General features: G+C 42.8%; 4 protein-coding genes and 2 long non-coding RNA genes across 12 annotated transcripts; 4 read left to right on the top strand and 2 right to left on the bottom strand.

Moving 5' to 3' along the window:
- Positions 1-6,156: 6,156 nt before the first annotated feature.
- mplkip (M-phase specific PLK1 interacting protein) lies at positions 6,157-7,263 on the bottom strand. The gene is made up of 2 exons (XM_085389778.1): positions 6,849-7,263; positions 6,157-6,444 (listed from the first exon to the last, which is right to left on the bottom strand). Exons 1-2 carry the CDS (start codon positions 7,161-7,163, stop codon positions 6,331-6,333), a joined length of 429 nt encoding a protein of 142 aa, XP_085245904.1. The 5' UTR covers positions 7,164-7,263; the 3' UTR covers positions 6,157-6,330.
- Positions 7,264-9,986: 2,723 nt separating this feature from the next.
- On the top strand, positions 9,987-10,832 carry LOC146647294 (uncharacterized). Its single transcript, XR_014908544.1, has 3 exons — positions 9,987-10,366; positions 10,453-10,570; positions 10,702-10,832. It is a non-coding gene; the product is annotated as an uncharacterized LOC146647294 (long non-coding RNA).
- A 4,552-nt stretch (positions 10,833-15,384) lies between these two features.
- On the top strand, positions 15,385-16,548 carry LOC146647293 (uncharacterized). The gene is made up of 2 exons (XR_014908650.1): positions 15,385-15,709; positions 16,300-16,548. It is a non-coding gene; the product is annotated as an uncharacterized LOC146647293 (long non-coding RNA).
- Positions 16,549-19,142: 2,594 nt separating this feature from the next.
- Positions 19,143-22,639, top strand: LOC146647292 (uncharacterized). Its single transcript, XM_085390167.1, has 5 exons — positions 19,143-19,207; positions 19,320-19,368; positions 20,926-21,081; positions 21,285-21,377; positions 22,325-22,639. The coding sequence occupies exons 3-5, from the start codon at positions 21,010-21,012 to the stop codon at positions 22,637-22,639; spliced, it is 480 nt and encodes a 159-aa protein (XP_085246293.1). The 5' UTR covers positions 19,143-19,207; positions 19,320-19,368; positions 20,926-21,009.
- A 27,514-nt stretch (positions 22,640-50,153) lies between these two features.
- Positions 50,154-54,058, bottom strand: inhbab (inhibin subunit beta Ab). Its single transcript, XM_085389905.1, has 2 exons — positions 53,312-54,058; positions 50,154-51,545 (listed from the first exon to the last, which is right to left on the bottom strand). The coding sequence occupies exons 1-2, from the start codon at positions 53,709-53,711 to the stop codon at positions 50,770-50,772; spliced, it is 1,176 nt and encodes a 391-aa protein (XP_085246031.1). The 5' UTR covers positions 53,712-54,058; the 3' UTR covers positions 50,154-50,769.
- An 11,581-nt stretch (positions 54,059-65,639) lies between these two features.
- amph (amphiphysin) lies at positions 65,640-113,507 on the top strand. Of its 7 annotated transcripts, none has more exons than XM_085388056.1 (22): positions 65,640-65,761; positions 66,197-66,277; positions 67,301-67,355; positions 70,415-70,509; positions 70,600-70,695; positions 70,773-70,880; positions 71,006-71,091; positions 84,592-84,667; positions 84,760-84,842; positions 90,178-90,316; positions 96,966-97,085; positions 97,167-97,250; positions 97,668-97,694; positions 97,816-97,839; positions 102,402-102,644; positions 105,490-105,522; positions 108,349-108,639; positions 109,196-109,240; positions 109,762-109,812; positions 111,791-111,979; positions 112,099-112,200; positions 112,308-113,507. In XM_085388056.1, the coding sequence occupies exons 1-22, from the start codon at positions 65,693-65,695 to the stop codon at positions 112,410-112,412; spliced, it is 2,202 nt and encodes a 733-aa protein (XP_085244182.1). In that variant the 5' UTR covers positions 65,640-65,692; the 3' UTR covers positions 112,413-113,507. The 7 variants fall into 7 exon arrangements, with proteins under 7 accessions (XP_085244182.1, XP_085244187.1, XP_085244183.1 ...); XM_085388061.1 differs by having other exon boundaries at positions 102,402-104,354; XM_085388057.1 differs by lacking the exon at positions 105,490-105,522.
- Positions 113,508-140,748: the final 27,241 nt, after the last annotated feature.

Raw genomic sequence — 140,748 nt, 5'->3', positions numbered from 1 at the left:
AGTCAAGCGTGCAGCTGCCAAGATGCCACTTGCCACCAGTTTGGCCATATTTCAGAGCTGCAACATCACTGGAGTGCCCAAAAGCACAAGGTGTGCAATACTCAGAGACATGGCCAAGGTAAGAAAGGCTGAAAGACGACCACCACTGAACAAGACACACAAGCTGAAACGTCAAGACTGGGCCAAGAAATATCTCAAGACTGGTTTTTCTAAGGTTTTATGGACTGATGACATGAGAGTGAGTCTTGATGGGCCAGATGGATGGGCCCGTGGCTGGATTGGTAAAGGGCAGAGAGCTCCAGTCCCACTCAGACGCCAGCAAGGTGGAGGTGGAGTACTGGTTTGGGCTGGTATCATCAAAGATGAGCTTGTGGGGCCTTTTCGGGTTGAGGATGGAGTCAAGCTCAACTCCCAGTCCTACTGCCAGTTTCTGGAAGACACCTTCTTCAAGCAGTGGTGCAGGAAGAAGTCTGCATCCTTCAAGAAAAACATGATTTTCATGCAGGACAATGCTCCATCACACGCGTCCAAGTACTCCACAGCGTGGCTGGCAAGAAAGGGTATAAAAGAAGAAAAACTAATGACATGGCCTCCTTGTTCACCTGATCTGAACCCCATTGAGAACCTGTGGTCCATCATCAAATGTGAGATTTACAAGGAGGGAAAACAGTACACCTCTCTGAACAGTGTCTGGGAGGCTGTGGTTGCTGCTGCACGCAATGTTGATGGTGAACAGATCAAAACACTGACAGAATCCATGGATGGCAGGCTTTTGAGTGTCCTTGCAAAGAAAGGTGGCTATATTGGTCGCTGATTTGTTTTTGTTTTGTTTTTGAATGTCAGAAATGTATATTTGTGAATGTGGAGATGTTATATTGGTGTCACTGGTAAAAATAAATAATTGAAATGGGTATATATTTGTTTTTTGTTAAGTTGCCTAATAATTATGCACAGTAATAGTCACCTGCACACACAGATATCCCCCTAAAATAGCTAAAACTAAAAACAAACTAAGAACTACTTCCAAAAATATTCAGCTTTGATATTAATGAGTTTTTTGGGTTCATTGAGAACATGGTTGTTGTTCAATAATAACATTATTCCTCAAAAATACAACTTGCCTAATAATTCTGCACTCCCTGTATACTGTGTTCCCAGATGAATCTTGAACAGCACATATAGTTGTTTTTTTCTTTATTTATTTTTAGCTGGTTTGCTAGAAATTGACTGGATTTATTACCATGTTCATTATTTTGTAAGTGTAGTCTTTGTACAAAGATTTTTTATTTTTTATTTTTTTATCAATTATCTCATTTAAATCTAGTTTTGTTTTGCATATTTTGTTCAATGTTTCCTGATCTTGGTGGGACGCGTAGGCTTCTTCTAGTGATTTGATGTTTTTTTCTAATTCCTGAATATTTTTGTTTTCTTTTTTCTTTTTATGTGATGAGAAAGAAATTATTTTACCTCTCATCACAGCTTTCCCTGCTTCCCATAGAACAGAAGCTGATGTTTCGGGAGTGTCATTATAGTCCAAATATGAAGTCCACTCTTTTTTAAAATATTTAATAAAGTCTTCATCTTTAAGTAGTGATGTATTAAATCTCCAGTTTTTTCTTGGCGTAGTATTATTCTTGTGCATTAGTGTTAAAGATACAGGAGCATGATCGCTGACAGCTATAGGGTGAATCTCAGTGTCTGAAATGTCGTTCAGCAGTGAGCTGCTGACCAAAAAATAATCCAGACGAGAGTAGGAGTGATGGACATGTGAGAAAAAAGTATATTCCTTACTGGTGGGGTGAAGGGAGCGCCATGCATCGCAAAGACCAAAGTCACTCATATACTGTTTGATTATATTTGTGGACTGCCAATTACGCTGAGTTCCCGCTGTATTGAGCCTATCCATGTCTTCATTTAGTCCAAGGTTGAGGTCGCCTCCAAGAACAAGTGTGCCATCTAAGTGTTCAGAGAGTGCACTGAAAAAACCGTGAAAGAATGAGGGATCATCAACATTTGGACCATATACACTTGCAATACATAGCTTTTTATCAAGTATAGATAGTTTAATGATTAAGAATCTGCCCTCTGGATCTATAACTGTATCGAGTACTGTGAAATTAATATTTTTATGTATTAAAATTGCTACTCCCCTTTGTCTAGAATTATAACAAGCTGAGAACACATTAGGAAACTGAGGTGTTTTAAGTTCATTCGAACCTCTAAGAGGTCTGTGGGTCTCTTGTAAAAGGACAACATCTGCCTGTAGTTTTTTGAGTTGGTTAAATATTTTTAACCTCTTTTCTCTGGAGCCAGCTCCATTTATATTCCATGTAATGAACCTCAGTGCCCCCATAGATGACTGTGTATAACTAGGGATGTACGCTGTGTGCGTTGCTTAGACAGGTGGAGAGAATACGTCACTTATTCGTAAATAAAGAGAAGGAGAGAGAGAGAAAATGTGTGGCGAGATGCTCCCTGAGTTTGACTATGTGTATGCATATTTACTAATATGAGTACGCTTGGCTTAAGTGTGTGTATCCTAAACGACTGTGTGCGCTGTCTGACTGATGCAAATGTGCTGCTGTTGAGCGCATGACTATGCATGATCGTGCTGTGCGTATGTGTCGAAATAAAGGATGTTGTTTGTGGATGAGTCTGGAAGCAGGTGATCGAAGTAGTGAAAGAAAATAAAAAGAAAGAAACCAAGGACAATGGTGAGCAGCATAAAAAAGAGGGGGGGCGGGGAAGAAGAAAACCCCCCGGAAACATTCCAATTAAACCATTGACGGAGAGTGACGGTGTTCATTCTGCTATGAAATCACACTTAAGATGTGATTGATGTGAAGGATGATCAATGTTCAGCTCGAGCCGTCCCTCAGCGGGTAGATCGATGATGTGACCAGCATGAATGTTAGGATGAACCTTTACTTTGAAGCAGATGACTTCCTGTTTGGCTTGGTGTTCGGCACACTGAATCAGCTCATTTAAAATGCTGATGGGCACTGGTTACGTGGCTGCTAGGGACATTGATGAGTATACAGACTCAGTCTGCGGATTTATCAGGAAATGCGTGGAAGATGTCGTCCCATCCAGAACAGTTAAATCCTTCCCAAATCAAAAACCCTGGATTAACGGAGATGTTCGGGCGGCACAGAGCACCGCCTTTGCCTCCGTGAACACATCGGACTACAAACACGCACATTACCAACTCCGGAAGACGATCAAAGCAGCCAAACGTGAGTACAGGGACAGGGTGGAGCAACAGTTTGACAACCCTCGGAGTATGTGGCAGGGACTAAACACGATCACAGACTTTAGAGGGAAAACCAGCACACCGCAGACCACGGCCTCTCTGTGTGAGGATCTAAACGTATTCTACGCTAGATTCGACGCAGCGAACACCATGAGACCGGACAGTGTGCGCACCGCGGATGACGTCAGTGCGCACACTGTGTCTGAGGAGGATGTGCGGAGGTGCTTCAGGAAGGTGAACGCACGCAAAGCTACAGGTCCGGACGGGATTCCCGGCCGCGTCCTCAAGTCATGCGCGGCTCAGCTGGCTGGAGTGTTCACGCACATCTTCAACCTTTCCCTCTCTCTGTCTGTAGTCCCAGCCTGCTTCAAAATGGCCACCGTCGTCCCTGTACCCAAATCCTCCACCATCTCCTCATTGAACGACTGGCGACCTGTAGTCCTGACCCCCATCGTAAGCAAATGCTTCGAGAAGCTGGTCAGGGACTTCATCTGCTCTGCACTACCCGACTCACTGGACCCTCTACAGTTCGCATACCGCCACAACAGGTCCACTGATGATGCCATAGCCCTGACACTGTCACACTGCCCTGTCACACCTGGAGAAGAGAGACACGTATGTGAGAATGCTGTTTGTAGATTACAGCTCAGCATTCAATACCATCGTTCCCTCGAAGCTGGACAGGAAACTGCAGGATCTAGGACTGAGCAGCTCCCTCTGCAGCTGGATCCTTAGCTTCCTGTCTGACAGACGCCAGGTGGTCAGACTGGGCAGCATCACCTCATCCCCCATCACACTGAACACTGGTGCTCCACAGGGGTGTGTACTGAGCCCTCTCCTGTACTCACTCTACACCTACGACTGCACAGCCACTAACAGCTCCAACATCATTGTGAAGTTTGCGGACGACACTACAGTGGTGGGTCTTATCACCAACGGTGATGAGACGGCTTACAGGAAGGAGGTCAGCGCCCTGACCCACTGGTGTCAAGACAACCATCTCACCCTCAACGTCGCAAAGACAAAGGAGTTGATAGTGGACTTCCGGAGGTGCAGAGAAGTACACACCCCCATCACCATCAACGGTGCTGCTGTGGAGAGAGTGAGCAGCTTCCGCTTCCTTGGTGTACATCTGGCTGAGGATCTTACGTGGTCAGTACACACAAACAAAACAGTGAAGAAGGCGCAGCAGCGCCTCTTCTTTCTCAGGAGACTGAAAAGATTCGGCATGAGCCCCCGCATCCTCAGGACCTTCTATCACTGTGCCATTGAGAGCATCCTCACTGGATGCATCACCACCTGGTATGGCAACAGCACCGCCTACAACTGCAAAGCTCTCCAGCGAGTAGTGCGGTGCTCTGAACGGATAATTGGAGGTGAGCTTCCCTCCCTCCAAGACATCTACAGGAAGCGGTGCCTGAGGAAAGCGGGGAGGATCATCAAGGACTCCAGTCACCCCAGCCATAAACTGTTCAGACTGCTTCCATCAGGAAGGAGGTTCTGCAGCATCCGGTCCCGTACCAGCAGACTGAGAGACAGCTTCTTCCATCAGGCCATCAGACTGCTGAACACGTCATAGACACCTCAGCTTCACTACTGGAACTTTAACATTATGCACTCCACACTGTACAGTAATGCCACTGTTTTGCACATATTCAACTCTGTATATTTTATTTTATATATTCTATTCATTGTTGACTCTATTTAATTTGTAAAATATGTGTACACACACACACACACACACACACACACACGTAGAAAAATATTTAGTATACACATCCAGAAATGCATACACTATTATATATTGTACATATATTTATTAGTTTCAGATGTAGCCATTCTTGTATTTTGCTTGTTTACATTATTGTATTTTGCACAACTCTGTTGCTTGTGAAGCTCGCACACAAGAATTTCACTCACATGTGCTGTACCAATGTACCTGCACATGTGATGTGACAATAAAAGTGATTTGATTTGAATAAAAGTGATTTGATTTGGTTACCGTGGTGACCTAACAGGTAAACAGCCCTGCTCTGCAGGAACACGTATGACGGTGCCAACACGTTAACTTCCTGCGTCTGTTTATCTATTTTGTCTCACATCAATTATATCGTCAGTCATATTGTTATCACAAATTTTCAAATATATCTAGTGATAAATATTTTTGGCCATATTGCCCTGCCCTATTCCTGAGAGCCGACCACATGGACAAGCTTGTATTTCTGCACACTAATGTGGAAACTGAAAGGTAAGCACTGAGAAAACACTCCAACATGTAACATTTAATAAGTAAATTCCCTTTTTCAGGTTGCACAAAGTGTTCCACTGCAGGGCTGCATGTGTAGTTTTTAGCACTTTATGTTGTTGCTGTGTTTACGTGGATGAATCCTTCAAGCTGTTTCATTTGGATTTATTTCTAAGTTGCAGAGAGCATTTTTATTATTATTATTTTAAAATCAAAGTACTCAATAAGTAAGAGCTCAATGTTAAATTGTTTACATATTTTTCATGTTAAACAGAAGAGTTGATTTTTCATGAATGTAGTTTTTGATTGACTTCTGATAAGGCAGATGTGAACTTGTCCACGTACCCCTCAGTTTCATTTTAAGCATAGTTTGGACTGTTAACTGTGAGTTTTCCTACAATTAAATTCAGTCTTAACGTAATATTGCCTGGCTTTTAGTATTGTCTCCCCTGTACTGTCATACATACTGCATATTCTTGCCACTACACACCCAGTGTTGCTGCTGTCGCTATCGTGTGTGCTCGTTGTTCTTTAAATAACCCGAGCCCAGTTCCTTGTATGTGCATACATACTTTTGTCATTTTAAATTATGCAGAGCACAGAGTCGATGCGGATCACCTTTTCCTTTTCTTTTCAGAGCTTAAAGAACAAACGAAGATTTGAAGAAAAATTTTAACTTTTTATATTTTAAAAACTTAAAACTTCTTTTCACAAACAGTTTAAAAACAGTTTTTAAAAAGGTTAAAACATCTGACTAAAAACTTCAGTTCGTCTCATCAGTTATTGATCCTTGCTGGTGATGTCATGTGGTCACCACTTGTAGTATTTCCAGTCATGTGATCTGCCTGGCAGCAGCGGCATCCACGGTGGTTACGGGCTGCAGATTTTTCCACGGATCCTGCATCATAGACGGGCTGAAGTATTTCTGCACGGGCGCGTCTGAAGACTGAAACACACAGCAATGACACGTTTAAAACACGTCACAGACACACGTCTCTCACATGTCCCAGTTTGTTTGAAGAACTTCGGTCACGTGACAAATCTCGCTAACGGAGTCAGCTTTGCAGGAAGTTTTGGTTTAACATCTATTTATTAAACACTCACTACATCTGCTTCTCTCTGCTCTGAGATTACAGTGAGAGTGACGCCCCCCCCTCCCCGCAACCTCCGCCTGTCCTCGGGTGGACGACCTCTTGCTGATCATGACCCCCACCCAAGACAAAGAAGAGTCACCTGAAATCGATCTTATTAATGATCAGGCGGACTTATGAATGACTCACGGATCATCTGTACCGATCAGGCTGTCTGATTGGGAGTGCTGCCAGTTCTGATCCAGCCTCGGATCCTTACCTTGAAGTTCGGAGCTGAAGTTGGACTGAGGGACTGTGGCCGCCGGAAACCGTCCCCTCTGCGCCGCATCGGACCCCCGAAACCGCGCGAGCCGCTGCCGAACGTATCTCCGAACCCCCCGGAACCGTTTCCGAACCCGGCTGGAGATCCGTCTCTGTATCCTCGATTAGAACCCGGAGAGTAGCCTGGAGATCCCGGAGAGTAGGGGGAGTAGCTCCGCGAGGAGCCTCCGTATGGGGAGCGGGGGAAGCCCCAGCCGGACGCCGGTCGTGGAGCTCCGGGACTCCGCTGATGTCTGTCTGGAGCGCGGAACATGTGAACGGGTAAAGAGCGGAAGAGGAGAATTAAACTGCTGCCACAGAACGACGAACAACACAACAAAACACTAGGAGGCCGGAACCGGAAACACAGCTTTCAGCTCCGCCCACAGACTGCAGCGCCGCTCAGCGGACCGCAGGGTGAACAGTTCTGTTCATATCCGTGTAAAGCAGGGCTCAGCAACCTTTAACACCCAAAGAGCCACTTGGACCCGGTTTCCACGCAAAAGAAAACTGGGAGCCGCAAATACTTTTTGAAATCTAAAGTCAAGTCAAGTCAAGTTTATTTATAGAGCACATTTAAAAACAACCAAGGCTGACCAAAGTGCTGTACAGTAAATACAGATAAAAATACAATAGAACACAATTTCGTAAAACACCTCGCTGATCAAATAAAAAATAAATAAACAAATAAATTAAACCTTTCTAAAAGCCAATGAAAAGAGGTGAGTTTTAAGAGCAGTTTTAAAAGTTTCTAGGCTTTTGGAGAATCTGACGTGAGGAGGTAAACTGTTCCACAGTCTGGGTGCAGCCACAGCAAACGCCCTCTCTCCCTTTGTCTTTAATTTATACCTGGGAACATCTAAAAGCATCAGATCGGCTGACCTCAAAGATCTCCTGGGGCGATAAGTACTAAGGAGTTCTGACAGGTAAGAAGGTGCAGTGGCATTTAAAACCTTAAAAGCCAGCAGTAAGATTTTAAAATCAATCCTAAAGGCAACTGGGAGCCAGTGGAGAGAGTAGAGAACCGGAGTGATGTGGTCTCTTTTTTTTGAACCGGTCAACAGGCGAGCGGCAGCGTTCTGCACCAGTTGAAGGCGATGTAGACAGGAACGATCTAGGCCAGCATAGAGGGAATTACAGTAGTCCAGCCGTGAAGTAATAAAAGCATGGACCACTCTTTCTAGATCGTTCCTGCAAAGGTAAGACTTGACTTTGGCTAAAATCCGTAAATGATAAAAAGATCCCTTAACTACAGAGCTGATTAAGTGAAAATAACACTGTATATGTTGTTATTTTTACCTTTATGCTTTGTGTGAACAACTAAAGTAAGTAAGTAAAGTTTATTCATTAAGCGCTTTTCACAGACAGGCAGTCACAAAGCGCTGCACACAAATATTAAAATAAACAATACAATCAATAGACATTATACACAATGTAAAAGATCAAATGTAAATAATGTAAAGAATATAAAATACGTACAACAAAAGGCTTGTTTGAAAAGAAAAGTTTTTAACTGCTTTTTAAAAGAATCCACGGAGCAACTAAGGTGTGTTGCTTATGAAATCCACGAAGTGCTACAGCGAAAATTACCTTTTATTTATGTAATTAACACATTTTGAACTCTTAAAGAAATATAACCAAAGGAAAGACGCTGAACTAAAATGATCCAGCAGACAAAAGCTGCTGTGAGCCACCCTCATATCGCCTTTGTGCTTTTGGAGCCTTGACCTGACTTTTAAAAAATAACTGGAAAAAAGTACTATGCTGCTAAAAATGAAAAATAGATCTTTGCAAAATTCTGCCTAAATATGTATTTTACCTGGTTAATGTGTGTGGCGGGGCGTGGTCTGCAGTGCCGCTGCATGGAAGTCGGACGCACCTGAGCGGCACCCGCAATCACGCCTCGCCGCCTTAAAGTCTGTGCTCTCTCTGCTGTTGTGTTGGTGTGTGTCGGGCTGTGAGCTGCAAAGCTACAGCCGGCTGTATGTGTACAGCAACCGTGTGTGAAAAGCGGTCAATAAAGAGATGCTGAAAAGCTTGTTCATGCAAGCATCGTCGGGTCTGCTGTGATATGTTTACAATGAGACTTGTGGTCCTGAACCTCATCTTCACGCAGGACTGTAAGCTGTCATCTGTGAGGCGTGAGCGGTGTTTGTTTTTAACGTAGTTCACGGTGGAGAACAGCTGCTGACATAATGTGGATCCGAAGGTCCATAACTGGCCCACCTGGGGTTGAAAGTCTCGATAAATGCACAGCGTTTCGGCCGGTACACCGGCTTCCGCGAGTGTGACGCTTATTTTGAGCGATGAAAAAAATAATACGATATAATTTTATTTTTATATTTCAAAATCACAGTAATCTTCCAATTTAGAACTACAAGTTAAAAAGAACTAAACACAAATAAAATACACTTCAGCTAAATACTTCTAATTTATTTTCCCAAACCACCCGGAGCCGCAAAATAAGGACTAAAGAGCCGCGGGTTTCCGACCCCTGGTGTAAAGCAAAGCAAGTTTATTTATATAGCACAACACAGCAAGGTGATTCAAAGTACTTTACAGAGACATTAAAAAACAAAAACAAATAAAAAGCATTTAAAATGGGATAAAAGAAGAAGAAAGGAGCAGTAGATAGAATCAGTAGTTAAAATGTAAGTTTTGAAATTTAAGCTTAAAAGTAGAACAGTGCGGATTTGGTGCTTTATTCAAATGTAGCTGAGAACAGGTGAGTCTTCAACCTGGATTTAAATAAACTGAGTGTTTCAGCTGATCTGAGGCTTTCTGGGAGTTTGTTAGGGGGAGCTATTGACAAGCTCATTGACTGAACCTTTGGGCAGGCCAGATGCTAATGGGAAGACCTGGTTAAAGATCTCACTACTGTATTCAGTTATACACCGTTTTGTGATCACTGCTGCTGACATATTTGTGTGGGCTGAAATTTTACTTTCAACAAAAACACAGTAGCCTAATGGTGAGACAGGCCCACATCAGACACAGTAACCTTTGAAATGCTCAGGCCCTTGGAGATCAGTAGGTCAACAGTGTGTCCTCTATTATTATATTATTATACTATTAGTATTTCACTATTAATTAGTGATGGGACGTTCTGTATCGAGGCTTCGGAGCGTGTGTCGAGTAATGGAGGGGGCGTTTCCGCGAAGCGCGTATCGAGGCTTGCTTCATTTATGGGAGGAGCTGAAAATGATGACGTCCGAAGCCTCGCTGCCCGGCTGTACCACGTGACTGGTTCATGAAGTGGTTCGAACTTTGCCGCGAGATATGACAGCGATATAAACCCCTCAGACTTCATTCAAAAATGTGGGTGTTTGATGGAGAGTTGCGGTTAGTGAGAGTTTGGAGACCGTTTGGAGGTTTATGAGAGTGAGGAGAGAAAGTCAGGAGAGAATGGAGCCAGCTAAGAAGAGGAGGATGTCCTCCCCTGTGTGGGAACATTTTGATCTTATTCCTCCCAACAAGGTATGTAAATTTCTACAGAAGATGTATTTTCATAATACTGATGGTGCAATACAATTTATGTTGAGCTGTCTTGACTTTTGTACAAGGTGAAGTGTTTGCTATGTGCCAGGGAGCTGGGATATAACAACAACACCTCATCCATGCTTAGGCACTACAGAGCTTTGCATGAGAATAAGGGGAACACCGATTGTGGAGCAAGACCAGGTGAGCCATCAAATGCCATGATAATATAGCATGCAGTAATGTTACTAAATGATATAACAATATTATACAACTGTTATAAGTTACGTATGTGATATTTATATTTGTGCTTTATCTTTATTGTCTTTCCTCAGGAGAACAATCTCAAATAGATGAAGACCTGGTTAGCATGGTGATTGAGGACTCCCAGCCATTTAGCATTGTGGAGGACAAAGGATTCAAAAGATTTGTTAAATCATTAAATCCTAGCTATGTTCTCCCCACTAAAAAGGTCATAAAAGCAGTGAAAATTTAGTTTTTACAGAATAAAATGTGAACAGGCAGGACTGAGGCTCAAAGCCTCAGTGTGTAGCTGTCCATACCTCAACGTTACAAAAGCACAACCACTGTCCACACCCCAACCACACCTCACCTCACAGTAAATGATCATTTCCATTTCAAGCATTTCCAAATAATCATTTCCCATACTGCCACTATAAATATACACAGTATACTGGATCACTACAATATACATGTTTTACACACTCCTTTTGTTGTTGACATTTACAGGCTGTGTGCAAAAGGCCACACTCTTCAAATTCATGCCAGCTATTATTTTTACGTCCAGTAGGTGTCCTGCTAGAGCAAATGAAGCTTCATGAAGCTTCGCGTTGGGGTGAACCAATTGGATGAAAAGCTTCAGTGCTTCATGGGGCTTCATCTGCCCATCACTACTATTAATCACAGTGTTACTAAATAAAAGGATCTGGCTTGCATCAGTCACATGACTAACATTAACCAATGATCACCCTTGACGTCAGCGCACACTGGTTAACTGGGAACGCGCTCACAAAGAGCATGCGCATTTCCATACTGCCTGATTGGTGTAGAGCTGTGAACTGGGAGACTGGTCCGATTAGCCCTTATTTTTTTTTACTTTGCACCCAAATTCTTGCCTCTCATATTTCGAATAGCCCTGTGAAAGGTATAAACATAGCAGACAGAGAGATTGTCATCAGTCAATTGGCAGATGATACCACAATTTTTCTTAAAAATGCCAGCCAAGTGCCAATTGCTTTACGTGTAATAGAGGATTTCTCAAAAGGGTCTGGATTGGTCCTAAACTTAAATAAATGTCAGTTATTACCTGTCAAAGAGTGTAATGTTCAGAGTATTTGTAATATAACAGTTAAAAATGAAGCAACATATTTAGGTCTGATTATCTGCAAAGATCCAAAAGACAGAATTTTACTAAATTTTCCCCCAATTATTAAAAAATCTCAAACCAAATTAAATCAATGGTTGCAGAGACATTTAAGTTTAAGAGGAAGGGTATTGCTCTCAAAAGCAGAAGGTCTGTCTCGACTGACTTATGCAGCAATTTCTCTGCATGTGGACGGCAAAACTTGTAAGGATATCGACCGAATGCTCTTCAACTTCCTTTGGAAAAACCGGACACATTACATCAGAAAAAGTGTATTGATGAATGACTATGAACACGGTGGTCTCAATGTTTTGGATTTTACTACTCTAAACAATACATTTAAGATTAATTGGGCTAAACATTTTCTTAAAAATCCGGTATCCATTTGGAATTTTATTCCTCACTACATTTTCTCTAAGTTTGGGGGTCTAAGTTTTGTCTTAGGTTGTGATTGTAATATAGATAAGCTTCCAGAAAAGCTCTCGATGTTTCACAAACAAGTTCTATTAGCTTGGTCCCTTATATATAAACACAACTTTACACCCCATACGTATTTAATTTGGAATAATAGGAACATAGTGCATAAAAATAAATCATTATTTTTTTCTAGGTGGGTTGAGAAACGGATTGTTTTAGTGAATCAGCTGTTTAATCCTAATGAGCAGCTTATGTCTTATTCAGAATTTTTAAACACCTATAAATTTCCAGCCACACCCAAAGAATATGCCATATTATTTGATGCAATACCTACGGGTATTATAATGCTTTTTAAAGGTATTCAACCTTGCATATCATTGTTTCTCTCCCCAACCCTTTAGATTCACACATAGGAAGAATCTGTCTAACAAACCACAGTAAAAGTAATAAGAATATTCGTGCTTTGTTCCAGACAGAATCTCTAACTATCCCACATGTGGTCTCTTACTGGGATTCCTTTGTCAGTGACATTAACTGGAAAAGAGTATGGACAATTCCTAACAAGTATCTGGTAACGAATAAAGTGAAGGAAGTCTCATTTAAAATACTGCATAAATTTTATCCTGCTAATCATTACATGACGAAGTTCAAAAGGGACATAAATGTGAGCTGTGGATTTTGTGGAAGCCATCCTGAGACTGTGCAGCACCTCTTCTGGATCTGTTCATGCGCTGGAACATTTTGGAAAGACTTCAGTAGATTCATTGCTGGACATCTCTACAAAGACTTTACTGTGAAACGGGAAAATGTTGTATTTTGTTTCTTTCAAAGGCAAAAAAAAAGAAGAAGTTTACTTTATAATAAACTTGTTAGTTATCTTAGCTAAATTTTATTTTCACAAATGCAAATACAGTAACAAAAAACCTAATTTTAAACATTACTATAATGATGTTTTATGTTACATAAAATTGATTCGTGGATCAATTAACGAAAAGGCTGTGAAAACTATTACTGTTTGTAGTAATTACAAATTATTGAATGTATGTAATTCTTTGTATTACACCCCCTGGCATATGTTAATTTTGTTCTGATTGTATACATGTTCTGTATACTGTTTCTTAATAAAGTTTAATATTTAAAAACCCCCCCAAAAAAACCAAAAAAAAAACAAAAAACTGGGAGACTGGTGCGACACAAACCAGTCAACACTGTAGCCTATAGCACACAGCAGTATCAGCTTATTATGGCCACGTTGTGTTGTGTAGACTGATGAATTGACTCAAATGAGCGTGCTGTGTGTGCAACAGCGCGACAAACATTACCTGTTACCTTTTATTAGCTGCACAGGTGTCTGGGTCATTAGCTGCTAGCTAACTGGGTAAGCCTGTCATGTCTCAGGAACATATTTAGTTTTAAAGTAAGTTACAGGGCTTTCCCTGACTTTCTGGGGGGGGGGGGGGGGGGGGGGGCTTATATTACACTAAAAACTATCTAATATCCTCATCAATATAATTATGAACTATTAAAAAAACACTATTTTTAAAGAAAATACATTACGATTTATATTAGATTTATATTTCAAATATGACAAAATGCTGATTTTACAGCAGCCACATGATCGCTACAGTTTAAACATTTAATCAGCTTTCTGCCTATGTTCAACTATTTTATATTTAACACTTTAGTTGTTTTATTCTTATGACTTTATTATTACAGCAGTAGGAATAAAGGGAAGGATTCTGGATCAGCACCATGATGCAAACTTGTGGCTACAGTATATACAGTATACTGGATTGTGTGTGTGTGTGTGTATACCATGACCATCCCTACTAATATTCCAGTTTCAGTTTATTTCCCACAGTTTTCTAATCTTTATGTTTCCGAGCGCTGTCACCAACCTTTGCATGTTATTGTCTGACAGCTCGCGTCTCTCCTGTGGACTCGGCCTCAGATCAACACAACCTGCCCTCCAACAGTGTACCAACCAGGTAAAACACACCTGATGACAGTCATACAGTGTGATCTGATTCATGTTAGAGTCTTGATGAATGTGTGTTGTTGTTCTTCAGCCTGGGTCGAGCACCCACCCCTCAAACATCTCTGCACGGCCCTGCTGAAAACTGATTTAATGAGGCCACACTCGGCAGGTTAATTATAAACAACAATCAATTCCTGACTGATGACTCGAGTTTTAAAATGTGTCACCTCTATAAAGGTGAAAAATAAATTTAACTGCAGTCACACCACGAGGAAGCTGCTGCAAACACACTGCATGAAACTGTTTCTTCATGTTTAGAGAATTCGAAAATGACTCCAGCCTGACCATGGCAAACTCAACAAATGGCCTCCAGGCTTACAGACCAATGACTGTAGAAAACATGGACGACGCGACAGCGCCCCAAAAATGAAGCCAAAACGTCTCTATCGCCCCCTGGTGTCTGGCTGCAGTATAGGTCATAAACCCCGCCTTCTCCATGTTAGCGGATGGGACTGGGGTCAGACTAAAATTAATTTATTCTCCTCAGATAATTTTTTTCAAAAGTTTCTTTCTTTTGTTTTCAATAGTTCTCATCACGCTGATTTATGTCCAAGAGGTCTCCTTTCCCATAAGTTTGATTCTAATTCCTACCGCCGTGATGTTAAATTGGGGTCAGCGTTTACTTTACGAAAACACGACCGAGTGTTTTTACCTGACAGCCTGAGGTGTTCTTCAGTAAACTGGACTACCCGACAGAAGGACCCGAGACCTCGCTGCACTTTTTCGGTAAGTTAAACATGTTTGTAAGCTAATCCGTAACTACAGTCCTTAGCTCGGTCCTCAGACCTAGCTAGCTAAGATGAGCACTCGGCTGTCAGGGTTCGTTTCAAGAGCATCTGGCTGCAGCCACTGGGGAGCGCCATATTGCGACCTCCACACTAACCGGAAACACGTAATTCAGTTAAATCGACTTTGACAGCTAAAATGAAATTGTGTATTTTTTACTATTCATGCTGCTGATAAATAAATTTGTTTCTAAGTGTTTTTTTAACACTCTGGGTTTATTAAAAAAAAATCACCATCCCTTCAGCTTGTTTGTGGCAAAAGTGTCCATGTGTTATGTTTTTGTTTGTTTGCTACTTTTTCTGCATAAAGGTTTTTTCATAAATATAAACTAGTCATTACTTTTTACATTTTTAATCCTTCAAACACTTTTTTCTACACAGCAAATTCAAAAGTGTTAAATGTTTTGGTGTTAATAGTCTCCTTGCAAAAGTAGAGTTAATTTTACTCTAAGCAGAGTCACATTCTTTTAATGTAACTCTGAGGTGTAAAATGATAGTAGTTAAAATCGAGTGTTAAAAATGAGTGTTTCTCTGTCAAATCTGGAGGTGTTACAATGGAAACATTAACTCTTGACCTCTTAACTCTGAACTCCTACAGGGGCTATGACACCAACAGAGTAAATTCACAGACTCCGCCCCCAGCACGGCTCCAATCGAAGCTGAAGTGAAGCCGTTTCAGAACATTTTGCTCTACATGTTTGAGTTGTTTGCCATGCTTGGTAAGTCATTTTTTCAAAGATTGTTTCAATTATTATTATGAGCTTTTACTTCTGTGGCTCTTTGGAGTTGAGACAAAGCTGTGTGAAAGGCATTAGCCATGTTGCTCGCTGATAGCATAATATTCTGTTTTAGCTAGCTGAAAGGTATTGTTTGCGGGCAAATACCACAGCCTTGAAAAAAAGCTTGCATGTGAATTTTCAGTCAAACTTTTGGTCAAATACACCTAAAACAATGTGTAGAATGTGAAATGTTGGTATAATGGTGCTGCTTGAAGCCTGAAAACGATCGCCCATAAAAAAAAAACCGAGCAAACAGCAGTAGCTGACGTCCTGACTGGGTTCTACGTTAGCATAGATCCCTCCAGAGTTTTGTGCACACGGTTTAGGTAAAAATGAAAAAGGTTGAGGTTTTACATTTAGCTCAGTATTACCTGTTGCCTGTGTCCTTGTCTTTTGGGAAAATACTTTACACAAGTAATGGCTCAAAGAGGATTCCTTTTTTTTTTTTTTTTTTACTGTGCTGCAATTGTTTACTGGATTATTTGTGCCATTAATTAGTGTCAACTAATTTTTATTCAATCTCCGCACAGGATATGCTTGTGAAGATGGAATATGGGGGAGAGCAGAAGTGCGTTGAAGTTCCACAGAGGGATGAATGAAGGACATGCATATTGTATTGAAGAAATAAGTGATGAGAATGCTGTTATTTGCATTTACCATGTCAGACCTTTTGATAAACAAAATTCTAATGAAAGTGAGAACATGTATACTGTTACATCTTTCAGAAAATGTTTTGAAATTGTGGTGCACAGTTCAGAATAAATGTTTTTCAAAAACCATTGCATCTTTTTAGTAAATGTTTATTTCCAAAAGAAATTTCTAGAAGTTCAGAACAGTAAAATTCCCGCTTTTTAGAATGAATTAGAAGATAACTCTTACGTAGTTAAACTAAAATACTCTTTGAGAGTTAATATATAAACTCTTAACACCAAGTGTTAAATTATCAACTCCAGACAGATTTGGTGTTTAACACTAAATCAGAGTTAACGTACCAACTCTCCAAAAAGAGTTAAATTAACACTCTCTGGTGTGGACCCATATAGACACTTTAATAGTGTTGAAATCAAATCCGACAGTGTTAATTTGGACATGCTGGATTTGCTGTGTAGTACAATGCACGTGTTTGAAGACAACCTCAAAACTCACCATTTCATATATCAGCAGTGCTACTAGAAATTATTGTACAGTGGTCCCTCACTATAACCCGGTTCACCTTTTGCGGACTGTTTCGCTGATTTATTTTATTTTATTTTATTTTATTTTTTTACAGTACATTGTGTTGTACGTTCTGATTGCTGTAGACCAACCTAGTACAGTGTCTCCTGTACACCGTTGAGTCGGTTTCCCTGGGTCTTTTCCCGTGTTGTGGTCGAGTGTCTAATTTTGAAAGAACTATTTACGCGTTACCATAGCGACCAGAGAGCATCAAGAAGCAGAGAGGAGGACGTTACTCACAATGTTTTTAGCGCATTTCAGGAGGACGCTGCTCATAAAGTTTCACAATGACACAGTCCTCTTTTCAAGGAAAGAGGGTCACCAAGAGAGGGAGCGTGGGGATTAGAGAAATATTTTGCTGCTATTGTTTATAATCATCATCATTACCATTGCATTAATAATTAATATTGATATTGCATTCAGATGTTTAAACATATTGGTACCCAATTAGCCTTTATTACAGGTGCAGTTATAACCACTTTAAACTGTTGAGTTAAATCTATAATCTTAAATGTTTATATGCAGATTATATTGCATTATAAAAGAAAGGCCTAACTCTGAGTACACTCTGTGCCACAGTAGACAGGAAGCGCAGGCTTTTGCAGAGCGTGCTTGTGAAAGTGAAACTAACGCAGAGTCTAAGTGTAAGTTACTTTGAGGAGCTGTTGGGAGGATGCTATTTGAATAACCAGGTTATTCATTATTGTCTTTTATTCATTTATATCTTTTGATTAAGCTTTTAGTAGAGATTCTTGATTAAAACATTTATTCAGTATATTACACATATAGTTTCAGTTAGGTTGTTACACATAAGGATGAGCCTCTGGTCTGGTGGAAAGGTTACAAGGTTTAACTGGTGAGGTGAGAGGTGAAACTGAGTGCATTTCAGGTTGACACATACACACACTGTACACTCAAAAAAGTCAACTAAGGCAGTTGTTTGATTAATTCAATAGACATTTGTCTATTTAACATGAACATATTGAGTTTAGGTTTTTAAATCATTATCAGTTGTTGGTTTAACATAAAATAACAAAAAGTTTAATGAACTAGATTTGCATTCTTCAGTTCAATTAAATGTAATTATTTTAAATCAACAACTCTAAAACCGATGCCTAGTGCGCATGCTCAAACTTCCCAGAAGTGAAAAGGCACCGATGCCTAGTGCGCATGCTCAAACTTCCCAGAAGTGAAAAGGCGGGAACGCGGAGAAAGTTATGTGTTCAGTGAACTGCCATTTCCCCCTGCGGAATCTTCCACAATACAGGTAAGTAATAAATAACTCAAAATATCTTAGTCAAACGAAGTTGTTCTGTCCGTTAATTGTTTAACAATGTTTTTAATTCCAAATGTGTAAGTTGTCATTAGACAGCGGGAGTGGAGCAAATGCAGTGAAAATCTGGTATTAGACGGTGCCAATCGGTACCGTCTAATACCTGATTTCTAATCAGCTCTGGGTATATTTATACTATTATTAGCATTTCCACTTCATTGTTTTTCTTTTTTTTTTTTTTTTTACCTGTTTTTGCAGTTAGTCTTATAGTGTTTTTAGCGGTTATTGATATGTTTAATTCAATATTTAACACGTTTGTAATTCACTTTCAAAGTAAATGAAGTTAGCTAAAGCTAGTATGGTTGTCTCATTGAACTTTTACCTAGCTCTGTTAGCATTCACTTTGGTTTTAAATGACGGTTATTGCAAGACATGGTCTTTGTTCACTTTTTTTATTATTATTTGCATTTTTTCTTTCTTTCTTTCTCCTTTTATTTTAAGCATTCGGCCTCTCACAGTAATGCAAGTTAAACTAGCATGCGCGAGTTGCTAAATATTAGCTGTGTCCAAATTCAGGGGCTGCATCCTTCGAATTGACTTGATTGCTAGTGCATGGGAAAAAGAGCATAAACACGAGGTCAGAGGAAAAGGCAATGGCGGATAGTTATGAAAATTGCCTGTCGGACCTTTACCGAAACTACCAGCATCTTTATTGCATAGTGTGAAACACTGCTATTACATTTGGCAACAGATTGGATATTTATCTGTGAATTTTATATTGCAAGAGGTATTTATATGTATTTGTATTTTTTTTTTATACATTTGCAACAAAGTAAAAAAAAATCCACTGGAATTTTTATAAAATAATTGTCTGTTTTCTTTACCATAGTAACACCACAAAGAAAGCTGACCCCTTTTTCTGATTGTTTGTGCCTCCTCTTTAATACATGGTAAGCCTTTTACCATCATATATTTATTATGATAGTTTTATGATTTAATCAAAGTGGAAAAAAAGGTGCCAATAAAACCATCCTTAAAACTGCTTTTCTTTTTTTCTTTCAGTGACTTGTATGTGGCAGTGCAAGCGTTGTTCCATCAGGGAGAGTAGTAGGTACAAATTATTGAAACGCTGTACAGGGCTCGCAAAATCGCTAGCCCGACGTCCCGGGGCTAGCGATTTTTCCAGTCGGGCTACCAAAATCTATCTCTGCCCTGCCCGTCCGGCTTTTGTAGGAAGGAAAAATATATGTCAATGCTTTTGCATTCTTTCGGAAATGTAGCTGGGTAATTATATCATTGGCATCGGTGAGCCACTGTCAATATGTGACATATTGAAATCGCGTTTGAATTTGCGCTTGTTTTTTGCTTTCACTTTGCAATCGTGCGAACTGTGTATAGAGAGCGACAGGACTGATCTGTGAGTGAGGATAATTTGCGCACCAATTCCTCTGACATCGTCTTATCAATCGTTAGCTTACTATGCAAGCATGACAAGTGAAATCTCCCGCAGCTTAAACATGTGAGAGGTTGATCGCGCAGAGAATCGCTGAGCTTATGTGAGTGCGTGTGTAAAAGCAGGAAGATATATATTTCAGTTCTGCTGAGCCAAATAAGACAGGTCAGGGTGAAGAAGTGACAGCCAAAGAAAAGCTTACCACAAAACGGAGACGTTATGACAAATCAGACTATAAGGCAAAAAGAAAGTGCAGCTTTATGGTTTCATGGACAAAAGGATTTCTGTGGCTGCAATATGACGAGCTAAATAACCAGGGCTGCACATAAGTGGTCCGCAGGTGCGCATTCGCTGTCAAAATAAAAAAACACGCACAAGAGAAGAAGTTGCAACGCGTGCTTGCGTACATAAGATTTTCAGGAGGAGGACAGACATTTGTTTAGAACTCTTAAAGATGTCAAGAAGCTCCTTTAAGCAATTACTTTGGTGTTCCTCCACCTCCAAAGAAATGTCAGAAGGAGTCCGAACCACAAAAGAAGCGCGTATTCTCAGAAAAGTGGTTGAAGGAGGTGAGCTGGCTTCAAACAAATGATGAACGCACAGATGTGGTGCAGAATGTGCCGTGAAAATCCCACTCTAGCGGACAAAAACAGTGCTTTTTATATGGATGCAAACGCGCGTTGCAACTTCTTATCTGGTGCGCGTCTTTTATTTTGACAGCGAATGCGCACATGCGGACCACTTATGTGCACCCGTGTAAATAACATAATGTTCTGCCGGGTGTGTTGTTGGTTTTCCCTCGATTCCTGAGTCGACAAGCGCCTTTGTTACTGGGACCAGTAATTTTAAGAAAGGCCCCCATTAGAAATGGATTATTGCTCAGTCTGCAATATCTTTCCCAGAACAAACACCAATTGCAAATAATATACTAAAAATAAACCTGAAAAATCTGTTTAGAACAGCATACTATGTTGCAAAGAGTGAACTACCACTGGTGCAATTTAGCAGTCTTTGCAAACTTCAAAAAGCAAATGGCCCAGATCTTGGTTCCACTTGCCTCTTACTTGTGACTTTAGTGGAAATTTCAAATTCAGGATCTGACACAGACTGATTCATGTTCTACACACTTCTAAAAGCAGCTTTAGTCAGCTTAGATGTGAAGTGAGTGAAATATACAGTTGAGTTTTTAATCAATGTATTTGTTCTCTATTGCAGATTGACAAGGAGTTTCTGCGAATCACCACAAAGCCTCTGCTATCTACTTTCTTTGCCGAGCTTGACCAATACGCGCCACGCTTAATGGAAATCTTTCTGACCAAAGGAGGGACACGTGGAAAGAAAATAAGAGGTCTCATGCTTGCCATCTCCAAGGTTTGTATTAGGATTGAGTAGACTTTGTCATAGGCAGCAAAAATAACTTTTATTTGGAGATGAAGTTGTCAATTTTGTTTCAGCTTAACAAATGGTACATGCCAGGTTCTAACCTAAAGAATAATTATGCAAGTTAACTGATTACCATAGCTTTAAGAAAAACAGCCTGGTTTTGGCTCATATTATCTCCTCCTCCTCTCCAGCATGACAACATCCATACCAGACGAGCATGCATCTTGAAGTCTTTGTGCATCTACCTAAACGAAGACTATGAGAAGTTAATAAAGGAGTACTTGGTGAGTCACTGTGACAGCATGTTGACCGTAACATTCTCATACAAATTGTGACGTTGCCTCAAATGCAAATCGTTAAAATTAAAATTTTGAGATTAGCAACAAGACACCTGGTATTGGGGAAAGGATGTCTTGAATACCAAACAGTATTAAGCGTTGCAATAAAGAATTTCTGGGATTTGGTATTGGAAGGAAAGAAATTTATGCCTACTTAAACTTGATACACAAACATACAATGCATTTAACATGCATCAAGACAATATTGCTTTTGAATCTGTACTTGGATTAAAACAAGTCCTGTTGTTTTTTCATTGCTATGGTCATCAGTATTTGTAAATAGAAATGTCTATGAACTTTGAGCTGTTTAGTACTAACACTTCTATACCTGTTTTATTTTAGCAGCTGAGTTAGCCTTTTCTCGAGTCCTGTCCCCCTAAGTTACTCTTGCTACGTCCGACAAACAAATGGTTTCCTCTGCGCACCAATGGGTACCCAAATGTGCAAGCAGACATGCTTCATAATGTTCGGTACAGTTACCTGGGAATGGGGCCATACACACTGTTTAATCCATTCACGTTGTTTTTGACTTTGTGAATGGAAAGAACACAACTCCTCCAGACACAATCTCTCGGCGTATCGGTGGGCACACCGCTTCTCCATCTTGCTTGAGGTTAATGTTTGTCAGACACAGTAACGGTTGCTATAATGTGTAATTGGACAATGGCCCTTTCGGGGGAGGGGCCGGTGAGAGGTCAATTATGCCACCTCTTTTGACATGAGAGGTGTATTTTATAATTTATGTATTGGAGTAATTACTAACAACTACTTTAGTGGTGTAATTTTCTGTTTATTACTTTAACTACAGTACTTGGATTTTATGAACAGCATAGAAACAGTTGTTTAAACAATCTCTTAAATTTTACTTTGTTGTCTTATATTTTTTCATGTAGGATACGGACAGCGAGGCAAAAAGCTGCATGGAGCAAACTGTGATGGGGGTGTACGTCATCCAGAAGGAGGGTGCTGAACCTGAAGATGACCCAGAGGACGTTGGTGTCCTGATTGAGGGTGTGGAGGCTAACACTGATTTGGGTAACATTGCACAAGCATGTGCTCTGTTGTTTGGACTCGTATACTGTTTGAACCTGAGCTACCCACCAGAACTTAAATGCACCTTTGAAGTCCTCCAGAAGATACTTTTAAATCTTGATGGACAAAAGCTGTCTTCAAAGGCACAGTTTCTGAAAAACAAGCTTATGGGGTGAGGGCACTTGAAAATGACTGATAGGTCTTGAATGGTTCATTGGTGCAATGGTGATTTCCAATATATAATGTTAATATTTGAGTTGTTTATATTTTTTTCTTTCATTTAAAATTTTTTTTTAAAAGTTTTTGGATTCTCTCTGTTGGGCAATTCACCTTTTATACAGCACTGCAGATGATTTTTGTTTGTCCTTATATAGATGGCTCAAAATGGATCAGAAGTACTGACAGAAGTACTATGTTGTGTTTATGTGTCAAGGTCCTGTAAAGTTTAAGACCACTGCCACCTGTTAAGTTCACTGTATTATTGTTTCCATTTTGCTTGCTAGCATGTTTTAAAACACAGCAAAACTATATTGCTAGCTGTGGAGGACTGCAACCAAAATTAAAAAAATAAATACAGAAATGTAAAAATTGGTCAAACTAATAATTATTTCAATGAGATACACCAAACAAATATAGATTTTCATCACCTATGGATTGTTTTGTTGTTGTACTGCCCCCAAATTATTTCTAATTATTTTATTTTTCCAAATTCACACAATAGTAATTCTATTTTGTCACATGTTTTAACTTGCCAAGTGGGAGATGTATTTTTTATCTTTTAGTTTAATTTTTTTAAAATGCAGTCGATATATTGAGCAAATTTTGCATCTGTTTTTAGTTGTGGAAGCTTTGGTTCCAACATATTACCTATGTAAATAAGTATTCTAACGTTTTACCTTTTGAAGTGGCATAATGCTTGCAGGTGTACAAAAATGGTAAGCTTTTATATTGTCCACTAAATCCAGTTAATAAAGATAATGTTATCATAATCTGATTGTGACTTTTTTTGTAAAGTAGTGGGTTTCTAAATGTGTAACAAATGTAAACAAATCTAATTGAAATAATTTGGTTGAAATGAGTGAAATCATTGACTTGATTAACAAAGTAGTTGTTGAAACAACAAGATTTAATTCTGTTTTCCTAAACTTTTTAAATTGTGTAGAATGAATTAAAACAAATTTCACTCTACATACTTAAATAAATCACTTCAAATCAATGTAAGTATAGTATGTTGATCCAACGTAATCTGATTACATTAAACCACCAAATGCTAAATGTGTTGGTTTGACATGATCGAAAAGGGTTTATTGTACTTGGTTAAATTGTGTGCAAAAAGGGTGCCATGATTAAATTGTGTTCATCCAACAACAGATTTTTTTGAGTGTAGATAGACTCACTTATAGGTGAAAGTGTAATCATATTTTGCTTGTGACTGAAAAATTGTCCCTGCATGTTATGGCCCGTCTAGGCGCGGCCAGACCACAACATAAAGGGTGATCCATCCCCGTCCAACCCCAAGCAGCACGTCACACACTTAACATTTTGTGACAGTGATTTATTTACCACAAGTGCAGTTAAACAAAGGAAGGGAGCATCATAACTTCAGGGTGAACCCAAGGCCAAAACAACAAACAAAAGGTAACCTATCTCAGGAATAAACACAACTTACCTACTCAAAAGAACTAAACCAAACCACAATCACTTTCCTCCCTGCCTAACAAAAACAGGAGAAAACCGATCAAACAAAAAGGTGGTCCACCCCTACATAGAATAGAATAGAATTCAACTTTATTGTCATTGCACATACACAGGTACAGGGCAACGAAATGCAGTGTGCATCCATCCAGAAGTGCTTTAGTGATATAGATATATTACAATTTATATTAGCAATAATATAGATATGTGAGTATATTACAGAAATGGGTCTATTATGGTATGTTATAATGTACACGGTATGAAGTATGTTGTGAATATTCTATAACTATAAGTATGTACAGGCTGTAGTGAGTACAAGCTATGTACAGGCTATGAACAGGATATAAATATGAAAAACTATACAGAATATGAAATAAATAACTTTACAGAATCTGAGATATACAGCTATACAGAAATGGGAACTATGCAAGTTGTAAACAGTTGTAGGATTAAAGATTATCGAATGTACAGAATGATTATTTACACAGAGCTATACAGTAGTGCAGTTAACTGGAAATTTCTATTTGCAACTTTACACAAATTTGGTTTTGGATCCTCTTTCATAAACTGGTTAAAAATATTATATAATTCCCCAACAGCTTGTGTTAGAACAAATGACCAGACATCCTCCAGCTTCTGTCTCTTGAGGGGCACCAGGCAGGGATGCCCACTCTCCCCTTCACTATTTGCAATTTTTATTGAACCACTAGCAGCAGCAATTAGACAGAATTCAGTAATTAAGGGCATAAAATGCAAGAACGTGGAACATAAAATCAGCCTTTATGCGGATGATGTGTTACTCTTTCTCCAAAATTCACAAACCAATATCTCTGGGGTGATTGAATTGATAAACTCTTTTGCAAGAATATCAGATTACTCAATTAACTGGTCAAAATCTACAGTCCTACCGATTAATTGCTCCTTCCATAATTCCTCTTCTACACCACTGCAATCGGGAAATATAAAATATTTAGGTATTAATGTTTCTCCCAAGCTTGCAGATCTAACTAAATTAAACCATATCCCACTTTTAAAGAAGGTAGAAGATGATCTGGCTAGATGGAAATGTCTACCCATATCACTCATGGGAAGGGTTGCCGCTATAAAAATGATGGTCTTACCAAAAATAAATTATTTATTCTCAATGATCCCAACTAAACCGCCACAAGATTGGTTCAGATCTCTAGATTCATGTATGTCCAAATTCCTTTGGAAAAATAAACCCCCACGTATAAGCTTAAAAACACTACAAAAGACCAAGGATAAAGGAGGACTAGAACTGCCTAACTTTCAGCACTACTTCTTAGCCAACAGGCTTCAGTTTATCTCAGGATGGCTAAAACACACCCTCTTAGATGAACCTTGGCTAGATGTAGAACAAGCACTCTGCAATAATCTAGAGATCTCAGACCTACCATTTATCAGCTCAAACATCCAACGACATGAATGCTTTAAAAGCATCAACATCAGCTCTTCTCTGACAGCATGGTGGGAGTTTCTAAAATTGACGGCGTCTTCATTAATCCCATGCAAACGTACACCTATCTGGAACAACCCTGACATATTACAAAACAATAATATGATAAACTTTTCAGATTGGAGTGGTAAAGGAATCAAATATTTAGAACATATACTAGAAGGAACAGAATTTATTTCATTTGACGGACTAGTTACACAATATGGGATCAACAAGAAAAGATTTTTAGAATATCAACAAATTAAATCCATAGTAAAAAAGAAATTTAAACCGGGTCAAGTTGAACTACAAACACCACCAAGTGTGGTTCAATTTCTTACTCTTAAACCCCCCAAATTACTATCCAAAATATACAGAATGCTTTCTAAAACAGATGAATCAATATCACTTCCTATTGCAAAATGGGAAGCGGATTTATCAGTTAACTTAGACCTAAACTTCTGGTCTCAGATTTGCTTAAAAACCTTTCATCTAATTAGAAATCCCAGTCTTCAATTAATTCAATACAAAATATTACATAGAGTGCACTATACAGGTCATCGGATGTTCAAGATGGGCTTTAGGTCTACCAACAACTGCTCACACTGCCAAACCAACTCACCGGACAATTATATCCACGCTCTTTGGTTCTGTCCACCAGTTCAGAAGTTTTGGCGCGAGATATGTGAAGACTTATCGAAGTGTCTGAAATGTAACATTCCAACTTCCCCCTTAGTGTGTTTGTTGGGCAGCTTAGATAATGTCACTTCAGAAAAGAATATAGCCCATATGGTTTTCACTGCCCTATGCATAGCCAAGAAAACAGTCCTCATGAACTGGAAAAATAAAAATAATCTTAATTCTAACCAATATAGAAATTATCTATTAGATTACATTAGTCTTGATACAGCCTCTGCCACCACATCAGATCAATTGCTCTGGGCTCCTTTGATCAGCTCCATCACCTAGTGGGGGTGGGGGGTCATAGTTTGGTCCCGCCTTCACTGTTGTGATTGGTGTGGGGGTAGGGACAGGCTTAGGGCGTCGGGGGGTTCCCCGGAGGCATCTTCCTTGGGGGGCTCAACCCGGGGTAGCGGTCATGTCCGGTTAGGGGCTCTGTTGGCTCTCAGGTGACTGTTTCCTCGCGGCTGCGTGCAGCGGGGCTAGGGGAGGGTCTGTGCTGACGGACGTGGGTTACTGACCTGGTAGCCTGGCTGCCCCTGGGTGGGTCCGGGATGGGCGTGAGGTTCTGGGGGCGCTCCGTCTCTGGGCTGGGACCCGGACCGGGCCTCGGGGGCTTGGGTCCTGGTTGGTGTGTTGCCGGGGTTGTGGGCGGGTGGGTGCATGGGGGCCCAGCCCTGGAGCAGGGTGCCGCCGGTGCATCGAGCCACCTGGGGGGCTCTTCAACTGGTGGGGGAGATTGTCACATCTTGCAGGAGCTTTCCTCTCCTCAGGAGCTCCCTCTGCAGGAGGGGGAGATACAGGAGAGGTGGAGGAAGATCTCAGCCTGGGTGTTTATTGTCTTATGTAGTCTGGAAGATGAGTGGATGGTGGGGTGGGTGCAGTTTTCTCTGTGGTGGGGTTGGGTGGACTGTCCCGGGCTCTGTGGGGCCGGGCGGCGCTGCTGCACTGGGCCCCGGTCTGGATGGGCCTGGGCCCCCTTTCCCTGGCGGGTCGCGGAGTGTGGGGGTGCCTACTGGGGTCAGCGGGGGAGCTGGCCCCAGGGAGGGGTCACTTGCCCCTCCCTTCCTTCCCTCCCCATCTCCAGCTGCCTCCCTCTTCCCGCTCCACCACAACCACCCACACATGCAGGGCCTTGGAGTAGGGGTATGTCACCAGGGTGCAGAGGAGGCTACCCCCCCCCCCCCCCCCTGTCCCCTTCTGGCTGCCTCTGCCTCAATTTTATCCCACAACTTAGACATTCACATTACTCACACTCTCATTACACATACATATAGGATCTTGGGGGTGGGCACGATACACGGAGTCCAAAGTACCATCAGGGTGTACACCCCACCCCTGGCATCGTTGCCCACCTCTCAATTTTAAATACACATAGACATTGAGGGCTAGCAGGAGGGACCATGCGCTTACCTGCTGCTCTCTGGCAGGTAGCTCCAAGCCCTCCTGGGTTTTAAATGCACCTTAAAACACACATGCATCAACACTACAATGAGCGGGTGGAGGGAGGTTTGGAGTCTTCTCTCACCCCCATTCTCTGCGACCTGCTGGAGCAGGGGGGCTAGGAGGAGGAGTTGGCCGTCCGACTGCGGTCTGGAGTGTGGAGCCTTCCTGCTGCTGCGGAGTCGGGGCGGTCTGCCTCCCCCCACCGCAGGGAAAAGGGAAACACCACCTGGGTCTGGGTGCAGTTCCCCCCTCCAGGGGCGGGGGCACCTAGACCCGGTTTGTAGAGTACGCTTGGGGAGTGTGATCGTGTGTACAACGTCTCTTTATGTCTGTCTCCAGGTTGGTTGAGTGTGGAGTAAGTGCATATGAGAGCATGAGGGTGGGAATGGATGTTTGTATCTGTGTGTGCCTGTATATCTGTGTCTATATGTCAGGTTGGGTGTCAGGCGCCACCTCTCTGGGGACATCTCAGGCCCTCCAAGGTTTGGAGGCCTATCTCCCCCTACCACCACTTCCCCTGCCAGTGGCGGACCCCCTCAGACATCGGTGCGTTGGTGGTTCTTTGTGTCCGGGGATGGGCGTCCAGGTACACACCGGCTCACTCCTTGGCGGCCGCTTATCGGGGCCTGGAGCCTGGGGCTCGCTCGGGCCACTTCGGAGGTGGGGTGCCCCCGGCCTCTCGGCCTGGGGCTCGGTCACTCAGGCACGGCTGGCTGCCGGCGGAGCTCACGGGCGCGTCACTGCAACTCCCCCTGGCTTCTGCTCCGCGGCTGCTGAGTGAGCCCTCATCTGGGACTCTCCTCAGCTCTTTCCGGGACAGTGGCGCAGCTGCCCCTCTGTTGGTCTTCCTTGGTCTCTTGTGTTCTGGGGGCCTCTGGATGTCTGGAGTTTTGATCTCCTCCACACCTGCTTCATGCCCTGGAGGACGGGGCTGTGGCCCCCCCACACCCTCTAGCAGATTATTACATGAAGGAACCTTTTAAAAAACAAAAAACAAGCGCGTCCATGCTCACAGGTGTACACACGGGTGATCACACCCACAAACTACACCCTTTTTGGCTCCTACCTCAAAGCACACTGTGTTCTGTTGATCTTATGTGCTGCACAATAATGTTTAACATTTAGTATTTACTGTCATATTCCCATATATCATTGTGATGTTGTTTATTCTATTACTCTTGTTCTCTTCTGCTTGCTTTCTTTTTTCTTTCTCAGCAGGTGATCCAGGTGACTGATATATGCATTTTTTTTTCTCTGCCCGTTCTGTTGGTTTTTGTCTTTTGCCCTTCTCCCCCGTCCCTCTTCTCAGCTGTTTCTCTTTCCCTCTTTCTTTCTCCCCTTCTTTCCCCCAGTCAAGTCTGTCCCGTATTCAGTAAGTGAAAATAAAAGAAACAATAAAAGGTGAATCAAATGGACCATTACGGCAAGGCTGGGATGGTCAGTTTGGTAAAGTAAATCCGTTGGGCATCTTTCTTTGCCTTTAGACAACAATTCTGATGCAAAAGAGCCAAACGGGACAGGCCAAAAAAAAAAAAAAAAAAAAAAAAAAAAAGCAATAATATAGATATGTGAGTATATTACAGAAATGGGTCTATTATGGTATGTTATAATGTACACGGTATGAAGTATGTTGTGAATATTCTATAACTATAAGTATGTACAGGCTGTAGTGAGTACAAGCTATGTACAGGATATGAACAGGATATAAATATGAAAAACTATACAGAATATGAAATAAATAACTTTACAGAATCTGAGATATACAGCTATACAGAAATGGGAACTATGCAAGTTGTAAACAGTTGTAGGATTAAAGGTTATCGAATGTACAGAATGATTATTTACACAGAGCTATACAGTAGTGCAGTTAAGATAAGTGAGGGTGTAGATAGTTTCTACAGAGGCTATATAAAGTGCTGGTGGTTGTGAGTGGTGGTTCAGTCCATGTTATTATTGTGTGTTTGAGGGTACAGTTGTCCATTGTGGGTGTGTGTATGTTCAGTCCATGTGTTAACGTGGGTCAGATGTCAGGAGGCAGAGTTCAGGAGTCTGACAGCTGTGGGGAAGAAGCTGTTCCGGTACCTGGTGGTCTTAGTCCGGAGGCTCCTGTGGCGCCTCCCAGAGGGCAGGAGGGTGAAGAGTCCATGTGATGGGTGACTGGGGTCTTTGATGATTTTCCCAGCCCTTTTCAGACACCGCTTCCTGTAGATGTCTTTTATGGCAGGAAGTGGTGCTCCGGCGATGCGCTGGGCAGTTTTCACGACCCTCTGCAACGCCTTCCGGTCCGAGGCAGAGCAGTTCCCGTACCAGACTGTTATACAGTTGGTCAGGATGCTCTCGATGGTGCAGCGATAGAAATTCACCAGGATGTCTGAGGACAGGTGGTTCTTCCTCAGAGTCCTCAAGAAGAAAAGGCGCTGGTGAGCCTTCTTGACCAGCTTGGAGCAGTTGGTCGTCCAGGTGAGATCCTCGGAGATGTGGACTCCCAGGAACTTGAAGCTGCTCACACGCTCCACAGCCGTCCCCTTAATGTGGATGGGTGGATGTGGGTCAGCATTCCTCCTGTAGTCCACGATGAGCTCCTTGGTCTTCTCGGTGTTAAGCAGCAGGTTGTTTGTGTCGCACCACTCAGCCAGACGATCCACCTCCTCCCTGTAGGCGGCCTCATCGTTGTCACTGATGAGACCATGCTCTTACATTAACATAATATAGTGACACAGTGAACGGTCTGCCGGTTGGGTTGGGCCGAGGATGAATGAATTGGCAGTCCCTGGCGGTCTCTTTTTATCCGCTGCCTCCCAGTCCTCAGCCAATCGGTGTGAGCCATCCACCCTGGATGCACCAATCCCGGAAGAGCACCTGGACACTCAAATTCACACATGATTACGATCACAGTCGTAACACTGCAAAAGAACAGTTTGTTGCAGAATGTGTGCCTGATGTTCCAGACGATAAGCGAGGGTCCGGCAGCGACAGGAAGACACCTGGGATGAGGCGATGTTGCTTTTTCAAACTGTGCTAAAAGTCATTGTGGTTTTGATTTGACGTATGCATATATTGTATCTGCTTAACGCATGAAGGGGCGTTATAAATTTCCCTGATGATATAAAATAACTGTTTTGTGTATTGTTAAGAGAGATCTACAGCTGATGTTTTGCAGTGTACATCTCCCACACGTGTGTTCATTAAAATCATCGTTTGACTCCACCCGGCCGGATCAGTGTTGTTATTTGGATTGCCTCCTGTATCCCTCCTCAATATTTGAACCCTTAACACGGCTAATCTAGCAAACGAATTAACAACAGAGCGATTTTAGATGTTTTAGAGCTATAAGATGATAAGCTGTGTGTCTTTTTTTATAACAGTGACATGGTTGTATTTACCTTAATTAAACGAGTCGTGGTAAACCAGCAAAAAACTCAAGCCGCCAGGCTACGTAAAAAGTGTAGGGGGGCGTGTTTGCGGTCACGTCCAGCAGGTGCGTGGGCGGGAGCGTTACACAGTCGCCCCACCTCAAGTCATTACTGCGCAGACTCTGGCTCCAAATTTGCAAGATGGCAGCCTCCACAAGAGGGATATTTTGGCTTCATTTTTGCACAATGGTAGGAGGTGCTGTCGCGTCGTCCATGTTTTCTACAGTCATTGTTACAGACACTGTGGTCGTGGTTCGTGAGGCAAACCGTGTGCAGACACATGGAGGTGGGGGTGGGATAAACAAAAGGCAAGCCTTTATTGTTTGGCTGAAAAAAACACAAACAAAAGGTGAGGAATAACTAGAAAGGAACTAACAAAACTTAAAATAAAGAACACGAGGAACAGTGGAAAATGTTTCCAAAAACCTCACAAGCGGGAATGAAGAGACAGAGACACAAAACACCGGGAACGACAAACAGACGATCCGACGAGGGACGCAGGGAACGAGGAAATAGCAAACGGGAGGGAGACACAGCTGCGACTTACCAGACATGACGAGACAGGGAGGAAGCAAAACAGAAAACTTCGACGTAGGACGCAGACTGTCAAAGTAAAACAGGAAGTTGACCGGGGAGACAGAGGGAGTGAGTTACATGGAGCACAGGAACACAGGAACAAAAACCAAAAGACAAATATTGAAGTCAAAGACGATGATTCAGAAAAACAGTGCATCAAAGACCCGGGACCGCCTGCATCACCTCAGAGCGACTCTCTGTAGAGACAGAGCTCTACAGGTGTGATGTTTGCTCTGACAGCTGATGGAGAAGGTCAGGAGGAATGTTACTGTGTCTTTGTCGATCAGAGAAAGCAGATGATTGGCTGCTGAGAGAGGAACCGTAGTACTGCATGAGGAAGTCAGGAGTGGCAAACAAGTCTGTGAGGAGTGACACATGGCTTCAAGGTGGGATTACATCAGGGATCTGTCCTTCTCATTTGCAGTGCTGACGGACAGACTGAAGGCGTCTCTGTGGTGAGAGCGGGTGGAGGAGAGCCTGCAGAGGTGGAGGTGTGCTCTGGAGAGAAGAAGACTGAAAGTCAGTAGAAAGAAGACAGAATACGGGTGGACAGGTGAAGCTACAGGTAGCAAAGAGAGGCAAATACGTCGGGTCAAGCAGAGAGGAGAAGAAGAGAGTGCAGGCAGGGTGGGTTATAAAATCCTTTACACATATTAAACTCATATTAGACTCGGGAATTCATCTGACTGTGGCACAAACAAACAGTGACTACCAAAGATGACTTTAAAATATGAACAAAGTCAGTATGTACACGAGTATTTAAGAAGAGTAATTATTTAAAATGATGCTCCAGTTATAGAAGTGTGTATAAAATGGCCGTAATTCCTGAAGAGTTCATTAAACAATAACTGATCCCGGGAGGTTGATTCTGTTCATCTGGATGTTTTCAGTGGGAGAAACCTTTGTCTGTCACAGTCGTGGATCCTTCAGTCTCAGCTGACTGCAGGTTTCTAACCTTATACACAGGACAACCAGCCCACTGTTCATTCAGTGGAGCAGTCATTGTGCAAATGTCCTGTTTCTAAGGTTGGGGAAACCTGCAGGCAGCTGAGACTGAAGACGTCACCTGATGATGATGAAACGTTTCTCCCACTGAAAACATCCAGATGAACAGAATCAACGTTGGGATTTACTTACCTGATTGAACGAGTATTAAGACATTTACTGTTTTATTGATAAAAACTGAAAGTGTGCACATCAGTCTCAGCTTGATTGATCAGTTTAAAATCCCCTGTGGTGGATCACAGAGGCAAAACTACAAATAATGTGTCGTTCAACTGGATGAGAAGCTGGAGAGGTCTGCCGGCCGGACGCTGCCTACAGAAAGAGTCTGAGCCGGCTCAGATCCTTCAGTGTGTGCAGCTCTGAAGCTCCCAGCCTGGAGGAGGTGATCAGTGACTCCCAGTTTCAGCAACAGGTTCCTTCAGCCTGGCTGTGTGAGGGAACAGGAGCTCGTTCCTTCTGCTGCTGTCATTCATCCACTGGTGTCAGATCCACACATGTGGAACGGGATTAGTCACACCTCATAGTTATCTATCAATATCTCTGCTTCTACGCTCGTTTTATACGAGCGCTTGTTGTTGGTTATATATTTGTTGCTATGACAACTCAATTTCCCTCTGGGATTGATAGTCTCTCTGATTCGGACTCTGTTATCCAAAAACGAATGGCCCTGACTCAGTATAACACCAACCCATCAATCATTCGATCTGATCTACTTACTGTGGAGGTTTTAAATGCAGAAACATTTAAAACAATAAAAAAAAAAGGATTAAAAAGCTGAAACGCTGGTTTCTAACCGGAACTCTTCAGTGGGGTAGAAGCATACAAGCAGACAGCTCACTCTGTTGGTGAGATCTTTATGAAGTGAAGCACGGGACCCACGTCCTCGCTGTTTACTAACGTGCTTCAGCGACTTTTAAAATGTTAGGCTGTTGTAATGAGCAGGTTTGTCCTCTGGGTGGTGCTCTCGTTGTTTGGGTGCAGGTGTGGAGTTCAGAAACAGCACAGGCTCATAAAGCCCGTTCCTATCCAAGACCTGCCTGCTGATAACATCCTCCAGTCCTGTGACGATGAGGAGCGACTGCAGCAGGTGTCTGGTGATGAAGACCCGATGATATCACAGAGCCTGATATTTCTCCCAAACGTTGGTGCTCCATATGTGGTCCCCACAGTCACCTGTTCACAGGTGTCATCTGTCATCCTCTCTTTCAATGCAGCCTTAAACCAAATGTGCAGTGAATCCGTGACGGCAGAGCTGACACCTGAATCTGTTCTAACAGACTGAGCATGTGCGCAGCAGCACTGACCTCAAACATGAGATTCACTCTTTGATGCACGGCCGAGCTCTCAGGCCTGAGTCTGCTTAGAAAGGAGTGCAGAGGTCTCGCCGAGGCTCAGGGATTAAAGCTGGCACCGTGTAATCTGAGACGCGCTGCAGCCCACCTGCACACTTCACACACTCTTCACCAGAACTGGGAAGTAACAAAGTACAAATACTTACTGTACTTAAGTAGAATTCTCAGGTATCTGTTCTTCAGTAATTTTTCCTGACTACTTGTTACTTTTTTAAACTAGTAGCTGTACTTTCTACTCCTTACCAGAGGTGGGTCGAGTATCCAAAAATTGTACTCAAGAGTAGCGTCACTTTAAAATATTACTACTCAAGTAAAAGTGACAGGTAGTTGGTGAAAAGACTACTCAAGCACTGAGTAACTGGTTGTAATGTCTGATTTATTTTTTTTAAATAAACAAAAATAAATAAAAATACAAATTGTAGTATTTTCAAAAAGAACATACGTAAAAACATCCAGATTAAGTTTTTCACAACCTAAAGCTTTTATAACCAATAGCTACAGTAAATGACATACAGTGGCTTGCAAAAGTATTCGGCCCCCTTGAACTTTTCCACATGTTGTCACATTACAGCCACAAACATGAATCAATGTTATTGGAATTCCACGTGAAAGACCAACACAAAGTGGTGCACACGTGAGAAGTGGAACGAAAATCAGACATGATTCCAAACATTTTTTTACAAATAAATAACTGCAAAGTGGGGTGTGCGTAATTATTCACCCCCTGAGTCAATACTTTGTAGAACCACCTTTTGCTGCAGTTCCAGCTGCCAGTCTTTTGGGGTCTGTCTCTAACCAGCTTTGCACAGCTACAGACTGAAATCTTTGCACATTCTTCTTTGCAAAATAGCTCCAGCTCAGTCAGATTAGATGGACAGCGTTTGTGAACAGCAGTTTTCAGATCTTGCCACAGATTCTCGATTGGCCCACCTCCACCTTTCCATGGAACACCAGCTTCCTGCTGGACAGGCAACAGCAGGTGAGACTGAGGAGTATCACATCCCACACCAGACCATCAGCTCTTCTCCCTCTACACCAGAGGTGGGCAACTCCAGGCCTCAAGGGCCGGTGTCCCTGCAGGTTTTAGATGTGTCCTTGAACCAACACAGCTTATTTAAATGGCTAAATTAGCTCCTCAACATGTCCTGAAGTTCTCCAGAGGCCTGGTAAGGAACTAATCATGTGATTCAGGTTTGTTGACCCAAGGTGAGATCTAAAACCTGCAGGACACCGGCTAGGGTTGCCAACCGTCCCTTAAAATACGGAATCGTCCCGTATTTCGAAACAAAAGCACACGTCCCGTATTGAGCTAATAAGGGACGCACTTTGTCCCGTAATACAGTGAGAATCAAAAGTAGTCTATAACTTTTAATGGAATTAACGCTTTGTTTGAAAACATAATTCCCAGCCCCTCTCCTGCTTTGTGACCAATGAGCTGACAGCACACTTACGAGTATTACAATTCAGATTACCGCTCATCTCATTGGTCGAGGAAAGGTCGCTTACGGAGAAAATACCGGAAGACAACAAATGACCACAACAAGAAGCATGGCCAACAGGGAAACAAACGCAGACACTGCGGTGCAAGTCTCGGATGACAGTACACCTAAAGCTGGGCAGACACTGTGCGATTTTTTCAGTCACGTTATTCAGCTCCTGCTCAAACTGCACGATTGACTCGCAGTTGGTAGGTCACGATGCAGGTCTCACACTATACCGCCCGATGCTCTGATGCGACCTGAGTGCTCACACTGTGCGTCCATAAAATGAAGGTTATAACAGAAAATCTGTCGCGCTCTCTCTCTCCGTCTTACACTCACACAGACACACACACCACCACCATCAACTTTGCTAAATTGCTAATGAAAAACATTGATCGGGCAGCTGTGACTGAGCAGCAATGTAAATCCAACTATTTTCACGGTTGTTGTGGTCGTGATAATTTTGTGATGCCACATCGAAAAGGCTCGGATGAGCTTTCCAAAGTTCTACAAGTTGTGCCTCCATCGCTTGTGTCCAGATCACAGGCTGCACAGCCGTGCTGCTCCATCTTTTACACCAACGTTTACGTGTTTGCGCGCGAGCAGTGTGAGCGGCTGTGGTGAGACCCTCACGAGCGATTGATGATCGGGAGCTGGTCGTGAGGTGTTAATCACTTCTCGTTACCCCACGTATACTACACGATGCACGATGAAGGCCAAAATCGGTCCGATCACTCAAAAATCGGCTCAAAATGGGCCTAAAACCGCACAGTGTGAGCCCAGCGTTAGAGCAGCAATGTTTGTTCCCCTCAGAGAAAGGGAAGAATGGGAAAAGGAAAACACCTGGCTGGAAAACGTTAATATGGGCATGTGCAGTGAATATCAGCTCTATGTGGCCAGAAGTGTGATAATATAATTTATTTTGTGTAATAAACAACTGCAAGAATAGATGATTACAACAAATAGATGACTAATACATAAAAGTAATACATAGATGAATAATGATGATGAGTTAAGATGCGTAATCATGGGAACAAGCGGGTTTACAAACAGGAGCAGCTGATTAGCATTAGAAAAGCTGAAATAATACCTCAACTGAAGCCAATTGTACTAAATGCACTAAATGTGCACTGTTACAAGAATGTTTTTCTTTCTATTGTTTTCTATTATTTTAAGTTAAGCAGGACAGAGTTCTTTTAAAGAAAGATTTACTTATATTCTCAAAAGTTAAGCATGACAGGCTTCTGTTTAAGAAAGAGACCTGTTTTACTGTGTTAATGTTGTCATTTTGAGCTAAAAATAAATGGCTAAATGATCATTTGTTTCACATGTGTTCATATCACAAAGAATACACATCTACTTAAATCAAATTCAAGTCAAATGGTTAAAAAAATAATTTCACACACAAAAAAAGAGCTAGAAAATTCACCACACTGGGAAGGGTGAAGACAACTGGGTCGCCCGGCCCTGGCCACGAGGTGTCCCTTATTTATTTTTCAGGGAGTTGGCAACCCTAACACCGGCCCTCGTGGACTGAGATTGCCCACCTCTGGTCTAGCCTCCTAACGCAGGCTGTTTAAACCTAATAAGCTGCTGTTTGACATAATAAACCCTGTCAACCGCAGTATTGCCTTCTGGTTTAACAGTTAGAGCAGTAGAGACGAGCTGTGCTTACATGTGTGTGGAACTTTAGCTTCATTAACCAGGCTAGCTGTTAGCTTGTAGCTCATGCTAGCTAACCAGTGAGAGGTTAAAAGGACGGCCAAAGCTGCGGACACAACACCCAGAAACGTATCTCACCACAACGTAGCGCCGAAAATATGATGTGATTCTAGCTCAATCAAACTGATTGCAGGAGGAAAACCGCCTCCATATCCTCACAGTCATGTGACAGACCTCTCCACATGAGAGAGGTGGACAGGGTCCAATCCTCGAGGCCCAGTGTCCTGAAACTATTAAATGTCCTCACCACAACACACCAGAATAAAATTATTAGGTCATTAGTGGGACTCTATAGTACTTGACTGCATGCTGAGGTGGCAATTCAGCCATTTAATTCATGTGTGTTGGACTACGCCAACATGAAAACACAACATTAGACTGACATCCACCTAACCACAGTTAAAAAGAAATTTAGAGTAAACTTACCGTGATGCGGTTAGACGAGTTTTTTCATGCTGAAATGTCGGTTTGTTTTGGCTCACACTGAAGACGCGTTATATAGCTGTTCTTTTGTTCTACATTTAAGTGAAACATGCTTTGTATTTGAGGCCAAGGGTGTTCATCCTCTTCAGTTCTAGTGGAGACGGTTGCCTCTGCCATGTTTTTATGTGTTTCTTCTTTCTTGGGTCGCTCTGCCCGCCATAGTGTATAACTGGTCGTGTAACTGCATGGCTACATCTGATTGGTGAAACTGCACTGGTGGCATGATCTATTATTAGTAGCATTATCTAATGTGTGAAATTAATTATTTTAACAAGTTGAATATTGCCAAATATAGTGGAGTAAAAGTAATGTTTCTTCTTCACAAATGTACTCAAGTAAACGTAAAAAGTATGGTGCAATAAAAGTACTTTTAGAAGTACTTAAAAAAAACTTTTTATAGGAATTCATTCATTCATTCATATGAATTTTACATTTGCTCAAATCTGGATGAATCCAGGTGTGTACATCCACAGAGAGCAGCAGGTCAGCTGATCACAGCCTGCACGCTAAGAAACTACTGGAGCTCTCAGTGGAAATGACTTTCAGTCTTTCCCCCACACTGAGACATGACAGCTGATTTAAAGGTTCCTCCACCTGCTGAATCCACGTTAACCTCTGACTGTACACATATTCCTGTTTGGAGACAAAGTCCCCCTCTACAATGTAGGCAACAGGAAATAGAGACTTGTTTTTATTTCTATGCTTTTTATTCTGATTCAAGCTGAGAACAATTAGAATAAACAAAGATAGACTAAAGTTTGTATTCCCATCTATCTATCATTTAATAATTATGTTAATGTAGCACAAGGTTCAGTTAGCTTTGCACAGTAAGATCCTCCAGAGAACTACTTTTTACTTTGTTACTCTGAGTACATTTCAGAGCCAGTTCCTTTTTATTTTTACTGGAGTAAAGAAGTTGAATCAGTACTTCAGCCTTTACTGGAGTATTTTTCAACAGTAGTATTTCTGCTTCAAGTTAATTAGAAAGGTACTCTTTGTCTCAGCTGGAGCCCCCCACACATGTATGTACGTACGTACGTCTGGTGTTGCTTTGCTGCTTACCCTAACCATAAAAATGAATGCTTAACCCTTCTGCCTTCTTGGGACCTTTTTGTGCCACTGCTATGTGTTAAATGGCTGCCATTTCCACTGTGTTCAGTGGAATATAACCAAACTTGCCACAGGATAGTTTTTACCTGGCAATGTTAATATTCCAGTGTGAATTCCTTAAATCAGCCTAAAATGGCTGAGCAGCAGAAATCCCCACACCCATCACCCTGGGGACCATTTTCTGCCCATTGACTTCCATTATAAACGCTATTTTTCAACCCCAAATTATCATCATATGATTTTATTTTTTCTTCTTTTCTTGGATGTCAATGAAGACTCAGGGCCTTGAAGTTTTAATTTTTAAATTGCAAAAAAAATGCAAAAAAAATAATGGCAGGTCAAAATGTATGTTGGTGCCAATCTTTGGTCCATCTAAAGGCCTACTTATAATGACAATCACATATTACTTCAACTGGTTTTTTGTGGAAATATTTAGTTTCGTTTTTTGGTTTTTGGGGCTTATAACACAGGGCGCTCATGTAATAACACTGGGATTTGAAGGGTTAAAACAACGAAAATATAATTAAAACTTTACATGAATATTTCAGGGAGGAGTAGTTTTACAAGGTTGGCTAATTTAAAGTGGAATAAAATATGGATATATGGTCTTTTTATGGCGTGGCTGAGAATGGTCCCTAGGGTGATGGGTGTGAGTTTTTTAAAGGATGGCAGGAGGGTTAAGCCTGAGCCTAACCACAGTCATAACCCAGCTGTAGCCCTGAAATCACATTTCATTGTGAAAAAGCCTTCAGCTCTCATGGGGACCTGGGTTATGGTCCCCATGAGTAGAGTAAATTTCAGATTTTGGTTCCCACCATGACAGGGAAAACCAGTTCACAGATACAAACACACACACAGTATTTTCATGGCTCTGCTGTTTATATGCGCTCAGGCCAATTAAAGGCTCCTTCTGCAGAATTTCAAACATCTCTGAAATGCTAAAGTCAGACGGCTTCTCTCCTCCTCCTGACGCTCGTGAGTCATCTGTCACTCTGTTCTGTGGGCGTCTGAACAAACTGACTCGCTGCTGAGGCCAATTTGAGGCGAGAAGAAAGATTCTTGCCATCTGAATGAAAACACGGATCTGAGCGGAGTCGGTAGACCAATCAGTGAGTCTATGAGCGGGAGAGTCCGCACACCACACCTCCGACCTCTACAGCCAAGTCAGGTCACGTTAGTGGACTCGTGTAGCACGACTTAGAGGGCCAGGCTCGAGACCGTCACACATGTTCGTTTAAATCCTGCAGATGCGATCGTCACCTCAAACCCAGCGTCAGAGCAGTGGGGAAATAGTCCCCTGTGACAGCTGTTTGACTCCACCCTGTAAGGACTCATCTTCAGACCATGTGAGAACACGCAACATTAAAAAGTTAAGAGGTCACAAACATGATTTATGGATAAACCTCTTCCATTAATAAAGTTCTGACGCTCCATTTAAATGAGAGTCTCAGGTGAGCTCAGGTGTTCAGGAAGTTTACTCTGTACAGGAACATGCTCGTTGATTTGGTAAAATCCCAGTTGCAGGTTTTTGTATCAGGTCTAAACTGCTCAAAAGAAACACATGAACAAGTAATGTAATGTAGACAGACATCCTTTTATTGTTGATGTATTTTTAATAGATATTCAGTCAAATTCAGTGTTATTTATGTTACATAAATAACTAATAATAATTATAATATAAATAATAATTATGTAGCACTCGCCTAAAGGTGCTTTATATTATAAAAGAAGTGATCCACAGTGGGTACTGGTACTGTACTGTTGAGGATGGTGAGCCGGGGTTCTCCTAAAGTCAGCCGCCATCTCCACAGTCTTGAGTGGGTTCAGCTCCAGGTGGTTCTGACTGCACCAGTGGACCAGCTGCTCCACCTCCTGTCTGTATGCAGATTGCATCGTTCTGGACCAGACCAGTAACAGTGGTCTCCCTAACCCTTCACGAACTTCAGGTATTCTCAGATGTTCTTCTGAGGTGCAGTCGTCAGTGTAGAGCAGGGGTGGGCAATTCCAGGCCTCGAGGGCCGGTGTCCTGCAGGTTTTAGATCTCACCTTGGATCAACACACCTGAATCACATGATTAGTTCCATACCAGGCCTCTGGAGAACTTCAGGACATGTTGAGGAGCTAATTTAGCCATTTAAATCAGCTGTGTTGGTTCAAGGACACTTCTAAAACCTGCAGGGACACCGGCCCTTGAGGCCTGGAGTTGCCCACCCCTGGTGTAGAGGGAGAAGAGCTGATGGTCTGGTGTGGGATGTGATACTCCTCAGTCTCACCTGCTGTTGCCTGTCCAGCAGGAAGCTGGTGTTCCATGGAAAGGTGGAGGTGGGCACAGTGAGATGGGTGAGCTTTCGATGGAGGATATCTGGGATTACGGTGTTGAAGGCCGAGCTGAAGTCCAGGAACAGTATCCCAGGTTGGTTGGGGCGATGCAGTTGTGTGTGTTGGAGTCCCAAACTGACTGCATACTCGGCCAACCACTGTGCCCAGTTTCTCCTCGGGGTTGGCTTCCAGCTTCCTGGTTGGGTTGTTATTCCTGAATGTGGAAACAGTCTTGATCTGCACACACAAGTCCTCAAAAACATCGTTTCATGATGTCACAGTTCTATACCTCCACCCTGTACGCTGTCTCATCCCCATCAGAGATGAGCCCAAACATGGCGGTGTCATCGGCATACTTGACGATGAAGTTGGTTGGGTGGGTAGGTGTACAGGGTGTACATCAGGGGCTGAGAACGCAGCCCTGTGGGGATCCGGTGCTGACAGTGGGGGGAGGTGGGGGCCAAGTACTTACAAATAATTAGTAATGCATATTAATATCATCATTATCAACATGATGACTAGGATAATGAAAGACACCAGGTACAGCGATTGTCTGAATCCACTGTTATTTGTACAATCTCATCATCAAGTTTGCTGATGACACCACAGACTCATCTCCCTTTGAGATGAGGCAGCCTACAGAGAGGAAGTCCTGAAGTTGGCAGCCTGGTGTTCAGAGAACAACCTGGCACTGAACACCAAGAAAACCAAAGAGGTCATTGTCAACTTCAGGAGGTACAGCACTGACTTAACCCCCTTTACATCAACAGGGAGTGTGTGGAGAGGCTCCACAGCTTCCGGTTCCTTGGTGTACTCATCTCCACTGACATCTCCTGGACAGACAACATCTCAGTGGTCGTTAAAAAGGCACAAGAGCAGCTGCACTTCCTGAGGGTCCTCAGGAAGTAGAAGCTGGACTCAGACCTACCTTTTACCGCTCATTCGTGGAGAGCCTGCTTACACACTGCATCACAGTATGGTACAGCAACTGCACTAAGGCGGACAGAGTGAGGCTTCAGCTGCCCTCTCCCCTCCTTGATGTACATTTATTCCTCCCGCTGCCTCAGCACAGCAGCAAACATTATCAAGAACAGCTCCCACCCTGGTTTCAACATGTTCAGCCTGCTTTCCTCAGGGCAGCACTACAGGTGCATCAACACAAAACCCCACAGACTCAAAAACTGTTTCTTTGCAAGAGCCATAACCACCCTGAACTCACACATGCACTGACAACACAGCTCCAGCCCCCAATCCAAGGACTACTATACACAGACAACACAGCTACCATCAGCACTGTGCAATACTGAGTTACGTGCAAAAACCCACACTGTAAATACATAACATTATGTATTTTTTCCCCCAATATTTGTATATTTGTACTGGTTATATGTTTGAATACTGTTCATATGTATGTAGTGCTGCAGAACTTTTGCCTCATGTCTGCACTGAGCAGGAGATGCTCTGAATCTCATTGTACATGTGTGTGTAGTGACAAAAAAGGCATTCTATTCTATTCTATTCTATTCTATTCTATTCTATTCTATTCTAATAAAAGATTTTTCCTCTCTGTCTGTTTCTGTAGTATACAGTGAGCATGTATACATGGGGATTAAACAGGCTTAGGTTTCTTCCAGCTCCTTTTTGATTATGTTATTTATTGTGATTGTTGTTTGTATAGTTTATGTTTTAACATGTTTGAAATAAGCCCTCACAGACAGAAAACACTGTCTGCTTCTTGGGGATAACAGGAAAACCTGAACTCTGGGTCTCACATACGATCATGTAGGTCATCCTGTCATCATCATGAATAAATAAAAAGTGAAATTTTCTGATTCTTTTCACCTGCTGACACAAAGCGACTCTTCCGCCAGAGGACTCATCTTTCTCACATCTAAATAAAAGAAGAGTCCCTGAGCTATGAGTTACAGATGACAAATGAAGTCAGGTTTAATTTAGCTGCAGCGGAGTGTGAGTGAGTGAATCTGTGGGGGTGAATGCCTTTGAATAGCAGCAGTGAGTCTGCGTTCAGTGATAGAGTAGCAGTTTGTAGTGGAGGTGGTGTCGAGGTTATTGGGGCTTCTAACAACACTGACGTGTCCTGCAGCCTGCCCACACAGAAAAAATAGATCTTTCAGTTTGACTCACACGATGATCCTCCACCTCTCATCACGTTTCTCTGGACGTCTTCCCTCCTCGCAGCCCGTCTGCACGTTCATGTCGTCACTGCCTCCGTCAGACTGTATGCACGTTTGATCAAAAACACCTCACCTGTAAAAATAAACTAACAGTCCTGATGGAAGGAGAAGGTCCTCACCAAGAGTTTAGCAGGGATAAATTTAGCCAGCGCGGACAGAACAAGCTTCATTAGATTACATCATGAATAAACCCATGAGGGCACCATCTGCGTCATTTTGGTCTAACTTCATCCGCACTACTGGCACTGCAAACTTATGCAGCACAGAAACTCTGAGGAGCTGCTCTTTCACCAAAAAGTGACCCTTGATGAGTTGCTCGTTACACCTGGTCAGGAGAGTTTTGTGTTGGAGGGCATCATAGAGGATCTAAGGTTTCATATTGTCCTCCTGCTCACTGCATCTAGGTTTCAAACCTGTGCAGCATTTCCTGTTGTGGACAACGGATACTCCACTGGCTTGACCTTTGGAGTCCACCTCCTGTGGACTTATCAAACACAGAATAGTCAACCTCATTGGGGGTGAGACTGGGGAGCTTTTCGTTTGAGTTTAATTATTTCAGCATTGTGCAGAATACTTTGAGGAGTTCCACAAAAGACAGCGTTTTCTTTGGATTAGTGGGTTTCATTACTTTTGTTTGGTTAGCTTTAGTGGATGTCCAAATCCATGTATTGAAGACATAAAAAGTCCTTTGGGTCAAGTTTGCATGACCTCTGCATCCCTTAGGTATGGCTGATCTGCCAGGTTTCCTCCTAAGTGCAGTGGAGAATGTGGGTGATGCCTCAGGAACATTTTCCTGATTTATAGGGTGTAACCGGTTTCTGCTTATCGTCTGGTGCAAGTCTAATCAAGTACCTACCACAAGTATCTGTCTAGACTAGGATTGAGATTTATTCTGGATATACTGGCACAGACTCTGTGGCATTATCGTTACTGCTGCACTTGTTCTGGTACAGATGTCTATGGATTTGTGGCCTAACAAAGTACCTGGTTGGAATAATGAAATGCTTGTTTGGTTAACATGGCTAACATGACAGGAGAGATTACAAGGAGGCACAAGAAGGTCCATAGACCGTGACAGGAAGTTTTATTCTGGCAGCTTCTCTGTAGGCACCTTAGCTGTGTTCGGAGTTTTTATGAGAGCTTTGTTGAAGCTTGGTTCCTTCTTTCTTGGCATCTTGGGGATGTTTTGCTGGACTAGAGAATCTGGAGGAACCTTTAGGTATGCCACTTTGGTTGGCGCTTATACATTAATTCTAGATTTGTTATTGGTTGCTGGGCTTTTGATAAAACATTGTGGTGATTTTTTATTTTTGTTGCTGCAGACCATGTGATGTTAGACATTTGTGATGACCTCTGGCAGTCACTCTGCGACCAACGTTTTGATTTGGTCGCAGGGCTTAACAACTTCTTACTGAAACTAGCTGCAAGGATAGATCTGCCAGATGGGGCAAGACACTCCTTGCACTCTTCTGCATCAGTTATACAGTTGGAAACATCTTGTAACATGCACCAGATGTGCCATAGCAAAAACCATATCTGCCAGTCGTGTACTTCCCTTTACCAGTGGGTCCCTCGTTCTCAATGTGATCCTTTTCTTTAAGGCTCCTGGGTGTGGGACCTGGACCTGCTGAGATCGGTGGGGCTGCTTGGTAGAACAGACTCTGCGTGGTATGAAGTTTCATGTAATGGGACATTTACCATGTATTATGTCATCATAACCCCTGCTTTGTGAATAAATCTGCCTTCTTTTACCTGACAAATAATGACAGAGCTCATTTTTTAGTGTCCTAAGCCAATACTGAAAGAGCAGGTGGGGATGACTGAAACATGTGAAACAGGCTCTGTGACCATCTGTCCTCCAGTCAACCCAGTGTAGTGATGCTTCAGTTTCTGACTGCAGTGACTGCCTGTCACCCACTTAAACCAGTAAACCCAGTGAAACCAGTGTGTGGGTCCAAACATTGCTCAGTTAACATTTCCGGCTGCAGAGATGCAGTGAATGAACTCTGACTATTTGCTCAGTCTCTTCCTCTCCAACTGATTTTATCTCTCCGAACAAACTGAGCTAGTTTGAGGTCAGCCCTGCAGTGAACTCCAGCTGATCTGTACTTGGTTCACGTCCGGTCACCCAGGGCCTCCCCTCGCTAATGCTCATCCTGATGTAACAGCTGATGGTGGAGATTGTGTGCTTTGCTGTGATACTGGGAGATGCTGCTCAGTGTGTACTTCACTGTGTGGTTTACTGTGCCAAGGGCTGAAGATGAATGTGGGAATAAAGAAACATCATTGACTAACTTTTTGTTTATATTGTGCCACCAACACATAATCCATCCACTTCACTGTGCTGTCATCAGCTTAAAGTCACTGAACCTGAGGCAGGTGACTATGAAGAACGTTCATCACAGCCGGGCCTTTTCAGTGTTAGCTGGTTCGATAAAACAGCCCAGTCAGAGATGAAGGGTATCACTGTGATGGTGAATAGGCCAGCAAACACATGTTGGATAACACCTCCCACCCACTCCATGACATGCTGGTCAGTCACAGGAGCTCGTTCAGTGAGAGACTGAGATTACCGAAAAGCACCACTGAACGACACAGGAAATCATTCCTGCCTGTGGCCATCTCCCTGTACAACGCATCCACTTAACACACTGTTTGCTGCTACAACTACACATGTTTCTTTTCCAAATATTTATTTATAAGTGACTTATGTATGTATGTATGTATGTATATATATGTATATATTGTACTATTCTTAGTTAGCGTATTGTCTGTCTTGTCTTAATGTTGGTTTAAAATGGAGCACTGTAACAAAAAATAATTTCCCCCAGGGATCAATAAAGTATTCTGATTCTGATTCTGATTAACTGGGGAAAGGAAATTCTGATAGTCATTGTTTTTAAAATGAATGTTAACCATGTAGGTATACCTATATATATATATATATATATATATATATATATATATATATATGTATAAATGTGTGTGTGTGTGTGTATACACACATATATACATACACACACACACACACACACACACACACACACACATTTATACACATATATATATATATATATATATATGTATAAATGTGTGTGTGTGTGTGTGTGTATACACACATATATACATACACACACACACATACACACACACACACACACACACACACACACACACACACACACATTTATACATATATATATATATATATGTATAAATGTGTGTGTGTGTGTATGTATATATGTGTGTATACACACACACACACACACACACACACACACATTTATACATATATATATATATATATATGTATAAATGTGTGTGTGTGTGTGTGTGTGTGTGTGTGTGTGTGTGTATACACACATATATACATACACACACACCACAACTAAAAGGAACATTAACAGGACAGAACACTCAGCATTAAGGGCTCAGGGACATTGTGACAACGGACCACAGGAGTCACAGACAATATATACACAAGAAAGAATCAGGGCAGAGAAGAAACATGTGAGGAACACAGCTGAACACAGTGTGACTGATGAGATGGGAAGCAGAACAGAACACAATGCACACAGGAAGAGTGCCATGGCAGGGATCACCGGTGTGTTTTTAGAGTGGACCCAAAAGCAGAAATGGAAGAAATGAACTGAAGTTTAAACAAAAGCGAGCCTTTATTGTGACTGATGCAAAAAAAAACAGATAAGGAAGGCGAAAACAAAGGCGGACCTAAACTACAACTTAAACTGGGAAAAGACATGAATATGAAACTGAACGGGAACATGCAAAAATGTAACTGTGCAATAATCAAAACAGCATGAACAAGAACCTGAACAGTAGGGAAAAAAACTCTGTGACCTGACGTGAAGACAAAGAACAAAGGAGACAGACGACTCAAATACACAGGAGGATAATGATGGAAGTGGAAACACCTGGGGAGACACAGCTGACACTAATGAACATGACGCCATAGGGGGACCAAAACTATACACACTGGACATGGAAACACCAGACTCTTCAAAATGAAACAGGAAACATGGAGCGACGTAAACATGACAGCACAAGCCGGACAATTAGAACATGGAACCGAGGAGAGACTAACGGACATGCATTACTGAAAGAAAAAACACTGAAGACAAGAAAAGACTCATACATCAGGACATGTGCTAGACTCAAGTACTCCCTCAACTTAACCTATTTCCAATATAACATAAGAAATCAAAAATACAAAATAAACTCAAACTGCTGGTGCACAGAGCCAGCGCCTGACAACGGGAAACTGAAAAGATAACACAGGAAGTACGAGAGACACACTGAGGCTCAGACTGACCACATACAGAGGGCACGAGCACAGATAGACATCAATAACACAGGAAACTAGACCCAAGATGACAAGGAAACAGAGGAGGAATGATAACAAACTAAGAATACAAATATTAAACAGGGATCACAACTATTGCATCGAAATCAGGGAAAGAATCGGAATCGAAACACCCTGAGTCACAGACAGAGTTTCAGTAGTTTACAGTGTAATTAATCAGATCTGCCATTCAGATATTCCAGAGTACATGTGGCCTTTAGCCTTTAATACTTGTAAAATACATTTACAGTGTGTATTATCGTAGGGTCTTTACCTTACAATAAGGCTCATCAAACACAGTGAGGCAACTGTCGTCATGATATAAATTCAATTCCTTTTTTCAGTTCAATAAAAATGAATTGAACTGATGCCCGATGTAGACCTGTGGAAACCAAACATGAATTCTCACTAACGTTATATATAATGTCATTAATTATAAACAAAACCTTCAGGAATGATTTCTGTTTTACAGGCAATACATCTATCTGTTATCTGTCCCGTCAACTCTTTCATACAGCACAGCTTTAGTAACCAAAGGGTATCCCACTTGTTTCTAATGGTAATAATGTATTGTTTTATACAGAGGAAACATGCTACACATTTCACAAGAACACACATTTTAACCAAGTGTTAATAGAAATATAAAGGCTCAGAGCAGCGTTGACTCCTGTTTTTTTTTTACAGTATATGTTCTGCCTGTTCATGATGGTTTGTGTTATTGGGGATCTAACCCGTCAGTTGTAAGGATCTCACTTTGTTTAGAACAAAGACAATGGACTGATGTTATTGGTGGTTTTCTCATGTAATTGCCATCTAAACCATATCTCTGTTTGTGTGAATTTAAACAATTTAAGCTAAAAGTTAAACTCTCACAAATTCCACAAGTTCAAACCTTCCAAATAGTACCTCTCTGAGCTGAAGCTGGTCATTGTCCAAAGAGTTTCATCAGTGCCCAGAGTGCTGATAAGCCTGATAACCTCAGTAACTGCTGGAGTCTCTCCCAGGATTCAATGGGTGAGGGTACTGGCCCTGTTTCCAGCCAATCACAGGCATCTTAGCTTAAATGTTTCTGCATTCTGTTTGGTTTTTTTCTGTACTTTTGTCTACAACCCTTTTTCTCAGCCTGCAGCTCTGTGGGCACGTTTGAAACTGACTCCTGATGTTGTGTTTCAGGCTCTTTTCATCAAGTGTTTCTGTGCTCCAGTACCCAGAATTCTTTGGGTTTGCCTCAACAGTCTTTGTGGTTCTTAAACCAACTTGTTAACTCAGCGATGAGTTTGTAGGTCAGTGAACAAACAGAGCGCCACCATGCCAGCTGGCTGCTCCGCTGCTTTCAGCCTGCGAAAGGTTTAACTTTACCACTGTCAACAGCCAATCAGGGGGCAGAACAGACAGAGGTGAACGTGAAGGAGCCTCTCAGTCTGCCAGCCATCGCTCCCATTTTTACCTGAAGACAAAGAGCTGGCTCTCAGATTTCTCCATCGCTCTGAATGGCTTTGTGAATGTGTGAAAACAGAGTTCAGCTCAGAGCTGAGGGGCTGGGTGTCTTTGAACACATGCATCAGGAGTCCAGCCTGCATGTCCAGGCCAAGATACTGAACCCATCAGGGTGTCAGTGTGTTTGTGGATGTTTGAAAGGTGCTTGAGTATAGAAGAAAAGTATCTGTATGAATGAAGCTTAGAGGAAATGTGCTTAGAGGAGAAAAGAGCTATTTAAGAACAAGTCTGTTTACCATTTACACCATGAATACCATCAGAGAGTAGCTGCCTGAAAGTTTCCCATAAGCACGTCTTCCTCTGAAAAGAGTTAGGGTTCGAGAATCAAATAAAGGCTGGTTGCAAAAAAACCCCCACTTTGAAACCTGAAAACCGAGCGGCTGGGTGCCAGCAATCACACCAAATCTGAAATAAAATGACTGATCTGCAGTAAATGAAATCACTTCCTGCTTTTCAGATCTTCATTTTGCTTTAGTTAGGATACACTTTAGTGATGTTTGAGCCAGCCCAAATCTGTGATATTAACTCATGATTGACCTTAATAAACCTTTTAAAACGGGTGGGGAACTCCAGGCCTCGAGGGCCGATGTCCTGCAGGTTCTAGATCTCACCCTGGGTCAACAGAGCTGAATTACATGATTAGTTCATTACCAGGCCTCTGGAGCACTTCAGGACATGTTGAGGAATCAGCTGACACATCTAAAATCTGCAGGACAGCGGCCCTCGAGGCCTGGAGTTCCCCACCCCTGTTTGAAAGAGTTCATAATGGCTGAGCTGTTCTCATATTTGCAGTGCAAGGTTTGTCCTGAGGGTGGCACGAACTCTCAGAGAGTCATTGAAATGCAAAGACTTGTGTTATTTAGAGTTTTCCAAAGACAGAGACAAAATGTGGATTGGTAGTCCGTTTAATGAGAAAACAATCAATGGAAATAAATTACAGAAACAACATATATTACAATTAAAGATTGATGTGAAGAGAAATGTCTTCAGTTTGTTTTTGTTTCAGCAGATTAAAGGTTTAATCTGACACAGGTGGATTTCAGCCGTTTGTCTCTCAGGAAAATAAACCAAACGTTTGTCTTTGGCTTTCATCTGAATCCAAACTGCGGCAATGCATCTAGAAATACCTATTACTGTGCAAATATCTACATTCAGTGTGTTTCATAACAATAACGAAAATAACGTTTGGCTTCAGCAACCAGATTAACTACTTTCAGCTGGAACATGCTAATAATGTGGAAATGTTCTCTGAGCAGCAGAAAACCAACACTGATGAAGCACACAGAGACATCCACGTTGCATAGTATCCTCAGCACATTCCAATGTGGAAAAGTCTCTCCCAGTATGAAACACAAAAATTCACTGAACACAGGAGACTGTCTTTCCTGGGAAAGAGCATATCAGATGTTTCTTCCTGCAGGTTGCAGGTTTCATAGAATATTTCTCAGAGGTTCTCTGACAGTTTCCAGAGTCTTTTCCACGTCTGGTAGAAGCAGCAGAGCAAAAGCCAGCTGTTCACGAGCAGCCGCACTCCTCCACGATCATATTCTGGATGTCCTTCTTGATAATCTTCTGCTCTTCGTTGTAGTAGAGCATTGACATTGCTCGCAGCCTCGTTGGCACGCAGCACGACTTGATGTTTTGAAATGGGCTGTAGCCTCTCATGCGATAATGGTTGATGACCGTTGAATGGAAAGACAGCGGTGAGCTTCCAATGCTTGCCATGTGGTTTGGACAGTCGCCTTCGCAGTAGTTGGCGTGGTAACCAGCCGGAGCGATGATCCAGTCACTCCAGCCGATGTCTTTAAAGTTCACGTAAAACTCTCGCTTGCAGCAGATGCGTATTTTCCCATCGCACTGCAGAGCTCGTTTAGCTCGGCGCTTAGCCACCTCCTCTTGAGCTCGAAGCGCCACCATGAGGAACGGCCGGTGTGACTGATCTCGTCCCGTGGCCGGTTCACCGTTTGCAGGCGTCAGGACGGGAGCGGCACCTGCTTCGAGACACAGAGGACAGGAAACCCGTAACCTAAGAGGACTGTTGCCGCCGTCCAGTAGATTCTGAACAGTGCGAGGAATGGCGAGGGTGTGCCAGCCACTACGACGGGTGTCCGCCATCTTCTCTGAAACACAGTCCTCGTCATCATCGTCACGATAAAGCCGCAGCATCACTTTGCTTCTCAGGCGGTTCATCTTTGACATTTTCAGGAAGATCCAAACGTTTGCCTGCTCCACCACAGACGAGCCACTGCCCTCCCTCGAAATGTCAAAGGTCACCGCGTTTGGCCCGTCGCCTGTGAAAGAGAATAGTTAGGACATTAGCGCTGTGTCCCATTTACTACACAGAGTCAGAAAATTTCAGTCTAAAACAGTGCGATCTCTGATCCTTGACAATGACAGAGGGGCGTTCAGAATTCAGTCTGATAGTCTTTGACCTTTGACCTCTCAGATTGTATTTTAAGTGGAAACTGGATGGGTTAATGTGGATTAGGGTTGGTGTGTCTGAGTTTGGGAAGATATCAAATGAAACGTGCTGAAGACGCCTTAGGAAAAACCAACTTCATCTGGCAGTTTGTTTTTCCCTGAAGGGAAGGGAACAAACGAGGAACTTGAAACCATGACCCCGCTGACGCCCCCAGATAGAAATTTTAATGAGTGAACAAAGTCGATGTTCTTAACAGTGAAAGCTTGAATGGAGCTTCAGCCTCTAAATATATTCAATATGAGGAAAGGCACTAAAAAAAGACCAGGCCTGATTTCAGGGAATGATGTTAATGATGTTAACAAGCCTGGTCATATAGGACACTAACCCCGCCCCCACCCACCCAACACCACCCCAACAAAAAAAAGGCCCGTCCTGTCTCAGCGCTTCCTTCTTTGTCTCCTGTTAGAGAATAATTAGTGAGGCCCAGATTTATCTGAATGAACAGATTATTTACGCGCTAAGATCACTTGGTATGCTCGCCCAAATTACTGTGCACTAATTTGGGCGAGCATCCTTTGAGGGGCCTTTTGATAGAGACAACTATTTATAGAACAAAGCAAAGCAGCAATGTAACGGGTCCGTATTCACAGGAGATTTTAAAGGCTTTGCAACCATCATCATCTTCAGTAAGTCACAGTGGATTGAGAGCAGGTTAATGACAAGCAGCAAAGGTTCTGCCAGCAAAGATCTACTGCTGTTCAGACCAATGTTTCCCTCATCTTTCATCTGTTGAGACTTTCTCCAGCTGTTGTTCTCAGTGAAAATACTCTGTGGATTTAAGATGTTCTCATATTGATTGTTACTCTGAGTCTTTGTGAGCCAAACCAGCAGATCATTCGAACATTCCTGTTTGAAGTAAAGTTTGTCCGCTAATTGGTCACCAGTCTGTCTGATGGACATCGTCAGTGACTGTTTGAACTTTGATGAGAAGTTGATTTGTTAGTTTACATTTTGGGGTTCAGAAATGAAAGAAACAAGGCTGTCGTTCCATCAGAGAACCCTTCCTTGTTTCTGTCAACAGAACAAACACGTTTATTTCACTCGGAGACAAACTGGAAGTTTCAGCACTGCAGTCAAACACATGAATGTGAGCTGAATGTTCTGACCTGAACATGAAAACCTGTGGCTGAAATCTGTAAACACACTTTGACCTCTTTGGATTATTGTGAATGAGCTAAAAGAGCAAACAGACAGTCTGACATCACTGACGGTCAGTGAACCTCTGAAGAGTCTGACTCTACAGACTCCACTGAGTCTGGATCTGCTGACGTTAATAACCGAACCCTAACCCAGCCAAGAGAAAATGTTCCCTACAGACACTCTTTAATCCATCCTGAATGTCAAAGGCTCATCGTGTCTTCAGTTCTTACATTAAAGGGTTTTTTTCTGCCAGACGCCTCCTCGCAGAATTAGCTTTAACCAGTCAGAGGGCTCAGTGGTGAGCCTGAAAACTTTCTACGGCTGTATTTAACCAGAGCTAATAACACTAATAACACTGACCCTGAACTCAGAAACTGGATGTGTTCTCTGTCAGGACAAGAAGATAAACCACGCCTGATGTGCCGTGGGACTCACCTGGCTCTCCAAAGGTGATTATTTCAGATGGCGGTTCGGGTGGTGCTGAATTGCCTGTGCCCTGGCCCTCCTCCTGGATCTCCACACTGCCGTCTTCAGCCACATGGGCCACGTGAAGTTTCTTGATGGCGTTGAGCAGAGCGGCACGAGGAACTGGCTGTGTCAGGTTGGGCCGGGCGCTCAGGTGCAGCATGTTGAGAATGTGACGCTTCACTGCCTCCACCATGTCACTCTGAGCTCCGGACGAAGACGAGTTCCTCCTCAGCTGAGGCAAAGAGCACGAAGGACAGTCAGAGGACACCGCCGAGTCCTGCAGCCGTGGTGCCGGAGAGATGGTCGGAGAGGCATCGATGAGAAGCCATGCTGAGATGGAAAAGACCACGGCAGAAAGAGAACACATAATGGTTGGCGGTCTGATGCAGAGTAAAAGACAGTAGAGTTTTTATTTGAAACAGGTTTGAGATTCTTCAGATGAAATCCTCTGAAATTCAAAAGACTTCAGGGCAGAAACTAGAAACTCTGACGTGAAGTTGCTGCAGGTCTGATGCGCTGTGAGGGATGTTCTGGTGTTGTTAGTCCTCCTGGTGCTGGCCCGGTGGTCCTGAACTGAACGAACAGTGTGCAGGGTCACTCTACTCTTCCTCTCTGCTCTGTTACAGTAATTATACCTCTCAGCCTGTTTAATCCCTCCCTCCATCCACAGAGGTATTTCCCTGTGAGTCACACACACACACACACACACACACACACACACACACACACACACACACACACACACACACACACACACACACACACAGTGAGCAAAGTCTCTCAGAATACCTCAGGACTGTTTGTGGAGTTTCCTCCTGAATGAACGTCACGACATAAGAGGAGGAGGAAGGAGGAAAGAGGAGGTAGTGTCCCTGATTCATTCACCACACACACACACACACACACACACACACACACACACACACACACACACACACACACACATGAGTCAGCGCAGCGTCATCATCACCTCACGTGGAGGAGAGACTGTGAAATAAATTTTTAGAATGGAGAGAGTTTGTTCTAAAGACCAGTCCTGCACAGAGCAGATGGAGCGTGCTCAAAACAGACTACCACACACGCACACACAGTGACATCAGCACGCCCTCTGCTGGTGGGAGTCAGGACCTACAGCGTCCTCTTCACCTGAGAGGGACCCTCTGAGTCAGTGGCTCCTATAAGTTCACACAGGTCTGTCAGCTCTGCGGCAGGAAGGAGAAACATCGGGAATATCCATGTGTGGATGTCAGTGAACTGACCGCAGATGTCTGACCTGAACAGCTGTAAAGCCTACAAATGTGACGCCATCATAACACAGGTCAAGCGTCAGCTGAAAATGTCACACAGTCACTCGTTTGTTTGATCAATTCAAGATGTCAACTGGCAAGAAGTGCTTTTTTTTGACAAAATTCAAGTGGATGTGAATTTTTGATTGATCTCACTTTTAAATGACGTAATGCTGTTACGTCATTTAAAGCAGAAGCTGTTTGAAGCATCCTGTATAAAGATGAGATCAGCAGATGATTGGACTAAAGCAGGGTTGGGGAACTCCAGGCCTCGAGGGCCGGTGTCCTGCAGGTTCTAGATCTGACCCTGGGTCAACACACCTGAATCACATGAGTAGTTCAACACTAGGCCTCTGGAGAACTTCAAGAGGAGGTCATTTAACTGTTTAAATCAGCTGTGTTGGATCATGGACACATGTAAAACCTGCAGGACACCGGCCCTTGAGGCCTGGAGTTCCCCACCCCCTGGACTAGAGCAATGATGTCAGTGCTGAGACTGACAGTGCGGAAAAGCGATGAAAAAGAACAGAAGCAGCAGTTGAGCGATTACAGATTATTAAACTTACACATAAGCTTCATTTCACTTGCTGGCCCACGTCCTCATTTTAGGTTTGACAGTGTTTTAGTCGATAAAGGTGAATGGCTTGAACATGAATTGAGCTGCGGTTTGGGGAAGGCCTTGATGGGGACTGGCGCCGGCTCCCGGGCCTGGCAGTTCCCCATGCACTAAATAGAAGAGAAGAAGTTAAAGAAAAGGGAAGGGAGGGTGGGGCACATAGACGAGAACGAAAAGCATGTAGAACTGAGGTAACATACTGTCATGGTCCTGCGACCATGACTCAGTGACTTTATGTTTATGTACTTATTGTTATTACTTTCATTATTATTCATGGCTGTTTTGGGATGGTTTGTGTTTGGGATTTTAGACACTGGGTTCTGGGTTTGTGCTCCCTCTGTTGGTCCCTGGTGTTAGTGTTCCCCTGTCTCGTCAGGTTAATCAGGTCCAGCTGTTTCCCCCATCTGTGTGTGATTTCCCAGTGTCTCTTTGTGTATTTATAGCGTGTGATTTCCTCTGCTCCTCGTCGCGTCGTCTGTGTTCCTACCTGTGTTCATCCTCTGTGTTACCCTGCGTACTCTGCATCTACCCTGTGAAATCCTCTGCGTGCTCTCCCTGCTGTTCTCCCTTCGTGTTCAGGTTTGCCACTCCTTTGTGTAGTTTCACCCAGTTTAGTTCATCCGTAGTTCTGTTTTGCCATCTCCTCTTTATGTTTGTTATTATCAATAAATCACCCTCACACCTGAATAAGTGCTGTGCCTTGAGTCCTCCTTCCACTCTCCACACGGCCGCTGCCCCGGACCGTGACAGTACGACGCGACCACAACATGGACCCAGCAGCGCTTAATCCATCCAGGGAACTACGGGAAAATCTCATCGATGCCACACAGGAGCTGATCGACCTGTGGCTGGAAAGCCCGGGTGGCACGTCCCAGCGCGCTGTAGAGAGGCGGCTACAGCGTCTGGTGACCGGTCTCCCATGGCTTCTGGGCTTGCTTTGTTCGTGGGAGCGGGAGTTCCTCCTTCTGGACCTCGGTCTTCACCCCCCGTCTGCTTTTACTTCCGAGCAGTCCGAGGCGGTGAGCGAGCGACATGTTCTGGCTTCCCCAGATTCCGAGACTCTGTTTTCTGGGGCTATCCAGAGCGGGATGGGAGACTGTTCGGATCGCTTACCCACCTTCGTGGTAACGGACCCTTCGCAAGTGGGCGTGTACAGACCCTCTGTGAAACCGAGAGACTGTTTCTCTGCCGCTCCTTCTGAGCCAGGACTCTATCACCATTCTCCGGCTCAGTTCTGTGTCCAGCCACAAGCTTCCCAGTCTGTAGCTCAACCATTAGCCTCCCTTAAGCCACAATTTTCACACTGTTTTTCCACCGCCGTTTCTGAGCAGGGAGACAAACTGTTACATTACGGACCTGTTCCTCAACAGCTGGCAACATTAGTGACTGTTACTCACTCCGGGGCTTCCCCAGAGGCGGGGTTGCTGCCCTCAGCTTACTCTGGACCCCTGGTGGCCAAGATGCCAGCTGTGAACTGCACCGGGCTGTCACTGCCTGAGCAGGGTCAGTGCTCTGCGCAGCTGCAGCCCTCCGTATGTGTGCCAGAGGCCCACGTGCCTACTGGTTTTGTTTCACATGTGCCAGAGGCCCACGTGCCTACTGGTTTTGTTTCACATGTGCCAGAGGCCCACGTGCCTACTGGTTTTGTTTCATGTGTGCCAGAGGCCCACGTGCCTGCTGGTTTTGTTTCATGTGTGCCGGGGGCCCCGGTGCCCACTGGTTCTGCGGCTGTTTTCGCTGGGGGGCCCGAGGAGCCCGTCCAGTCTCCCGCTTCGCCTGCTGGGGGGCCCGAGGAGCCCGTCCAGCCTCCTGTTTCGCCTGCTGGGGGGCCCGAGGAGCCCGTCCAGCCTCCTGCTTCGCCTGCTGGGGGGCCCGAGGATCCCGTCCGGCCACCTGTGGCTGCTTCTCCACCTGTGGCTGCTTCTCCACCTGTGGCTGCAGCGCCGCCTCCTGCAGTATCATCACCCGCAGCGCTACCACCTGCTACTGCCACGCCTCAGCCTGAAGCTTCAGCCTCGCCTGGTTCTGGTCCAGCTTCATCCTCACCTGGCCCAGCTTCAGCTTCAGCGTCTGCTTCGCCTAGCCCAGCTTCAGCTACAGCTTCATCCACGCCTGGCCCGGCTTCATCCACGCCTGGCCCGGCTTCATCCTCGCCTGATTCTGGTCCAGCTTCATCCTCACCTGGCCCAGCTTCAGCTACAGCGTCAGCTTCGCCTGGCCCAGCTTCAGCTGCAGCTTCTTCATCGCCTGGCCCGGTTTCATCTTCGCCTGGCCCGGTTTCATCTTCATCTGGTCCGGCTTCATCTTTGTCTGGTCCGGCTTCATCTTCGTCTGGTCCAGCCTCCGTGTCTGCATCCTCGTCTGGTCCCGCCTTCGTGTCTGCACCCTCGTCTGGTCCAGCCTTCGTGTCTGCACCCTCGTCTGGTCCAGCCTTCGTGTCTGCATCCTCGTCTGGTCCAGCCTTTGTGTCTGCATCATCATCTCCGCCTGCTGCGGTCCCGGCTTCCGTGCCCTCAGCCTCGCCTGGCCCAGCCTCGTTTGGGTCTGGAGCTAAACGGCCGTTTTCTGGACCGCTGGCTAGGCTACTGGCCGAGCGCCGTCGCCTGACTGGCCGCCGTTGCCTTCCGCACGGCTGGCCTCCTGAACTCTTTACGCGCCGCCGTTGCCTTCCGCACGGCCGGCCTCCTGAACTCTTTACGCGCCGCCGTTGCCTTCCGCACGGCCGGCCTCCTGAACTCTTTACGCGCCGCCGTTGCCTTCCGCACGGCCGGCCTCCTGAACTCTTTACGCGCCGCCGTTGCCTTCCGCACGGCCGGCCTCCTGAACTCTTTACGCGCCGCCGCTGCCTTCTTCGTGGACGGCCTCCTGAACTGTGCTTTGGACTCTGCTCCCCTGTGGGTTTTGTGTTCATCTTTGTTTTGGGACTCTGGGGCCTCCGTCTGTGGTCGTGGTCCGGTCCCTCCGTCCTGGGCCCCCTGCCGCCCGCCCGGATCTGGTGGTGTGTTTCTGTGGCTGTCGGGGGCCAGCCCTTGAGGGGGGGGTACTGTCATGGTCCTGCGACCATGACTCAGTGACTTTATGTTTATGTACTTATTGTTATTACTTTCATTATTATTCATGGCTGTTTTGGGATGGTTTGTGTTTGGGATTTTAGACACTGGGTTCTGGGTTTGTGCTCCCTCTGTTGGTCCCTGGTGTTAGTGTTCCCCTGTCTCGTCAGGTTAATCAGGTCCAGCTGTTTCCCCCATCTGTGTGTGATTTCCCAGTGTCTCTTTGTGTATTTATAGCGTGTGATTTCCTCTGCTCCTCGTCGCGTCGTCTGTGTTCCTACCTGTGTTCATCCTCTGTGTTACCCTGCGTACTCTGCATCTACCCTGTGAAATCCTCTGCGTGCTCTCCCTGCTGTTCTCCCTTCGTGTTCAGGTTTGCCACTCCTTTGTGTAGTTTCACCCAGTTTAGTTCATCCGTAGTTCTGTTTTGCCATCTCCTCTTTATGTTTGTTATTATCAATAAATCACCCTCACACCTGAATAAGTGCTGCGCCTTGAGTCCTCCTTCCACTCTCCACACGGCCGCTGCCCCGGACCGTGACACATACAGTGGGGCAAAAAAGTATTTAGTCAGCCACCGATTGTGCAAGTTCCCCCACCTAAAATGATGACAGAGGTCAGTAATTTGCACCAGAGGTACACTTCAACTGTGAGAGACAGAATGTGAAAAAAAAAATCCATGAATCCACATGGTAGGATTTGTAAAGAATTTATTCGTAAATCAGGGTGGAAAATAAGTATTTGGTCAATAACAAAAATGCAACTCAATACTTTGTAACATAACCTTTGTTGGCAATAACAGAGGTCAAACGTTTACTATAGGTCTTTACCAGGTTTGCACACACAGTAGCTGGTATTTTGGCCCATTCCTCCATGCAGATCTTCTCGAGAGCAGTGATGTTTTGGGGCTGTCGCCGAGCAACACGGACTTTCAACTCCCGCCACAGATTTTCTATGGGGTTGAGGTCTGGAGACTGGCTAGGCCACTCCAGGACTTTCAAATGCTTCTTACGGAGCCACTCCTTTGTTGCCCGGGCGGTGTGTTTTGGATCATTGTCATGTTGGAAGACCCAGCCTCGTTTCATCTTCAAAGTTCTCACTGATGGAAGGAGGTTTGGGCTCAAAATCTCACGATACATGGCCCCATTCATTCTGTCCTTAACACGGATCAGTCGTCCTGTCCCCTTGGCAGAAAAACAGCCCCATAGCATGATGTTTCCACCCCCATGCTTCACAGTAGGTATGGTGTTCTTGGGATGCAACTCAGTATTCTTCTTCCTCCAAACACGACGAGTTGAGTTTATACCAAAAAGTTCTACTTTGGTGTCATCTGACCACATGACATTCTCCCAATCCTCTGCTGTATCATCCATGTGCTCTCTGGCAAACTTCAGACGGGCCTGGACATGCACTGGCTTCAGCAGCGGAACACGTCTGGCACTGCGGGATTTGATTCCCTGCCGTTGTAGTGTGTTACTGATGGTGACCTTTGTTACTTTGGTTCCAGCTCTCTGCAGGTCATTCACCAGGTCCCCCCGTGTGGTTCTGGGATCTTTGCTCACCGTTCTCATGATCATTTTGACCCCACGGGATGAGATCTTGCGTGGAGCCCCAGATCAAGGGAGATTATCAGTGGTCTTGTATGTCTTCCATTTTCTGATGATTGCTCCCACAGTTGATTTTTTCACACCAAGCTGCTTGCCTATTGTAGAGTCACTCTTCCCAGTCTGGTGCAGGTCTACAATACTTTTCCTGGTGTCCTTCGAAAGCTCTTTGGTCTTGGCCATGGCAGAGTTTGGAGTCTGACTGTTTGAGGCTGTGGACAGGTGTCTTTTATACAGATGAGTTCAAACAGGTGCCATTCATACAGGTAACGAGTGGGGGACAGAAAAGCTTCTTACAGAAGACGTTACAGGTCTGTGAGAGCCAGAGATTTTCCTTGTTTGAGGTGACCAAATACTTATTTTCCACCCTGATTTACGAATAAATTCTTTACAAATCCTACCATGTGGATTCATGGATTTTTTTTTCACATTCTGTCTTTCACAGTTGAAGTGTACCTCTGGTGCAAATTACTGACCTCTGTCATCATTTTAAGTGGGGGAACTTGCACAATCAGTGGCTGACTAAATACTTTTTTGCCCCACTGTATATAGATAACAACTGGAAGGAGCGTGTTTGGAGATGTGGTCCCGCTCCAGAAATTCAGATACTTTATCTCCAGTTCAACATGGCTGTTGAGTGACTGGCAGAGTCATCAGCTGCACACCTGCAGAAACATTAGGACCCGCACGGCACAGAAAATAAATCTTACTGGACAGAAATGATCATGTGACTTCTTTGTAAGTGACTCATTTCCCCACTGACACTCTACATCTGAACTTCAGGTTTCCCCCACCAGACACACTGACCTGTGGAAAACAGCACTCAGGAGGTAGTGGGGTTTTGTGGTGTTTGGAAGGTTGGTGGTTAGAATCCAATCTGCATGTTGAAAGTGGTCAAAGTGCCCCAGGTGCACCCATCGAATTTACACGTCTGCATGAAAACTGAATGAGGGTAAATGTGCGAATACAGACTGCAGGGTTTAACATGCTGTGAGTGTTCACTGTGGAGAAGCGCAACATGAAACCCACTGATGTCTGAACACGGTTGGCGTGGAACGAATAATTAGCAGCTAACTAACCCTATGAACTACATAACTGTACTCAGTATTCTTACAGTGTCACAACAAATGTAACCTTTATAAGACAGAACTGAAGAGAAGGGGCTCTGAAACAGAGCCTGATGATCAAGAGTAAATTTAAATAATGTTCTAAGCTGGAAACGATCTTTTACTTCAACAACACACAAACAGAACCGCGACAAAAGCAAGACTCATGGAAACAATCCGGTCATTAAGTCTGATGTCATCAGCCGTGCCTGAGCCCAAACTCCGCTGCAGGTCAAATGAACACTGCAGCATCACTGAGAGTTAAAAGCTGTCTAAATTTTTCATCTTTAATAAAATGATCAGCGTTGCTGCTTTACCAGGTGTAACAATTAAGTTTAACATCCAGGCTTCCATGAAAATAAAAATTATTAAATTTAACAGAGTTAGAAGTTAGCAGGAAGTTAGCTCGCTAGCTTCCATCTAAACATGATATAGCATGTTCTGACTGAGAGATTTATGAAACAATTCAAACGTACAGCTCTGCTATCACGTCCAACATAAATGAAGACAGAAAACTAAACGGCAGTGACGTTTGTAGGGTTACTGAAGTTGGGCTAGCTGGTATATAATGATGTGCTACGTGATCGCTAGCGACACAGCTATGTTAGCATAACATTAGCACAGTGAAGCTGGAGGATGAACGCTAACTTTTTTCCACTCGATAAAAGTTAACGTGAGGGTTCAGAATAGTTAGGGACAAATGCAATAGCATGGCAGGATGCTGTAAACGGACCAAACTTCAGTCAGGAGAACAACCGAGATAATCCATCCACAATACGAGGTTAGTCATTAATATACTGCTGCATGGGCTGTAGTTACATCGGAAGGTTTTAAAAACTGAGCTTTAAAATGAACAGTGGTAATAAAAACTGAGAAAAGCTGACAGTGATCACTGACTGTTTTTAGGGGCTTGTTGAGATTAAATAGAACAAGATACAAAACATTAAAACATGTTAAAAACACAAAAGCCTTATTAAGCGTAGAGTAGTTTGGGCCCGGAAGCAGGATTCATCTCGTCATCACTTAAAGACAAGATAGTCTTCTCCAACATGTAGTTTGAGGCTCTGCTGCCCTCTGCTGGTTTTTTCTGGACATTAAATTCAATCAGTTCAGCTTTAGTAATACAGCACCAAGCGATAATCAATCGATAGGGGCCTCAAGGTGCTTCATGCTGCCCTGACAGGTGTTACAGGCCTGGACAGGGGCAGACATTGTTGGCGACACATTGACAAACTGGTCTATAAAGCAGCGGCCCCCAACTCCCAGGCCACGGACTGGTACTGGTCTGTGAGTCGTTTGGTACCGGGCCTCAAGAGTTCAGGCTCGGGTGTGAAATGTATGGTTTTCGGGGTTTTATCGTTAACTCGGCTTCCCTGGGTCTTTTCCCGTGTGTTATGAATAAATTTTCTAAACAATTTAGTGAACTTTATATTTCTTTTGTAGTTGTGTGTCTTTACTTGAAAGAAATATTTACGCGTTACCATAGCAACCAGAGAGCATTAAGGGGCAGAGAGGAGGATGTTACTCTCAATGTTTTTTCAGGAGCACGCTGCTAATAAAGTAAAACATTTACACAGCGAATTCACATTTATTATTATATTTACAAAATACCACAGTTTTTGTTTTGGTCGTATCATTTTATTTTGTTGTATTTATCTCCCACACCTTAAAGGCCGGTCCATGAAAATATTGTCTGAATATTAAACCAGTCTGTGGCGCAAAAAAAGGGTTGGGGACCGCTGCTCTTAAACACAAGCCAGAAAACAAAGTGAGGCAGAAATGATGTCAGCGGGATCACAGACATTTACCTCAAAGAGATCAAAGTCAGCAAATACAGGTATACATTTCCCAGCATGCTGTCTTTTTTTGACTTATTAAATCAAAAAATCTATCTAAATTGTGGTAGACCATTGTTTCATCTGCCTCCACAATAGCATCTCTCACCTTTTCAACAAAATCCAATGTGCTCTGGATGTTCAGGTGTTCAGAGCTGCCTACCAACGGGCTGAGGATCGAAGCCAGAAGGAAGAACTCCCTTTAAACACAAAGTGGCCCATACCTGCTTCATACCCTGGAGGACGGGGCTGTGGCTCCCCACACTCCCTAGCAGATCGTTACATGGAGAAACCTTTGGAATACAAGCATGCTGATCCACACAGGTATGCACACAGGTGTACACACGGGTATTCACAGACGCGGACTACAGCTTTCTTGGCTGCTGCCTCAAAGCACATTGTGCGCTGTCTATCTTGCGTGCTGCACAATATCGTTTATTATTTAGTATCTACTGATATCTACTGCTAGCTAGTTTATTGTGATGGTGCTGTTTTTTTATTATGTTGCTCTTTGTTGTTTGCTTTCTCTTCTGTTTTTTTTCTCCATACAGGTGACCCAGGTGTTTTGTTTGTTTGTTTGTTTTTTTCCTTTCTTCCCCCCCTTCTCACCGTCTCTTCTCCCCTCTGTTTTTCTTTCTCTCCCTCTCTTTCTTTCATTCTTTCTCCCTGTCCTATCCCCCAGTCATGTCTGTCTCGTTTGTAGCAACTGAAAATAAAATAAATTCATAATTATAATAAAGGTCAATCAAATGGACCAATATGGCAAGGCCATGATGATCCACTTGGTAAAATAAATCCGCTTGGCATCTTTCTTGGCCTTAAGACAACAATTCTGATGGCTAAAGATCCAAACGGGACACAAACCCCCCCCCCCCCCCCCCCAAAAAACAAAAACCACAAAGTGGCCCCACACAGGTTAGGGTTTGAGTGCCACTCAGATGTAATTATACACACAAACACACACACAGGGGATTGAATAAAATAAAATAAAATATTCATTAAAGGTGTTTTTTAGCTTTGATTATTCTATTAACTTTGTGGTGAACATTGTGTGTGTGTGTGTGTGTGTGTGTGTGTGTGCGTGTGTGTGTGTGTGTGTGGGGGGGGGGGGGGGTCAAGATCTCTGTCTAAATAAATAATTAATGTGGGTAAATACCCAGATGACGAAACATGCAACTATTTTCCTGGTAATAACTGAAATGAGTAAAGAAAATCAACAGCCTATTTATGCAAGATCATTCATAATTTTATTGTGGGGGTTATATTGGCTGGGTCGGATTATTGGGGGCTCATAACCCACCTGGAAATTACGCCCCTGGATCACTCTGCTGCTACACAACCAATCACTCCTTATTGATTATTGATCAGAGATCATGACCCATTAGTCCAGACCTGGTTGCAGTGGCGGCTCCTGAAAAAAATCTCAGGGGGGGCAATTTTTATGATATCGACTAAAATGACCCATTTAATGAGTACATCAAACAACACAATTTTAATTTAAATTTAAAATGAACAACCATATTCTGGCCATTTGTATAGATTTGTAAAAATGAACATGAACAGATTTTTTTTTTTTTTTTTTGAATGAATGAAAAATAACTATTGAAAACAACAACTGTAAACTGATTGGGGGGGTGGGCTAAAGAGAGAAAGAGAGAGGGATGGAGAAAGAGAGTAAATATGGTTAAGGGTTCTTATTTGTACAAGAACTTTGCTCGTCTGTCTTTCTGAGTGGCAAATTTCTCGATGACCCTGGTGTTGAAATCAGGAAGTTCTTGTGTGAGTTTTTTCTCTATGGACAGCATAGCCAGAGCGTTGAGCCGATCCTGAGCCATATTGTTTCTCAGGAAAGTTTTTATCCTCTTTAAAGTAGAGAAACACCTCTCCGATTCTGATGTTGTCATTGGTGTGGTGATGAGGATGTTAAGAAGACTTACAGTTTCGGTGAATGTGCGATCTAACCGAATTTGGGGGAGGCTGTGCCTCAACCGTTAACAATACCGCTGCCATCGTCTCTCTCTGACCTTATAGCTCACTTAGGCTACTGACTGAGGTAAAATTCTAGAACAGCAAATCTTCGCGCGTTTTCTGCAGGGGCGCAATTTTAAGCGCCCCCAAACCATTTAATTCAGCGACGCTGATAGGTCAAATATTTATTATTTTCCCCTGGCAACCATTTAATGATAGGCTATTTCGCTGCATATCAAGGGCGCTTTGACGAGCGCCCCAGAAGAAGAAAAACACCGTTTGTTGGTTGAACTTTAATGAGTCAGCTGGTGAAAATGTTAAAATACGCCTGGCTGTATATGGGCACACACATAGTAAAACTATCATTGATGAATTTTTTAAAAATATATATTTTTACTCCTCCACATTTGGGGGGGCGGAGCCCGAGCGCCCCCTATGGGCCAGCCGCCACTGCCTGGTTGTTAGGGTTAGCTGTCACACCTGTCACAGCTGAAGGAGCTTCTATGCGAGGGTCAGGAGTTTAGCCCATATGCGCTGTCAGGCCTTAACGTTTGTTCACCTAGAAAAAGAACGTTTTGTTGCTTAATGACGTCAGGACAGGCTTTAGATCACTTCCTGTTTACTGTAGATTTGAGTTAAAACCTGAAATAGCTCGTGAGTAAGCTGCTCCACCTGCAGATTAACCCGTGACAGTCTGAAAGCTTCGCGGACACACACACACACACACACACACACACACACACACACACACACACACACACACACACACACACACCGTCCAATCAGAGGAGCAAAGAGTCCTCGGCCCCGCCCCACTACACTTACACACCCCTCCCCCTCCCGTGTCTCCGGTAATCCTCCGCTCTCTCTCGGTGCGGTCGTCATGGCGGAAATTAAAACGGGAATCTTCGCTAAGAACGTGCAGAAGCGCCTGAACCGAGCCCAGGAGAAGGTGAGAGGGGGAGGAGAGGAGGAGCAGGTGATGGAGGTGATGCGGAGGGCGGATGGAGAAGCGGTGCTGGAGGCTGCAGGAGGCCCGGTCACCGCCGCTCTCTAATCCGATCGCTCACACATGAGGATCGATGTATTACTGATCATCCGCTATTGAGCCGCTCGGAGGTCACGTGATTAGCTACGGGCTGAGGAGAAAAATCATCAGAAACGGAGAAATCATCAAAAACAAATAGAGCACGTTCTGATTGGCTGAAGCAGATCGTGATGTCACGTGTGCGGTAAAACGCGTCACGCACGTTTTCCTCTTGAAAATTAAAGACGTTAGTGACGTATTTCCCAGGTCCAAGGTCGACAATGTTGTCCACGACGTGATGACGTCATTGTGCTACCTTAGTTTTATTTATCAGGCGCTTTGATGTGATTTCTCTTTCAGGTTCTGCAGAAGTTGGGAAAAGCAGACGAGACCAAAGATGAGCAGTTTGAACAGGTGGTCATCAACTTCCGGAGGCAGGAGGTAAGACGATACCTGGGATAACTAAGTGAAGTGCTTTACAAATACAGGCCATTTACCAGGTCAACTTGGCTTAGTTTACTTACAGATTTTATACAGAGCTGGAAGGTCGAAGACTTCAATGCTCTGCTCTGGATGTACAGCTCTCACTGACACTTGAAGACAAAGGCTGGATAATTACTGACAAATTGGTTAATAAGCTGAACTTGACTGTCTCCATATTTGACCTCATTATAAACCACTGCTGGTGGGAGCAGGTGTCACAGTCAGACAGTGTATATGTAAAAACACCAATGTTTGATCACTGTTTAATCAGCATTCACATTAATTTCAAAAATTCAAAGACTTTCAATTTTATACAGATGTAAATGTGTAACATAAGAGTTGCTTTCAAAATAAAAGCAACAAAATTACATTGTGATTTTCTGGTAAACGGTAAGCCATTCTCTGATGGGGAGAAACTGCATGATATATGCTTTAACAAATTTCCCTTTGACCTGAAAGGGGCCAGGCAGCCACGTGACCAGGTGTTTTTAATGCCCAGGCGTGCTGTAGATGAGATCTCAGCCATTCTAACAGATCTGCAGTGGCCTTATTTTCCAGAGATCTGATTCGTTAGTTGGCAGTTAACAGAATATGTGAGGCGAGTACAGCACCACTTACCATGGCAATGTAACCTGGTAAGACGTAAACACTCTGTGTAACCTTGAAAACACAGAGTTAAACTTTAAGTTACCTGGATTCCAAATCCTGTGTCGTAGAGAGCTCAGTTCATGCCTTTAGTGTGAAAAACCTCAGTTTATGTTTGATTTGATTGATATTGTGCATAATCACAACAACGGTTGCCTCAAGGCACTTTATATTGTAAGATAAAGACCCTATAATATAAAGAGAAAACTCAGACAAGAACTGGTGACAGTGGGAACGAAAAACTCCCTTTGAACAGGAGGAAACCTCTGCAAAATGTGGAAACCAAATTCCTCCAGTGTAAAATAACTGATATCACGTTTGTGTGTGCTTTGCCAGACTGAAGGTTCTCGGCTGCAGAGGGAGATGAAGGCCTACATGTCTGCCATTAAAGGTCTGTATGGTTCATTATCTACGTGATACAAACCTCAAATGAAAGAAACGTCTTCAGTGACACTTTGCATGATTCACAGTTTATAATGATCTTTCATTATCTAATGCTGCAACCTACTTGGAAAGTCAGAGCAGCCACAGAAGTAAACAGTCCAAGATGGCGGCAGTCAACTTTGAATCTGTACTGCCACTGTGGTGTATTTGTGACTCACTAAATAAGACATAGAGAGTACTGACCAGGCTCTATCCATGAATGTGCTGCAGGGGAGTTTTTAAGTACAAAAAATATTATTATGCTGTATTGTCAGTAATAACTGAAGGACTCTATCTTGCTAAGAACCAAAACAAATCCTGTTTTGTTTTCTCACATTGCAAACTTTCTTACTGAAACATATGAACTCAGGAGTGATGCCACTGCTGAATTACGAGGTACCTGGAATGTGGCATCAGTTCATCCTCTGTCTTAAAAAAGCTTTTTTAGTTTCTTCCCCTTCAAGACTACTTTGTTATGATTGGCTGCCCCTCACTAGGATTCTATTCAATATTCAATTCAACTCATCCATCCATCCATCCATCCATCCATCCATCTTCATCCGCTTTATCCGAGACCGGGTCGCGGGGGCAGCAGCCTAAGCAAAGAGGCCCAGACCTCTCTCTCCCCAGCCACCTCCTCCAGCTTATCCAGGGGAACACCAAGGCGTTCCCAGGCCAGCCGAGAGATATAATCTCTCCAGCGTGTCCTGGGTCTGCCCCGGGGCCTCCTCCCGGTGGGACATGCCTGGAACACCTCACCCAGGAGGCGCCCAGTTCAGTTTTATTTATACAGCACCAAATCACAACAACAGTCGCTTTAGGGTGCTTTATAACTAGGGCTGGGTATCGTCACTGATTTCTAGAATTGATTTGATTCCGATTCACAAGGTCCTGAATCGATTCGATCCACGATTCGATTCAATTCGATTTGAATCTGGGAAATTTTGCCTCAGACAGCCAGAAATATTATAATTCAGATCAGTACATTTACATATTTTTGTATCTATAAAAAGGAAGCTGACACTTGCGAGACTTTATCACAGGTGTGAGCATCACAGCAGAGGCCTTTGTGTCAAAGCAGCTGAAGATAAAACACAGAAAACATGGAGGTGATTTTCCTGGCCTGAGATTTTATAAAAATATTCTGCAGTAGATCAAAAACGAAAGAAAATCATTAATCAACTTATGAACATCACCTCTGAAGTTACAGCGGTTTTATTAGAGACACAGCTGAGCGTTTTGCATTTTGCATAATTTTAAAAAGTTTAAATTTGTTCAGAAGCCTGTTGAACGGCAGAAATTAGGTTTTCTTTTTGGAAGTAAGTAAAAGGAAAAAAAAAACAGCGGCCGACAGCGCTGTAAACAACGGTAGACGGTGCGTAACAAGCAAGCGAATAATGCAGAAAACAGATTTCAGGGATAGACGGGAAACTGTTCTTGAAGTATACAGAGAGAGAGAGAGAGAGAGCTGTGCATGAAGTGTGATTTTATTGTGGTGGAAGCAAAACAGCAAAAGTCAGAGGGAGTCCATGACGATGTTTATGTGAAGCGTAGTTTGGATCTTCTTTTGCTGCTGGTTCAGTCAATATTGTCTGGAGAGAGATCAAACTAGCAGCTTTAGAATCAGCGCAAAAAGGGCGTAAACACAAAGCGCGGACCCGCCGACACATCAGAATCAGTGAGATGTCGCCTTTCTTACCTGACGGCACGGACACGGTCGGGGCTGAAAGCCGACATCTCACTGATTCTGATCCGCAGGTCCGCGCTTTGTGTTTACGTCTTTGTGCAGAATCCGTGTTCCTGCTCTCATTTACTGTTTTAAATGTTTGGTGGTTGTTGAAATTTTGTGACGTTCTACCTGAGATTCTGGAATTTTGGGCAAAATACATTTATATAAAAAAATCGATTCAGGATTTTAATGAATCGATATTACATTATCCAAGCCAGCATCCATTTTAATCGATGAATCGATTATTAAAACCCACCCCTATTTATAACGCCTATGAGCAAGCACTTTGGTGACAGTGGGAAGGAAAAACTCCCTTTTAACAGGAAGAAACCTCCAGCAGAACCAGGCTCAGGGAGGGGCGGGGCCATCTGCTGTGACAGGTTGGGGTGAGAGAAGGAAGACAGGATAAAGACATGCTGTGGAAGAGAGACAGAGGTTAATAACAGATATGATTCAATGCAGAGAGGTCTGTTAATACATAGTGAGTGAGAAAGGTGACTGGAAAGGAAAAACTCAATGCATCATGGGAATCCCCGGCAGCCTACGTCTATTGCAGCATAACTAAGGGAGGATCCAGGGTCACCTGGTCCAGCCCTAACTATATGCTTTAGCAAAAAGGAAAGTTTGAAGCCTAATCTTGAAAGTAGAGATAGTGTCTGTCTCCTGAATCCAAACTGGAAGCTGGTTCCACAGAAGAGGGGCCTGAAAACTGAAGGCTCTGCCTCCCATTCTACTTTTAAATACTCTAGGAACAACAAGTAGGCCTGCAGAGCGAGAGCGAAGTGCTCTGATAGGGTGATATGGTACTACAAGGTCATTAAGATCAGATGGGGCCTGATTATTTGAGACCTTGTATGTGAGGAGCAGGATTTTGAATTCAATTCAGGATTTAACAGGAAGCCAAAACAGGAGAAATATGCTCTCTCTTTCTAGTCCCTGTCAGGACTCTTGCTGCAGCATTTTGGATTAGCTGAAGGCTTTTCAGGGAGTTTTTAGGACTTCCTGATAATAATGAATTACAGTCGTCCAGCCTGGAAGTAATAATTGGTGACTGTTATGATTTGGTGCTGTATAATTAAAATGGAACTGAATTAAATTGAACTACAACTCCTGAGTAAACTAACATAGCCTCACAGAAAAGGTTTCAGTTAGATGGCGCAGGTGGGCAGAGCTCTGACCTCACTATTTAAAATTTCCGGACAGGACGATAGAGAAAAGCTTATCTTCTTTACGCAGTGAGTAGCAAAGTTAAATGTTGCCATTGTGACCACCAGCTGAAATTGTACTGTCATTGGCAGGGATGCAGCAAGCATCCATCAACCTGACTCAGTCTCTGCACGAAGTCTATGAACCCGACTGGCATGGAAAGGATGACGTCCTGACCATCGGGAAGGTCAGAGTCATAAAAACATCCCAGAGTACAGAAGAACACCAAAATCCACCTGAAATATGTACCATAAACCTAGGTTTCTATTTTCTGCAGGACTGTGATGCATTGTGGGAAGACTTCCACAACAAGCTGGTGGACTCGACACTGCTAAATCTGGATGCATACCTGCAGCAGTTTCCAGATCTCAAGGCAATCAACAGTTTGGTTAGGGAATGATTTTCTGAAATGGATGCATGTCATGAAAGCTCAACTTCTTTTCGTTTCAGACCCGTGTCGCCAAAAGAAGCCGCAAACTCATTGACTATGACAGTGCCCGACACCACATGGAAACCATGCAGACGTCTGGGATGAAGAATGACCGCAAGATGATCAAAGTGAGTCATTTCATGTGTAGACGGACATTCACAAGATAAAGGATCAGCTGTTTCCTGTTACCTGTGCAGCTGTTGTATCTGTGCAGGTGTTTTGTAGTTGATTTAATCATGAACTTTGTCTGTAGGCAGAGGAGGAGCTCAAAAAGGCACAGAAGGTGTTTGATGAGTTGAATACTGGTCTACAGGAAGAACTGCCTACTCTTTGGGATCGGTGAGTTTTGACATAGCATGCTAGGTTTGAGTGGGCAACTAAAATTTCAGGGTGAGTAACTTATAAGAAAAAAGGTTAAAGCTCCTGAACAACGAGCTCCTGGTTTGAGTCTGGATTTTAATACTGACATCTTAGAGAAGACTGCTTTTGTACATGATCCCTGATAGATTGAACAAGTTATTATTAAAACACTGATTAGTTCCAGGCCATATGTAGCAACCTGCGATGGTTTCTACAGCTACTCTTAGTACCATTGATGTTAAGTTAGACTCTTTTTCTCCAATTGATCTTTCTGAGTTAACTTCAATAATTACTTCCTCCAAACCATCAACGTGTCTTTTAGACCCCATTCCTACAAAACTGCTCAAAGAAGTCCTGCCATTAATTAATGCTTCGATCTTAAATATGATCAACCTATCTCTAATAATCAGCTATGTACCACAGGCCTTCAAGCTGGCTGTAGCCCTTGTGATGTCCTCCCGATTTGCATACAATGCAGTTCATCAGGGGTCAAAAATGTCCCCACTTCATTTGACTGTTTTTTAAAGTATAAAGTATAAATTGTCAATCAATTCAGTGTTACACCTTAGTTTTACTTAAGACCAACACATTAACACAAAATTTACTCAACATTTTACATTTTAGGGCCACCAGACCTTGTTTACAAAAAATACACCCTGTTTTTTAGCGAAAACAAATTGAGAAAATAAAATATTTAATTGTTTAGATAATTTTGACTATCTGAATAACTAGAGAGTGCTGTATGTTGAACTTTAGTGAGAAAGTTTTTTTTCAAGCGTTTATAAATTTTTAATGGCAGCACATAATCACACTGGTGGTCCTCAGGGGTCAAAAATGACCCCACTTCATTTGACTGTTTTTTTAAAGTAAAAAGTATAACTTGTCAATCAATTCAGTGTTACACCTTAGTTTTACTTAAGACCAACACATTAACACAAAATTTACTCAACATTTTACATTTTAGGGCCACCAGACCTTCTTTACAAAAAATACACCCTGTTTTTTAGCGAAAACAAATTGAGAAAATAAAATATTTAATTGTTTAGATAATTTTGACTATCTGAATAACTAGAGAGTGCTGTATGTTGAACTTTAGTGAGAATTTTTTTTTCAAGCGTTTATAAATTTTTAATGGCAGCACATAATCACACTGGTGGTCCTCAGGGGTCAAAAATGACCCCACTTCATTTGACTGTTTTTTTAAAGTAAAAAGTATAACTTGTCAATCAATTCAGTGTTACACTTTAGTTTTACTTAAGACCAACACATTAACACAAAATTTACTCAACATTTTACATTTTAGGGCCACCAGACCTTGTTTACAAAAAATACACCCTGTTTTTTAGCGAAAACAAATTGAGAAAATAAAATATTTAATTGTTTAGATAATTTTGACTATCTGAATAACTAGAGAGTGCTGTATGTTGAACTTTAGTGAGAAAGTTTTTTTTCAAGCGTTTATAAATTTTTAATGGCAGCACATAATCACACTGGTGGTCCTCAGGGGTCAAAAATGACCCCACTTCATTTGACTGTTTTTTTAAAGTAAAAAGTATAAATTGTCAATCAATTCAGTGTTACACCTTAGTTTTACTTAAGACCAACACATTAACTAGAGATGGCACGATACCACTTTTTTATGTCCGATACCGATACCGATATCATAAATTTGGATATCTGCCGATACCGATATGAATCCGATATAGTGTTTTTTAATCAACAAAACTGTTTTTTAAATATCTTGCTGCATTTTGTATAAGTTCATACTCAAGTTTAAAACAACAACTACACTAAAGCTATTCTGTTATACCTGTATGCAAAAAAAAATATTTCATAGTTCAGCAATACTGATCAATCTAATAAACTTAAACCTACACCATCCTCCCTATTCTGGTATTTTAAAGAGTACTTAGCATAAATATTAAGCAACCTAACTAATAGGGTTCCAACTCCCAGCAACAACAAAAATAAAAAAATAAAAAATAGGGAACCACCCCTCACGCTCCACCTCATGATGCTTAATCGACGTAATCAACCTTAATTTGATGCAGTGTGAAAAAAAATGCACAGAAATCAATTATTTTTCAAGAAATATTAAATAGATTCAACATCTTTCTTCAACAAAATTGCAGACTGCACAGATGGTACCTTCCCAAAGGACAAAGTACTATAGCTTACTAGGGTATATTAGACTTAACAGTTACTATATACAGTAATTGACTTCTATTCATTTTACATCAAATTAAAACTTTGGGTGTCAGATAATTATTTATTAAAAGCTCGACATTTTAAATGAGAATAAGAAAGAAAAGTATGTCTTTGTGCCCCCTTTTCCCTGTTAATGCCCTATCGGCCCCCCTGGCTAAACTTTGCTAGCTCCGCCCCTGCACAGTTACCAGCGTCAGCTACGTAGAAAAAGATCCTCGAGTAGAAAGTAATATTAAATACATTCTAACAATAGCTGATCAAGCTTAAACGTGCTGCTGTTGTTCAGCCGCTGGTTTACTCTTTCTGGTGCAAAGTGGGCCAAAAACAAACTAGAGAGACGGACTCGCGACAGAAAAGCCGATCAGCTGATCGTTAAGCAGTTTCATGATTGAAGTAGCAGCAGGAGAGTCAGTCGCTCCATATATCGCTTGTTAAGCTTAACGCAGGAATGCTTTACATTCAGAGATGGACTTACACACTTGCTTTACTTCTCTCGGGATAACTTTGTCGGAGATGAAATGCTGGGTTGCTAGCGAAGCTCCAAATGCTATCCAGACCACCGACAGGTCCCGCATGCCACAGCCGCTCTATCACGTGATGCATACTGCTCTGACGTGCTAACGTTCTGAGGTGAGTTACGGCGTGTTGCAAGTTTTGTGAGGTGCTTTCGTGATATTTAATGGATCGGATTACATTTTTTATTTTTCTCCGATATCCGATCCAGTAATTTAGGTCAGTATCGGACCGATACCGATACGTAATATCGGTATCGGTCCATCTCTAACATTAACACATAATTTACTCAACATTTTACATTTTAGGGCCACCAGACCTTGTTTACAAAAAATACACCCTGTTTTTTAGCGAAAACAAATTGAGAAAATAAAATATTTAATTGTTTAGATAATTTTGACTATCTGAATAACTAGAGAGTGCTGTATGTTGAACTTTAGTGAGAAAGTTTTTTTTCAAGCGTTTATAAATTTTTTTAATGGCAGCAAATAATCACACTGGTGGTCCTCAGGGGTCAAAAATGTCCCCACTTCATTTGACTGTTTTTTTAAAGTAAAAAGTATAAATTGACAATCAATTCAGTGTTACACCTTAGTTTTACTTAAGACCAACACATTAACACATAATTTACCCAACATTTTACATTTTAGGGCCACCAGACCTTGTTTACTAAAAATACACCCTGTTTTTTAGCGAAAATAAAGCAAGAAAATTAAATATTTAATTAAATTAAATATTAAAAAAAAAATAAAAATTAAAAATTAAAAAAAGAATTCTCACTAAAGTTCAACATACAGAGTGCTGTATGTTGAACTTTAGTGAGAATTCTTTTTTTGAACCATTTATAAATTTTAAATGGCAGCACATAATCACACCTGTGGTCCTCAGGGCTCAAAAATGACCCCGTTTGCTTTGACTGTTTATAAAGCAACAAGTATAAAATATCATCCATCTCTGTGTTTCAAGGTTTTATTCAACTTTATTTCAACTCATTGCCTGACAGTTTTCTATATTTTGGCATGGTAGGAGGGCATGAGTCTGAGTGAAGGCAAACTTTCATGAGGACAAAGGCGTGTCCATATTTGACCCAAGTGCAGGAGGAAGCTCAGGTTTATTCCTCTGCACTGGTCCCATCATGGACAGCATTCTTTCTGCAGTTGCAGGCCAAGGGTCATATACAGTAAACAAGCTGTTACAGGTGATTGTTTTCTTTTGGAAACCTGCAATGTTAGGGACAACTCGCGTGTCCTGACTGCAGGACAGACGGTTTGCCATCGCACAAGAGCATGTTCCATGTACAGCTGGACCTGCATCACATGCTGCCCATGTTTTTGTCTCAAAGTTCCCTGGTTTACTTGGATGTTCTGTTGGAGGGGACAGAGTCCTTTGAAGGGGACTTGGTGCTCATACAGTCACATCAGTACCAGGATCTTACATCACAGCAGGAGGAACACCCACTTGTGTTTCAAGTCAAGTCAACACCAACACACACCATACACCTCAAATGGGAGCACGTTTGTGTCATGAACGATGATCATCTATTGTGTCTTTATCAAGAAATTATGTCCTTTTTGTGCTTCTGTGATTAATCTTGTGTCACCTTTAAAACTTCTCTACCAGACTCAGGATGTCATAAACTGGCCGTAGCGACTCTACTGGATGCACGGCAGTAAGAATCAACACACCCACATATGCCTACAGCTGCATTCGGTCCATTTTTCTTCCTCTCTCGTTGTCCCTCCTTGTTCGTCATCGAGTTGGCTGTAGAGCAGGTCATCTGCTAATTGGATGGTTGTTGGTTCAATCTCTGTGTGCTCTAGTCTGGAGTTCTTACCAAGGTGTCATTGGGCAAGTTACTGAACCCCAACTTGGTCTCTGATGCATCCATTGGCACGTGAACGTTAAAAAGCAGAATACAAGCAGAATACACTGTGTATAATGCTTTCAGTACTCGAGTAGAAAAGCCACTGAAGGAGTATGGGACCTGGCACATGTGCTTGGACTGTGGTAGATCATCTTTCTCTGAGGCACATGAGAGAGTCATGCATCGTCTGTCACTGGGAAGGTTAGAAGACCAGATCAGTGTTTCCTCACGTTACTGCAAATATTCCTCTGTCTCAGCTGATTCCTCTTTCCTGCTTGATTCTTTGTCTTCATCACGAAGAAGTCAAAAAACTCAAAAGAAATTGCAGGGCAGCAGAAAGGAGGTGGAGGAAAAATAAAAATACTATCAACCATCAAATATTTTGCGAGCAACTTAAAATGTACAATAATACATTAAGGAATTCAAGAAATTCATACTTCGCCAAAATAATCAGTAATAACAAAAATAATCCCAAGGTCCTCTTTTCCACCATAGATCATTTATTTAACCCTGATTTTAACAGCTCCCAAAGAACCCCCACAGACTCGCTCTGTGAGCAGTTTGCAGACCACTTCAGGGGAAAAATCAGCGCCATCAGATCTGATATTTTATCTAATCGCGATATGATTGTAAACACATCTGAGGGCTCGATTGTACCTGAAGAGACACTGGACAGCTTTGTCCTGGTTAATGCTGAGAACCTTCAGAAAGTTTTCTCCACAGTGAGACCCACCACATGTCTTTTAGATCCAATCCCTTCTTCACTCTTTAAAACACTTTATGGATTTTTTGAGGCTGAGCTTTTATACATGATGAATTGCTCTCTTCAGTTGGGTGTCTTCCCTGCTGCCTTTAAAACGGCGGTGGTGAGGCCCCTTCTGAAGAAGAGCAATTTGGATTGTAATGATTTTAATAACTACAGACCTGTATCCAACTCACCATTTTTAAGTAAAGTCTTAGAAAAACTTGTTTTTACTCAGATTACTGATTTTCTCAATGATAGACAGATCCTGGAGATATTCCAGTCTGGATTTAGGGTGAACCACAGCACAGAGACGGCTCTCCTAAAGGTTTTAAATGATCTTAGATGTAACTGGGACGCCCAAAAGCTCTCAGTCCTGGTGCTGCTGGATCTAAGCGCAGTCTTTGATACAGTAGACCACGCTATTCTTTTAAACAGACTGAAACACATGGTGGGCCTCTCTGGTGCTGTACACAACTGGTTCACTTCCTATCTCTCTGACAGATCTTTTATGGTGAGTATGGATACATGCTCCTCTAAGATCCATAAAATGACATGTGGTGTGCCTCAAGGGTCGGTTTTAGGCCCTGTACTTTTTAATTTGTATATGCTCCCTCTCGGCAGTGTCATCAGGAGGCATGGAGTGAACTTCCACAGTTACGCTGATGACACTCAGCTGTACATCTCCGTGTCTCCTGATGACACCAGACCAATGGATGCCCTTTTTAACTGTATCTTAGATATACGATCTTGGATGGCAGAAAACTTTTTACAGCTTAACCAGGACAAAACTGAAGTTTTAATCGTCGGTCCCAAGGCTCAGAGAGAGAAACTCTTGTCTAAATTAGAGGCATTTTCACTATGTCCTTCACTACAAGTGAAAAACCTGGGTGTTATTTTTGACTCTGAGCTTGGTTTTATCCCACATATTAAACATGTGACCAAAATTGGATTTTATCATCTAAAAAATATAGCCAGAGTCCGCCCTATTCTCTCTCGGGCCAACACAGAGATGCTGATGCATGCTTTTATTACCAGTCGCATTGATTACTGTAATGCCCTGCTCTCTGGTCTTCCTAAGAAGAATATTTCAACTTTACAACTTTTGCAAAACTCGGCAGCTCGTGTGCTGACGAAGACCAGAGGGCGGGCCCACATTACACCGGTTTTAGAATCGCTGCACTGGCTCCCCGTGTGTTTCAGGATCGATTTTAAAGTTCTTTTATTGGTTTTTAAATGTCTTAATGGTCTTGGGCCTTCTTATCTCTCAGATCTGCTTTTACCATACGAACCCTCGCGGACCCTGAGGTCCTCTGGTGCTGGCCTTTTAATTGTCCCTAAAGTCAGGACACATACTCACGGAGAGGCAGCTTTTCAGTGGTATGGTCCTCGTCTGTGGAACAGCCTGCCGGAGGAGCTCAGGGCCGCAGAGAACGTACATGTTTTTAAGAACAGGCTCAAGACCCACCTTTTTAATTTAGCTTTTACTTAGCGTTTATTTATTTTATGCTTATTTATTCTATCCTGTTATTCTATTATTAATTTAGACTTTACCTAATATTTATTGATTTTATTCTTATTCATTTTTTAATCTTCTTACTCTATTTATATTTATATTGTATCCTGTTCTTATTTACTTTATCGTTTTACCCTGTATATATCCTATTGTGTCATATCTCCAGTGTTTCCTCAGAGGGCGCTCTCTGCACCGGGGCTGTGATCGACTGGCTGCTGGGTCTCTGGGGGTCCTCTCAGCCTGGCTGGGGGGCTCCTTGGCCTCCCTCCTGCTGTGTGCCCAGCCTGGAGGCTGCGGTCTGTGACCGGCTCCCGGTGCAGACGGCTCCCTGTTATAGTGTTTCCTCACTTGGCTCATGCGAAGCCCAGCCCAATTTTTACTCTTTAAGTGTGCGCGTGTGTGTGTGTGTGTGTGTGTGTGTGTGTGTGGGAGGGGGGGGGGGGTATGTGTGTATTCACATCATTTATGTTAATGAGAGTGTGGGGAGTGAGTTGGAGGGTGGGGTGGGCTGCTTTTAACTATGTAAAGCACTTTGTGCTACATTTTTTTTTTGTATGAAAAGTGCTTTATAAATAAAGATTGATTGATTGATTGATTGATAATTGAAATGGATGATGTGTAGTCCTCTGACACATCTTCTATTTCAGTTTCACATTCTGAAAATTCAAGAAACTTCAAGAAGCCCAGTCACTTTCTCTCCAAGCTCCTCAGACTACCATGTCCTGGATGCCTGAGAACCTACTTGAACATAGTTCAGATTCTTCATCACTTTTCTTCACTTCATAGCCTTCTTCCACTTCTGCAGGTGGCTGATGTGCTTTTTCAGAGAAAGGGTAGCATGTGCTCTAAATATTGACAAATAGTTTCTATATCTTCTAACCCTGGATCTTCCTGAACATTGATTCTCCCTCCTCATTATACTAGAGGACAATATGTGCTTTGTCCTACTGGTCATTGCTTTGCACAACATGGTAAAAAAAAGTATGCTCATCAAAGTATGCAAATCTCCAGTGCAATGGAGGCTTTTGAGGATACTTTCTGTGTATGTATTATTGTAGAGTCTACCTTACAATACGAAACACTTTGATGCGGCTGTTGTTGTGATTTGGCGCTGTATAAATAAAATTTCATTGAATATAGAGCACCTGCCTCCTCATTGTGCTGCCTGTTGTGGTTGTTATGACCAGTGCTTGACCCCACACATCAGTGATCCAAGATCAAAGATGTTTGAAAGCAGTATGGTGTGAAAATACGGCTCTTTGCAACACTTTGTACTTTGGGGTCATTTTTGTCCACGAGGACCACCAACGTTATAAAATACAATAAAAACCACATAAATAAATCAAATTACTTAAAACTTATTCCAATCATTCATAGTATAGTAATGAATAACTTCTGTTATTTTCAGACCATTTGATGAATAAAAAACACATTTTTGATAGCAAAAGATTTCTTTAGAGGACAAAAATGACCCGTGGACATCACAAGGGGTAGTTAAACCTTTACTCAAAAAGCATCTCTAGACCCAGCAGTCTTAGCTAATTATAGGCCAATCTCCAACCTTCCTTTCATATCAAACATCCTTGAAAGAGTAGTTGTCAAACAGCTAACAGATCATCTGCAGAGGAATGGTTTATTTGAAGAGTTTCAGTTAGGTTTCAGAGCTCATCACAGCACAGAAACAGCTTTAGTGAAGATTACAAATGATCTTCTTATGGCCTCTGACAGTGGACTCGTCTCTGTGCTTGTCCTGCTAGACCTCAGTGCAGCGTTCGATACTGTCGACCATAATATCCTATTAGAGCGATTAGAACATGCTGTAGGTATTACAGGTAATGTCCACAAGGCTGCAGGTCCTGATGGCATCCTCGGGCGTGTTCTCAGAGCGTGTTCTGGGGAGCTTGCAGGAGTGCTGACAGACATATTCAACCTGTCCTTGGCCCACGCTGTGGTACCGGCCTGCTTCAAATCCACCTCCATTGTCCCGATACCCAAAAACTCCAACCCATCTAGCCTCAGTGACTACCTCCCAGTAGCACTCACCCCCATCATCACTAAGTGCTTAGAGCAGCTGGCCCTAGCACACTACAAATCCTGTCTCCCCCCACCCTGGACCCCCACCAATTCGCATACCGCCAGAACAGGAGCACAGAGGATGCAGTCTCCATCGCACTGCACTCTGTCCTCTCACACCTGGACAACAACAACACCTACGCCAGAATGCTGTTTATAGGGCTTTGGAGTTGACGTCACGCCGCAATGCATTGTGGGAGCGCAGCTCCATTTTCGGGGTCTACGAATCAAAACAAACACACTGTGTTGGAACGACAACGACAAGAAACATGCTTAAAAGCAGCTCAAAAGAAAACGGACGGTATAGAGACCGATTGCGTCCAGAGGCGAAGCAGCAGTACTTGAAAAAAAATAGAGTGCATCGCAAATCTGGACCCATTTGAAATACGGCAGTGGAGTAAAGACCCAGACGACTTACCGCCACTGTCCTACCCCGATATCTTCACGTATCTTGTTTGTGGAGTAAGCGCTTACACAGCGAACCAGTTTCGTAATTACAAGTCACTGGAGGCGCACATCCAATTTACAAATGGCTGGGTGCAAGATTTGGCTATTTTCAAGCCGCCAAACTCTGAGTACGTCGTCAAAGTAAGTCAGCTGGAGTGCATCGAGTGAAATAGCCATTTTCCACCCCCCACCATAATTAATGTTACACATTTATCATTTAACTGCTAAAATATCGTTATCATATTATATGCCCATAATTGTAAAGTACATGCAAATTAACACATTGATAATCGGGTAAATTATTAACGCCAATTTGTGTCCTTCCTGTCTCATTTCATTTATTGTCTTTACATCAACCAATCAAGTCACTCCATTCTATGTTTGATCGCAATTTCTATAAGTTCCGAGACGATGATATTATTCAGCTATAAAGTGTGATGTGAACATATTTAGAACTTACCGGAATGAAAATGTCTTGAGCACACCAGCTGATATCTGGAGACGTAACAGAACATGATATCAGCTCGTCTCACAGCTGCTATCCAGGCTAGACGCCTTCGTTTGGTAATATCCGATACATGAGCTCCTTCATGTTGCTTCCAGGTTGGGAAAGCATAAAAAGACAATCCAAACTTATTCCCGTGCCGGTCGTAAGATCGAACATTGCAGCCGACCACACAGCAAGTACGAACCATGTCTATGATTTCGCTCCTTACTTAGACCCCCAAAATGGCGGATCGGGCCAAAATCCTTTCCACGCCCACCCCCGTGACATCACGCTCCAAAGCCCTATAGACTTCAGTTCAGCATTCAATACAATCCACCCCTCACAACTCATCAGGAAACTGACAGACCTGGGCATCAGTTCCCTCATGTGCAAATGGTTACTGGACTTCCTGACCAACCGCCCCCAACATGTCCGGCTGGATAACCACTGCTCATCTACCATCACAATGAACACCGGTGTACCACAAGGCTGTGTGATGAGCCCTTTCCTCTACTCCCTCTTCACCCACGACTGCAGACCTGCTGATGGTTCCAACACCATCATTAAGTTTGCAGATGACACCGCGGTGATTGGCCTCATCAGTGACAACGATGAGGGCGCCTACAGGGAGGAGGTGGATCGTCTGGCTGAGTGGTGCGACACAAACAACCTGCTGCTTAACACCGAGAAGACCAAGGAGCTCATCGTGGACTACAGGAGGAATGCTGACCCACATCCACCCATCCACATTAAGGGGACGGCTGTGGAGCGTGTGAGCAGCTTCAAGTTCCTGGGAGTCCACATCTCCGAGGATCTCACCTGGACGACCAACTGCTCCAAGCTGGTTGGCTCACCAGCGCCTCTTCTTCTTGAGGACTCTGAGGAAGAACCACCTGTCCTCAGACATCCTGGTGAACTTCTATCGTTGCACCATCGAGAGCATCCTGACCAACTGTATAACAGTCTGGTACGGGAACTGCTCTGCCTCGGACCGGAAGGCGTTGCAGAAGGTCGTGAAAACTGCCCAGCGCATCGCCAGAGCACCACTTCCTGCCTTAAAGGACATCTACAGGAAGCGGTGTCTGAAAAGGGCTGGGAAAATCATCAAAGACCCCAGTCACCCATCACATGGACTCTTCACCCTCCTGCCCTCTGGGAGGCGCTACAGGAGCCTCCGGACTAAGACCACCAGGTACCAGAACAGCTTCTTCCCCACAGCTGTCAGACTCCTGAACTCTGCCTCCTGACATCTGACCCACGTTAAACTCATGGACTGGACATATACACACACCCACAACCACCTACACACACAATGGACAACTGTACCGTCAAACACACAATAATAACATGGACTGAACCACCACTCACAACCACTAGCACTTTACATACCTCTGTAGAAATTATCCACATATCTCACTTATTTTAACTGCACTACTGTATAGCTCTGTGTAAATAATCATTCTGTACAATATGATAATTTTAATTCTACAACTGTTTACAACTTGCATAGTTCCCATTTCTGTATAGCTGTATATCTCAGATTTCTGTATAGTTTTTCATATTTATATCCTGTTCATAGCCTGTACATAGCTTGTACTCACTACAGCCTGTACATATAGTTATAGAATATTCACAACATACTTCATACCGTGTACATTATAACATACCATAATAGACCCATTTCTGTAATATACTCACATATCTATATTATTGCTAATATATATTGTAATATATCTATATCACTAAAGCACTTCTGGATGGATGCACACTGCATTTCGTTGCCCTGTACCTGTGCATGTGCAATGACAACAAAGTTGAATTTTATTCTATTCTATTCTATTCTATTCTATTCTACTGTGCTGCAGTGGTTTGTATCATATCTATCTAATAGACTCCAGTTTGTGCATGTAAATGGAGAGTCCTCTTCACACACTGAGGTTAATTATGGAGTTCCACAGGGTTCAGTGCTAGGACCAGTTCTGTTTACATTATACATGCTTCCCTTAGGCAGCATCATTAGAAGACATAGCATACATTTACACTGCTATGCAGATGGCACCCAGCTCAATCTGTCCATGATGCCAGATAACACACACCAATGAGTTAAACTGCAGGAATGTCTTAAAGACATAAAGACCTGGATGGCCGCTAACTTTCTGCTTCTTAATTCAGATCAAACTGAGGTTATTGTACTCGGCCCTGAATATCTTAGAAATATGGTATCTAACCAGATTCTTACTCTGGATGGCATTACCTTGGCCTCCAGTAACGCTGTGAGGAACCTTGGAGTCATTTTTGACCAGGACATGTCCTTCACCGCACATATTGAACAAATATGTTTAATTGAATTGGTAATTGATCAGACTATGGATCAGTGACTCATTCCTGCAGTTCCTCTATTCAATTCAATTTTATTTACACAGCACCAAACCACAACAGCAGTCGCCTCAAGGTGCTTTATATTGTAAGGTAGACCCTACAATAATGGATACAGAGAAAAACCCAACAATCATATGACCCCCTATGAGCAGCACTTTGGCAACAGTAGGAAGGAAAAACTCCCTTTTAACAGGAAGAAACCTCCGGAAGAACCGGCTCAGGGAGGGGCGGGGCCATCTGCTGCGACCGGTTCGCGACTCAGAATCGAGCGCAAAAAAAGACGTAAACACAGCACCGACCCGACGCATCAGGATCAGTGAGCTGTCGGCTTTTCAGCCCCGATGCCGTGTGAGGGCCGTTGGGTGAGAAAGCCGAGGAAGAGAAAGCTGATTCGGATGTGTCGGGTCCGCGTTTACGTCTTTGTGTGGCATCTGTTTACGTGCTCTCATTTGCTGTTTGTTGAAATAGTTTTGTGAGCTTTAACCTGAGATTCTGTCATTTCTGGCAAAATCCATTTATATTTAAAAGTTGATTCAGGATGTGAATATGAATCGATATCGCTTTATTCAAGCTACTCACCTCTGTCTGTCTGCCCGCCCTGGACTTTCAAACATATACACGGATTACATGAATATCTGGACCACGACCAATCAGAGAGGTCCCGCCCCTGACTATCTTTGATTGGTTTAGACCATGATAGGGGCACAATGTGTGTCTGCTGTTGACCACACGGAGACTTTCAGAGTTGCGGAGTATTTTTTATTTATTTTTTTTGTTACTCGAACAGTTGGTCGCACCAGTATTGCTCTCGTTTTATTGTTTTCTTTTTTCTTTCTCAACAGGTAATCCAGGTGATTGATAGATGTATTTTTTGTCTGCTTATTTAGTTGGTTTTTGTTTTTTGCCCTTTATCCCCGTCCCTCTTCTCCGCTGTTTTTTCCCCCTCTTCCTTTCTCCCTTTTCTTTTCCTCATTCAAGTCTGTCCCGTATTTAGCAAGTGAAAATAAAAAATAAAATAAACAATAAAAGGTGAATCAAATAGACCATTACGGCAAGGCTGGGATGGTCCATTTGGTAAAGTAAATCCGTTGGGCATCTTTCCTCGCCTTTAGACAATAATTCTGATGGCAAAAGAGCCAAACGGGACAGGCAAAAAAAAAAAAAAAGAGAAGAGAAGAGAACCTTCACAGCCCCAAATTGTAGTATTTATAAAAACAACAACAACCAAGTTTTACTTTTGTGTTCTGCAGCCGAGTTGGCTTCTACATCAGCACCTTCAAGAGTGTAACGAATCTTGAAGCAAAGTTTCATCGTGAGATCTCACTGGTGAGTTTTTCATTTCCTAAACCAACAGGGTTGCTTTTCTTTTTTTCTTCGAAATCATTTGAACTGAAAAATGTCTCTTTTAAACCATCCAGGTGTGCAGAGAACTGTACGAAGTGATGACCAAACTGGGAGAGCAGCACTCTGACAAGATATTCACCATCCAAGGGGCTCCGAGGTCAGTACAAGCTTTTTCCATAACTGAGGAAAACGAAGGTAGATCAGCGTTTGGTTTCAGTGTCTTAAACTGATTGTACAATGTGATGGCAGCAATGGGTTTAGAAAAAATCAATTTTATTATTCTGTTTTTAGTTATTCTTTCAACATAAACCAATCAAACTAGAGTTTGGGTGGCTGGGATTTAAAGATAATAGTCCAGTTTCCTTCCACAGTTCAAACACATGCATTTTAACTGGTCATCTAAGGAGCTTGGAAAGAAAAGCATCTGGACTACGATAACCTGGATGACTGAGAACCTTCACAGATTTATTAACTGGTCATTGTAAAGTACCCATAGAGTTTTAATCCACTCATCATGGACATGGATGTCATGGTAATTTGGGGCTTTTAATGATTTCTTTGAACTGTTCTTTTTCCAGAAAGTTCTTCAGAATTTATTTAGGATTAAGACAGTGTTTCCCAAACCTTTTTTGCTACGCCCCCCTTTGTTTTACAAGAAAAATGTTCGCACACGCACGCACAAACACATCCTCCAACCTCACACACCCTTATTTTGCTCCATCGTGGTTTATTTCACACTTCAAACATTTAGTAAACAATTAAACAAATACAAGTAACCTGCAATAAATTACAGGTATTAAGGAAATAAACTACTAACTCTTTTACGCTGTGTCCGCACCTACACGGGTATTTTTGAACACGCAGCTGTTTCGTCCACATAAACGGCGTTTCGAATCACAGAAAACTGAGATTTTTTTAAACTCCTTTTTTGCGTTTACGTGTGGACGAGGAATACAGAGTTCGTCACGCAACGTCAAAGGTATGTGCCTTTTTCCACGTCACGCTGTGGCCACGTTATTGTTTACATGAGATGAATTGCAGAATAGCAGATAGAGACAAAATACTGTTAATCTGACTGTCTGCAGGTTTTACACGCAGTTACTGTCCCTCCATTTACAAAGGCAGAGGCGTCACGGTGTCATTATTTTACGTGTAGTTGTTTTTTCCTGTGTAATAATGTTCAACATTGCTGTCAATACATTTTTCAAAAAAAGGCTCTCTGTGAAAAATGGGTTCAAAAACATAAACAGCTGTGGAATCCTGTTTGCCTGTGATTTGAACTGGGGGAACAAATCGTGTCAGGATCAGCCTGATGTTATTTGTATCCCGCTGTAACTTTACTGTATAAAGAGCAAACATCTCCAACATGTCAGGAGTAGTTAGTCATTACAACAAGTGTTTGTGAACTAAAAATCAAGAATGTGGGATCCTATTTGTCCGTGATTTGGAGAGCTCAGCGCTGCTCCCGACGAACGGAAAATTAATCCTGCAGGACACTGGTGCAGGTGAAGCCAAAGGGAAGATTTGCTTCACCATATTTTCTAGTCTTTGGCTTAGAATGAAGTTGGTTTGGAAACATATTCAGCGATGCTTCATTTCCTGCTTTGCGTTTGTGGGTGCCCCGTGCTAGCAGTGTCTAAGCGTTCAGGTTTTTTTTTCCCTTTTCATACCGCGACCCGCTGTAATGGCGCTGCGCCCCCCCCAGGGGGCGGGCCCCACACTTTGGGAAGGTCTAGATTAAGAGATGGAATGGCTTCTGACACTTCTTACTTGCATAAGTCCTTTCTTTGTGGCTCAGACAGCAAAAATATATATATATATTTTTTCCCCAGGAATTTTGCTCTGTCCTCAGGAGAAGACGTGTCTTCTGAATATAAACTAGCAATATAAAACTAGAAAGTTTCAGAAGAAATTTTAAGTGTGCCTATGCTGCTGCCAATGAGTGTTGTTTGCCATTGCCGGCTACAGGGAGCAAAACTCAGCAGAGCAGCCCTTCTCCACCATGAACTACGGTAAAAACAAACACTGCTCGCGCCTTACAGATGACAGCTTACAGTCTTGCGTAAAGATGAAGTGACTTCGTACAGCCCCGATTTGCAGACGCTGTGCGCAGAAGTTCAGGAGCAAAAGTCCCATTGTACCACGGCAGACATGATGATGTTTGCATGAACACGCTTTCTTAAAGCCTTTGAATGAAAACAAAAGGCTTTAAGTCAGCTTACATCACTGTCATACATATTCCTGTTGGTATATGTATGATTTCTATACATTTTACGTCAGATAAAAACGTTGTTCGTAAGATTCAGATAATTATTAAATAAAAGCCAGATATTTTAAATGAGAACAAGAAAGAAAAGTATTTCTTTGTGTCCCCCTTTCCCTGTTAATGCCCTGCCTGGCCCCCTGGCAAAACTTTGCTAGATTCGCCCCTGCACAGTTACCAGCTGTCAGCTACTTAGAAAAGGATCCTGGTGTTATTTGTCTCTCAGAAACAGCTCATAACTTCCCTTCAACTCATTCATGTCACCTAAAAGGTAAACCTGTTTCTCCATCACCTGTTCAGCTCTGATGATTCAGTAAGGACATCTCCTTGTTTCATCTTCATGTTTCCCTCTCACCAGATATACAAACCAATATCATGACCAGCAGGTTTTATAGCTGTGGCTCCAGCAAACATCAGCTGATACTAGAAATTAATATAAAAAAAATTCTAACAACAGCCGATCAAACTTAAACGTGCTGCTGTTGTTTAGCGCGACACCCGCCGATTTCCCCATTCTGGCGCAAAGTGGGCCAGATGTAAAGGTGATGACTGAAATTAGTCAATTAGTCTGTATCTGCTCAGTTTGAATCCAACAATAAGATGCTGTGCCCCAAAAGCTAAAAATAGTCTCTATCTCTTACTCACACACACACACACACACACACACACACACACACACACACACACACGGTGTCATAGTCTATTAATTGGTAGCTTAAAAAAGAAGCTGAGGTCCATATTAGAAAAGCTGCTAAAATCATAAAACTTTACAGAATTGTAATAAATTAGCAATATAAATTGCTGGTCTGTGGTAGTGTATTAATTCGTAATGGAAAACAATAAGGTTGAACCAGGTGGAATCAAACCCACAATGTTTGGTCTGCAGACCCGTGTCATTACCAATTGCGCCACTGACAAGAGCAAGGGGTGCCTGGAAACCAGAGTGATGAGCAGTCAGAATTAGATCGCACTGAGAGGCGAAAAACGCCGTTTTTTTTGGTGTTACAAAACGTCGTGTAACTCAAAAAGTAGTTGGGATAGAAGAATAACTCTTGTACTGGGTCTTGGCATAGGCACACTTATGCACACTAACCCTAACCCTAATAAGAAGAATAAATCTGACGAATAGTAATAAGTATAAATCTGACGAATAGTAATAAGTGTGCCACTCGGCATAGGCACACTTAATAATGAAATTATCAATGTACTAAACATGGTGCATTCAGACTCAATGTCCCCAGCCACCCTTAGAATGCTTGTCCAAGCTCTACAACAGGTGGGAGTTGAAGCTCTGACGTACCAGGGCATCTCCCACTGCTACTGCACCATCACTGAATGTTTAGGTGAAGCCGGTCTCGCCACCAGGTGGTGATCCGCTCCTCTCTTCACCCGAGTTCCCAGAACATATGGCTGCATAGCTGATGATATGATTACAAAACTGATCATCGAACTGTGACCTAGGGTGTCCTAGTGCCACCTGCACTTACGGGCATCCTTATGTTCGAATGTGGTGTTCACTTTGGACAAACTGTAGTTTGCACAGAAGTCCAGTGTGGGCAGTTGCAAGTTGAGTTTAAAGGTGTTGATTATGGAGCAGGGGCTTCTTTCTTGGATGGCACCCTCTTAGTTCCTGAGATGTTTCCAGTTCATGGCAAGCTTGAGCCTTGGTGGTTCCTGGGTATTCTTGAACCAACCAATTTCCTCTGAACCTGAGGGGGACAGTTTGGGTCTTCCAGACCTAACAAAGTGTTGACTGATCCAAAAAACTTCTACTTAGTAATGTAAAGTTAAAATACCTTACCTTTTAATGTTAAAAGACATTCAGCACCACTTATTAAAAATGTAAGCGGGTGTATGTATACTTTTTTCCTATGTGGATTGTAGAGAATAAAATTTCTGGTTCTTTTTTTTTTTTAGGTTACATCCTGGAAAAAGAACAGTTCAGAGAAATGATGAATAGCACAAAATTACCCTAACATTCATGGCCATGATTAGTGGATGAAAACTTCTGACTGCAGCTGTTGTCGTGTTCAAATTTTTCAGAAGGGATTCAGGAGAAATTTCTGTCGGTTAAAAAGATTTAATTTGCTTCAGCAGTTGAAATTACAAGTTGAAGCATTGAACTTCTGTGTGAACCACTGGTCTGCTACTCAGAAAGGATGACTGTCACAAATCACTGAGGACTCACACGCAGGACGCTCCAACTTGAGAAGGACACAGTGGAATTTTTTACACGTTCCACCAAGTGTATGTACAGACAGCGTAGGGAATAGTGCCATATACAAAGGTGACAGGGGTGTGGGCTCCAGGGAATCCAAGGTGGGGAGGATGGGGGGAAAACACTCGCTCCTCTTCGATCACTCACTGCTCGCCACCGGCCACTCTACAATCACTCGCTACAAGGAATCCTCTCAGGGAACACAGGGACGGGTCCGGGAATTTATATACAGAACATACACGTTAGCACAAAGGCACAGAAGTAACAAAGGCTTTATACTTTGAGAGCCCGGCTACACTGACGCGAGTCACACAATGATCCAGCGATGAATAGCCGCCATCCCTCGGCTTAAATGCTAACAGCGTAAGGGTTCAGCTGTTTCCTCTTCACGGGTGCGTAGCCGAGGGCATGAACCCACATTGAGTTCCGCCCCGGCGAGAGAGAGACAACAGTGCTACTGATCAGCTACCTGCTGATCCAAAGGGCCCTGACAATAATGGTGAAACGGGCTGTCCAGCTTATATACTGTGACAATAACAAAAGATTATTATGGCCATCTTCTCCCAACACAAATGCGGCAGTGTGCTCCTCCCATCCATTCACTTCCGACCTCCCATCTGCTCTGATTCCTGGAAGACACAGACACATAAATACACCCTACGTATCCTTGGCTATCTGCTCTTATTGTTATGCTGATTTCAGTTCAGGACATCTTTTTCGGACTTCCTGACCCAGAGACTATTCTAACCATTATCATGTATGTAAGCATGCTGCAAAAACCCTCTGCACTCTACGTGTGCAAATTTTCAAATCCAGACAACAGCGCTGAATGAAGCTCTCAACCCTCAAACACGCGCCAACACACTTATGAGAACATTTGCATTGTTTATATATTAACATAATAAAATGGCTTCATTTAATTATTTTATAAACAATTTAACAAATTTTCAACACTAAGTTTGAATGTGAGTGTGACAGAAGTCTTTGCTTAGTTTCTGTCCTGTTCATCAGTGATTCAGGACCTCTACGACTTGCGAGAACCCCATCACCACCAGAAGACGAGAGTCCACCTGATAGTCCAGATCTCAGCACCAATCATATGCTCCGTCCCATCTCACCTGGACCGCCTCGACCCAAATCTCCAATGCAGGTAAGTGTCAGGTCCCATGTAGATGTTAGTCACTGGATCTAGTTGTGTATCTGGACAAAATAATAATTTTCATTGTTTGTAAAAATGTAAATGTAGTAATTAGTTTTGCACTTGAATATTTGACCGAAGTTAATTTCATAGGTGCAGGTGTCAAACTCCAGTCCTCGAGGGCTGTGGTCCTAAACTTTTCCATGTGTCCCTGCTGCAGCACACCTGAATAACATTAATAAGACTTTATAGGACTTGACTGCAAGCTGAGGAGGCAGTTCAGCCCTTTGATTCGTGTAACAGCAGCTCATGAGTGAATGAACATGGTGCAATAAAAGTACTTTTAGAAGTACATTTTTCAAAACCCTTTACTTCACTCTAAGTTACTTGAGTAGGGTTAGGGGTTGCAGTCAAACTTTATAGTCTTGCTAATTAGCCACTAACGTTATTCAGGTGTGTTGCACCATGGACAAGCTTCAGGACAGCGGCCCTCAGTGACTGGAGTTTGACAGCCCTGGATTTGGATTGTGTTTTTAAAAACATGAAAATTTTAATAATTTTAAACACCCGACCTCACTCACAGCAGTGATCGATCACATGGCCTCATTACCAAAGCATTCAGGTGTTTCCTTTAAAAACAGAACTCTGTGGCAGTGCTGCTAACCAACTTTTGTCCTCCGCTGTTGACGGCGGAAATCTCTTTGCTGTTCCAACCTCAAAGGCTGCGAATAGGAATTTCTGTCAGTGATCAATAATGTCAAAGTCACAGCTCACCATTGTCTTTAACTGCAAAACTCGACCTGATCAGACTGAACAATAATAACAAGCGATCGATGGGTATGCATGACTGATAATGGTGTGTTTGTTTGAACTTCACGGTAACTTTCTGGGACTGTTTTTTCTTTGCTGCACACTTTTGTCTGTTGATTTGGTGAGTGAACAAGAGCTGTCTGTCCTGTGTCTGTGCCTCTGTCTGTAGATCACTACAGCAGTGTTATATACAGTCTGCAGATCATATATAACACAGTAGAGCCCAAGAGTAGAACATCACCTAGTTTCTACTGATGTTCATGAGATCTGACCTTTCCTAACATTTAACGTTCTGTACATGTCAGTGTATGTTGGTGTGTCTGTAATGTCATGGCAAGTTTCTACAACACTGGTTGAGTTTGCTAAGGTGCAGTGCAAGAGCTGATATCTTAACCAGGAAATAGTGTAAAAACACCAAAACACGGAGGATCTCAATTGTCAGCCAGCCCATATGAGCTGCTGCTGATACTGAAATGTCATCAGACACCTTAAGACAAAATACAGGAATATCTGAGCATTGGTTCATTGACTCAAATAAAGACGCTGGCTGTGTAATGTGCAGATTCTTATGTATGATGTACAATAATAATTAAGTTTGTTGGTGTACAAATGATCAAAAACATTTTTACAAAAACGAAATACAACCAAAATTAAAGAAAGGAGATTTATCATTTCTAAAAAACATTTGTTGTCTAATTTTAAAATAGAGCCACGGCAGACTAGAGCACACTCTGACCATACTAACGAATGAAAACAAGTCATCACATCTCAGTGATGACTGAAAGAAAAGGAGCACTCTGCTGTTTTTTCTTACTTACAGAACTTTGAAGGAGGGTTAAGATCCACACATGAGTCAGGGTCGGGTCTGAATCCTCCTTGTCAGTCTGACATGGTGGGGGTTCACATTATAATCATGTCATAGACATGGTAAATGGACTGTTTCTTATATACAACCATTCAGTAAAGCACTGTTTTTTGTTTTAAGTGCGTTCTGACATTCACACACTGCTTCAGAGAGCAACATGGGGTGGTATCTTGCCCAAAGATTTGGTATGCAGACTGGGATCAAACCACCAACCTTCCGGTAAGTAGGTGACCTGCCCTACCACTCACCATGTGGGTGGGTGCAGAACTAACTGAAAATACCAAACAGTTAAATCTAAACAGGCTGAAAGGTGAAACTAAAAAAACTAACCCAAAAATGCTACCACATAATCAGCAACATTCATTGTACACTAACCATTAACTAAGGTACCCAGCACACACACTTAAAAGTTAAGAACAAGTGTCCCGTCCAATCCCCCACATAGTTTCAAAGGAGCCCAGTCTATCAGTCAGAGAATAAAAAGCATGCTCTACTCTCAGACGGGATGCCAACAGGCCCTTTAGACTTTGCACAACATCAGTCCAACCCTGACCTAGCATCTGGTTCTTCCTAGTCTTCCATATTGCCAGCTTAGCTGTGCCAGACAAAAAATTAATCAGAACCAAGGTCCGTCTTTTCTGCACTGAATACTTAGGGCCAAAGACAAACAAAGGTACGGAGAAAGTCTCCCCTAAAGATTCCACCCACTCCTGCAACAAAGAAAATAAACCCACTAGCCGCGGACAACAGACCACTAAGTGCTCCAGCGTCTCCCTTTCTGAACAAAAAGGACAACCCTCCCCAGTGCTTGGGTCCAGGTGGGCTCTGTGTCTGTTCGTGGCTATTGCTCCATGTATAATCCTCCACTGGAGGTCAGCCATCCGTTTCTCAACAGGAGGCTTATACAGGACACTCCACCTGCCTTTAGGGGTAGAAACCGAAGCAAAAAACTCAGTCCATTTTGACTCCCGGATTCCAACCAGAGAGTGGAAATTCAGCACCTTAACACAGCAGAAATAAAGCTGCTTCTTGCCACAAGAGCTGAAACTATCCAGCACTGGTGTCCCCAGGGAGAGAAGCATGCCACTCCCCTCAGGCTGCTCCTCAAAGGCAGGACTGACCATCAATGAAGGGAAAACATATTCGCTGTCATCAGCCCTTTGATCAGCTAGGACACGATCACCAGCAAAGTCTCTCAGTGATGGCGACAGAGATTGCCAAACTTCCTCCATAATTCTCTCCGGCACTCTGTAGGACTTAATGCCTGTGACACCACCAAGTGCACCCAGAGACATCCTTGTAAGATGACCCAGTTTGACAACGCCAGCCTCCACAAACTTGGTCCGTATTGTAGCAGAAGAAAATACAGTGCTGGGAAAAAAGTCATTAAAAAACAGTGGCTCCTCGAAAAGCCACATCCCAGGTCTGGGGTCAGGAGTACGTGCAACCTTCAGCGTCCGCCAGGCGTTCACCACCGAGCTGTAAAATGGCACAAGTCCAGACAGATCCACCTGATCCAACTTCAGAAGAAAGAGGTGTTTATCCAATCCAAGCCGGCCCGCTCTCCTAAGCAGCAACTGAGCAGAAGTCATCCAGCTGTGACCACAGCCATACAGCAGCCTCTGTGCCGTCTGCAGTCTAAAGGTTGCTGTTCTGCACAAAACATTTATCAGGCCTTGTCCCCCCTCTGCCACAGGAAGATACAGGCCCGCCACACGAAGCCAATGCTGACCCGACCAGACAAACTTCACCAGAAGCCGCTGCACCTCTTCCAGAAGACCGCGTGGTGGCACTAAAACAAGCAATCTGTGCCATAAAAATGAGGCAACTAGATTGTTAGCTACTAGAACTCTACCCCTGTAGGACAGGTAGGGGAGCAACCGGTTCCATTTAGACAGCTTAGCCTCCACCTTTTCCCGCACTCCCTCCCAGTTCTGCTGCACAAAGTCATCACTCCCCAAGTAAACCCCAAGAGTTTTAATGCCCCTTTGACCCCAGCGAAGGTTCCCAGGAAGCTTGGGAATACTCGAGAAGTTCCACTGCCCCACCAAGCAGGCCTCACTCTTATCCCAATTAACCCTAGCTGAGGAAGCGTTTCCATACAAAACCAGACATTCCTGCAATTCCTGCACATCCCTTTGATCTGTAATAAAAACATTAACATCATCAGCATATGCTGACATAACGACAGGAGGGCTCTGAACCAGATCTGGCAAAGAGAAACCCTTCAACTTGCTTCTCAGTCTACAGAGAAAAGGCTCAATAGCAATGCTATAAAGCTGTCCAGAGATAGGGCAACCTTGTCTAATCCCTCTCCGAACCGGCACAGGACAACTCAACCCTCCTCCCACCTTCACAACACAGCAAGCATCGCTATACAACAGCTTCACCCAAGTCAGAAACCCCCACCCAACACCAAAGGTCTTCAAGGTGGAAAAAAGAAAATCATGGTCCACACGGTCAAATGCCTTCTCCTGATCAATAGAAATGATGCCAACTTTAGCATTGTACACTTTGCAAATATCAAACACATCTCTCATTAAAAATAAGTTATCAATCACAGACTGATCCAGAATACAGTAAGATTGATCCAAACCAATCAGTAGTTCAATGACCATTTTCAGTCTGTTCGATAAAACCCTGGAAAGAATCTTGTAGTCCGCACATAAAAGGGCCACTGGTCTCCAGTTTTTAAGAAGGGTTAAATCTCCCTTCTTTGGTATGAGAGAGATAACTGCATGCTTGCAGGAAGCTGGAAGTATCCCTTCTATAAAACATTCCTTAAACACGTCCAGTAGGTCCCGACCCAGAAGACTCCAGAAGTGCTTAAAAAAGTCTGATGGTAAACCATCTATTCCTGGAGCTTTGCCTAAAGCCATCTGAGACACCGCCGCAGACAGCTCATCCAAGGTCATATCCCTGTTCAAAACGTCCCGATCCCCTGGGCACAGCTGAGGAAGCCTCTGCAGAAGATCCGAAGCAGAGTCCACATCGCAGCTATCCGCACTAAACAAGTCCGTGTAAAAGGCCACTGCATGCCTTCTCATCTCAGCCAGATCCGTGGTCACCTTTCCATCCGAAAGCTGAAGACACACCATTTGCTTTCTGTGAACCACAGACTTCCCCAAATTAAAGAAAAATGTGGTTGGAGCATCCATGTCCTGGAGCCTGGCGAAACGTGCTCGAACCAAAGCTCCTTTAGCTCCCTCATGTAAAAAATGGTTAAGCTCTTGCCTTTTAGAATGTAGACAATCATTATTCTGCTGACCTAACTGTCAACCAGACACATTCTCCATATGTGTTATCTCTTTTTCAAGGTCCTGCACAGTTCTCATGATATTGGCTGTTAAAAAGAAAACTAGATCGCTGACAAAATACATGAATTTGGGACTTTTCTACCTCCCACCATTGAGTAAGGGAATCAAAATCAGCCTTTCTTGATCTCCAGTAATCCCAAAAAACTAAAATTGTCACAGAATATCGATCATGCAAAATTTTTATATTAAACCGCCAAAAAGATTTGGAATTGCTGGTGGTAGATAGAAACGGGTCCATTAAAGCTAAGCGATGATCTGTAAAAACAACAGGAAAACACTGATGGTTAAAAATTCGAGCAGTAAATGAAACAGACACATAAAACCTGTCTAATCTCGCTGCACTAATCCTGCCATCAGTCACTTTCACCCAGGTATACTGCCTGGATGAGGGATGCTTCATCCGCCACGCATCAACCAAATTAATTTTCCGTAGGACATCTGATAAAGCAGAAGATGACTGAAGATGCGGCTCCGCCCCAGTCCTGTCCAAAGTAAAGTCAAGACAACAATTCCAGTCCCCACCCAACACAATACAGTCCCCTTAAGCAGCACCACTTAATTTTCCTTTTAATGTTTTAAACAAAATCTCACGTTTAGACCCTAAGGTTGGTGCATAGACAATAACAAAAGTAAAACTAAAACCTTCAATTTCAGCCTTCACCAAAAGGACTCTGCCCTTTACCATCTCTATGCTGAAAATATTTCCATTTAGAGAAGGAGAAAATAAAACAGCAACTCCTGCGCTAAAATTTGTCCCATGGCTAAGAAACTTCTGCCCTCCCCACCACAGATCCCAGTCTATTTCATTTAAACTGTCAGTATGTGTTTCTTGGAGAAAGACTATATCTAGTCTCTTCTGTTTGATCACCTCAGCTAATAAGGCTCTTTGATTTGCATCCCTGCACCCATTCACATTCCAGGAGGCCGCCCTCACTAAGAACTGAGTGAAGTATGCGTGTTAATCTAAAGGATGATGTTGTTTCTCCATAGCAGAGCCACATCAGCTACGTCTGCCACCAAATGTTTAATCAGTGATGCACCAGTCAAACTTTCTAAACACCAGACCGAGCCCTTCTCAGGTCTCTTTCACTTCACCTCATCGTGCTTTCCATCAGGGCCGAGGCAAATGGTAGAGTGCGTCTCCAATTCCTGGAAAGCACAACAGTTCTGAAGATGTCACAGGAACCAGTGTTGTAGAATCTGCCGTCTGCCATCAGAACAGTTGAAGGTTTTCTTCAGACTGGTTTATTTTGTACTTGTGTGATAAAGGTCTCAGATCTCAGACATAAACTCTGTGTGATCTGTACGCACGTAGCAGCTATCACTGTCTAACCTATGAACAAATTCAAAAACGGTATCAAAATTAAAATAAGTATTAATCATCTATTGAAGTAAATTTGGCTTCATACTTTTACAATTTAGCTGAAAAGTAAACATGTTATGGTGGAGGAAAGTTCCCCAGCCCTGTTTTAAAGGTTGGTTTAGTGCTTCAGCCTCTATCCATTTTCTGTGGGATTCTTGTGTTTTATGTCCAGTGGCAGTGATTAGACACATAATGCTGGTGCAGACATTGAAACAGTTTGTCAGAAGGTGTCTGTCTTTGGCAGCATGTTTTTATTTATTTATTTTTTTCACAATGATCATTAACAGCTCGCTGTGTTCGTTGTAGCTTAAAAAGGGGCCACCGGTGCCTCCTCCACCAAAGGTCACACCAACCAAGGAGGTGGCAGAGGAACAGATCATCGACCTCTTTGGTGGAGAATTTTTACCTGCTCCTTCGCCATCACAGGTATGAGTCCATGTGAATAATGACGGCAGATGTCGTGTGGGTGACAGACTTGCTTACTTGTTTTTGCACTGTCATCTGCAGCCCAATGAACGGCCCGGCGAATCTCTTCTTGATCTGGACTTTGATGCTTTTCAACCAGATGAAAGCGTTTCACCAGTACCACAGGTTCCCTTTATTACCCAAAAGCATCCACACATACACCTGAAAACCATAGCAGTGCACAGGTCTTATTTCTGACATCTCGGCAGGAGCGATTGAGAGCTGAGTCTTCACTTACTGTAATGATGACAATGGGAAGCAAACTGATAAATAATTCACCTGCTATCAGCTAACAGACTAGAAGACAGGTGGCGTTTCAGCTGCTGACACACCTGTTAGTAGCTCTTTGGTCCTTAATTCTCAGATTAGATTTTTATATTTCTTCTTGTTGTAGTAAAAATTACTTCTGAAGATAAGCAGTTTTATATGGATTTTCTTAAACTGTAATATATTTGACAAATCAAACAGTCCAAACATTGTTCCTTTCTTCTTGCCAGTACCTCACAAACTGTGTTAGTTATTCAGTATTTTTGCTCCTTTCAGACTGCTGTACCATGGGACATGTGGTCGGTGAGTAACTAACCCTAACCCAACTACTTCTTATTCTACAGCTTGATTTAATGAGAAAACGATCAAGTAAATCTATAAATCCAGATTGCAGTGGTAAATTCAGTTTTATCCCCTTTTTAAGGCAAATACTCAAGCTGCTCAGCCTGTAAGTAAACTCGCATAGTTCACTCTGTAATACATCATTTATTAATAAAGTTATTCACTCCATCAGATGGTCTTGTTAATCCAGTATAGTCTGCACAAAGTCAACGCTGGTCAACAAATGGATCTTTCTGGGTCAGTTTTTCTTTCTTTGGAAATGTAAATCATTATTTTACTCAGTCGTGTTATCGCTGAAGAGCTGTTGCCACATATTTACAATTTCCACAGTTTAAAAAAACATTATCAAAAAGAGGAGCTGGAGCAGTTAGTTAAATTCAGGAAGCCCCACAAAATTTATTCTGTACATCTGGATGCATCGCTCCAAAATACCGTGTCCAGAAGAACAGAATACATTTTCTGGGCTTTCCTGACATAGATAATTGAGCATTTATCAAGACCAAGACTTATGGGAGATTTCCCCAAGGCTGGTTGTCTTACCCCTGTTTAGTTTAAGACAAAAATATATTAACCACTTATACACCAAAACACAGCATAGGTTCTCGGAAGCTGTAATCTTATAGTGTTTACATGTGTAGTGGTACTAGTAGTATAACCTTTTTAAAATTAGTTTGGGGGAAAAAATCATATAACTGGTTTAAATTAAAACCCCATCATCTCATATTTAACTTTCTCTAAAATGGATTCATTCATGTTGTGAATTTTAGGTGTGTGGATTAAAAAAGAAACAACACAAACAAACACATACCTAGAACCACCGACTAATTCATTTTGACCCCAAAGAAATTAATGCACAACAGTTGCAGCATGCCTGGTTGCCAAGCAACACTCTTTATTTGCACATGAAGACTGTTTGACATGAAGACTGCTGTATCAGAACAGCTGAGACATGGTGTCTCTTTCAGACCCCAAAATATGCCACTCCAAAAATTGGTCCACCCCAGGGATTGGGTCCCCTGACACAAACAGAGTAACATAGTGTACGCTGTTAAGTACCAGGAGGATTGCTAGGATTTATACATCGGGGAAACCAAACAACCTCTGGCGAAGCGGATGGCACAACACAGAAGAGCTACCTTGTCAGGCCAGGACTCTGCAGTCTATTTACACCTACAGGCCAGTGGACACTCTTTCAATGATGAGGATGTAACATCCTGGACAGGGAGGAATGCTGGCTTGAGGGTGGAGTCAAGGAGGCTATTTACGTGAAAAGGGAAAGACCATCTCTGAATCGAGGAAGTGAATGGCATGTCATGGCCATTGACCAAAGGTCATGACAATTTGTATGTTGTTAACGCCATAACCACATTAACGTGGCAAATCCCTGTTAGCGAGTTATCGCGGATCGGCCCGTGCGTGGGGCTGCACGGCGTCAACGCGTTATTGTGGTTAGATCATTAATGTGTTGATAGTGACTATACACAGTGCAGGTAGAACACAGTTTCCCCCTCCTGAGTCACCTGACGATTTGCCAGAATCTCTCTGAAAGTCTTTTTCCATGGCCTCTCCAAACTCCTGCTACACAAGTTTTTGCTTCTTCCACTGCCTGAGCTGCATTACGCTTGGCCTGGTACGTATCAGCTGCCACAAATTCCACAGGCTAACTGAGCCCGATAGGATTCCTTTTGCAGCCTGGTGGCTCCCTTCATCTCTGGTGTCTACAATTTGGTTTGGGGGTTACCACCATGACAGGCACCAACCACGTTGTGGCCACAGCTCAGTTCAGTGGCTTTGGCAATGGAGGTGCTGAACATGGTCCATTCAGACTCAATGTCCCCAGTCTCCTTCAGAATACTGCCGGAGGTATATGTCGAAGATCTCACGGGCCTGGGCCTCTGCAAGGCGTTCACTCACTATATGAGTTTGTCTAGCGTCCTCCCCTGCCGCCTGATTGAACTCACTACCAGGTGGTGATCAGTTGATGGCTCAGCAGCTCTCTTTACCAAAGTGTCCAGAACATATGGCCTTAGGTCTAATAATACGATTACAAAATTGATCATCGACCTGCAGCCAAGAGTGCCCTGGTGCCTGGTGCACTTATGGATACCTTCACTTTGTTTGTTATGGACAAGCTGTGATTTGCACAGAAGTTCAACATCAAAAATACCACTCAGGTTCAGATCCAGGAGGCCGTTCCTCCCGATCTAGAGTCATTTCTTTATCCAGAGTTGCACTAACTCAGGCTTCTTTCAAGACAGATGTGACATGTCCCAACTGCTAGTCTTGGTAGCTGAGGATTGGTCAGACAGGGCCTCCGCTACTGGCTGCAGCCTGACACCCAGCTCCTACGGCACTTCCTGCAGTTGGTGGGCCTACAAGAGGACGGGCCCATGTCCCTTTTGTCGGGTTGTGCCCCGCCAGGCCCCATGAACTAAGGCCCAGCCACCAGACCCTTGCCCTCAGGCACCATCCAAAGGCCTGCCTTCAGGGTGAGACCCCAGTAACCCTATCCAGGGCAGGGTAAACTGTTCCCTTAATGGTATACTACCATTGGGGCCCTGCAAGGGGACATAAGCCCACCTGACAAAATAACCCCTAGGATCCCTGGGACACACAAACCCTTCCACCATGATAAGGTAGCGATTCATGGAGGGGAAACAAATTAGGCATAATATCAGAAAGTATATTTAAAAAGAAAGCTCTTGAAAGAGCCATGTTGGGTGTTTTGAAGCTTTTCCTAATGGCATGTAAATCAATTCCTGGAATCAGATACATTTCTAAAAGGTATATAAAAGGAAAGATGGGAAAAGGGAGGATATTCTAAAGTTAACCAGAAACTTGGGAAAAAATATCAATACCAGTGGAAAAGTACCTCCTCTTTTTCCTTCAGAGAGTTTGGATGGGAGAACTTTTCAGAGCTTCAGTGCAATGTAGGTTTCTCCACGGGGAACTAACTTGCTGGAGATCCTGAGGTGAAAAGCATAGAAACCACTTCCATATTTTCTGGTCTTGCCCACAAATCAGCACATACACAAGACATTAGAAAAAAACATTTAAAGTAACAATTCTGTTATCATTTGATACCCTGTACTTAGTTTCCAAATTTCCAACTCTGGAGGGTGATAAGAAGTATTTGTTAGTAGCCGGTAAGAAAGCACTCAACAGGAAGTAACTAATTAAATCTCCCCTTCAACTGAAGTCTGGGTTGATGTGATTTACAATATTTATGTGATGTGAGAAGCTGACTCTTATTTTGAGACAGGAGTTGGAAAAAAAATCACACTCATCTGGAAACTCTGAACTCACTACACCAGATCCTCTAAGATTTGAATTTTAATAAATAAATAAATTTATTAAAATGAACAGATAATTTTCTTATCTCGAGTAAAATGCTAGTCACTATTCTCCACTGGTTTATTAGTTTTGTTTTCGTCTTTCCTTCTCTGTTTTGTTACGCTAATGATAATTATGGACCAAAAGTGCATTCAACTCAATTGTAACACTTATATTTTCTGAAAGAAAACTTGAATAACACACATCTATCTATCTCCTAGACTTCAGGAAACACAGCCTGCCTCTCCATATCAATGTCACTGGGGTGAAAAGAGCTTATGGCCACACATTCCTTGACATTCACATGTCATGGACCCCTGAGGTGGATGTAAATGCCACAGTGACAATGGGCCAAGCAGTGGCATTATTTCTTCAGGGTGTTTAGGAAGGAACCGGCTGCTTCATCACTAAAGCCTACAGAGGACTGGTGGAGAGCGTTGTCATTACTAGCGCCATTGTATGTTATGAAAAACACCACTCAAGCATAGAAGGCTCTCAAGAGAGTCATAAAGGCTACAGAGAGAATTATAAGAGCTAATCCTCCATCAATTGACTCAACATACACACAACTCTGCAAGAAAAGAGCCCAAAACATCATCAGAGACAGTTATCATCAGGGGTCACACGTCCTCAGACCAAAACAATCATGGATCGCATGCAGCTCGAGATGCAGGAGAGTGGACGTGCTGATCACGAGACGCTCTCACAACTGCTTCTTTCCTACTACAGTCAGACTGATGGCAAAAACTAAATAAGGACTAACACAAAATCTAAGTTACTCAGTGTGATATATATTTCAATGTGCAAACCCTGTGAAAATGGTCAGGTACAAGGCACTAGAATAAAAATGCAGCAGCTAATGTCTAATGGGACTATGGGTCAGAGTCCCATTGAAATTAAAGTTATGGCTATATCTGCATTCATTAAAAAAATAATCATCTACTTTACATCTAAGATGACTGCTGAGTTGTACACGTTGCTTCTTCAGGGACCTGACCGATTCTATAGACTACAGTCAAATGAAGGCAAAATGCCCCCCAAAAGTCCAACAGTTTGACTAGAAGGTTTCTAATCTAGTGGGGTTTTTTTCTTTGATTGTTTATTTTAAAACTTCCCCTTGAAGTTACATTGAAGCAGTGCAGGTGCTTCAATCAGAAAACTGAAACAGTTTGATCAGCTGTGACTGGTCATCTTTGTGCAGACGACACTGTATTCTCATTTCCTTCCATGAAACCACATGTCTGCCTGATAACATGCTGTGTTGCACAACCTTGTACTGAGGTTAGAGTGGGGAGGGGCAAACTTTAATTCATCATTCGCTACCTGTCCAAGCAGGCTGCAGATACCGGCTTTGTCGCTGACTGGTCTGCTGATTTTGGTTCAGTGTCAGCCAACGGAGAAGATGCTTCAGGAGCTGAGGAACCTGCTATCCCTGGAGGTCCGACTGTGGGGCAGGAAGGGGCACAAGAAGGGGTGCAGGGTGAGACTCGGGGCTGGCCCCAGGGAGAAGGGATTCAGCCAGGTGGAGAATCAACAGCAATCACCCGGGACAGTGAAATCACACCAGCTGAAGATGAGGTTAGCTGCTGGGAATCTCAACCTAACTCCAACCTTCATTCCTCCCTGTGCTGTGGAGAGGATGATAGTACAGGGCAGGCAGATTCAGGGGCAGATGAATTAAGGAAGGAAGATCGCAGAAAGTCTACCCCGGGACTTATATTCACCAATGAGTACGGTGAACAAATTGAGGAAATTGCAGAGGACAGAGGAGACAAATGGTCCAGGTCTCCTGAAGGGTCAGGATCTGAATATGAAACTGCTGAGGAGTGGGGTGATGGTGGTCAGGGAGGAGGCTGGGCAAGTGCTGATGATGAGCTTTCATATGATGATCGAACCCAAGAGAAGAGCCAGAAGGTTCAGGCAGGTGGAGCTGTCCCAGGAGATTGTCCTCAAACAAGAGAAGTTGTTTCCGATTGTTCTAGTATTGCAGCCAAAAGAAACAGAAATAATTCATCCGAAGCAGTGCCAGAGAGACCAGATGTTTATCAAGATCACTGTGAAACTGAAGGAGAAACAGATGAAAGAGTTTATTTCTCTGAAACACAGGGAGGTGCGTTTGATTTTGATCTTATCTCAGAAAAACAGGGAGGAGGTGCGTTTGATTCCGATCTACTTGCAGAAACTTGTGGAGGAGGTGCGTTTGATTCCGATCCTTTTGCAGAAACACAGGGAGGAGGTGCATTTGATTCCGATCCTTTTGCAGAAACACACGGAGGAGGTGCGTTTGATTCAGATCTTATTGCGGAAACAAAGGGAGGAGGTGCGTTTGATTCCGATCCTTTTGCAATAACTCAGGGAGGAGGTGCGTTTGATTCTGATCCTTTTGAAGAAAAACTGGGAGGAGGTGCGTTTGATTCTGATCCTTTTGCAGAAACACAGGGAGGAGGTGCGTTTGATTCAGATCTTATTGCGGAAACAAAGGGAGGAGGTGTGTTTGATTCCGATCCTTTTGCAGAAACAAAGGGAGGGGGTGCGTGTGATTCAGATCTTATTGCGAAAACAAAGGGAGGAGGTGCGTTTGATTCCGATCCTTTTGCAATAACTCAGGGAGGAGGTGCGTTTGATTCTGATCCTTTTGAAGAAAAACTGGGAGGAGGTGCGTTTGATTCTGATCCTTTTGCAGAAACACAGGGAGGAGGTGCGTTTGATTCCGATCCTTTTGCAGAAACTTGTGGAGGAGGTGCGTTTGATTCCGATCCTTTTGCAAAAACACAGGGAGGAGGTGCGTTTGATTCCGATCTTATTGCAGAAACACAGGGAGGGGGTGCGTTTGATTCCGATCCTTTTGAAGAAACACAGGGAGGAGGTGCGTTTGATTCTGATCCTTCTGAAGAAAAACAGGGAGGAGGTGTGTTTGATTCAGATCCTTTTGCACAATCACATTGTGGAGACAAAATGGGTGGTTTTGAATTTGATCCATTTGCTGAGACTTCAAAGAAAGCTGAGGCTGTGTTAACTGGGGATAGAAAGAGTGGGTGGGATTTTTCCAACAGTTTCTCAGCCATCTCTTCAGGGACCGGGGCTCCTGCTTCCAGCAATACCTCCTGGCAGGAAGGTAGTGGCAGCAAAAATTCTGCATCCATCTGTGGAACAGCAGCAGCAGGAAATAAAGAAGTAAACAATCCCCGAATTCACAAAGAACCAGAAAATTCAGACATGTCCGAAGATGAGGCGGCAAACCGGAGATTTGGAAAGTTGTACCAAGAGCTAGATACAGAAAAGGAAGAGGTACTTGACTCCCTTCCTTTTGTAGTTGAATGGTAGATTAGAAAAGAATAGAAACAAATTTCAAACAGACCTTTCCTGTCTACCACCCTCCCAGAGACTGAGAAACAGTGAAAGTCCTAAAACCTGGACCTCAGCCTGAGCTCCTCCTGCCTCTCCTTTTGCTTGCCTCCATCTCTTACTATCCTCTGCTTGTTCATTCCATGTTTACACCCATTTCAAAACGAGTCCATCTTTTTATTAGATTGGTCTTACTTGAAGGCTTCTAATATTATTAATACTAACATATATCTCTGGAATTCAATTTAGGTGACCAATACATTTAATGGATTTTCACAGGTAATTTTATTCTAAGCTTAAAGTAATTGGATCCAAAACACTGAAATGAATCGAGTTGTTGTGATTAGTGTCTGGGTTTTGGTAGAAGATCGTTCTTACTAAGTCAACTGAAAGTTTGGGTTTCACCAATGATTCGCTCTAATTCATTGTCATTTTTACTATTTTCTCTAGTTTCTACAAACAATTTTCAGACTTAGAGTAGAACAACGTAAAAAGATTAGAAGCAGGAAGGGGTCAATGCAGAGTTCAGAGATCACTGCCAGAGACTAGTGACTTTGAAAGTAGATGGCGAACCCAACAGCTTACTTCCACAAAGCCAAGAAGCCTTTATTGTCCAAGTAATGTTAGTCTCCTCTCCAAGTGTCTCTGTTCTATGTCACAACAATGTTTGATGAGAGTGTTCTGCAGATGTACTGAAAGTAAAGCAACAGCACTCCTGCTACATTTGAATTTTTCAAACGTAGCTCCTTAAACCTGCATTTGAGTTAAATTTGGAGATGGTTGCTTTCTCCAAAGATTCTAACCATAGCATGTTAGAGAAGAAATCTGAGAAAACTTTCACGGGGGGAAATTCTCTATGTATGATAACTCTGTTGAAATCATGGATCTCACACTTTAAGTGGCCTCATAGGACCATAATTTTTGAAGGTGCAGTTGCAGAACTTTGATTGCATCTTATCCTACATCCCCATCTCTTAAATATTTCCCTTTTATTTGTGAATGCTAAAAAATGATGCAATTCTCAGTCAGTCAGTTGTGACTTGTTTTTCTCTTTTTATTAAACACATGCACTCTTAAGGATCCATCATTTTTCGCAGATTTTGATAAGATGGTGAGTTTTATAAACATTTGTGTAAACCCCCCCCCCCCCACCCCATCTTCCATCTAACTAAGTATCTACACACCTATTTACAGTTCTGTGAAAAACTGAATCCACCTCATTTTTCAGCAGCAGTAACCTGCTGTGATGCTTTCTGTGGGACTTTCTCTGTCACTGTGAAGGAGTTTATGTCCACTCACTTATGCACAGCCTTCTGAAGGTCCAACCACAGCATCTCACTCAGGTTGAGCTCTGGACTCTGACCAAACCATCGTAGTTGCTCCATTCGTTCCTGTTTCAGCCGTTCTGTTGGATGTTTGTGCTGCTGCTGATGGTCCGAGCTTCAGCTATGGGACAGACGGCCTCACACTGACTCTAGAACACTTAGACAAGAGTTCACGGTGCACTAAGATCATCGTCCCTCCTCCACCGTGCTGACAGCTGCTCTCAGGTGTTTTTGCTGATATGCTGGGTTTGATTTTGTGCGTTATGGACAAACATCTCCACTTTGGTCTTGTCTGTCTGAAGGATACTGCTCCAGGAGGCTTTCTTTTTAGACAGAAGAAGCCTTCCCTGGCAGTCCTGCATGCTCAGGCTTTTTTTTAGTCATACTGTCATGAAGTTTAAGTTTAAACCTGCAAACTGAAGAGTCTGAGATGGAGCTCTTGTATTTTTTTGGAGTTTCCCACAGTAAATGATAAATGGACTTGTAGTTGCATACTGCTTTTGTGCTTTAGCTGACCACTGCAGGCTTTTTGCTTACAAGCCGTATTCACCATAGCTGGACTGGCCATCGGGCATACCGGGCATTTGCCTGGTGGGCCGATGTTTTTTTTTTAAGTTTTTTTTTATGCTGGCCGATGTGTAAAAATAAGTCGGTTGTTTGGTGGTGGCTATGGCGGAGCTTCCACAGAGTCAGCAGGTGGATGAGAGAAAGGGGAGGCAGGAGGAGGAGAGACCCGAGGCGGCTGCCGGTCCGAGTGTCAGGTGAACTGAACTTCAGGTAAGAAGTTATCACTGCAGTGTATCTGGGTCAGATATAAACCAAGTTTAGGTGGAGTTTTTTTGCGCTGTGCTGACTTTTTACAGTCAGTTACAATAACTCGTACTGCGTACTAGCTAGCATGACGGAGTTTATATACAGCTGGGTGGGTGCTATGATGTTACTGATAAGGAATTGTATTTTACTCATAAGGTTAGTTAGTAGAGTTGCCAACCATCCCGTAAAAACGGAATCATCTCGTATTCAGAGAAAATATTACGTGTTTCGTGTTGAGCTGAAAAGGAACAGTTTGTCCCGGACTTCAGCTAGAATGGAAAAATGACACAAAGCTGGAGTTATTCTGTGTCTTCACGCTGTCAGCTGTTTCTTCTCTCATTCTCTCGCCCTCCCTCTCCTGTTGCTACTTCAATCATGAAACTGATCAATGATCAGCTGATCGTCTCTTTTTTTGTTTATCGCCCACTTTGCACCAGAAAGAGGAAACCAGCGGATGTCGCGCTAAACAACAGCAGCACGTTTAAGCTTGATCAGCTGTTGTTAGAATTTATTTAATATTAGTTTCTAGTATCAGCTGATGTTTGCTGGAGCCACAGCTGTAAAGCTGCTGGTCATGATGTCGGTTTCGATATGTGGTGAGAGGGAAACATGAAGATGAAACCAGGAGATGAACAGGTGATGGAGAAACAGGTTTACCTTTTAGGTGACATGAATGAGTTGAAGGGAAGTTATGAGCTGTTTCTGAGAGACAAATAACACCAGGATCCTTTTTTAAGTAGCTGACAGCTGGTAACTGTGCAGGGGCGGATCTAGCAAAGCTTTGCCAGGAGGCCAGGTAGGGCATTAACAGGGAGAGGAGGACACAAAGATGCACTTTCTTATTCTCATTTAAAATGTCTCACTTTAATATATAATGATCAGAATCTTAAAGACCAAAGTTTTTATCTGATCTAAAATGTATAGAAATCATACATATACCAACAAGACTGTACATCACTGTCACAACAGTGTTTGTTTTCATTCAAAGGCTTTATGGCTTTAATACCCGGTGGGCCGGTCTCTAGTCAAAATGCTCGGGCTGATTTTTTTGTCCCAGTCCAGCCCTGTTATCCACCCACTCACACACACACACATTCATTAAAGTGGGTTTTTTGTTTGTTTGTTTGTTTGTTTGTTTGTTTTAAAAGCCAAAATCCCTTGTTAAACACTGTAATGCATGCATTGGAGGAAAATTCAGTATCTTGGCCAGGGATACTTTGACATTAAGGCTGAAATAGCTGTGGAATCGTCCATTGACCTCCAGACTGCTAGACAACCCACTGAACCACAGCCATCCTATGATCTAACGTTGGGGTGGGGTAAATTTGCTGTGATGTCCACGCCAGGGAAGATTGTGTCATTGTGTTAACATACACCAGAATGGTGCAAACCAGCAAATTTCCAGAAGATCTGCTCTTACAGAGGTGCTCACACTTGATAAGCAACCATAACTGGTGCATTTTCTTCAGCATCTGGCTGCTATGGAACCTCCTAATTCCTTAATTAAGGGTGTACTTAGTTTTTCACAGAGCTGCATATGTATGTACTTATCACCTACATAGGTAACTACGTACTTTTTTTTTTTTACATCATGTAAATATATGATATCAGTCCTGAGATGTATTTATTTCTGCCAGTGAAAAGTGTTAGACTGACCTAAAGCCTAACTTGTAATCATATAACTGTTTAAATGCTGGGAGCTCATATTATGAATTCTGTGGCGTTTAATGAACATCATACTAAATATTGTGAAATGAAGTGGGACATTTAAAGTTAAATGCCATCTTTCTCTGAAAAAGAATGAAGGAAACAGTGAATCAAATGACGCTCTGGAAGCTGCAGAGGCCCAAGCTGCAGGCTCAAGAGAGCCTGCAGCAGAAGACAAACCTCCATCTCTCACTACTGGAGGAGAGCAAGATGAGTGCCCACCTCTTTTTGCTGGAGAGGAACCTGTATCTTCAACTGCAGGAGCAGAGATGGAGGAACCTCCAGCTCCCCCTGCTGGTGAGGTGGAAGAATCTGGAGCTGCTCCAGCTGGTCAGGACGATACAGACACACATTCAGACAGCCTGAAGGAGGAAAAGCCTGCTGTGAGTGGATAACCTTGTAAAAATGCTGCCTTTTGTGATAACCTAATCATCATCTCATCAATATCATCACTGTGACCTCCATCTCATCGTATCATCATCATCACTGAATGAGAAAATCATTGAACTCCACACTGGAGATGTGTCAGTGTGGAAATCATTCTTCTGTTTCCAGCCTGTATCCAGTGCGCATGAAATGTCTTTTTGTGTAAGGATTTTAACCCTTTGCCCTTCTCATTTCATGCCAACAAACCCATACCCCAATCTTTACCCTACCCCATCCACTTTATGACACAAAATGAACTCAATCTCATAAAACACTGCTGCTTTTTGAAACAAAACAAAAACAAAAGCCTTTTCAATTAGCATCACTGAGTTTAAATCGTTATATTCTACTGTTTTCCCAAAAAGTTGACTATGTCCATAGCGTTTCCAGTGGGATGACAATAAAATGTTTCTCCCACTGAAAACGTCCAGATGAACAGAATCAACTTTTTGGATTTTCTTACCTGGATGATTGAGCAGGTATCAACGCAAAATCTATTTTGTTTTCCCAAAGTCAACAGTGGTATCTCCAGGCTCAGAACAGGCAGAGGTCAGTGAGGTAGGATACTCCACTTCTTCTGTTTGTTTGCTTTCACTGTCATTTTTACTGTTTATCGGCAACAATTACTGAACAACATAGGTGTGAATGTGAGTGCGAATGCTTGTCTGCATCTGTGTGTTAGCCCTGGGACAGACTGGCGACCTGTGCAGGGTGTACCCTGCCTCTCACTTGAAGACAGCTGGAATAGGCTCCAGCCCCCCCATGACCCTGAAGAGGATGGATGAAGTGTTGAAATGAAATGATGAGAATGAATGCAGCTCTCTGAAAGAGACCTTGAAGAATAATGGTTTGACCCCTACGTTGGTCGTTTTTTTGAAACAAAATTCATTTTTTTTCTGTGATTTTACACATGCTGAATTCAGGGTGGTGGTCACTGTTTCATATCTCTTTTCTCACATGTGAACAGGGAGGTCAAAGTTCTAATTTTACAAGAGCAAAAGTTATTATTAAATGTTTGTTCAAACATTCAATGGCCACACAAATGTTCTCAAATGGAAATGATTTCTGTCTGTAAACAGATTCCTCCTGCTGAACAGGCCAAAACTTCTCCCAGTGAAGCAGCTTCATCGGTGAGTCTAGCATCATCACTTTAGATTCAGAAGAAATCATGAAACTTAACTCAATGCCCGTGTGTGTGTGTGAGAGAGAGTGGCTGAAATTGTCATATCAGCGTGTTCTACAAACATACAAATTGTTCCTTAATTTAGATTGGACAATAAGATCTGATTGAAGTGCAGACTTTCAGCTTTCATTCAAGGGGTTTAACAAAAGTAATGCATTAACTGTTACACAACTTCCCATTTTCACTGGAGGAATTTGTCTAAACCAGGGGTCGGCAACCCGCGGCTCTTTAGTCCTTATTTTGCGGCTCCGGGTGGTTTGGGAAAATAAATTAGAAGTATTTAGCTGAAGTGTATTTTGTTTGTGTTTAGTTCTTTTTAACTTGTAGTTCTAAATTGGAAGATTACTGTGATTTTGAAATATAAAAATAAAATTATATCGTATTATTTTTTCATCGCTCAAAATAAGCGTCACACTCGCGGAAGCCGGTGTACCCGCCGAAACGCTGTGCATTTATCGAGACTTTCAACCCCAGGCGGGCCAGTTATGGACCTTCGGATCCACATTATGTCAGCAGCTGTTCTCCACCGTGAACTACGTTAAAAACAAACACCGCTCACGCCTCACAGATGACAGCTTACAGTCCTGCGTGAAGATGAGGTTCAGGACCACAAGTCTCATTGTAAACATATCACAGCAGACCCGACGATGCTTGCATGAACAAGCTTTTCAGCATCTCTTTATTGACCGCTTTTCACACACGGTTGCTGTACACATACAGCCGGCTGTAGCTTTGCAGCTCACAGCCCGACACACACCAACACAACAGCAGAGAGAGCACAGACTTTAAGGCGGCGAGGCGTGATTGCGGGTGCCGCTCAGGTGCGTCCGACTTCCATGCAGCGGCACTGCAGACCACGCCCCGCCACACACATTAACCAGGTAAAATACATATTTAGGCAGAATTTTGCAAAGATCTATTTTTCATTTTTAGCAGCATAGTACTTTTTTCCAGTTATTTTTTAAAAGTCAGGTCAAGGCTCCAAAAGCACAAAGGCGATATGAGGGTGGCTCACAGCAGCTTTTGTCTGCTGGATCATTTTAGTTCAGCGTCTTTCCTTTGGTTATATTTCTTTAAGAGTTCAAAATGTGTTAATTACATAAATAAAAGGTAATTTTCTCTGTAGCACTTCATGGATTTAAGCAACACACCTTAGTTGCTCCGTGGATTCTTTTAAAAAGCAGTTAAAAACTTTTCTTTTCAAACAAGCCTTTTGTTGTACGTATTTTATATCCTTTACATTATTTACATTTGATCTTTTACATTGTGTATAATGTCTATTGATTGTATTGTTTATTTTAATATTTGTGTGCAGCGCTTTGTGACTGCCTGTCTGTGAAAAGCGCTTAATGAATAAACTTTGCTTACTTACTTTAGTTGTTCACACAAAGCATAAAGGTAAAAATAACAACATATACAGTGTTATCTTCACTTTAGATTTCAAAAAGTATTCCCAGCTCCCAGTGTTTTCTTTTGCGTGGAAACCGGGTCCAAGTGGCTCTTTGGGTGTTAAAGGTTGCAGACCCCTGGTCTAAACCAAGGCTCAAAACTGAAAAACTGACATAATTTCAGATATAAGAATTGTTTTTAATACTTGAAAGCAAATCATTTGCAGTTGGTAACGGCCTGTAGAATCATTACACTAGAATGTTGTTTGCTTTTTGAGATGCTCTGCGGGTCTTTACTGCAGCACAATCAGCTGCTGCTTGTTTGTGGCTCTCTGCCTTCTGTTTTGAATTTATTAACTGTAAAAGTGCCCTGCTGGGCTGAGATCAGCTAAGTCTTTCAGCCATAGAAAAATATTGCGAAATTAAGTGAGACATTTCATTTTGCAAGATGCGCTGCAGCAGTAACCTGCTGTGATGCTGTAAATATGAAATGAAAGTTTTTAGATGTGATCACTAAATGCTCAATGTCCTCTGCAGGAAAATATGCCAATCCCTTCTGTTGTGATTGAGCCTGCCTCAAGTAACGAAGGTGATGATGACCGAGATGCTGACATCATCTCTCCCACTGCAATCAGTGACAATGGGGTGACAACTGAAAACCAGAACATCAAGCATATCAGTCCTTCTGGGGGAGCGTCTGGACTTCCTGATGATTTCCTTTACAAGGTGAGGCTTCTTAGTAAAAGCAAATATTTTATGCTATCAATTGAGGAGGAAAAAGACTTTTCTAATGAACTGTTAAAATGTGGAGTCTAATGTCTGTAAACTATGATGGATACCTGCAGGTGGAGACCATACACGACTTTGAGGCTGCAAATTCAGATGAACTTGACCTGAAGAGAGGCGATGTGGTTTTGGTGGTTCCCACTGCCTCAGTGGAAGATCAGGTGATAATAGCTGGTCACACAGAAATGTAATAAATAAAAGTTCTTCACCAACATGACAAACAACATCTTAACAGGATTGTTCTGATGTTTTTGTGTGTTTGCTGCAGGATGCTGGCTGGCTCACAGGGATCAAGGAAAGCGACTGGTTAACATTTGGAGCTGGTGCTCAAAAAGGACTTTTCCCAGAAAACTTTACTCAACATTTGGAGTAAGATGTTCCCTGACATGGCAAAATGATAAGTAGAAACATGAGTAATCTGTGTCCCAGCCATTGAATCAGCATGTAGCCATTCCTTTTCTTGTACGTTGTACCTGCTGCAGCTGTCTGCTGGACAAACAATAAAGTTTCTCTGGCAGGTGAAACTGTACTAAAATGAAATGTTATTGTTAAAAAAAAAAGGAAAAAAAGAAGAGAGAGAGTAGTACTCTTCCGAGTTCCCTTGATGATTTAAGCATGGTGTGGTAGTATGTTCCACCCTCCTGTGGAAGTAAGATATGCCTTTTGTTTAAATAGAAATTATATATAAAACAATAATAACTCAACAACAAAAAGCTTGAAGTGACCAGGTGAAAACAAAGGAAAAAGATAAAACTGTCTTTGCACTGTGTGGTAATCATTTTGTTTTGCTATGAAAGACTACAGAAACTTTAATGCTGTGATTTGTTTGTGAGTGCAACATGAAACTTGGGTTTCTTTTTTCTGACACGTTGTAACTGTAACTCTTGAATCACTGTTGATGTTTTCTGTGTTATCATTATTGGGTGTGTGGTGATTGATCTTTCATTTGTAATATGTGTTGATGAACTAACTCACTGACCCGTGTTGCTTTGGTTCTGCTAAGGGGATACTGATGTTTATTGTCTGGGTTTTGGCACACAAAGTAGTGCAAATGCTGCATGAAAATCCTAAATATTCAAAGTACATATACTAAAGATGACAAATAAAGAATTTCTTGTGTGTTACGCATAGATTTGTGTATGGCATATCATCTGAAAATTTGGTTACAAGAAAAAAAAAAAAGCAAATAAGGAAATTTTTTGTCAGCGGTTTAAGTGTTTCATCAAATAGAAGGTATTAACAAACCAGTCTGCAATTATTTTTTTAGGCTTCAGAAAAATTACTCTTATACTCTAGAAAATGTAAACCTTCATCAAACTGGTTTTGATAGCCAGGTCAAGCCTCCCAGTAGACCTTTATGTGATGCACACAGCCTTGAGATAATATTGGTGTAATGAATTAAATAGTAAATTCCATGTTTGATATTGTATATGGTTCTATGCTAATAAAATAAATAATAAAATATTAATGTTTCAATCAAGTAATTGGACCAAATGGTATCTTTAATGTTTAGAAATCAGTCAAAAGATAAAAAAGGGTATGCTATTAGAATTATGTTTTAATTATTCTTTAAAGATTTAAATGGTTTACATTAGGCTATAGCCAGCTCTAAAACGGGGTTCACTGGAAATGACTGAATAACCCTAACGCCTAGAATCCACAAATTCTGTGGCATCCTGGTAGCAGCATGCACCTGCCTGCCAAGTTTGGGCCAAAATGTGAGTTTTTAGGGGTTAAGTATTGTCATGTCTAGGGTTCCCTGGTGGACTCAAAATGCAGACTTGCAGTTCTCACCTTAGTGTGTTTAATTGCAATTAATGATTCAGAAACAAATTACGCTGGGGTTAGGGGTGAAGAAAAAGGGGAAATCAAAGTTGGGAGCACGGTCCCCGAAGGGGGCCGCGCTCCAATGCACAGACCATACCTTCTCCCCTCTCAGGCGTCCAGGACCCCCCCAGTGGAGTTCCAAATGGTATGTCATAGATGCGGTTAGAGAGGTGGGGGGAGGAGGGGTGTAGAGGTTAGGACGTGGGTTACGGCCCCGTCCCCCCTGGGGAGGACCAAGGTATGCGCGGTCCTTCCCTCCTGGGCCCCTCCCTCCCCGGTCCCAAGAAGACCAGTCCTGGTCCTGAGATTGGGGTCGAGAAGTCTTATTGGTCCGCACACGGGGGTTAGGGTTTAGGAAAAAGAACAGGGACCCAGCAGCCGCTGGACCCCTGTGGAGGCACGCTCACGTCGAATGAAGTGGGCAGATGTCCCCCGTTCAAAAAATTGCCCATATAGGGTGATAATTGGCCAACTGTGCATCGTTGGGCCGTCGCGACGTTTTGGCGTAACTTGGCCTTCTTCAAGCTGGCCCAACGTGTCTGTGTGTTCGTGTTGTGTGCCTGTCTCGGCTTTTATACTGTCTGTCTCCACCCACTCTGGGTTTTCTGTTTTTTATTTAACTTTCTTTTCTTTGTACTTCTGTTTCTCAGTTTGTTCTTTTTCTATCTTGTCCTTGTCTTTTTCGTGACCTTACTGTGCTCTCTTTGTCTTTTTCTGTTGTTAGGGTTGAAGAAAAGAACCTGTCCCTCCCGAAGGAGGAACAGGGCGTGCACGGGCCATCAACCCCGATGGTCCGCAGCCTCACATCCCTCTACCTCCATAATTGATTTTTAATTTGAAAGGTAAGTATTTCTTTTTTTACAGGTTTGCAAAGGTAGGTATTCTTTTTTTGCAGGTTCCCAATTTTTCCGTTACTTTGGCTTGTTTCCAATAAAGTGTTTTCAATCCCAATTTGTTTTCTGTGTGGTTTTTAATTTTGTTTTGAGTTCTCTCTAATTTGAGTTGTTAAGGAAAATCAATAAAACATGAATTAAAACATGAAATAAAATCCCCCAAAAATAACAAACTAAAATAACAAACTAACATAAAGTTGAAAAAATTAAATGAGTATGCCCTTGTCGCGACGTTTCGAAGGTGTTGCTTCTTCCTCAGGCGAGGGCATACTGAAGAGCTCTGTGTTTGAGGCTCCTATTTATACTCTCCCTCTGATCCCGCCTCCTTGGCTTTCTGTGGCTTTCTCATAATATCTTTTTTAGCTTATTGCTCTTTTCCAATTCTGCCAGACTTTTTGGCTCTCATTGTTCCCTTTTTCTTTCTTCCTTCTTTTCCAGTCTTTTCCTCTTTCCCCTTTGACTTTTCCCTTTTCATCATCCTTTTCTTTCCCTCTCCTGTCCTCTGCCCATTACCCTTCCTTTTGGTCTACATCTGTCCTCTTTCTCTTCCGAATTTTGGGCTACTACAATGCCGACTTGGCTTTAATACTACACTCTCAACCCTGCTTGGGGAGGACTCAACCCGACTTGGGGAGTAAATTTAGAAAGGAGATGTGACGTTGGGTTAGGCTTTAGGTTTCAGCTGGGGTTAGGATTACTCGGGCTTCAGATCCAGTACTGGGGTAAGGTTTAAGATTTAATTTCCAAAAATGAAGTAGAAATGGGATTATTCAAAATTGTGAAGATTTTAGGGCCAGATTAGATCAGGGGGTATATACAATAGGGCCAAAGTCCAAATTTAGGTTGGGTAATTTGAGATAAACAAATTGGTTAGGAGAAGGTAAGATGGGGGCTCGACTGCCGAAGGCAATCGGGTCCCAATGCACAGGCCATTCCTGCTCCCGGCTCAAGGAACCATGTCTCAAACTTGGTGCCCTGAAAAAGGGATCATGTTAGCATCCTGGACATGAGGTTTACATTGTGATCAGCCCCAGATGGGGGAGGGGGAGAGGGGGGGGGAAAGAAAAAGAGCGAGGGAGAGCGAGAAGTAAGAGAGAGAGAGAGAGAGTGAGAGAGGGAGAGAGAGAGAGAGAGAGAGAGAGAGGGAGGGAGGGTGGAGTTTGGAGTTGAGGGTCATCCCAATATAGGGTTAAATGTGGTTAGGTTCAGAATTGAAATCAGGATTGGGCTTCAAGGATGAAATTAAACTCAGCACAGGGTTAGGACTGGTTAGGGTCAGGATAAATCTCATGGTCAGGATGCTCCAGCAAATATACACAGACAGGCGGAGTACTGGTAACAACGATGATGATAAGGAACATGGCAACCACAGTAATAACAAAACAGTAATAATAGACAAGTATGTACAATATGTGGACTTTATGTCCTTTAAAAACTTTTTTCATTTAACCCCTTAGGGTGTACAGTGTCCAGTTTGGCAATCCAGAGTCTTTCAGCCTTCCTCCTCTGCTGAGTAGTCCATCTGGGATTTGCCTGTGTCACTGTTGCTCTGACAGATTCCCAGCCATGTGATAGGAAGTGTTTAACCAGTTGTGTGTGTGTGTTTTTCTTCCTTAACACATTGTATCTATGCTGGGTAAATCTTGTCAGGATCGTGTTGCCTGTTTCTCCTACATACTGGATCCCACATTTGCTGCAAGTGATAACATATATACAATTCTTGGAGCGTGGAGTCCCATTAGCTTGTGAGCAGAATACATTTCCATTTGAGAAACTCCTCACCCATTTCTGGTGCTTAAAAAATTGCCCCTGGTCTCTGAGTTTGGGCTCAGAGAGAGGTGAGATTTTTGCCTTAATGAGGAAATCCCTCAGGTTTTTATTCCTCCTAAAGGCAGCTATTACCTTATGATCACCCAGCAATTGGGTTTTCCGGACAAGATCCTGAAAATTGTTTCTAATCACTCTGATTAGTTTGCACGTTGATGGGGCATAGGTCAAAACAACAGGCAGGACAGGTGTCAAATCAATGGGTTTTGTCTGCAGGAATGAATTAAAGCATTTCCTAAGGAAAGAGCGACAGTACCCCCTACTGGTGAGAGCTGAGAATAAAATTTTGGTCGCTGCTCTGAAGTCAGTCTGTTGTGTGCAAATTCTGTGAAATCTCAATAGTTGGGTTAGGGTTAGGGGTTAGGGTTAGGATTTGTGAAAGAAAACGCAATGATCCCTCCCCACTTCGTCCGACGACTGGGTGGTTAGATGGAGGGCCACTGGAGATGCACGGGCCACCGCACGTCATGCTCAGTCCCCATTTCCCTTCCCCGTCTCAGTCCTCCTCCTTCTGTCCTTGAGAAGTGACCAGCTCGCCCCCAGGAGACCCTGAGACAGCACTTTTGGCCACTCCCCATTTATATGGTGCCCTTCATTTGCACACTTAACCTATTGTTTAAATACTTTTCTTAGTCTGAATCCATGTTCTTTTCAATCCTTTATTATTTATTGTTACGTTTTCTTTTTATTTATTTTATTGTATTATCTTTTTATTGTGTCCTTAATTTGACATTATTGTGTATTTTAATTTTTTAAGGTAATATTTAGGGACACATCATCAGTAGTGGACCTTGGAATCATTGGGTGTTTCGGCCATTTATCACTAGACACCCTCTTCCAAGGGAGGCCCCGCCCAGGTTGATCAAGCCTTGGGGTGTGTCCATCTATATCAAGTAACATTAATGCATCTATATGCATTTCTGGGGTATTATTATTATTATTTCATCATGTTTTCTTTATTATTATAAAAAGATTTCTGTAATCAGATCTGCTATTAAACCAAGAATTTGAAAACAAAAGTCAATCTTTTATAAGATAATATTCTAGTTCCCAAAGGTTTTATATTATCGTTTGTTTTCAAACTACCAAAAAGGTTTATCATTTTAATTGAGTCCGCTTTTGACTTCCTTTTATATTTTAAAAAGGTTTTGAATCACCATTTCCAGTAAGGTTAAGTTCAGGATTAATAACCGACTTATAGAATAAATCGAAATCTGTACTAGGTCTCGGTGCATCTTCGGCCTGACCACCTAAGCTGGGTCAGGGGATGAGGTAAATCAGAAGGAAAGAAGATCCTAGGTCCCGGTGCATCCACGGTCTAGCCACCTAAGCCGGGCTAGGGGATGAAATTTGGAAGGGGTAGCAATGCAAAGGAGTCCAATTGTAGTTTTTGGGGAAAGGAGGATTCGACGTGTGTAGTGCAAAATGGTCTGTTGCAGTGGTGAGGCTAACCCTCATAGAAGACTGGGCCACGTTTAAGGTCCTGTCGCCCTGGACCACCACATCCCACGTGCTGTCCTAGAGTCGGACCTGGGAGGGCCGCATACTTACCCCTTGCACAGGTTAACAGACTGGTTGTTAGCACCGTTAGGGTTAGGGGTTAGGGGTTAGGGGAAGATAAAGGGTTAGGGTTAGGGTTAGGATGGGGAAGATAATCCCTTCTCCGAAAGGAAAAGGAGCGTGCACGGTCCATCCCTCCCTGCGGCCCTCCGTACCCGTCCCAGAAGACTTGGCGGTCACGTTGGCGGCGGCGGCCATAGCGTACCACCGTCCAGCCATCGTCCATGGCGTCCAGAATTTTTTTGTCTTTTTTCTTTTTTCCAAAAAAAATTAAATGTGCTTCAAAAAATATTTATTTAATTTTAATGTGAACAAAAAACGCTTTCCAAAATGTGGAAAGGAAAAAGTCACGTAAAAACAGTAAACAACAAAAGAAGGTGTGCCAAAAAAAACTGTTTATTTAAAAATAAACACAAAAAACACAACGTTTCGACCGTACACGGTCTTCTTCAGGTGTGGCACACAGAAAACTGTAAGCTAGGTTAGCTGGCAACAGTTGGACTGGCAGAGATGTGCTCTCATCGAGTGCCGAGTGGAAAATGAGGGTTAGGGTTTGTGAGAGAAAACGCAATGATCCCTCCCCACTTCGTCCGACGACTGGGTGGTTGGATGGAGGGCCACTGGAAAGGCACGGGCCACCGCACGTCATGCTCAGTCCCCATTTCCCTTCCCCGTCACAGTCCTCCTCCTTCTGTCCTTGAGAAGTGACCAGCTTGCCCCCAGGAGGCCCTGAGACAGCACTTTTGGCCACTCCCCATGTATATGATGCCCTTCATTTACACACTTAACCTTATTGTTTAAATACTCTTCTTAGTCTGAATCCATGTTCTTTTCAATCCTTTATTATTTATTGTTACGTGTTCTTTTTATTTATTTTATTGTATTATCTTTTTATTGTCTCCTTAATTTGACATTATTGTGTATTTTAATTTTTTAAGGTAATATTTAAGGACACATCATCAGTAGTGGACCTTGGAATCATTGGGTGTTTCGGCCATTTATCACTAGACACCCTCTTCCAAGGAAGGCCCCGCCCAGGTTGATCAAGCCTTGGGGTGTGTCATCAACTAAATAAAATAACAGTAATTAATTAATGCCTTTCTGGGCTTTAATTTTTAAAGTTTCCAAGGGGTCAATGTTATACCGTTAATTGTTGTTCACATTTAATGACATACTGTCTTGTTGAGTCGCATTTCAAAGAGTTAATGAGGCCCTATTTGGGCTCATGGAAGTCTAACGTATATACGTGACTTTGAAAATTTGACTCATTAGTTCACAATTCAACTAAATAAAACAACAGCAATTAATTAATGCCAATCTGGGCTTTAATTTTTAAAGTTTCCAAGGGGCCAATTGGCCCTGTCAAGTTCAGTCCAAATCCAACGAGGTGCCGTGATTTTGTAAAATCCTAACGTTAGTCGTTTTATCTTCATTTCAATAAAACCATCCAAAATCAAGTATTCCTGTTGTACCGTTAATTGTTGTTCATATTTAATGATATACTGTCTTGTTGAGCCGCATTTTAAAGAGCCAACGAGGCCCTATTTGGGCTCATGGAAATCTAACGTATGTACGTGACTTTGAAAATTTTACTCATTAGCTCACCATTATTCGCTTTTAGCTTCTACAAATTTAAAGTATTAATATCATCACATAGATGCTTCTCCTTCATTCGTTTCCTATATTTGTTATCATGTATTCCCACTTACTTGTACCTTGTTCTTCAAATGAGGCTTCCTCCCTGCCTGACCTGTCTGCCATCTGCTCCCTGAGCTCCATGTGCTCTGCCTGGTCTGACTTCCTGGTTCCCATCATGCACTTGGTCAGTATCCAGGGCAACCACTTTTGTGTCCTTGAACTGCCATTTTGAAATCCGCCATCTTCTCTCCACGGTAACCATTTTGTTTATAATCGCCATCTTGGATCATTAGCTTTAGCCATAGTGCGATGTTAGCTTCCATATTAGCATCAACGAAATTCAATATAAAGTTGACTAGTCACATGTACATATTGTCCTATATCATGTGTCACTGTCATATAATTGTTAGCATTAGCTTAGCATTAGCCCTCCACCATTTTGTAACCAAGGGCGACTGTATTTGTTTACAACGAACCGCCATATTGGATCTGGATGAGTTCCTCCACCATCTTGGGTCTTCCATCTTCTTGTCACCAGGGGCAACCAGTCCATGTCCAGCTGGACCACCATTTTGGATCCTGATGAGCACTGGTAGCCATTTTGTTCCCACTGATTTAAAAAAAGAGGTGAGAAAGAAAAAAAGGAGAGAGAGAGAGAGAGAGAGAGAGAGAGAGAGAGAGAGAGAGAGAGAAAGAAAAGAGAAGGAAAAGTCTATTTAATCCTATATTAATTTATTGTATTTTATTATATTTTATTTTATTTCCTATATTATTCTATTTTATTTCTATATTATTTACTATTATCCATTATTAATATTATAATTATTTACTATTAGTATTATTAGTATTATTGTCATTATTATTATTATAATTTACTATTAGTATTATTAGCACTACTATTATTATTATATACTATTATTAGTATTATTATGTACTATTAGTATTATTTACTATTAGTATTATCTACTATTATTTAATATTAGTATTGTTAGTACTATTATATCATTATTATCATTATTATTATTATTATTCCTTCTCTTGAGAGGTGAGGAAGCAGGAGAGAGGGAGGGAGAGAGAGAGAGAGAGAGAGAGAGAGGAGAAGGAAGAGCCAGGAGGGGTCCACCGGTCTGGCAGGGTCCCCTCCCCGCCGGATCGGGCTGTCACTCATTCCTCCCCTCGGCCCCCAAGAGATGGATAGACAGAGGGGAGAGAAGAGTGATGAAACAGAACAAATTCATCTAAATTAAGTCCATCCTTGGTTAGGTTTAGGGTTAAAATCCCTGGTCAGGACATCCCACGGTTAGGGTTAGGATTGGATTTCTTGGCTAGGGTCCCCCACGGTTAGGTTAAGGGGTTGGAGTCCTGGGTAAAGATGTCCATCTCCGGTGTTGGTCCAATTTTAACCAAAAAGTATACTTATCACTTCACGAACAATCTCCGATCGTATAAGGGCACAAGTAGGTACTTGGAGGGGGTCCGGACGAGGATCACTGGACTCTAGAGGGACCTGTATTCCGAAGGCACTGGCTGGTTAGGGTTTGTGAGAGAAAACGCAATGATCCCTCCCCACTTCGTCCGACGACTGGGTGGTTGGATGGAGGGCCACTGGAAAGGCACGGGCCACCGCACGTCATGCTCAGTCCCCATTTCCCTTCCCCGTCACAGTCCTCCTCCTTCTGTCCTTGAGAAGTGACCAGCTTGCCCCCAGGAGGCCCTGAGACAGCACTTTTGGCCACTCCCCATGTATATGATGCCCTTCATTTACACACTTAACCTTATTGTTTAAATACTCTTCTTAGTCTGAATCCATGTTCTTTTCAATCCTTTATTATTTATTGTTACGTGTTCTTTTTATTTATTTTATTGTATTATCTTTTTATTGTCTCCTTAATTTGACATTATTGTGTATTTTAATTTTTTAAGGTAATATTTAAGGACACATCATCAGTAGTGGACCTTGGAATCATTGGGTGTTTCGGCCATTTATCACTAGACACCCTCTTCCAAGGAAGGCCCCGCCCAGGTTGATCAAGCCTTGGGGTGTGTCATCAACTAAATAAAATAACAGTAATTAATTAATGCCTTTCTGGGCTTTAATTTTTAAAGTTTCCAAGGGGTCAATGTTATACCGTTAATTGTTGTTCACATTTAATGACATACTGTCTTGTTGAGTCGCATTTCAAAGAGTTAATGAGGCCCTATTTGGGCTCATGGAAGTCTAACGTATATACGTGACTTTGAAAATTTGACTCATTAGTTCACAATTCAACTAAATAAAACAACAGCAATTAATTAATGCCAATCTGGGCTTTAATTTTTAAAGTTTCCAAGGGGCCAATTGGCCCTGTCAAGTTCAGTCCAAATCCAACGAGGTGCCGTGATTTTGTAAAATCCTAACGTTAGTCGTTTTATCTTCATTTCAATAAAACCATCCAAAATCAAGTATTCCTGTTGTACCGTTAATTGTTGTTCATATTTAATGATATACTGTCTTGTTGAGCCGCATTTTAAAGAGCCAACGAGGCCCTATTTGGGCTCATGGAAATCTAACGTATGTACGTGACTTTGAAAATTTTACTCATTAGCTCACCATTATTCGCTTTTAGCTTCTACAAATTTAAAGTATTAATATCATCTCATAAATGCTTCTCCTTCAGTCGTTTCCTATATTTGTTATCATGTATTCTCACATACCTGCACCTGGTCCTTCGAATGAGGTTTCCTCCCTGGTCTGTCTGCCACCTGCTCCCTGTGCTCCATGTGCTCTGCCTGGTCTGACTTCCTGGTTCCCATCATGCACTTGATCGATCTCCAGGGCAACCACTGTTGTGTCCTTGAACTGTCATCATTAGCTTTAGCCATAGCATAATGTTAGCTTCCATATTAGCATCCATGAAACTCAATATAAAGATGACTAGTCCCATGTACAAATTGTACTTTATCATGTGTCACTGTCATACAATTGTTAGCATTAGCTTAGCACCTTGGCTTTCTTGTTAGCATTAGTTTAGCATTTTAGTTTTCTTTGTTTTTATTGTTTTAATGGCACCCCCTTCTCACATTCCTTTTTTGGTTTTCTTTGTTTTTATTGTTTTAATGGCACCCCCTCATCATATTTCCTTTCCAGCATCAGCTAAGCGCCTTGGCTTTCTTGTTAGCACTGGCTTAGCACTCTAGCTTTCTTTGTTGTTATTGTTTCAATGGCACCCCCTCATCATATTTCCTTTCCAGCATCAGCTAAGCACCTTGGCTTTCTTGTTAGCACTGGCTTAGCACTCTAGCTTTCTTTGTTTTTATTGTTTTAATGGCACCCCCATCTCACATTCCTTTTTTGGTTTTCTTTGTAAGTGGTTAGGTTTAGGATTGGGAGGGGGTCAGGACACCCCCAGCCCAGTGAAGGAAGCCCCCAGGGAACCCCACGCTACCCAGGCGGGTGGTCAGGCGGCACTGGCTGGTTAGGGGAAGATAAAGTTGGGAGACCGGTCCCCGAAGGGGGCCGGGCTCCAATGCACTGTCCATACCTGCCCCCATCCCGGGCGGCAAGGTCCCCCAGGGTTTTTCCTCTTTATTATAATCCTTATTTTATTGTATTATCCTATTATTGTCTCATTAAATTGACATTATTGTATATTTTAATTATTTTTAAGGTAATATTTAAGGACACATCATCAGTAGTGGACCCTGGAATCATCGGATGTTTCGGCCATTAACACTAGACATCCTCTTCCAAGGAAGGCCCTCCCAAGGTTGATCACGCCTTGGAGTGTGTCATCAATTAAATAAGATAATAGTAATTAATTAATGCCTTTCTGGGCTTTAATTTTTAAAGTTTCCTAATAGTAATTAAGTAATGCCTTTCTGGGCTTTAATTTTTAAAGTTTCCAAGAGGCCAATCGGGCCCTGTCAGGTTCAATCGCCTTTTAGAGAGTTAATTAGGCCCTATTTGGGTTCATGGCAATCTAACGTATGTCCGTGACTTTGAGAATTTCACTCAAGAGCCACCCCGGGCGGTCTGCGCTTGGGGGGACGAAGGCAGTGTCCAAAGGTCGCCTGCGAATGCCCCAGCCGCGGAGACGTGGAGGTCTCCGATTGATTGCATGTCTGCACTTGGGGGGACGAAGGCAGTGCCCGAAGGCCGCCTGCGACTACCCCAGCCACGGAGACGCGGAGGTCTCCGATTGATTGCATGATCCATATGTCCTGCCTAACTCACAATTATTAGCTTTAGTTTAGAGTATTAATATCATCTCATAAATGCTTCTCCTTCAGTCGTTTCCTATATTTGTTATCATGTATTCTCACATACCTGCACCTGGTCCTTCGAATGAGGTTTCCTCCCTGGTCTGTCTGCCACCTGCTCCCTGTGCTCCATGTGCTCTGCCTGGTCTGACTTCCTGGTTCCCATCATGCACTTGATCGATCTCCAGGGCAACCACTGTTGTGTCCTTGAACTGTCATCATTAGCTTTAGCCATAGCATAATGTTAGCTTCCATATTAGCATCCATGAAACTCAATATAAAGATGACTAGTCCCATGTACAAATTGTACTTTATCATGTGTCACTGTCATACAATTGTTAGCATTAGCTTAGCACCTTGGCTTTCTTGTTAGCATTAGTTTAGCATTTTAGTTTTCTTTGTTTTTATTGTTTTAATGGCACCCCCTTCTCACATTCCTTTTTTGGTTTTCTTTGTTTTTATTGTTTTAATGGCACCCCCTCATCATATTTCCTTTCCAGCATCAGCTAAGCGCCTTGGCTTTCTTGTTAGCACTGGCTTAGCACTCTAGCTTTCTTTGTTGTTATTGTTTCAATGGCACCCCCTCATCATATTTCCTTTCCAGCATCAGCTAAGCACCTTGGCTTTCTTGTTAGCACTGGCTTAGCACTCTAGCTTTCTTTGTTTTTATTGTTTTAATGGCACCCCCATCTCACATTCCTTTTTTGGTTTTCTTTGTAAGTGGTTAGGTTTAGGATTGGGAGGGGGTCAGGACACCCCCAGCCCAGTGAAGGAAGCCCCCAGGGAACCCCACGCTACCCAGGCGGGTGGTCAGGCGGCACTGGCTGGTTAGGGGAAGATAAAGTTGGGAGACCGGTCCCCGAAGGGGGCCGGGCTCCAATGCACTGTCCATACCTGCCCCCATCCCGGGCGGCAAGGTCCCCCAGGGTTTTTCCTCTTTATTATAATCCTTATTTTATTGTATTATCCTATTATTGTCTCATTAAATTGACATTATTGTATATTTTAATTATTTTTAAGGTAATATTTAAGGACACATCATCAGTAGTGGACCCTGGAATCATCGGATGTTTCGGCCATTAACACTAGACATCCTCTTCCAAGGAAGGCCCTCCCAAGGTTGATCACGCCTTGGAGTGTGTCATCAATTAAATAAGATAATAGTAATTAATTAATGCCTTTCTGGGCTTTAATTTTTAAAGTTTCCTAATAGTAATTAAGTAATGCCTTTCTGGGCTTTAATTTTTAAAGTTTCCAAGAGGCCAATCGGGCCCTGTCAGGTTCAATCGCCTTTTAGAGAGTTAATTAGGCCCTATTTGGGTTCATGGCAATCTAACGTATGTCCGTGACTTTGAGAATTTCACTCAAGAGCCACCCCGGGCGGTCTGCGCTTGGGGGGACGAAGGCAGTGTCCAAAGGTCGCCTGCGAATGCCCCAGCCGCGGAGACGTGGAGGTCTCCGATTGATTGCATGTCTGCACTTGGGGGGACGAAGGCAGTGCCCGAAGGCCGCCTGCGACTACCCCAGCCACGGAGACGCGGAGGTCTCCGATTGATTGCATGATCCATATGTCCTGCCTAACTCACAATTATTAGCTTTAGTTTAGAGTATTAATATCATCTCATAAATGCTTCTCCTTCAGTCGTTTCCTATATTTGTTATCATGTATTCTCACATACCTGCACCTGGTCCTTCGAATGAGGTTTCCTCCCTGGTCTGTCTGCCACCTGCTCCCTGTGCTCCATGTGCTCTGCCTGGTCTGACTTCCTGGTTCCCATCATGCACTTGATCGATCTCCAGGGCAACCACTGTTGTGTCCTTGAACTGTCATCATTAGCTTTAGCCATAGCATAATGTTAGCTTCCATATTAGCATCCATGAAACTCAATATAAAGATGACTAGTCCCATGTACAAATTGTACTTTATCATGTGTCACTGTCATACAATTGTTAGCATTAGCTTAGCACCTTGGCTTTCTTGTTAGCATTAGTTTAGCATTTTAGTTTTCTTTGTTTTTATTGTTTTAATGGCACCCCCTTCTCACATTCCTTTTTTGGTTTTCTTTGTTTTTATTGTTTTAATGGCACCCCCTCATCATATTTCCTTTCCAGCATCAGCTAAGCGCCTTGGCTTTCTTGTTAGCACTGGCTTAGCACTCTAGCTTTCTTTGTTGTTATTGTTTCAATGGCACCCCCTCATCATATTTCCTTTCCAGCATCAGCTAAGCACCTTGGCTTTCTTGTTAGCACTGGCTTAGCACTCTAGCTTTCTTTGTTTTTATTGTTTTAATGGCACCCCCATCTCACATTCCTTTTTTGGTTTTCTTTGTAAGTGGTTAGGTTTAGGATTGGGAGGGGGTCAGGACACCCCCAGCCCAGTGAAGGAAGCCCCCAGGGAACCCCACGCTACCCAGGCGGGTGGTCAGGCGGCACTGGCTGGTTAGGGGAAGATAAAGTTGGGAGACCGGTCCCCGAAGGGGGCCGGGCTCCAATGCACTGTCCATACCTGCCCCCATCCCGGGCGGCAAGGTCCCCCAGGGTTTTTCCTCTTTATTATAATCCTTATTTTATTGTATTATCCTATTATTGTCTCATTAAATTGACATTATTGTATATTTTAATTATTTTTAAGGTAATATTTAAGGACACATCATCAGTAGTGGACCCTGGAATCATCGGATGTTTCGGCCATTAACACTAGACATCCTCTTCCAAGGAAGGCCCTCCCAAGGTTGATCACGCCTTGGAGTGTGTCATCAATTAAATAAGATAATAGTAATTAATTAATGCCTTTCTGGGCTTTAATTTTTAAAGTTTCCTAATAGTAATTAAGTAATGCCTTTCTGGGCTTTAATTTTTAAAGTTTCCAAGAGGCCAATCGGGCCCTGTCAGGTTCAATCGCCTTTTAGAGAGTTAATTAGGCCCTATTTGGGTTCATGGCAATCTAACGTATGTCCGTGACTTTGAGAATTTCACTCAAGAGCCACCCCGGGCGGTCTGCGCTTGGGGGGACGAAGGCAGTGTCCAAAGGTCGCCTGCGAATGCCCCAGCCGCGGAGACGTGGAGGTCTCCGATTGATTGCATGTCTGCACTTGGGGGGACGAAGGCAGTGCCCGAAGGCCGCCTGCGACTACCCCAGCCACGGAGACGCGGAGGTCTCCGATTGATTGCATGATCCATATGTCCTGCCTAACTCACAATTATTAGCTTTAGTTTAGAGTATTAATATCATCTCATAAATGCTTCTCCTTCAGTCGTTTCCTATATTTGTTATCATGTATTCTCACATACCTGCACCTGGTCCTTCGAATGAGGTTTCCTCCCTGGTCTGTCTGCCACCTGCTCCCTGTGCTCCATGTGCTCTGCCTGGTCTGACTTCCTGGTTCCCATCATGCACTTGATCGATCTCCAGGGCAACCACTGTTGTGTCCTTGAACTGTCATCATTAGCTTTAGCCATAGCATAATGTTAGCTTCCATATTAGCATCCATGAAACTCAATATAAAGATGACTAGTCCCATGTACAAATTGTACTTTATCATGTGTCACTGTCATACAATTGTTAGCATTAGCTTAGCACCTTGGCTTTCTTGTTAGCATTAGTTTAGCATTTTAGTTTTCTTTGTTTTTATTGTTTTAATGGCACCCCCTTCTCACATTCCTTTTTTGGTTTTCTTTGTTTTTATTGTTTTAATGGCACCCCCTCATCATATTTCCTTTCCAGCATCAGCTAAGCGCCTTGGCTTTCTTGTTAGCACTGGCTTAGCACTCTAGCTTTCTTTGTTGTTATTGTTTCAATGGCACCCCCTCATCATATTTCCTTTCCAGCATCAGCTAAGCACCTTGGCTTTCTTGTTAGCACTGGCTTAGCACTCTAGCTTTCTTTGTTTTTATTGTTTTAATGGCACCCCCATCTCACATTCCTTTTTTGGTTTTCTTTGTAAGTGGTTAGGTTTAGGATTGGGAGGGGGTCAGGACACCCCCAGCCCAGTGAAGGAAGCCCCCAGGGAACCCCACGCTACCCAGGCGGGTGGTCAGGCGGCACTGGCTGGTTAGGGGAAGATAAAGTTGGGAGACCGGTCCCCGAAGGGGGCCGGGCTCCAATGCACTGTCCATACCTGCCCCCATCCCGGGCGGCAAGGTCCCCCAGGGTTTTTCCTCTTTATTATAATCCTTATTTTATTGTATTATCCTATTATTGTCTCATTAAATTGACATTATTGTATATTTTAATTATTTTTAAGGTAATATTTAAGGACACATCATCAGTAGTGGACCCTGGAATCATCGGATGTTTCGGCCATTAACACTAGACATCCTCTTCCAAGGAAGGCCCTCCCAAGGTTGATCACGCCTTGGAGTGTGTCATCAATTAAATAAGATAATAGTAATTAATTAATGCCTTTCTGGGCTTTAATTTTTAAAGTTTCCTAATAGTAATTAAGTAATGCCTTTCTGGGCTTTAATTTTTAAAGTTTCCAAGAGGCCAATCGGGCCCTGTCAGGTTCAATCGCCTTTTAGAGAGTTAATTAGGCCCTATTTGGGTTCATGGCAATCTAACGTATGTCCGTGACTTTGAGAATTTCACTCAAGAGCCACCCCGGGCGGTCTGCGCTTGGGGGGACGAAGGCAGTGTCCAAAGGTCGCCTGCGAATGCCCCAGCCGCGGAGACGTGGAGGTCTCCGATTGATTGCATGTCTGCACTTGGGGGGACGAAGGCAGTGCCCGAAGGCCGCCTGCGACTACCCCAGCCACGGAGACGCGGAGGTCTCCGATTGATTGCATGATCCATATGTCCTGCCTAACTCACAATTATTAGCTTTAGTTTAGAGTATTAATATCATCTCATAAATGCTTCTCCTTCAGTCGTTTCCTATATTTGTTATCATGTATTCTCACATACCTGCACCTGGTCCTTCGAATGAGGTTTCCTCCCTGGTCTGTCTGCCACCTGCTCCCTGTGCTCCATGTGCTCTGCCTGGTCTGACTTCCTGGTTCCCATCATGCACTTGATCGATCTCCAGGGCAACCACTGTTGTGTCCTTGAACTGTCATCATTAGCTTTAGCCATAGCATAATGTTAGCTTCCATATTAGCATCCATGAAACTCAATATAAAGATGACTAGTCCCATGTACAAATTGTACTTTATCATGTGTCACTGTCATACAATTGTTAGCATTAGCTTAGCACCTTGGCTTTCTTGTTAGCATTAGTTTAGCATTTTAGTTTTCTTTGTTTTTATTGTTTTAATGGCACCCCCTTCTCACATTCCTTTTTTGGTTTTCTTTGTTTTTATTGTTTTAATGGCACCCCCTCATCATATTTCCTTTCCAGCATCAGCTAAGCGCCTTGGCTTTCTTGTTAGCACTGGCTTAGCACTCTAGCTTTCTTTGTTGTTATTGTTTCAATGGCACCCCCTCATCATATTTCCTTTCCAGCATCAGCTAAGCACCTTGGCTTTCTTGTTAGCACTGGCTTAGCACTCTAGCTTTCTTTGTTTTTATTGTTTTAATGGCACCCCCATCTCACATTCCTTTTTTGGTTTTCTTTGTAAGTGGTTAGGTTTAGGATTGGGAGGGGGTCAGGACACCCCCAGCCCAGTGAAGGAAGCCCCCAGGGAACCCCACGCTACCCAGGCGGGTGGTCAGGCGGCACTGGCTGGTTAGGGGAAGATAAAGTTGGGAGACCGGTCCCCGAAGGGGGCCGGGCTCCAATGCACTGTCCATACCTGCCCCCATCCCGGGCGGCAAGGTCCCCCAGGGTTTTTCCTCTTTATTATAATCCTTATTTTATTGTATTATCCTATTATTGTCTCATTAAATTGACATTATTGTATATTTTAATTATTTTTAAGGTAATATTTAAGGACACATCATCAGTAGTGGACCCTGGAATCATCGGATGTTTCGGCCATTAACACTAGACATCCTCTTCCAAGGAAGGCCCTCCCAAGGTTGATCACGCCTTGGAGTGTGTCATCAATTAAATAAGATAATAGTAATTAATTAATGCCTTTCTGGGCTTTAATTTTTAAAGTTTCCTAATAGTAATTAAGTAATGCCTTTCTGGGCTTTAATTTTTAAAGTTTCCAAGAGGCCAATCGGGCCCTGTCAGGTTCAATCGCCTTTTAGAGAGTTAATTAGGCCCTATTTGGGTTCATGGCAATCTAACGTATGTCCGTGACTTTGAGAATTTCACTCAAGAGCCACCCCGGGCGGTCTGCGCTTGGGGGGACGAAGGCAGTGTCCAAAGGTCGCCTGCGAATGCCCCAGCCGCGGAGACGTGGAGGTCTCCGATTGATTGCATGTCTGCACTTGGGGGGACGAAGGCAGTGCCCGAAGGCCGCCTGCGACTACCCCAGCCACGGAGACGCGGAGGTCTCCGATTGATTGCATGATCCATATGTCCTGCCTAACTCACAATTATTAGCTTTAGTTTAGAGTATTAATATCATCTCATAAATGCTTCTCCTTCAGTCGTTTCCTATATTTGTTATCATGTATTCTCACATACCTGCACCTGGTCCTTCGAATGAGGTTTCCTCCCTGGTCTGTCTGCCACCTGCTCCCTGTGCTCCATGTGCTCTGCCTGGTCTGACTTCCTGGTTCCCATCATGCACTTGATCGATCTCCAGGGCAACCACTGTTGTGTCCTTGAACTGTCATCATTAGCTTTAGCCATAGCATAATGTTAGCTTCCATATTAGCATCCATGAAACTCAATATAAAGATGACTAGTCCCATGTACAAATTGTACTTTATCATGTGTCACTGTCATACAATTGTTAGCATTAGCTTAGCACCTTGGCTTTCTTGTTAGCATTAGTTTAGCATTTTAGTTTTCTTTGTTTTTATTGTTTTAATGGCACCCCCTTCTCACATTCCTTTTTTGGTTTTCTTTGTTTTTATTGTTTTAATGGCACCCCCTCATCATATTTCCTTTCCAGCATCAGCTAAGCGCCTTGGCTTTCTTGTTAGCACTGGCTTAGCACTCTAGCTTTCTTTGTTGTTATTGTTTCAATGGCACCCCCTCATCATATTTCCTTTCCAGCATCAGCTAAGCACCTTGGCTTTCTTGTTAGCACTGGCTTAGCACTCTAGCTTTCTTTGTTTTTATTGTTTTAATGGCACCCCCATCTCACATTCCTTTTTTGGTTTTCTTTGTAAGTGGTTAGGTTTAGGATTGGGAGGGGGTCAGGACACCCCCAGCCCAGTGAAGGAAGCCCCCAGGGAACCCCACGCTACCCAGGCGGGTGGTCAGGCGGCACTGGCTGGTTAGGGGAAGATAAAGTTGGGAGACCGGTCCCCGAAGGGGGCCGGGCTCCAATGCACTGTCCATACCTGCCCCCATCCCGGGCGGCAAGGTCCCCCAGGGTTTTTCCTCTTTATTATAATCCTTATTTTATTGTATTATCCTATTATTGTCTCATTAAATTGACATTATTGTATATTTTAATTATTTTTAAGGTAATATTTAAGGACACATCATCAGTAGTGGACCCTGGAATCATCGGATGTTTCGGCCATTAACACTAGACATCCTCTTCCAAGGAAGGCCCTCCCAAGGTTGATCACGCCTTGGAGTGTGTCATCAATTAAATAAGATAATAGTAATTAATTAATGCCTTTCTGGGCTTTAATTTTTAAAGTTTCCTAATAGTAATTAAGTAATGCCTTTCTGGGCTTTAATTTTTAAAGTTTCCAAGAGGCCAATCGGGCCCTGTCAGGTTCAATCGCCTTTTAGAGAGTTAATTAGGCCCTATTTGGGTTCATGGCAATCTAACGTATGTCCGTGACTTTGAGAATTTCACTCAAGAGCCACCCCGGGCGGTCTGCGCTTGGGGGGACGAAGGCAGTGTCCAAAGGTCGCCTGCGAATGCCCCAGCCGCGGAGACGTGGAGGTCTCCGATTGATTGCATGTCTGCACTTGGGGGGACGAAGGCAGTGCCCGAAGGCCGCCTGCGACTACCCCAGCCACGGAGACGCGGAGGTCTCCGATTGATTGCATGATCCATATGTCCTGCCTAACTCACAATTATTAGCTTTAGTTTAGAGTATTAATATCATCTCATAAATGCTTCTCCTTCAGTCGTTTCCTATATTTGTTATCATGTATTCTCACATACCTGCACCTGGTCCTTCGAATGAGGTTTCCTCCCTGGTCTGTCTGCCACCTGCTCCCTGTGCTCCATGTGCTCTGCCTGGTCTGACTTCCTGGTTCCCATCATGCACTTGATCGATCTCCAGGGCAACCACTGTTGTGTCCTTGAACTGTCATCATTAGCTTTAGCCATAGCATAATGTTAGCTTCCATATTAGCATCCATGAAACTCAATATAAAGATGACTAGTCCCATGTACAAATTGTACTTTATCATGTGTCACTGTCATACAATTGTTAGCATTAGCTTAGCACCTTGGCTTTCTTGTTAGCATTAGTTTAGCATTTTAGTTTTCTTTGTTTTTATTGTTTTAATGGCACCCCCTTCTCACATTCCTTTTTTGGTTTTCTTTGTTTTTATTGTTTTAATGGCACCCCCTCATCATATTTCCTTTCCAGCATCAGCTAAGCGCCTTGGCTTTCTTGTTAGCACTGGCTTAGCACTCTAGCTTTCTTTGTTGTTATTGTTTCAATGGCACCCCCTCATCATATTTCCTTTCCAGCATCAGCTAAGCACCTTGGCTTTCTTGTTAGCACTGGCTTAGCACTCTAGCTTTCTTTGTTTTTATTGTTTTAATGGCACCCCCATCTCACATTCCTTTTTTGGTTTTCTTTGTAAGTGGTTAGGTTTAGGATTGGGAGGGGGTCAGGACACCCCCAGCCCAGTGAAGGAAGCCCCCAGGGAACCCCACGCTACCCAGGCGGGTGGTCAGGCGGCACTGGCTGGTTAGGGGAAGATAAAGTTGGGAGACCGGTCCCCGAAGGGGGCCGGGCTCCAATGCACTGTCCATACCTGCCCCCATCCCGGGCGGCAAGGTCCCCCAGGGTTTTTCCTCTTTATTATAATCCTTATTTTATTGTATTATCCTATTATTGTCTCATTAAATTGACATTATTGTATATTTTAATTATTTTTAAGGTAATATTTAAGGACACATCATCAGTAGTGGACCCTGGAATCATCGGATGTTTCGGCCATTAACACTAGACATCCTCTTCCAAGGAAGGCCCTCCCAAGGTTGATCACGCCTTGGAGTGTGTCATCAATTAAATAAGATAATAGTAATTAATTAATGCCTTTCTGGGCTTTAATTTTTAAAGTTTCCTAATAGTAATTAAGTAATGCCTTTCTGGGCTTTAATTTTTAAAGTTTCCAAGAGGCCAATCGGGCCCTGTCAGGTTCAATCGCCTTTTAGAGAGTTAATTAGGCCCTATTTGGGTTCATGGCAATCTAACGTATGTCCGTGACTTTGAGAATTTCACTCAAGAGCCACCCCGGGCGGTCTGCGCTTGGGGGGACGAAGGCAGTGTCCAAAGGTCGCCTGCGAATGCCCCAGCCGCGGAGACGTGGAGGTCTCCGATTGATTGCATGTCTGCACTTGGGGGGACGAAGGCAGTGCCCGAAGGCCGCCTGCGACTACCCCAGCCACGGAGACGCGGAGGTCTCCGATTGATTGCATGATCCATATGTCCTGCCTAACTCACAATTATTAGCTTTAGTTTAGAGTATTAATATCATCTCATAAATGCTTCTCCTTCAGTCGTTTAGGGTTAGGGTTGAAGAAAAAGAACCTGTCCCTCCCGAAGGAGGAACAGGGCGTGCACGGGCCATCAACCCCGATGGTCCACAGCCTCACATCCCTCTACCTCCATAAGTATTTTTGATTTTCAAGGTAAGTATTTCTTTTACAGGTTTTTTCTTTTCAGGTAAGTACGGTTTTTGTTTTAAATTTCAAAAGGTAAGTATTTGTTTTTTACAGGTTCTCATTGTCCGTGTCCGTTACTTTGGCTCGTTTCCAATAAAATTTTCCATCCCAATTTGTTTTCTGTGTGGTTTTTTCATTTAGTTTTGATGTATCTCTGATTTGAGCTTGTAAGGAAAATCAATAAAACATGAATCAAAACATGAAATAAAATCCCCCAAAATAACAAACTAAAACAACAAACTAACGTAAAATTGAAAAAATCAAATGAGTATGCCCTTGTCGCGACGTTTCGAAGGTGTTGCTTCTTCCTCAGGCGAGGGCATACTGAAGAGCTCTGTGTTTGAGGCTCCTATTTATACTCTCCCTCTGATCCCGCCTCCTTGGCTTTCTATGGCTTTCTCATAATATCTTTTTTAGCTTACTGCTTTTTTCCAATTCTGCCAGACTTTTTGGCTCTCATTTTTCCCTTTTTCTTCCTTTCTTCTTTTCCAGTCTTTTCCTCTTTCCCCTTTGACTTTTCCCTTTTCATCATCCTTTTCTTTCCCTCTCCTGTCCTCTGCCCATTACCCTTCCTTTTGGTCTACATCTGTCCTCTTTCTCTTCCGAATTTTTTGGGCTACTACAATGCCGACTTGGCTTCAATACTACTCTCTCAACCCTACTTGGGGAGGACTCAACCCGACTTGGGGAGTAAATTTAGAAAGGAGATGTGACGTTGGGTTAGGCTTTAGGTTTCAGCTGGGGTTAGGATTACTCGGGCTTCAGATCCAGTACTGGGGTAAGGTTTAAGATTTAATTTCCAGGAAAGAAGTAGAATTAAAGTATCCAAATTTCAGGTTGTTTAGGGCCAGATTAGATCAGGGGGTATATACAATAGGGCCAAAATCCAAATTTAGGTTGGGTAATTTGAGATAAACAAATTGGTTAGGGTTAGGTTAAATGACTGGGGTAGGGCATAGATGCTAGATTGAGCTTTAACTAGGAGTGAGACCCAAAGACCAACCGGAGCGAGGCACTGGCTGGTTAGGGTTGAAGAAAAAGAACCTGTCCCTCCCGAAGGAGGAACAGGGCGTGCACGGGCCATCAACCCCGATGGTCCACAGCCTCACATCCCTCTACCTCCATAAGTATTTTTGATTTTCAAGGTAAGTATTTCTTTTACAGGTTTTTTCTTTTCAGGTAAGTACGGTTTTTGTTTTAAATTTCAAAAGGTAAGTATTTGTTTTTTACAGGTTCTCATTGTCCGTGTCCGTTACTTTGGCTCGTTTCCAATAAAATTTTCCATCCCAATTTGTTTTCTGTGTGGTTTTTTCATTTAGTTTTGATGTATCTCTGATTTGAGCTTGTAAGGAAAATCAATAAAACATGAATCAAAACATGAAATAAAATCCCCCAAAATAACAAACTAAAACAACAAACTAACGTAAAATTGAAAAAATCAAATGAGTATGCCCTTGTCGCGACGTTTCGAAGGTGTTGCTTCTTCCTCAGGCGAGGGCATACTGAAGAGCTCTGTGTTTGAGGCTCCTATTTATACTCTCCCTCTGATCCCGCCTCCTTGGCTTTCTATGGCTTTCTCATAATATCTTTTTTAGCTTACTGCTTTTTTCCAATTCTGCCAGACTTTTTGGCTCTCATTTTTCCCTTTTTCTTCCTTTCTTCTTTTCCAGTCTTTTCCTCTTTCCCCTTTGACTTTTCCCTTTTCATCATCCTTTTCTTTCCCTCTCCTGTCCTCTGCCCATTACCCTTCCTTTTGGTCTACATCTGTCCTCTTTCTCTTCCGAATTTTTTGGGCTACTACAATGCCGACTTGGCTTCAATACTACTCTCTCAACCCTACTTGGGGAGGACTCAACCCGACTTGGGGAGTAAATTTAGAAAGGAGATGTGACGTTGGGTTAGGCTTTAGGTTTCAGCTGGGGTTAGGATTACTCGGGCTTCAGATCCAGTACTGGGGTAAGGTTTAAGATTTAATTTCCAGGAAAGAAGTAGAATTAAAGTATCCAAATTTCAGGTTGTTTAGGGCCAGATTAGATCAGGGGGTATATACAATAGGGCCAAAATCCAAATTTAGGTTGGGTAATTTGAGATAAACAAATTGGTTAGGGTTAGGTTAAATGACTGGGGTAGGGCATAGATGCTAGATTGAGCTTTAACTAGGAGTGAGACCCAAAGACCAACCGGAGCGAGGCACTGGCTGGTTAGGGTTGAAGAAAAAGAACCTGTCCCTCCCGAAGGAGGAACAGGGCGTGCACGGGCCATCAACCCCGATGGTCCACAGCCTCACATCCCTCTACCTCCATAAGTATTTTTGATTTTCAAGGTAAGTATTTCTTTTACAGGTTTTTTCTTTTCAGGTAAGTACGGTTTTTGTTTTAAATTTCAAAAGGTAAGTATTTGTTTTTTACAGGTTCTCATTGTCCGTGTCCGTTACTTTGGCTCGTTTCCAATAAAATTTTCCATCCCAATTTGTTTTCTGTGTGGTTTTTTCATTTAGTTTTGATGTATCTCTGATTTGAGCTTGTAAGGAAAATCAATAAAACATGAATCAAAACATGAAATAAAATCCCCCAAAATAACAAACTAAAACAACAAACTAACGTAAAATTGAAAAAATCAAATGAGTATGCCCTTGTCGCGACGTTTCGAAGGTGTTGCTTCTTCCTCAGGCGAGGGCATACTGAAGAGCTCTGTGTTTGAGGCTCCTATTTATACTCTCCCTCTGATCCCGCCTCCTTGGCTTTCTATGGCTTTCTCATAATATCTTTTTTAGCTTACTGCTTTTTTCCAATTCTGCCAGACTTTTTGGCTCTCATTTTTCCCTTTTTCTTCCTTTCTTCTTTTCCAGTCTTTTCCTCTTTCCCCTTTGACTTTTCCCTTTTCATCATCCTTTTCTTTCCCTCTCCTGTCCTCTGCCCATTACCCTTCCTTTTGGTCTACATCTGTCCTCTTTCTCTTCCGAATTTTTTGGGCTACTACAATGCCGACTTGGCTTCAATACTACTCTCTCAACCCTACTTGGGGAGGACTCAACCCGACTTGGGGAGTAAATTTAGAAAGGAGATGTGACGTTGGGTTAGGCTTTAGGTTTCAGCTGGGGTTAGGATTACTCGGGCTTCAGATCCAGTACTGGGGTAAGGTTTAAGATTTAATTTCCAGGAAAGAAGTAGAATTAAAGTATCCAAATTTCAGGTTGTTTAGGGCCAGATTAGATCAGGGGGTATATACAATAGGGCCAAAATCCAAATTTAGGTTGGGTAATTTGAGATAAACAAATTGGTTAGGGTTAGGTTAAATGACTGGGGTAGGGCATAGATGCTAGATTGAGCTTTAACTAGGAGTGAGACCCAAAGACCAACCGGAGCGAGGCACTGGCTGGTTAGGGTTGAAGAAAAAGAACCTGTCCCTCCCGAAGGAGGAACAGGGCGTGCACGGGCCATCAACCCCGATGGTCCACAGCCTCACATCCCTCTACCTCCATAAGTATTTTTGATTTTCAAGGTAAGTATTTCTTTTACAGGTTTTTTCTTTTCAGGTAAGTACGGTTTTTGTTTTAAATTTCAAAAGGTAAGTATTTGTTTTTTACAGGTTCTCATTGTCCGTGTCCGTTACTTTGGCTCGTTTCCAATAAAATTTTCCATCCCAATTTGTTTTCTGTGTGGTTTTTTCATTTAGTTTTGATGTATCTCTGATTTGAGCTTGTAAGGAAAATCAATAAAACATGAATCAAAACATGAAATAAAATCCCCCAAAATAACAAACTAAAACAACAAACTAACGTAAAATTGAAAAAATCAAATGAGTATGCCCTTGTCGCGACGTTTCGAAGGTGTTGCTTCTTCCTCAGGCGAGGGCATACTGAAGAGCTCTGTGTTTGAGGCTCCTATTTATACTCTCCCTCTGATCCCGCCTCCTTGGCTTTCTATGGCTTTCTCATAATATCTTTTTTAGCTTACTGCTTTTTTCCAATTCTGCCAGACTTTTTGGCTCTCATTTTTCCCTTTTTCTTCCTTTCTTCTTTTCCAGTCTTTTCCTCTTTCCCCTTTGACTTTTCCCTTTTCATCATCCTTTTCTTTCCCTCTCCTGTCCTCTGCCCATTACCCTTCCTTTTGGTCTACATCTGTCCTCTTTCTCTTCCGAATTTTTTGGGCTACTACAATGCCGACTTGGCTTCAATACTACTCTCTCAACCCTACTTGGGGAGGACTCAACCCGACTTGGGGAGTAAATTTAGAAAGGAGATGTGACGTTGGGTTAGGCTTTAGGTTTCAGCTGGGGTTAGGATTACTCGGGCTTCAGATCCAGTACTGGGGTAAGGTTTAAGATTTAATTTCCAGGAAAGAAGTAGAATTAAAGTATCCAAATTTCAGGTTGTTTAGGGCCAGATTAGATCAGGGGGTATATACAATAGGGCCAAAATCCAAATTTAGGTTGGGTAATTTGAGATAAACAAATTGGTTAGGGTTAGGTTAAATGACTGGGGTAGGGCATAGATGCTAGATTGAGCTTTAACTAGGAGTGAGACCCAAAGACCAACCGGAGCGAGGCACTGGCTGGTTAGGGTTGAAGAAAAAGAACCTGTCCCTCCCGAAGGAGGAACAGGGCGTGCACGGGCCATCAACCCCGATGGTCCACAGCCTCACATCCCTCTACCTCCATAAGTATTTTTGATTTTCAAGGTAAGTATTTCTTTTACAGGTTTTTTCTTTTCAGGTAAGTACGGTTTTTGTTTTAAATTTCAAAAGGTAAGTATTTGTTTTTTACAGGTTCTCATTGTCCGTGTCCGTTACTTTGGCTCGTTTCCAATAAAATTTTCCATCCCAATTTGTTTTCTGTGTGGTTTTTTCATTTAGTTTTGATGTATCTCTGATTTGAGCTTGTAAGGAAAATCAATAAAACATGAATCAAAACATGAAATAAAATCCCCCAAAATAACAAACTAAAACAACAAACTAACGTAAAATTGAAAAAATCAAATGAGTATGCCCTTGTCGCGACGTTTCGAAGGTGTTGCTTCTTCCTCAGGCGAGGGCATACTGAAGAGCTCTGTGTTTGAGGCTCCTATTTATACTCTCCCTCTGATCCCGCCTCCTTGGCTTTCTATGGCTTTCTCATAATATCTTTTTTAGCTTACTGCTTTTTTCCAATTCTGCCAGACTTTTTGGCTCTCATTTTTCCCTTTTTCTTCCTTTCTTCTTTTCCAGTCTTTTCCTCTTTCCCCTTTGACTTTTCCCTTTTCATCATCCTTTTCTTTCCCTCTCCTGTCCTCTGCCCATTACCCTTCCTTTTGGTCTACATCTGTCCTCTTTCTCTTCCGAATTTTTTGGGCTACTACAATGCCGACTTGGCTTCAATACTACTCTCTCAACCCTACTTGGGGAGGACTCAACCCGACTTGGGGAGTAAATTTAGAAAGGAGATGTGACGTTGGGTTAGGCTTTAGGTTTCAGCTGGGGTTAGGATTACTCGGGCTTCAGATCCAGTACTGGGGTAAGGTTTAAGATTTAATTTCCAGGAAAGAAGTAGAATTAAAGTATCCAAATTTCAGGTTGTTTAGGGCCAGATTAGATCAGGGGGTATATACAATAGGGCCAAAATCCAAATTTAGGTTGGGTAATTTGAGATAAACAAATTGGTTAGGGTTAGGTTAAATGACTGGGGTAGGGCATAGATGCTAGATTGAGCTTTAACTAGGAGTGAGACCCAAAGACCAACCGGAGCGAGGCACTGGCTGGTTAGGGTTGAAGAAAAAGAACCTGTCCCTCCCGAAGGAGGAACAGGGCGTGCACGGGCCATCAACCCCGATGGTCCACAGCCTCACATCCCTCTACCTCCATAAGTATTTTTGATTTTCAAGGTAAGTATTTCTTTTACAGGTTTTTTCTTTTCAGGTAAGTACGGTTTTTGTTTTAAATTTCAAAAGGTAAGTATTTGTTTTTTACAGGTTCTCATTGTCCGTGTCCGTTACTTTGGCTCGTTTCCAATAAAATTTTCCATCCCAATTTGTTTTCTGTGTGGTTTTTTCATTTAGTTTTGATGTATCTCTGATTTGAGCTTGTAAGGAAAATCAATAAAACATGAATCAAAACATGAAATAAAATCCCCCAAAATAACAAACTAAAACAACAAACTAACGTAAAATTGAAAAAATCAAATGAGTATGCCCTTGTCGCGACGTTTCGAAGGTGTTGCTTCTTCCTCAGGCGAGGGCATACTGAAGAGCTCTGTGTTTGAGGCTCCTATTTATACTCTCCCTCTGATCCCGCCTCCTTGGCTTTCTATGGCTTTCTCATAATATCTTTTTTAGCTTACTGCTTTTTTCCAATTCTGCCAGACTTTTTGGCTCTCATTTTTCCCTTTTTCTTCCTTTCTTCTTTTCCAGTCTTTTCCTCTTTCCCCTTTGACTTTTCCCTTTTCATCATCCTTTTCTTTCCCTCTCCTGTCCTCTGCCCATTACCCTTCCTTTTGGTCTACATCTGTCCTCTTTCTCTTCCGAATTTTTTGGGCTACTACAATGCCGACTTGGCTTCAATACTACTCTCTCAACCCTACTTGGGGAGGACTCAACCCGACTTGGGGAGTAAATTTAGAAAGGAGATGTGACGTTGGGTTAGGCTTTAGGTTTCAGCTGGGGTTAGGATTACTCGGGCTTCAGATCCAGTACTGGGGTAAGGTTTAAGATTTAATTTCCAGGAAAGAAGTAGAATTAAAGTATCCAAATTTCAGGTTGTTTAGGGCCAGATTAGATCAGGGGGTTAGGGGTTAGGGTTAGGGTTAGGGTTAGGGGTTAGGGTTAGGGGGGTTAGGGGTTAGGGTTAGGGGTTAGGGGTTAGGGTTAGGGTTAGGGTTAGGGGGTTA

Source organism: Rhamphochromis longiceps, linkage group LG18 (assembly GCF_057381845.1).
Source record: "Rhamphochromis longiceps isolate RC_006_pf linkage group LG18, R_longiceps_female_GT1.1, whole genome shotgun sequence".
Classification (NCBI taxonomy): Eukaryota; Metazoa; Chordata; class Actinopteri; order Cichliformes; family Cichlidae; genus Rhamphochromis; species Rhamphochromis longiceps.
The sequence above is the reverse complement of the archived record's forward strand: the minus strand, read 5'-3'. Positions and strand labels throughout refer to the sequence as shown.

Bases quoted from the DNA above. Each gene is read 5' to 3' on its own strand.
- LOC146647292 (XM_085390167.1), top strand. From the start codon at position 21,010: ATGGAAATCTTTCTGACCAAAGGAGGGACACGTGGAAAGAAAATAAGA. The intron at 21,082-21,284 runs GTTTGTATTAGG...CCTCCTCTCCAG, and splicing joins TCATGCTTGCCATCTCCAAG to CATGACAACATCCATACCAG. The intron at 21,378-22,324 runs GTGAGTCACTGT...TTTTTCATGTAG, and splicing joins AGTTAATAAAGGAGTACTTG to GATACGGACAGCGAGGCAAA.
- inhbab (XM_085389905.1), bottom strand. From the start codon at position 53,711: ATGTGTTCTCTTTCTGCCGTGGTCTTTTCCATCTCAGCATGGCTTCTC. The intron at 51,546-53,311 runs GTGAGTCCCACG...TCTCTTTCACAG, and splicing joins AATCACCTTTGGAGAGCCAG to GCGACGGGCCAAACGCGGTG.
- mplkip (XM_085389778.1), bottom strand. From the start codon at position 7,163: ATGTTCCGCGCTCCAGACAGACATCAGCGGAGTCCCGGAGCTCCACGA. The intron at 6,445-6,848 runs GTAAGGATCCGA...TGTGTGTTTCAG, and splicing joins CTTCAGCTCCGAACTTCAAG to TCTTCAGACGCGCCCGTGCA.
- amph (XM_085388061.1), top strand. From the start codon at position 65,693: ATGGCGGAAATTAAAACGGGAATCTTCGCTAAGAACGTGCAGAAGCGC. The intron at 66,278-67,300 runs GTAAGACGATAC...GTGCTTTGCCAG, and splicing joins TCAACTTCCGGAGGCAGGAG to ACTGAAGGTTCTCGGCTGCA. The intron at 111,980-112,098 runs GTGAGGCTTCTT...GGATACCTGCAG, and splicing joins CTGATGATTTCCTTTACAAG to GTGGAGACCATACACGACTT.